At 25.7% G+C, this 144,179-nt stretch overlaps 11 protein-coding genes and 1 long non-coding RNA gene across 21 annotated transcripts in view; 7 read left to right on the top strand and 5 right to left on the bottom strand.

Moving 5' to 3' along the window:
• Positions 1–6,852, top strand: part of LOC122511277 — a 16,703-nt gene extending 9,851 nt beyond the window's left edge. For both annotated transcript variants that reach the window (XR_006302500.1, XR_006302501.1), the window contains 2 exons: positions 3,661–3,846; positions 6,632–6,852. This is a non-coding gene — a long non-coding RNA (uncharacterized LOC122511277). The remainder of the gene's footprint in view (positions 1–3,660; positions 3,847–6,631) is intronic.
• A 13,695-nt stretch (positions 6,853–20,547) lies between these two features.
• Positions 20,548–30,872, bottom strand: LOC122511310 (LIM domain kinase 1). 2 transcript variants are annotated; one of them, XM_043626466.1, is made up of 8 exons: positions 30,623–30,872; positions 29,792–29,888; positions 26,384–26,827; positions 25,953–26,045; positions 25,023–25,155; positions 24,690–24,904; positions 22,805–23,030; positions 20,548–22,708 (listed from the first exon to the last, which is right to left on the bottom strand). In XM_043626466.1, the coding sequence occupies exons 1-8, from the start codon at positions 30,642–30,644 to the stop codon at positions 20,882–20,884; spliced, it is 3,057 nt and encodes a 1,018-aa protein (XP_043482401.1). In that variant the 5' UTR covers positions 30,645–30,872; the 3' UTR covers positions 20,548–20,881. The 2 variants fall into 2 exon arrangements, with proteins under 2 accessions (XP_043482401.1, XP_043482402.1); XM_043626467.1 differs by lacking the exon at positions 25,953–26,045.
• Positions 30,873–32,972: 2,100 nt separating this feature from the next.
• On the bottom strand, positions 32,973–34,748 carry LOC122511311 (coiled-coil domain-containing protein 174). Its single transcript, XM_043626469.1, has one exon. It carries the CDS (start codon positions 34,625–34,627, stop codon positions 33,080–33,082), a length of 1,548 nt encoding a protein of 515 aa, XP_043482404.1. The 5' UTR covers positions 34,628–34,748; the 3' UTR covers positions 32,973–33,079.
• Positions 34,749–34,989: 241 nt separating this feature from the next.
• On the top strand, positions 34,990–36,509 carry LOC122511306 (eukaryotic translation initiation factor 3 subunit H). The gene is made up of 2 exons (XM_043626461.1): positions 34,990–35,391; positions 35,606–36,509. Exons 1-2 carry the CDS (start codon positions 35,129–35,131, stop codon positions 36,351–36,353), a joined length of 1,011 nt encoding a protein of 336 aa, XP_043482396.1. The 5' UTR covers positions 34,990–35,128; the 3' UTR covers positions 36,354–36,509.
• Positions 36,510–36,679: 170 nt separating this feature from the next.
• Positions 36,680–40,514, top strand: LOC122511308 (non-structural maintenance of chromosomes element 1 homolog). Its single transcript, XM_043626464.1, has 6 exons — positions 36,680–36,891; positions 37,160–37,304; positions 37,533–37,728; positions 37,903–38,016; positions 39,928–40,051; positions 40,234–40,514. The coding sequence occupies exons 1-6, from the start codon at positions 36,792–36,794 to the stop codon at positions 40,329–40,331; spliced, it is 777 nt and encodes a 258-aa protein (XP_043482399.1). The 5' UTR covers positions 36,680–36,791; the 3' UTR covers positions 40,332–40,514.
• A 295-nt stretch (positions 40,515–40,809) lies between these two features.
• LOC122511307 (inositol oxygenase) lies at positions 40,810–45,288 on the bottom strand. The gene is made up of 6 exons (XM_043626462.1): positions 45,132–45,288; positions 43,994–44,177; positions 41,670–41,878; positions 41,436–41,572; positions 41,058–41,288; positions 40,810–40,975 (listed from the first exon to the last, which is right to left on the bottom strand). Exons 1-6 carry the CDS (start codon positions 45,147–45,149, stop codon positions 40,867–40,869), a joined length of 888 nt encoding a protein of 295 aa, XP_043482397.1. The 5' UTR covers positions 45,150–45,288; the 3' UTR covers positions 40,810–40,866.
• A 1,274-nt stretch (positions 45,289–46,562) lies between these two features.
• LOC122511304 (splicing factor, suppressor of white-apricot homolog) lies at positions 46,563–58,039 on the bottom strand. Of its 5 annotated transcripts, none has more exons than XM_043626457.1 (8): positions 57,791–58,039; positions 55,292–55,461; positions 54,991–55,193; positions 54,364–54,586; positions 53,945–54,045; positions 53,696–53,863; positions 49,860–51,157; positions 46,563–47,000 (listed from the first exon to the last, which is right to left on the bottom strand). In XM_043626457.1, the coding sequence occupies exons 1-8, from the start codon at positions 57,982–57,984 to the stop codon at positions 46,841–46,843; spliced, it is 2,517 nt and encodes an 838-aa protein (XP_043482392.1). In that variant the 5' UTR covers positions 57,985–58,039; the 3' UTR covers positions 46,563–46,840. The 5 variants fall into 5 exon arrangements, with proteins under 5 accessions (XP_043482392.1, XP_043482394.1, XP_043482391.1 ...); XM_043626459.1 differs by having other exon boundaries at positions 49,860–51,139; XM_043626456.1 differs by having other exon boundaries at positions 46,564–47,000; positions 53,945–54,048; positions 57,791–58,038.
• Positions 58,040–58,178: 139 nt separating this feature from the next.
• LOC122511309 (nucleolin-like) lies at positions 58,179–63,684 on the top strand. Its single transcript, XM_043626465.1, has 4 exons — positions 58,179–58,459; positions 58,625–59,015; positions 60,238–60,351; positions 62,683–63,684. The coding sequence occupies exons 2-4, from the start codon at positions 58,628–58,630 to the stop codon at positions 62,970–62,972; spliced, it is 792 nt and encodes a 263-aa protein (XP_043482400.1). The 5' UTR covers positions 58,179–58,459; positions 58,625–58,627; the 3' UTR covers positions 62,973–63,684.
• A 3,270-nt stretch (positions 63,685–66,954) lies between these two features.
• LOC122511320 (putative mediator of RNA polymerase II transcription subunit 26) lies at positions 66,955–84,342 on the top strand. The gene is made up of 11 exons (XM_043626479.1): positions 66,955–67,580; positions 68,336–68,433; positions 69,301–69,374; positions 69,553–69,817; positions 70,004–71,608; positions 73,802–74,017; positions 74,178–74,397; positions 76,469–77,533; positions 80,511–80,693; positions 81,244–81,624; positions 83,956–84,342. The coding sequence occupies exons 1-11, from the start codon at positions 67,394–67,396 to the stop codon at positions 84,204–84,206; spliced, it is 4,545 nt and encodes a 1,514-aa protein (XP_043482414.1). The 5' UTR covers positions 66,955–67,393; the 3' UTR covers positions 84,207–84,342.
• A 3,720-nt stretch (positions 84,343–88,062) lies between these two features.
• On the top strand, positions 88,063–121,538 carry LOC122511187. Of its 4 annotated transcripts, none has more exons than XM_043626294.1 (15): positions 88,063–88,080; positions 94,977–95,653; positions 95,850–95,916; positions 95,998–96,056; positions 98,465–105,216; positions 105,492–105,631; positions 107,368–108,330; positions 108,666–108,783; positions 109,237–109,364; positions 111,144–111,287; positions 111,412–113,837; positions 115,897–116,243; positions 116,429–116,500; positions 116,891–117,843; positions 120,071–121,538. In XM_043626294.1, the coding sequence occupies exons 2-15, from the start codon at positions 95,004–95,006 to the stop codon at positions 120,641–120,643; spliced, it is 13,392 nt and encodes a 4,463-aa protein (XP_043482229.1). In that variant the 5' UTR covers positions 88,063–88,080; positions 94,977–95,003; the 3' UTR covers positions 120,644–121,538. The 4 variants fall into 4 exon arrangements, with proteins under 4 accessions (XP_043482229.1, XP_043482227.1, XP_043482230.1 ...); XM_043626292.1 differs by lacking the exon at positions 88,063–88,080 and adding an exon at positions 91,050–91,411; XM_043626293.1 differs by lacking the exon at positions 88,063–88,080 and adding an exon at positions 91,789–92,194.
• An 11,301-nt stretch (positions 121,539–132,839) lies between these two features.
• Positions 132,840–140,072, bottom strand: LOC122511185 (T-complex protein 1 subunit zeta). Its single transcript, XM_043626289.1, has 7 exons — positions 139,766–140,072; positions 136,821–137,412; positions 134,084–134,419; positions 133,838–133,903; positions 133,478–133,700; positions 133,200–133,368; positions 132,840–133,057 (listed from the first exon to the last, which is right to left on the bottom strand). Exons 1-7 carry the CDS (start codon positions 139,900–139,902, stop codon positions 132,985–132,987), a joined length of 1,596 nt encoding a protein of 531 aa, XP_043482224.1. The 5' UTR covers positions 139,903–140,072; the 3' UTR covers positions 132,840–132,984.
• Positions 140,073–140,238: 166 nt separating this feature from the next.
• LOC122511186 (adrenodoxin-like protein 1, mitochondrial) lies at positions 140,239–143,902 on the top strand. Its single transcript, XM_043626290.1, has 4 exons — positions 140,239–140,468; positions 140,618–140,669; positions 140,872–141,119; positions 143,720–143,902. The coding sequence occupies exons 1-4, from the start codon at positions 140,360–140,362 to the stop codon at positions 143,821–143,823; spliced, it is 513 nt and encodes a 170-aa protein (XP_043482225.1). The 5' UTR covers positions 140,239–140,359; the 3' UTR covers positions 143,824–143,902.
• The last annotated feature ends 277 nt before the right edge of the window (positions 143,903–144,179 follow it).

Below are 144,179 nucleotides of genomic sequence, written 5' to 3'. Positions count from 1 at the left end.
TATATTTAATTAATGAATTTCTTTAATTATTATGAGTTGTTGAATTTCAAAAAGGTTTGAATTTGAATGTTTTGAAGAATTTTAATTGCTATGGAAAAATAATAATTAAATACTTATTTAAAAATGAAGTTATTGATGTTTTTGAATAATTTTACAATTAAAGAAATTTGTAAATAAATCTAATAGAAAATTTTTTTGAGTAGGTATCTAATAATTTTTAGATTGTTTCAGAATATTCTTTAGGGTCAGGGAAAAAGTCCAAATTTTGTCTGGAAATCAGGGAGAAGTCAGGGAAAATCAAAATTAAATTTTTGTGGCAACTCTGTTTTCTTATCAAACTGGATCACTATTTTCTTCTTTCACTTCGAATAAGGAAATTAGAATAATTTTTACTACCCCACGATCGACACGAGAGAGGAAGTTTTGAGAGGAAAATTTTTTTGTTTTGTATTTCCAAATTTATAATTTAATTCTACGAAATTTAAGCAGAAAAAAAATTGAATAATCTCATTGAAATGAATCAATTTGTATCGCGGCGAAATATGCTTCTTGCACCCTGCGATAAAAATTTGTTATTTATTGTTATTATTGCGCTATTATTGCTATCATTATGTTCTTTATTGATTGCTATTTATTGTCTTCTATATTAAGAGGTATAAATTGAATTTATAGTCGCAAGTTAAGGCATAAAATTTATATGCAATGCAGACTTTTGTGGACTCTTTATGCTTTATATTGCGCGATAATATTGTAAGTTGTATAAAGTGCTAGATTGTCCTATATGTTCACCATTAGTTCAGCGAGCTATGCCTTGAGCAACATTAACAATTTCAGATACTATGTAGTGTGTCTATACTGATCGAAGCGAGATTAAATACCTGCTCTGGCAAATGTTACACGCGCTCAAATGAAAAATGACACATAATAGCCATAAACAGGGTTAACTGACTTGTGAATCTAATCCGCTTTCACTTCTTATAGGGTGGTAGCAAGAGTAGGACGTTCTCTAAGGTTTATAATTAATTGTTAGCAATTTTAATTCTTCACTCACAGCTTTTCTCGCTTCACTCTCTATAATAATTGATAATAATGCGTAAATGGAAAAATTTACGTTTCATTTGTCTTTTCGTTTCGTAAATATATATTTTAGTATTTAAATTTTTTATGTATTTTTTATTTTTGTTATTTATTTATTTTTTATTTAATTAAATACAAAGTAATTCATATAAAATTTAATATTAAATTTTAGTATTTGAATATTTAATACACCCGCAGAAAAAAGATATTTGACTCAGAGCCAACTAAATTTTTTATTTGTTTGAAAAAAGTTTCATTTGGTTCTAATAAATTTATTTAGTCAAAATAAATTTCATTCAGTTGAAATAAAATGTATTTAGCCCAAATAAATTTTATTCAGTTGAAATAAATTGCTTTTAGTCCAAATCAATTTTATTCAGTTGAAATAAAATTGTATTTAGCCGATATAAATTTTATTCAGTTGAAATAAATTTTATTTAATAGATAAAAAAATTTTATTTGTATCGAATAAAATTTGTATATAAATAATATACAAATAATGAAATTAAACATTTAATTATTGAATTTTATTGAAATTTTTAGAAAATAATTAAATTCTTCTCAGAATTTTATAACAATTTTATAAAATAATCTAATTCATTCAAGGAAATTTATTAAAATATAGAAAATAATTAAATTCTTTCAAAGAATAGATAATATTAATGGTTTTTATTAGAGTTTTTGTAAATAATTAAATTCTTTTGAAGAATTTTTTTGTGTTTTTTTTAAATAATGTAGTTTTTTGAATAATTTCATAATTGAAAATTTAGAAAATAATTGAATTAAACAACGAATTTTTTTTAACTTTTTAAAATAATTTTCAAAATAATTATTGCGATGAATTTTACTTAGAAAGGATTTCTTGACAAGAATTTATTTCAAATTTTTGAAAATAATTGAAATTCTGTAAAGAATTCAATTATTTATGAAAAAAATTGAATTCTTGACAAGAATTTATTTCAAATTTTTGAATATAACTGAAATCCTCCGAAGAATTCAATTATTTATGAAAAAAATTGAATTTGAAATTTTTAAAAATAATTGAAATCCTCCGAAAAATTTTTATTAATAATAAAAATAATTGAAATCTTCCAAAGAATTTTATTTTTTATGATGATAATTGAATTCTTGACAAGAATTTTACAATTTATAAAAATAATTGAATTTTTTTGAAGAATTTAACAAGAATTGTTAAAAATAATTTAATTTTTATTAAAAATAATTTTAAAAAATAATTGTATTCTTTCGAGAAATTTTATTTTAATTAATTTATTTATTTTTTTAAAATTGTATTGAAAATAGGTAGAATTTTATTATTTATGAAAATATTTTTATTCTTGAGAAGAATTTTCTTAGTTTTTCGAAAATAATTGAATTCTTAGGGAGAATTTTACAATTCATAAAAATAATATTGAATTGTTTCGAAGAATTTTATCGAACATTTTGAAAATATTTGAATTTTTCGAAGGAATTTTATTAAAAATTTTGAAAATAATGATTTTTTTAAAAGAATTATATCAAAATTGTTGAAAATAATTGAATTTATATTAAAATTCTTGAAAATAATCGAATATCGAATAATATTTTTAAAAATAATGGTATTCTTTCGAGAAATTTTATTATGTACTTAATGAGTGAATTCTTTAAATTTTAAATCTAATTATTCAAAAATTAATTGTTAATTTTTGAAAAGAAAACATTTTTTAATTTGCAAAATAATTAAAAATGGAATACCGCGTTCCGCGCTTATCATTTGCGCTAGTTTAGTATTAAAATAGAAAAAAAATGTTTCGCGTTTTGTCTGCGTGAATAATTAAAAGAAATATATAGAGCGAGTATTTTTTAGAACTACGTATATATAATAATGTAAAGAATTTTCTGAAATGTCATTAACTTTCTTATGTTGTAATAATGTTAGCCTTGATTTTTTGCGAGTGATTATTTTTTATTTTTGTTTTAGGCAACAAATGTAGGTATTATTTAAATTTATTATGCACCACAAAACGAGTCATTGTGATTCGCTGTAGGGAGGGTATAAAAAAACAGTAGTCGTCAAAGCTGTCGACAAACGGATACTTACACTGCATATAAAGAAGAAAATATTAAAACCAGTTTACAAGTTTTTATGCATACAAATGACTTTTAAATTTTAGTTTGTAAAATAAAAATAAGTGTCTTACCAGTAAAGAGTCTTGCAAAAGGTTTAGTTTTTGTTCTTTGTTCTAATACAAAATTTGTCCGAATTATCTGCGTATATAGTATTTTATAGTCTATTTATCCGTTTTTTCTGTTGTCAATTATTTATTAGTTATAAATTGTTATTTTCTATTGTGAATTATTTATTAACTAGGTAATAAATAATTTTATTTAATTTATTAACTAATAAATAATTTTATTTTATTTATTAACTAATAAATTAGTCACAATAAATTAGTCCTTAGTTATTAGATAATCTTTATTATCAGCTACTAGTTGCAAATAATTAGGAATTAGTTATAAAAAATTAGTTATTAGTTGTTTATTAGTTATATATTTAATAATTCTTTATATAATTCAAAATTATTATTCAGCAATTTGTTACAGATCTGGAATTGACGTGACTTTTGGAAACTTTTCGACGAAGAAATTCTAATCTGCCCGAAAAATGAAAAGCTCAATTACTTTGGATACGAAACGAGCAAAATTATATGAACTGCGATAAAAAAAAGGACTGTTATGAATTAAAATTGATGTGAGAGTAGAAAATTATCACTGTTTTGGGGCAAAAAGGTATTTAATTTTGATTTAATATTCAGTGTTGCCACAGGTCAGGGAAATCAGGGAAAAGTCAGGGATTTTTTATAATAAGTACTGGAAAAAATTGAATTTTGGAGAAGTTACAAAAAATGATTGCAGAAATTCAATTATTTTCAAAAGTAATAAAGATCTTCGCAGAAATTAAATTCTGTTCAAAAATAAAAAAAATTCTCGTCAAAATTTCAATTATCTTTAAAAATAATAAAATTCTTCTCCAAAATTAAATTATTTTCAAAAATTTCAATAAAATTCTTGGCAAAATTTCAATTATTTTCAAAAATTTTCCTCAGTTCAACGACTTTCAATATCTACTATTTTAATAACATTTTTCAAAAGAATTTAATTATTTTAAAAAAATGTTTATAAAATTCTAAGCAACCATTAAATTATTTTCAAACATAATAAAAATTTCACAGCAATTCAACTATTTACAAATTTTTTTATAAATTTTTTCGCTAAATTAAGTTTGATAAAATTTTTCTTGATAATTCTATTTTGAGAAACATTCATTTATTCAACAAATTATTTATTTGCATTTTATTTGTATTTAAATAATTGAATTCTCGTAGAATTTTCTAATAAAAATTTATTTAAAAATGAATTTCAGTTAAAATTTTAGATAATAATTGAATATTAAAAGCATTATGGCATGAATTTTTAAAAATAATTGACAATTGAATTCCTGCAACGAATTTCATTACATTAAATTCTAAATAATTGAATTCTTTTGAGAAAATTTATTAAAATAGTAGATTTTGAAAATATTTGAATTTCAACGAAGAATTTCAATATTCGTGAAATGTAATTAAGTTCTTGCAAAAAATTTTGAAGAAAATAATTCCATTTTTCGAGGAATTTATTTAAAATTGTATTAAAAATAATTGAAATCCTGTGAAGAATTTAATTATTTATGAAAATAATGGAATTCTTACAACAAGTAGATTTTGAAAATATTTCAATTTCAACAAAGAATTTTATTATTTGTGAAATGTAATTTAATTCTTGCAACGAATTTTCAATTATTTTTTAAAATATTTAAATTCAATTATTTTCAAGAGTTTTAATAAAATTTCAATTATTTTTAACAATTCTGATAAAATTCGTCGAAACAATTCTATTATTTTTATATAAATTGTAAAATTATTGTCAAGAATTCAATTATTTTTGTAAATAATAAAATTCTTCTGAGAAATTCAATTTCTTTTAATAAAATTTCTAGGAAAAAATCCAATTATATTCAAGATAATTTTAATAAAATTTCTCTAACAGGTTCAATTATTTTTAAAAATTGTAATAAAATTTTTTAAACAATTCAATTGTTCTCAAAAGTTTTTAATAAAATTCTTTTAAAAAATGTAATTATTTACAAAAAATGAAATAAAATTGTTTAAAATAATTAAATTTTCTGTGAATAATTTTAATATGATTTAATAAGAAAATTATTAATTACAATTAATCATAAACACGATTATTTTAAAACTTTAAAGAAAATCTTCATAATATTCAATATTATACTTATAATTTTCAGTAAAAATTGTTTTAAAAAAACTCCATTATTTTTATGAAAATTGAAATAAATTCTTCAAAGCAATTCAATTATTTTAAAGAATTTTAATAAAAATCTTGCCAAGAATTAAATTATTTTCTATACAATTACATCGAAAATTTCATTATTTATGAAAATAATTGAATTCTTGAATAGAATTTTATTAAAACTTTTTTAAATAATTGAATCCCTGCGCGAAAAAATTTATTATTTCTACAAATAATTGAATTTTTGCAAAATTTTAAATATGAAGTGAATTTTTGAGAAGAATTTTATTAAAATTGTATTTAAAATAATTGAATTCCAATGAAAAATTTATACTATTCATTGATATTATTGAATTCTTTCGAAGAATTTAAAAAAAATGTTTAAAAATAATTTAATTTTCCCTGGAATTCAATTAAAATTGTATTTAAATAATTGAATTCTTCATAAAATTCAATTACTTTCAAATTTTTCAGTAAAAATTATTAAAAAAAATTTCCATAATTTTCAAAAAAATTGAAATATATTTTTAAAAACAATTTGATTATTTTAAAGAATTTTAATAACAATCTTGTCAAGAATTAAATTGTTTTCAATATAGTTTTAATTGCATTTCCTCGAAAGAACTCAATTATTAAAAAAAAATTTTGATAAAATTCTTGAAATGAATTAAATTATTTTCAAATTTTTTTATAAATACCTTACAAGAATTCAATGATTTTCAGTACATTAATTTAAAAATTTTGAACAGTTAAAAAGTTAGTAAACAAAGAAGCAGACAGCAACTAATTCAAACTGCGAACAGATTATACCGGAATATAACGATTATTATTAATCTATATTAATCTGCATATTAATATAGATTTTTATAAGTTGTTGAATTTCATAAAGGTTTGAATTTGAAATTTTTGAAAATCTTAATTCCTATGGTAAATAAAAATGATTAAATATTTATTGAAAATAGAATTTATTAGTGTTTTCGAATAATTTTATAATTAAAGAAATTCGTAAGTAAATGTATAATAGAAGTTTTTTTTTGTATCTAATAATTTTTAGAGTGAATCAGAATAGGTATTTTTTAGGGTCAGGGAAAAGTCTAAATTTTGTCTGGAAATCAAGGAGAAGTCAGGGAAAAACAAAATTTAATTTTTGCGGTAACTCTGATATTTTTTAAGATTTGCTTGAGTATAGTATATTTGCTTACAAAAAATTATTTCTGTTGAATAGAATTTGGAGGAATTTTATTTGGACGAATTTCGTTTCGAGATGAATTTGGAGAAATTCTTTTGGAGCATCTTCATTTGCAGATAAATTCGAAGGAGTTTCGAATCCAACGAATAATTTCCTCAATAAGGAAATTTTGACTTCCTTCAGCGCGCAGTTTACGATAAAACAACGTGAGAAACATCAAATCGCAGCACTACTCGTGTTCACTGGACCGTTCTCGATTCCTGTCAGACAAGGCGGTGCCTTCACATAGTGTGTCCCATAAGCAAAACAGGACATTTTGAACATAGAAGCCTATACGAACGGGCGATTCAGAATTAGATGTTATCTTTGATGAGCCGTGTGCTTCGAAGTCCTCCGAGGCGCACATGGAAAGTTCTCTCTCTCTCTCTCTCTCTCTTTCTTTCTTTCTTTCTTTCTTTTTTTTCTCTTCTATTTCTTTCTCTCTTCCTGAGAGACCCGCGCCGCCAATCGCCGCGAGATACAGATCTTCTTGGCGCCATCGTCAGGCTCCATAAGGACCTCGTATGTCCTCAGTCCCCAACTAAACCGAAGATACTTTCAAACCCTTAAATGCGGTTAAAGCGTAACCGATACCCCGACGGGGGGTCCTTAATTCTTTTGCGTAGCTTCAAAAAAAAGGAAAAATTTTTTTTTTTTGGAAAATATATTCTTATCCCTTGAAAACTACCCTTCTATTCAAAAACAAAATCTTCTTTCTACTTTTTTTGAGTTTTTAAATGAGTCTTTTTAATCCTTCATGTGACATATTTTTTTCGAGTTTGGAAATAGGGGAATTCTTCTGTTATATTTCTGATTGATTTTTGCTTGATGAGAAATGATATTTACTCGTGTTTTGATATTATTAGGGTTTAATCTATATATCTAGAACATAATTAAGTTCTGTTTGTCTATTCATCCATGGCATCGTTTCTATACTGTCGTTTTGGATTCGCATTTCTTTTTTGATGATTCTCGATGGCACAAGGACTCTTATGCGGCATATAGATATTATAATTTGATAGAATTTCTTCTCTCGTTTGAAGAAATTCTTTCTGTTATATAACAATTTTTAGAAATATTAATTTACGTTCAAAAAAAATTATTTTTGTAATTAATTGTTATTTTCAATTATTTTTAATTATTTTGTATTTTCAATTATCTATCGAAATCTATTTTAATATTCTTTTTATTCCGAATGTTTGTTTGTAATTCAAAGTTATAGTTGTCTTTGATTTCTTTTTTATTTCTTGAATTTTTTTGATGATATTCTATATTTAAATGTTTTTAATTTTAAAATTAATGGAGGTATTGAAAATAATTGAATTCTTATAAAGAATTTTATGAAAGATTTTGGAAATAATTGGATTTCTGCGACAAATTTTATTACAATTCTTGAAAATAATTAAATTCCTCGGGAGAATTGTATTATTTATAAAAATAATTGAATTCTTGCGACAAATTTTATTAAAATTTTTTTAAAATAATCGAATTGTTTTAAAGAACTTCTTATAATTTCTTTGAATATAATAAATTTTTTTTACTAATTTTAATTGAAAATTTGAAGTAATTAAATTTCACGAAGAATGTCTTTCAAATTTTTTAAATAATCGTTTTTGTTAATAATTGTACTTGAGAATTTAATACTTGAATTATATTGAAATTTTATGTAAATAATTGAATTCTTCTCAAAATTTTATAAAAATTTTAATGAAATTATTAATAAAGAATTTAATTATTTTCAAGAATTTCTTTCAAGATTCTAAAATAGTCGTTTCTATTAATAATTGTAATTGAAAATTTGATAACTTAATTATATTGAAATTTTTTTTAAATAATTGAATTCTTCTCAAATTTTTATAAAAATTTTAATGAAATTATTGAGAAAAAATTTAATTATTTGTAAGAATTTCTTTCAAGATTCTAAAATAGTCGTTTTTGTTAATAATTGTAATTGAAAATTTGATAATTGAATTATATTGAAATTTTATGTAAATAATTGAATTCTTCTCAAAATTTTATAAAAATTTTAATATATTATTAATAAAGAATTTAATTATTTTGAAGAATTTCTTTCAAGATTCTAAAATAGTCGTTTCTATTAATAATTGTAATTGAAAATTTGATAACTTAATTATATTGAAATTTTTTGTAAATAGTTGAATTCTTCTCAAAATTTTATAAAAATTTTAATGAAATTATTGATAAAAAACTTAATTATTTTGAAGAATTACTTCCAAGATTCTAAAAAAAGTCGTTTTTGTTAATAATTGTAATTAAAAATTTGATATTTGAATTTTACTGAAATTTTTTGTAAATAATTGAATTCTTCTCAAAATTTTATTACAATTTTTCAAAATTATTCAATTATTTCGAGAAATTTTATAAAAGTTTTAATGAAATTATTGATAAAAAATTTAATTATTTTGAAGAATTTTTTTTATGTTTCTAAAATAGTCGTTTTTGTTATTAATTGTAATTAAAAATTCAATTCAATTCAATTCTTACAAAGAATATTATTATTTATGAAAATAATTTAAATTTTGTGAATAATCTTATCAAACTTTTTGAAAATAATTGAATTATTCCGAAGAATTTCATTAAAATTTTTGAAAATAATTAAATTTTTTCGACGAATTTTTTTTTAATATTCAAAATATTTTAATTCTTCCTTAGAATTGTATTATTTATAGAAATAATTGAATTCTTGAGAAGAAATTTATTACATGTATAAAAATAATTGAATTCTTTCGACAAATTTTATAAATATTTAAAAATGATTAAATTTCTTTCTGCATATTGTATTATTTCTTAAAATAATTGAATTGTTGCAAAGAATATTATTATTTATAAAAATAATTGAAATCTTGTGAAGAATTTTTTCAACTTTTTTTCACTTTTTGAAAATAATTTATTTGTTTCGAAGAATTTCATTAGAAATTTTGAAAATAATTGAATTCTTAGGACGAATTTTAAAAAAAAATTTAATTCTTCTGTATGATTATGTATTATTATTATAGAAATAATTAAATTATTGGAAAGAATATTATTATTTATGAAAATAATTTCTGAAAAGAGTTTTATTATTTATAACAATAATTGAATTGTTGCGAAGAATTTTTTTAAAATTAAAAAAAAAAATAATAATAGTTAATTAGTTAATGAGTCAATTTTATTAAATTTTGAATAAATTATTCAATTTTTGAAATTGATACGTTGAATTGAAATTAAATTAAATTAAAATTGATATTTGAAGTAAAAATTAGTATATATAATAGAAATAAATTTCACTAAAAGAAAGAAGTGATTTCAAGTTGAATAATATTTGTCATATTTTTTTTTAGGGACGAAGGAAATTGGAGAGAATCGTTATAATTAGATAATATTACACTAATCCTTTAAATAAACATACATAGTTGGATCATTATCGAAGCAGCATTCTATTAAAGGGAGCAGAGAGGAAAAGCGAAAACTTACTCGAGAGAGAGAGGGAGAATCCAAGGGCTCTCTTTGTATAATCTTTGTTCGGATCTGGTCGTAATTGTGGAAAAATTATAGCAATAGGCTTTACCCACAGAGATCGCCTAGAGGGATTTACTGCGGCTTCAAGTGGATTTATTACAATTAATATTTCTGAGCATTCTTCAAGTATAATCCTTGCCTTCTATAGATGTTCTGAGGTGCAATTGATACTGTGGTATTTCTTCTTTGTGTATATAGTTGGCACGTGGCCTACCAGTCTTTTGTCATTTTTACAAATCCTTTTCCGCTGCACTTCATTTTCAAGTTTTTCACTTTTCCTCTCGCCTCGACGTTTTTCTTTTTTTTCTGAAAGTGGATTTTTTCTATTTCAATAAATTCGTGTTGAATTTCGCCCTTTTCTTTCTTCTTCCCAAAGTGGATTTTTTTTTGTTTCGAAATAAATTCTTGATGAATTTCGTCCTTTTTATTCTTTTTCCCGCAAAGTGAATTTTTTCTGTCTCAAAATAAATTCGCGCGTTAATTTTCGTTCTTTTTATTCGGTTTGATTCTTTTTCCCAAAGTGAATTTTTCCTATTCGAAAATAAATTCGTCTTTCTCGTTTTATTCTTTTTTCCAAAGTGCGGATTTTTTTCTATTTCCATAACTCTCGATGTTAAATATCGTCTTAAAAATAACTAAACTTTCTTATTATTTTGATAATAAATAAAAGGTAAATTACCAAATTGTAATAGATTGTACAAAAAAAGAAATATTTTCACGGCGTTATTATTACGATATTTGTTCACATTCTGAGGATATTCTCGTATAAGATTATCTCTTGAACTAAAGTTATGTATTCGAATGGTAGAAGATTTCATTCATAGATAGAGTCAATTATTGTTTTTTACTTGTTTTTTCCAACACGTTTGGAACTAATTTAAAATTTAGAATATTCCCCTCTCGATCTTCTCATTTGATAATGAAAAATATGATTCTTAATAGGTCGATAAACGTTCAGGTCGCTGGAATGCCCCGCCCCGGTTTCCTTTATATTTTCTAATTGAATTATATTTTTAACAAAAAAAAAAAAAAATAATAAAAATAAACTCCAAAAGCTGTTTTGGGTCAATGTTTCATATAAACGTAAATTGCTTCTTTAAAAATTTTTTCTGAGAGCCACCAACATTATATTTTATTACATTAAAAAAAAAAAAAAATTCCTTGGGATTTTTGTTTTTATTGTAGATAATTATTTATTGGCAATTATCTAAAGATAGTAATTATTTTTTATGAGAGATCAATTTTTTTTGGTAGAAAAAAAGGTTTATAATTTCCGTTAAATTTTTTTTCCTGAAGAGGATTTTATATTTTATTTTGATTTATTTGTTTTTATTCATTATTGTTGAAAATCTCTAAGATGGGAGCGATTCAGTTCAGAAATAATTTATTTTATTTTTAATCTAATAAGTAGCTTTTGTTTTTTTAATACATTTTTGAGACAAAAATGAAAAATTTGTAATATTTTTGACTTCACTAACGATTTATTTCGATTTGCAGATATTGCTGGGAACTTTATTCGCCTTCAGAGGAATTAAAACAAATGGAGTATTGGAACGTTGGATCATTTTGGAAATCAGAGTTCAATTCTTATGGATACTGTTGGCATTGGAAAATTTTCTTCAACTGAAACCTTCTTGGCAACATGTTGAAGAATGAATGGCGCCAGTTTTTACGTGAGATCCGCCCATGGGTTATAAATATTTTTTTCTCTCATCGTTCGGTCTCTCAAGTTCATATATGTTCCCACCTGAAATAAAGGTGCATGGGACCATCTCGTTCAAAATGTGTCACCTGAGCCTGGTAGCAAACACTGATTTGGTGTCACGATAGCGGACACTTTGAGTTCTCAACTTTATCTCATTGCAAGATTAACAAACAAGGAAATATTCTTTCAATTTGAATATTCAATTTGAAAATTAAGTTTTTCATATTCTCGAACGTAAGTTTTAATTAGTATTCTTTGTCGTTGTAGTTATCTCTTAATTAACTCTTTTTTTGTATTTTCTATTCAATTCTATAAATTCTTTTCACAATCATTTTTATTAAAAACAGAATGTCGTTGAAAATTCAATTTTTTTTATTAAACTCCAATTCTCATTTCTGAGATTCGAAAATTTAGATATTTTGAGTTTGAAATTGAGAAAATGGTCATAAAATCATTAAATCGTTTGTTATAGGAGTTTTATGCTCGAGAAAGAATCGTTCGCCTGCTGTGAAAAGACATTAAAATAGTAGAGATTCCTAATATCAATTCGATTTTATTATCTACTTGTACCGATCATAACGATCTTGAATGTTGAAAATTCACACCTAAATTAAATTTTATATTTTAGAATTTCTCATCTATATAGAGAAACCAATAAACTGTTTTAATAAATTTCGTATCATTAACGGTATATTTCCAATTATTTTAAAAAGCCGAACGATATTTCTCGCGTTTAATTAAAAATTGCCCTGGCACTTCAAATTAAAATCGATCCATTAAATATTTCTTTCAGAAAGTTCTGAAGGTTTTTTTTTTACTTTTTTTGAAAGCGTAAATGTTCCTTTCAAAAAAAGGAAAAGGAAAGAAAAAAAAGATAATTATATAGAGAAAATATGAAATAAGTTATGATATATATTTTTCAGGAGTTTGGAATATTTTGCCTGCGCTCGCTGGAATGGGAAAAAGAAGGATATGGATGAATGTTTTTGTGGATTCAAGTGAGGTGGCTGGATGATAAGATCTCTTTTCCTTCGCTCAGCCCCAAAAATCTACTCTGACTCTGCGGTGTAACAAATTTTATTTTTTTTGGGTTGGTCATGTCACTCCTTAATTATCTCAGTAGTGCCCGCACGGGCAGTTAAGAGACAAAAGGATCAGTCGATTCACCGACGTTTTTACTTCAGCTTCACTCACAGGAAGATTAGGGGTGACATTATATGACAAGCCATTGACGACCCTGGCGAGAGAAACAGATATTTTCAATCTTGATAAGGGTTTCTCATTTCGAAAACAACACCCATCGTATGGTAAGAAATTTTTCACCTCGCAATCTTGTTTTTCATTAATCTTCTTCTTTTTCTTTTCCTTTTTCATTACTGCGTTTATACAAAAGCTATTTTTTTTTAATTCGTAATTTTCTTTTTATTTTTAATGACAAAATCTTCTTCTTTTCCTTTTTCATTATTGTTTATACAAAAGCTTTTTGTTGTAAATTCGTAATTTTCTTTTTAATGTAAATAATTATTGTAAACGAAAAACAATTGAAATAACAAGAAAAATAATTTTGATTGCTGTTAATTTTCATTTTCTTTTTATTGCAAAAGAAAAAAATTAAAGTAACAAAAAAATATTTTTAATTGCTCTTTGATTGTTAATTTGTAATTTTTATTTATTGTAAACGAGAAGAAATTGAAATGACAAAAAAAATTTTACTACTGTTTAATTGTAAATTTGTAATTTTCTTTTTAATGCAAATAATTATTTTACACGAAAAACAATTGAAATAACAAGAAAAATAATTTTTACTGCTGTTAATTTACAATTTCCTTTTTATTGTAAACGAAAAAAATTGAAATAACAACAAGAAAAATAATTTTGATTACTGTTAATTTTAATTTTTTTTTATTGTAAAAGAAAAAAATTGAAATAACAAAAAAAATAGATTTAACTGCTATTTAATTGTTAATTTGTAATTTTCTTTTTATTATAAACGAGAAAAAATTGAAATAACATGAAAAATAGTTTTGACGGCTGTTAATTATAAATACGTAATTTTTTTTTTATAAAAGAAAAACAATTTAAATAATAAAAAAAAAAATTGTTGTGTTATTAATTTTAATTTTCTATTTATTACAAACGGAAAAGATTGAAATTAACATAAAAAATAATTTGACTGATTTTAATTGTAAATTGTAATTTTTTTTATTGTAAAAGAAAAAAATTGTAATAACAACATGAAAAATAGTTTTGACGGCTGTTAATTACAAATTCATGATTTTATTTTTATTGTAAGCGAGAAAAAAATCGAAATACATTTTATTTTTGCAGTAAATATAATCGTAGAAATCGAAATATGGAAACTAATTGAGAAATAAATTGAGACTTGATTATTGTGGGAAGAGAGAAGAGTGCGGAAAACGTGGTAAATATCTTAATAATCTTTAATTTTGAAACGCTACATGGCTATGCACACGCGAATAATATATACATATATCGAAAAAAAAATCGAGGTGAACTAAGCGAGTGTAACTCATCTCCTAGGAAGCCCAGTTCTGCACTGGAGTTGTTTATGTTTTCCTGTGTAGCAGTTTCTGAAATATGCAAATCACGAATTCGCATAATAGTACTATCGCGAGCTGCTTTAGTATATAGTCACTTCGAGACTGTCTATATTTCGATTTCCATGCGGTCCTATCAGAAAAGTTCTTTTAAAATATTTTTGAATACGCATATTATGAACAAAAACGATCTTCCGTTAAAAATCATTTTTAAATAATCTTTTTATACGTAAAAATGAAAATAAATTAAAATTAAAAGTTGAACATGAAATGTAGAAAATTTTAATCAAATTTATAATCTTATTTCTTTCAGATAAATGAAATGATGGAACAAAAAAACGAAATGGAAAAAAGTCGAAAATGGAGTGGGAAATTTTCGGAGGATTAAAATTGAAGAATACAGGTGAGAATATTTTAGGAATAAATGAAAAATGAATGAATAAATAATATTACTTGACAAGAAGATTTTTTGACAGTTTAAAATTTTAAATTCACATTTTTGTTAATTTAGATTTTATACAAAATTATTTTATTTTACTTTCAGATTCCTTTTCTTGGTCCAAAAAGAGAAAATTCATCATGGCAAATCATCGAGTCTCGATCATCGGTACAGCAAATTTTCCTTTTCAAATTTTAAGGATCAGTAAAAATTCCTTTTTTTAATTTCAAAAACAATTAAATATCAGTTCGAATAGCAGATTTTGTGAAATTAAGTTTACATTTTAAATGATTATTCCATTTTACTTTCAGATTATCCTTTTATTGGTCCAAAAAGAAAAATTCTTCATCGCCAGCTTCAGCACCTTTTCAAATTTAAAGGTCTGTGATTTAATTTTCATAATATAACTATATATATTTATAGTAAAATAACTTGAATTGAAAAAAATTCGAAAATTCAAGTTCATTTAGTAAATTTTCAATGAAGAAATAAGGAAATTTTGAAAAAGGCAATAATTTAGAGAAACGGAAAAATGAAAGAAAAGGAAAAAAATATGAAATAGATAATAAATGGGATGAAAAAGAAATGATATGCAAAGCTAAGGTAGAACTTGAAATTTTTGGCGGATCGTCGAGAGATAGAGAGCGAGAGCCCGCGGAACAACGTAATTTGTCCTAAAAAATTACGATCTCAAGTGTGGAAATTTATGGTTGACCATGTCGACGGAAACCTTAAATTTAACATCCAGTGTGGTTGGCGGAATTCTACGACGACCGGGTTGAAAAAGAGGGAATGAAAGGGGGTGGCCGTGGCATAACACGACGAAGCTCATCTGAATAAAATGATAATAAACCGCGTTGTAGAGCTCCTCGTGTTCGTTGAGAGACTTCGCGTTTCGCATCCGAAACGAAATAAGCGAATAGAAGGCGCTCGCATATAGTGCTGTGTGTATATTCTGCATATTCTTTTCTACTTTTATAATAATAATATTATTATTATTATTATTATTATTCAAGTCGTTTAGCAGAAAGAAAAAAATGATGTCTTGAAATTTTTATTAATTTTTTCTCACAAATAATAATCTTTGCCTATTATTTAGTTATTTTGTTTATTTAATAATAGACAAAGACTATTTTTTGATTTTATGTGTTTAATAATAGACAAAGGCTATTTTTTGCCTATTATTTAATTATTATTTTTGAAAAAAAATAGAAAATTGAAGGCAAATATTTTTGAAATATTTTGCTGCCGCAAAAATTAATTCAATCATAATCATAATCATAAAATAGAAATCTTTATTAAAAATCGTTGAATTCCGGTCATCTGTTCGCAGTTTGAAGTTAGTTGATGTTAGCTTTTTTATTTCCAAACTTTTTTAATAACTTTTCTTTTTAAATATTTTCAATTTCAAATTTAATATACCTATTGAAAATCATTGAATTCTTATAACGAATTTTATCAAAAAATTTGAGAATAATTGAATTCCTTCAAAGAATTTTATTATTTTAAAAAATCGAAATTTTAAATTGTTTTGAAGAATTTCTTTGAATTTTTTTTTAAATAATGGAGTTTTTTTTTAATAATTTTAATTGAAAATTTTGAAATTAATTGAATTTTATGAAGAATTTCTTTCAAGTTTTTAAAATAATCGTGTTTCTTAATAATTGAAATTAAACATTTAATTATTTAATTTTATTAAAATTTTTAGAATATAATTAAATTTTTAATTATAATATAATTAATATAAAAAATATAATTATATAAAAATATAATTTGATTTTTGAAATTTATTAAAATTGTATTGAAAATAATTGAATTCCTCAGGAGAATTTTATTATTTATAAAAAATAATTTAATTTTTGACAAGAATTGACAAAGATTTGTTTCAAATTTTTGAAAATAATTGAAATTCTGTAAAGAATTCAATTATTTATGAAAATAATTGAATTCTCGACAAGAATTTATTTCAAATTTTTGAAAATATTTGAAATCCTCCGAAGAATTTTATTATTAATGAAAGTAATTGAAATCTTCCAAAGAATTTTATTCTTTATGAAGATAATTGAATTCTTGAGAAGAATTTTATTAAAATTTTTTAAAATAATTGAAATCCTTTGAAAAATGTTATTATTTATGAAAATAATATTGAATTCTTGCGATGAATTTTATTAAAATTTTTGAAAAATAATATAATTTTAATTCTTTGGAGGAATTTAATGAAGATTGTATTGAAAAATAATTGAATTTTTAGGAAGAATTTTATTAAAAATTTTAGAAAATAATTGAATTCTTTTGGAAAATTTTATAAATTAAGAAAAAAATTTTATTCTTTCGTGAAATTTTATTGATAATAATTGAATTTTTGCCAAATATATTTTACTATTTATAAAAATAATTGAATTCTTCCAAAGAATGTTATTATTTATGAAAATAATTGAATTCTTACGAAGAATTATATTAAAATTTTTGAAAATGTAAACAATATATTTATTAATTATGTACTTAATAAGTGGATTCTTTAAATTTTGATTATGAAATTATTTAAAAATTTATATTTGAAATTATTCCAATTTTCAACGAATTTTAGTTTTTCACTATTAGAGATTTTTCTATTTTGAAAACTTTCTGGGAAAAAATCCTTCTTATTTCAAAGAAAATTCGAAGCACTTTTCAGAAGGGATTCTTTTGGAATTCTTACCAGATTTCTGGAAAAGTTGAACAATTTTCCAGGAACTGAGAAATATTCTTTCAAAATAGTTTTTTTTTTGACATTTTTCTTCTTTTTGGATTATCTTTACATTTTTCAATTATTTTTTTACCTTTAATATAGATAAAAAAATAAATGAATACCTATAAAGTAAATAAATGAAAAGTAAACGAATGAAAAAAAAATATTATTGAAAACTTTTTGAATGAAAGTAAAAAATAAAAAGTAAATATTATTGAAAAATCCTCAAATAAAAAATAAAAATAGAATGTAAATAAATAAAATTAAAGATAAATGAATAAAAAATAAATAAATAGAAAATAAAATAAAAAAAAATCAACAATTTTGAAAATTGGAGCTAATTCGATTAACTTGTTAGTTTACTTAAAAAAATTGACAATTTAAGAACTTAATTCTATTATTATCAATCGTGAAAATAATTATTGTACAACATTTTTTTTTTAAGACAACTGTTTATTAATCTACTTGCGGTGGTAAACCTTATTTTGCTTGTTACATATCTCTACAAACGTACAATTACAATCTAAATTGCTAACAAAACAATTTCAGAATTTTTTTTTTCTATCACAGGCAACATTTCCTGAATGAAATCAAAATAGGGTATTAAAAATACATCTGCATTTTTTTTTCTCATATATATTATTAATTAACTATAAAAAAATATAATTCAGTGTTGGATTTAGAAAAACTTAGTGATTTCTATTTTTGAATTATTATTATATGGTACACATTTTTTTTCATTATACATGTATACGTATATAGATAAATTTTACAGTAAAATATTATCAATTTCCTCAAGTGCCACAGGGATCAAAAATAAATTAGTCGGAGTAAAGAATTTTTAAATTCTGCCTAAATTTGCAAATCATTGAATTTTTCATATTTATTAAAAAACTAAAAAAAAGAACTAAAGGAATTAAAAAAAATAAAAAATTTATAATAATAATTTTTACTTAATAGTAATATTTTCTTATAAATGAGTAAATAATTATTACATAAATAACTTAAATAAATTTTTTTAATAAATAAATATATAGTTGTCTTTTTTTTAAATAGAGAAAATGTTTTCTTGGAAAATAATTTTCTTACCTATTTGTAAAATGTTTAAACTCAATATTTTTCTGAAAACTTCAAGAAATTTGCAAATTTAGTAACAGAATTAAAAATAAAAATTATATTTAAAAAAATAAACTAAAATTAATACTTTTGTTCAGTAAACTATCTTATTCTTGGAAATTTAAAAATTTTTTCAAGAAAAGTATTTTCTTTTTTATTTTTTTTCTCTTTTTTTTGTTTCCTTTTCTTTTTTTTTTTTTTGCTTTGTTTTGGAAATTATTTAGAATTCTTTGGATAGCGTCAAATATAGCGTCTTAATTATATTTCTTAAAGCTTAAATGCTTTTTTTTTTTTTTTTTTTTTTTAAAGTGGAGATAAAATCACATATTTTTTGTCAAATTCAGTTATGATATATAAGTAAAAAAAGCTTTCTTAATTTCTAGTCTTTTGTCACTACAAAAAACATCGATTCAACTATTTTTTTTTAATCATTTTTTTCAGTATATAACTAAATTTAATACAAAAAAGAGTGAATTATTTCACTTATAAACATTTCAATGTTTCAATATTTATATATATTATTATATAGATACATATTCTTATAAAGCAAAAACGTTCATATTCAGTAAACAAATTATTTTTTTTTAAATTGACTAATTTACTCAACATTTTTTTTTTTTAGAATTTGAGTAATTAAATAAACTACTACATAGCACTTCTGTGAACAATATAAGAATGTTTTTATATTAGAAATAGCAGCCTTTAAAATCTTTTAAATTTTTTTTGAAAAAATTTGATTTTTCTTGTGAAGATATTTTCTTTTTTAATGCGAGTTTTAAAAATCGAAATACTTTCGTCGATTAATGAACGCGTGATTTTTTTTTTGTGAAAATATGGCTTTAGAATTATTTTTGCCATAAACTTATAATTTAGTAAAATCTAGTTTCTATATTAAATCGTATATACAGATTATAATTTTTTATACATAACATTATTTCAGGTCATTGTGATGAAACTCGATGTATAGAGCAAAATGAATAATTTGGTATTTTAGTGAATTAATATAATAGGCATTTTAACGTTAATTTGCACCTTTTCTTTTTGTATTGCATTTAGTGTTTCGTTTAAATAAATTTTAAACGAAAATTTGTGTTTTCGTTTGAATTTTTAAATAATTCACGAAAAAAATACCTTTGCACCTTTGAATCTAGAGTTCGACTTTTGAAATTTGACTAATTAATTGATAATTAGTTTCGAATTATTAATTAATTAGTCTATATTATGATTTCTGGTAAATAAAAGAAAAATTAATAAAGTAGAAAAGAAATGAGAAAGTAATCAAAATTTTAAGAATTGGTGATGGATTTTTCTGTTTGAAATTTTAAATAGTATTTTTTTTTGCTTTCGCTTCGAAATTGTATTTTTTTTTTGTTAAAAGATTTTTGTTTTCGTTTCTCGATTAACAAAAAACTGTTTTCGATTAACAGTTTCTTTTCTCCGTTCGCTTCGAAAATATCCTTTAGAACTCTAGACACATCTAATCATTTCTTTTTCGAATATTTACAGTAGTTTTTACATGATAATGAATCATTGAAATATTTTACAAATCTATTCTAAATTCGTTAAGGAAGCACGTAACTCCTTTATACTATGTAATAATTATTATCATCAAAACTTTTCAAGTTACACTCAGTCTCGTTGCACGTTTTTTTTTTCATTGAGAAAAAACTCGGGGTTGAGAATTTAAAAAATTTCTCAAATTTTTCTCTTTTCCATAATAGTTAACGATTACTTTTTTTGAAAAATCCAAAATCTGGATGGAATGCTTTTAGTGGAAGCGTACTATACAATTATAATAGTACCTGGAATTGTTTCTGGGAATGTAACAATTTCAGTTCAAAAAATCCCACTCAGACTTTTTCTTCAAAAATTAAGAGACATCTCATCTTAGATGTCAAAAGAAAAGTTCCTTTTTGAGATTCAAATAAATATCGATGTTTCATTAATGAATTTACAAAAATCGCATGTTTTTTTATATGCGAGATATTTTTTTTTTGCTTGTAAATATTAAATTTACAAACGAGATTCGATGTAATACTGACCATTGAAGAATTTCTGATTATGTACAAATTGTTCGATAGAAAAGGAGATTTCTATTCGATAAGAGTATAGAACCTTGAAAAGAAAAGAAATTAAATCTAAAACTAGGTACAAATATCAAAGGGCAAGTCTTCTTTTTTTTTTACAAAGCGGTGCTCTCGATTGGAGATGTACACCTACTGTGGGAATGACATAATTCTGGAATTTCACTCTCGTCTCGAAGTTTATCTAAATCGAGTTCAGAGAAGAAATCGCTTTTCATTGTACCCACCGCACTATCCAAATAGCTGTCCTTCCTTTGAACCTCATAGGAATTTGATGGATTGCGCAATTTATTATCGACAGCTTTTAATTTAGTTTCGAGAATATTTTTCAAATCATTCTCGTCCGTGGTGGATAGATTTTCGATTTTTGGTGGGAATTTTTGACGTGAGAGTGGGGATTTTGATTCTTCGGTTTTCTCACAATTGTCTATTGATTCATCTCTTGTGAAGGCATTTTTTGTTGTTTCTTTCGTTGGGGATATTTTTGTTCTCCTCAAGTAACAACCGGTTGATTTTGAATTCACTGTCTCGTCCGTGGTTGTGGTTCCTTTTCGAGAATCATTTTCTTTTGAATTTGAATTATTGCGACGACAAGATTTATTTTCCTTCTCGGAAGGTGTTATTGATTTGCTTATTTGACGCAAATAGGTACCAACGATATTTGTTGAATTTGGTGTTTTGAATTTAATTTTCTCCTGGGAATTATTAACTTTGTACTTGTTTTCATGTCCGGTTTTTGGAAAATTTGATTCTGTTCCCGGTTCAATGTACTTTGTTTCTGTCTTTTCCTCGTCTCGGCTATTTTGTAGGGTGCGTAAATTTTCTTTGGTAACTTCGGTAGAATTTTTCTCTTTTGATTTATTGTGTGTTCTTAGATATCTACCACTGAATCCACTGATATCGGGAGAGACGAGAACAGTTTCTTTCTTTTCGGAGGAGTATTTTCTGCCTCGATGTCGTCCGCTCTCTTGACTATTTTGCCTCGAGTAGCGAACAGTGTCGACTTCTTCGGATGCACCACGTTCTGGGGATATTTCCCGTTCTAGAGTGCTGTCATTGCAGCCTCCTCGTTTTCGCTCTTGATGCACTTGTCCTTCGTTGATGGGTTTCAGTTGAGGTGCTAGAGTCTCGGGTGTTGTCGATTCACTGCTACTTGGACTTGGTCCCATGTAATGACGAATATCAAATTCGAGATCAGACGGTAGACTTGCACCGACAGATAAGTGCATTGCTAGACCCTCTAGCCAAACTTCCATAATTTCGAAAGGCGGTCTCTTATCGGGATTTAAATCACAGCAGAGAAAAGCTATTGTGTAAAATGTTTCGGGACAATTGGCGCAAAATTTCTCCTTGAAAACGTGTTTATTGAGTCCGAAATCGGATGATCTTGGTAAATAATCGGGATCCGCTTGAACTCGGCCAATAATTTCGCAGACGACAATTCCAAAACTGAAAATGTCAACCTTCTCGTCGTATTTATTGCCTTTCATCATTTCCGGTGCCATCCAGTAGGGATTTCCCACAACTGTGTAACGTTTTTTGCGCTCCTTTTTCGAGCATCTCGCCTCGCCCCCATCGGAATGTCGACTGTACTTTCTTTTGTCCAAGGCACTGCCATTTTGCATTATTCTAGCGAGTCCAAAATCCGCGACGACAACTGTTTTGTCCTCGCGAACGAGACAATTGTGAGAATTTAAATCACGATGAATAATATTCATTGAATGGAGATAGGCCATGCCGGCTGCAATATCTTTTGCAAAAGAAGTCCTTTGCTCCCAGGGTAGGGGTTTGTTACTGTCGTGAAGTAATTCACGTAGAGTGCCACCTGCTATGAATTCCGTGACGAGATGAAGTTTTTTGTCCTTGTAGAGGACACCGATAAAGCGTAGAACATTATTGTGATGTAGGGACCGAAGTACTGCGACCTGGAAATTAAATTAAAATTTCAATCAAAATTCTAAAAAAAAAAAATACTATTAGATTCAAGATACTATTAGATTCTTCAAAAAATGATTTTTCACCTCTTTCAAAAAATTCTTTTGTGCTTCTTCATCAACTCTGTATAATTCTTTGAGCACCATAATTTCCTTTGTGTCTCGATGAGTGACCTTATACACTTGTCCGAAGAATCCTTTTCCCAAAAGTTCGCCCTTCACCAAATCGCTGGCTCGAAAAATCCTCTGATTCTTCGGTTCAACTCGAAATGATCTCGTTCGACTTAGATCGCAGGTCGGATTTGGCGAAGTTCTAAAATAATTATTGAATTATTAATTATTAAATTATTTATTTGAATTATTACTTCCTCATAGAGGAAGTATTGTAATACCAAAATTTTTCGAGTTTTAATTATTTAATTAACTAGCAAATAATATTCGCGTCAGCGCGCGGAACGCAGTATTTTATTTATTATTATTTTGTAAATTAAAAAAGTTTATATTTTCAAGACTAAACATCAATTTTTGAAATGATTACAGTTTTAAAATTTAAAGAATTCACTTATTAAGTACATAATATTAAATATTCTTGTTTTTTATTATTATTATTCTAAAATTTTAATACAATTTTTCGCAAGAATTTCATTGTTATTCTCATAAATAATAATATTTTTTAAAGCAATTCAATTATTTTTAAAAATATCAATTAAATTCGATTATTTTCAAGAATTTTAATATAAATTCAATTATTATCAACAATTTTGATGAAATTCTTTAAAAAAAACATTATTTTCAAAACTTTTAATAAAATTTCTTTAAGAAATTTAATTATTTTCAAAAATTTAGTTAAAATTCTTCGAAATAATTCAATTATTTTTAAGAATTGTAATATCCTCCGCAAGAATTCAAATATTTTCATAAATAAGAAAATTCTTCAAAGGAATTTAATTATTTTCATAAATAATTAAATGTTTCGGAGGAATTCAATTATTTTCAATACAATTTTAATAAAATTTCTTTAACAGGTTCAATTATTTTTAAAAATTCTTCTACATAATTTAATTGTTCTAAAAAGTTTTTAATAAAATTCTTTGTAAACTTTAAATTATTTTCAAACTTTTCAATTAAAATTATTTAAAAAAGTTTCATTAATTTTACAAAATTTAATGAAATTTTTCGAAATAATACAATTATTTTTAAAAATAATATTATTTAATTTCAATTATTTTCAAGATTTATTATAAAAATTCAATTATTTTCACCAATTCTTATAAAATTCTTCGAAACAATTCAATTATTTTTATAAATTGTAAAATTCTTGGCAAAAATTCAATTATTTTTATAAATAAAAAAATTCTTCGCAAGAATTAAAATATTTTCATAAATAAGAAAATTCTTCAAAGGAATTTAATTATTTTCATAAATAATTAAATGTTTCGGAGGAATTCAATTATTTTCAATACAATTTTAATAAAATTTCTAGAAAGAATACAATTATTTTTAAAAATATTATTTTTATTCAATTATTTTTAAGAATTTTAATAAAAATTCAATTATTTTTATAAATTGTAAAATTCTTCTCAAGAATTCAATTATTTTTGTAAATAATAAAATTTTTCTGAGAAATTCAATTATTTTCAATACAATTTTAATAATATTCTCTCGAAAGAATTCAATTATTGAAAAAAATGTTGATGAAATTCTTGAAATGAATTCAATTATTTTCAAATTTTTTGATAAATACTTTGCAAGAATTCAATTATTTTCAGTACATTAATTTTAAAATTGAAAACATTTAAAAAGGAGAATTATTTAAAAAGTTAGGAAACAAAAAAGCAAACAGTAACTAACTTGAAACTGCGAACAGATTACCGGAATACAACGATTATTAATGTAGATTATTATTTTTAAGTAATTAATTCCAAATCTGTTAAAATATTTAAAAAATTATTTTTTCAACTAAAAATCTCACCCGTCCAATAATCTTGACATCGAACTGCTTCTTTCCTTATGTGGATCCTTTGTTCTTCTTAATTGTCTGCTTCTTGTTCCGCTAATGTATCCTTCGTCTCTTCTTTTAAAAATTCGCTCTTTATTATCGGGACTTGTTTTTGACATTACTGTGGACGGAATATTTGAGAAAATAGGCCTACGTGAAACTGCATCCGGATCGTGTTCTATTGTTAACTGTAGAAAAATAATATTATTACTATATTTATTTTCCAATTTCTAATCTTATTGCTAATAAACAATTCTTTTCAATAAATATTTATATTTTTCTATGACTAGCAAAGAAAAAAAATACCTGTAAAACTGAGTCTGAATATCGAATTAGATTCTCGATACTTTCAATGGGTTGATCTTTGACAGGTGTTCCATTGACTTCTAAAATTCGATCTCCAATGTGTAAAGACATGAGATCGTTAGACATGTTAAGCCTGTAAATTAAATTCCACGAGTTAATTAAATATTCATTTAACATTCTGATAACATATACAAACATCAATTACGACATTAATTATCCACTTGTGAAAGGTCATAATAAATTAATTTTTACACCAAATGTATTCTTTTTTGAAGGAATACTTATATTTTGTCTTGATTTTTTAAATAATTCCTTTCCACTGGAAATTAATATCGCAAATTCTTCCCTAAAGGACAATAAAACAAATTCTACATGCAGTTTTTAAAGTGCAGGTGCATTTTTCAAAAAAAAAATAATCCACTGAAAATTCCTTTCTGAAAATCAATTCACTGAAAACAATAATTGTATAATTAAGTCTGTGATAAAATATTTGATGCAAAAGTACTAAAATAATGATTATTAGTATTTTTTAGCTTATTTTCATTCATCGAAATGTTTCTTTTCTAATTGGCAAAATGAAATTAATAAATTGCGATATAAACGTGCAAATTTAATTTTACCGCAAAATTTCTAATTAAATTGTTATTTTTCTTGATATTTACAAAGATTTTGAAAACAAATTATCTAAAAAATTAGAAATTACTAAATAACACAAAATAATTATTAACTATTTGATAAAACTAAAATTAGTGGGATGTAGGAAAATATTTCTAGTGTTTCAAAGTCAATTATAACAACACAACTACAATTTCATGCAGGTGATAAAAAAATATTAAAACCATCACAATCTGGAATTTATGGTATTAGTCTAAATGATTTTCTAACTAGACACAGGACTAGAGAAGCACATTATTTACTGTTATAAAGTACCTATGATTAGAGAAGTGGCAGCAAACTCTAAAGAAAACCTCCATGATAGAGGCCACCAGCTTACAGATCTTTCCACGAACATTTTTCAATAACCTGTATTTTATTGCAGATTTATTATTAAAGGCTCAGCATAATTAATAACCCACGAAATTAACTACTTAAATTAATTCAACTTTCTCAGAGAATTTCTTTTTTATTTTTAAATTTTCAAAAATTACGTTTCTAAATTTTAAATGAATCATTTATCTGTTAAAATAATTATTATTAGTCAAGCATTAATTCCTTGTTGAAATATTTCTGCAGGGCTGCAGGGCTAAATTATCAAATGAAGAACTAAAACTTATTTTACTTATTTATTAAACTAATTTTTTTTTATTAAATTTTGTATTCTTTTGGAATTGAGTGATTAAATTCTTTCGAAATTCACTTACTCGGATATGCGGAGTAAACCACCGCCACAGCTACGGGGACTTGGTGTCGTATCCAAAGTTAATCTAATACCTCTTTGTTTTTCAGAGTCACCAGTGTTTGGAGGGATTTCTACCAGTCGAATACTGTGAGGTTTCCTTGAGAAAGGCTGATTGGCAGTTCTATTCAGTGGTTGCATTTGTCGTTTGTAACAAACGCCGCAATAAAGATTTGATCTTTCAACGAGGGCATAACTCTCACCATCGCCGATGAATGCACCACATGAGGTGCAGGCAAAACATTCTGGATGAAATTTGTGATCTCCTGCCAACATGACAGGGCCTGTGATGATTTGTCCACATACTTGACATGCCTCTCCGTACGCTGCCCAGTAATCGTCTTTACAGAAAAGTAAGCCATCTTTCTCAAAGTACCACGACGATAAGCCAATATCACACGCTGAGCATCTGGTGAGTAACAATATTTATTATTAATCACATTACAATATTTATTCAAAATAATTATTTATTAAGCAAATTAAACGAATTTTTTAACTTCAAACATCAATTTTCATTTTGGAATAATTTCGGATTCAAAATTTAGAAAAATTCAATTCTTAACTAATTTACTAATTTATTATTATTATTTAATGTTTTAGAATAATTTTATAAAATTCTTAGCAGGAATTCAATTATTTTCAATACAATTTTAATAAAATTTCTCAAAAGAATTAAATTATTTTCGAAAATTTTGTTAAAATTCTTAGTAAGATTTTAATTATTTTGGAAAATTTTGAATAAATGTGGACGTCCACATGAAAAGGGCCCATTTTGGCACTATTGGAGTTATCTATATGGGCGTAATCCTGGCAAAATTTGGAGAATTTTGAGTGGTCTTAGAACTTTTTTGGTTGAAAATTCGCTGAGTTACGGAATTTCAAAGTTTAGAACGCCAAAAACCTCATTTCGAGAAAAACGGAATTAAAGATTGCGATACCAACTAATTGTTGTATCTCTGGTTCTTCTTGGAAGTTATTCAGATAAGAATTGTTTCTAGTTCAGGGCACCTTGAAGATAAAAAACCAACAGGTTTTAAATTTTTAGAACCACCCCCTCCCCTTAATTAATTAATTAATTTAAAAACCGACAATATGGGCCCTTTTCTAAAAAGGACAGTTTTTCTATTAAAAAACCATTTTTTTACAAGATAAATGATTAGGTACAATTTTATTGTGTCATTTGAAGAAAAAGAATAGATATTAAACTTATTTAAAAATTTTTGACAGTCTCTATTATGAAAAAATTGACGCAATATTAAAATTTTCATTTCGACAATTACGAAAAAAAGATTCTAACATCAATATCTCTGGTTCTTCTGGAAAGTTATTCAGATAAGAATTGTTTACAGTCCAGGGTACCTAAAAGATGAAAAACCAATAAGTTTTAAATTTTTAAAACCTTCCCCCCTCTTAATTTTGAAAAATTTCGTACTTAAGTACGAGAAACCGACAATATGGGCCCTTTTCTAAAAAGGACAGTTTTTCTATTAAAAAACCATTTTTTTACAGGATTAATGATTAGGTACAATTTTATTGTGTCATTTGAAGAAAAAGAGTAGATATTAAACTTATTTAAATTTTTTTAACAGTCTCTATTACGAAAAATTTCACGAAATATCGAATTTTTCATTTCTATGACTACAAAAACAAGGACTCTAACATCAATATCTCTGGTTCTTCTGAGAAGTTATTCAGATAAGAATTGTTTACAGTCCAGGACACCTTAGAGATGAAAAATCAAGAGGTTTTAAATTTTTCTATACCTCCATTTTTAAAATACGGATTACTTTTGCAAATGACCGACAAAATGGGCCCTTTTCATTTTTCTAAAGAACCAATGAAATCAAACAGTTAAAGTATCGATAAATTAATGAAAACCGCATGATTCGACTTGTCAAAACATGTAGATTGATAATAAAAAATAAAAAAAAAATTAAGAATTTGCTCAAAAATTACTAAATTGCGATTATCTCGAAAACTAGAACCGACAATATGGGCCCTTTTCATGTGGACGTCCACAAATTCTTTATGATAATTAAAATATTTTCAATACAATTTTAATTAAATTCCTCGAAAAAAATTCAAGTATTTTCAAAATTTTCATTAAATTCTTCACAAGAATTCAACTATTTTCCTAAATAATAATATTCTTTGCAAGAATTCAATTATTTTCCTAAATAATAATAGTCTTTGCAAAAATTCAATTATTTTAATAAATTTAAATGAATTTCTTCGAAATAATTTATTTATTTTTAAAAATGTTGATAAAATTCATTGCAAGAATTCAATTATTTTTATAAATATACTTTTCAGTTCAATTTTAACAAAAATTTCTCTAAAGAATTCAATTACATTTTTCAAAATTGTAATAAAATTTGTTGAAGAAAGTCAATTATTTTCACAAATTTAAATAAAATTCTTCGAAAAAATCAAATTATTTCCAAAAATTTTAATAAAATTCTTTGAAAGAATTAAATTATTTTCAAAAATTTAAATAAAATTCTTCGAAAGAATTAAATTATTTTCAAAAATTTTGACAAAATTCTTTATAAGAATTTAATTATATTTTCAATACAATTCTAATTGAATTTTCAAATGAATTAAATTACTTTTGCATATTTTAATAAAATTCCTTCTTTTGAAAAATATTTCTAAAATATTTCTACAAAACTTATTCTCTGAATAAGCAAATAATAAATCAGAATTTATTTAAATTTGAATGATTAATAATTTACATTTTAAAAATGTAGAAAATATTCTTGTAATTTTAAAACAATTATTCGCAAAAAATTTAATTTGAAAAATTTCAATAAAATTCTTTGCAAGATAAAAATTTAATTAAATACTTTGAAGAAATTCAATTCTTTTCCCGAATTATAAAATTCTTTGCAGAAGTTCAATTATTTAAAAAATTGTTATTAAATGCTTAATGAGTATCGAAATATTTTTAATACAATTTTATTAAATTCATGGAAAAAATTCAATTATTTTCGAAAATTGTAATAAAATTTTTTGCAAGAATTCAATTATATTTCTAAATAATAAAATTCTTCGCAGAAATTCAATTATTTTTAAAAATGTTGGTAAATTTCTTTATAAGAATTCAATTATTTCTTATTCAAAATTGTAGAAAAGAAATATTTTTAATTTAAATCAGTTTGGTTTAATTAAATTTTGTAATTTTTTAATCTTCAAAGCATTAAATTAGAATTTCATTAATTTAAAAATTTTAAACATTTAAAAGAAAAATTATTAAAAAAAATTAGGACACAAAAAGCAAACGAAAACAATTAACTTCAAACTGCGAACAGATTTCGGAAATACAATGATTATTAGTATAGATTTTTAATTATTAGGGAAATTAATATATTACCTGAAGCAATCAATATGCCATTCTTGATTAAGTGCTTGAACAAATTCATCGTCGTCAATTGCATTTAGACAACCGGCACAAGTTAGACCTCCAGGATCTAGAAAAAATAATTTACTCATTATCTTGTATTTTCCCAAGTATTAATTATTCACAAATGGAAAATTGATATTTAAAAAATTAATTATTGCAAAGAATGAAAATTAACAGATCTGAAAACAAAAATTATTTAGTGACAGTTCTATTCTAAAATTTTAGCAATTTAGTTTCTATTCTTTCAAAAATTCGTCATTTAATGTTTTTAATTACAAATTTAATTGAATTAATTAATTGAATTGAATTTAATTGAATTGGCGTTATTTAATTATTTAGAAAAGTCGTATAAATGTGACATAAAAACGGTTTAGAATCAATGAAAAGTATATAATTTATATATTACACAATGAGAGTTGCTTATTATCAATATATGTCAATAAATTACGCAGTCACAAAGAAACTTTCAAAAATAACAAAAACTCATGTGTGTGATATTTAAAAAATGCAATGTAAATTAAGAATAAAAAAAAGTAAAAGGAAACAAAACAGAATTCGATGGATAGGTAGAAACAACATCTTAGAAGGACAGGACGCCCACATGTTAAAAGCAAGTTTCTTGTATACTTTCAAGACCCCCATGACATTTTGTCTCCGAGGACAATATTATATTTTGTCTTTCTTGGAAAATTTAAAGAAGCTTATTGTATTTTTCTTTTTCAATTTTCAAAACCATAGAGACCAAATTTCCTTTTACTATTTAAAAGCATTTTTCTATAGATAAATAGTAAATTAACCTACCATTTATTGAAACTTCATCCATCACAGCATCTACGTGCAAGCAATTTTTTTCACTTTCACGACAGCTTACACAAAACAATCACTAGCGAGAAGAGAACATTTTTCTTTTGATAATCAAAGTGTCAAAATTGTTTTTTTATTATTGGAGCAATACAGCGTCCACATTTCTTGTTGTTAATTGTTATTCGTTTTTTTTATCGCTTGGAATGATGTCACCATCATCGATGTCAAATTATTTACTTGGTTGTGCTCGGAGCAGACTCGTCAGTGATACCAATCGATTTCCTCCGAGGTTTCTTAGCTGTCAGAAAATTATTTCATTTCTTAGGAAAATAATTATAACATTCGAGTTTAATATGCAAGTCGAGTTTCTTAAAAGAGTGACTAGAATCGATATTGAGGGGGATTTTATTATAATTTCTTGTCATTTTTTAAAATTTTTAAATAACGGAGCTGATGTTCAAACTTTAGAGTTGGTACTGTTGATATCCTGAAGAATCACCAGGGGCGTAACTAGGAAATATTTTCTAAGACGTAATAGGTACATATTATACAAAAATTTTGTGATTCTATTATCAATTGCAATTTTTAAATTCGTAATAATAGTTTGTAACAATATTTCACTAGTATTAATTTTATGTTAGTGAAACAATTTATTTTTTATAATCCATTTTTTTATCGATAGAAATATTGTGACAAGTTTTGTTGGTACGTTCCTGGCGAAATATGCCAAATGTCAAATTAGTTTTTGCTCGTTTGCCATTTGATTTTTAAGGTTTTAAAATAAAAACAACTAAAATTGAAATAAATTATTTTTTATTAATAACTCGTTCATTAACATGGTAATTCTTTAAAAAATCGAATATTAAAAATATATTTATAATTTTTTATATTATTGTACAGAATTTTATACAGAACAATTATTAGTTGAAACTAGCAAATGATACGCGCGCCAGCGCGCAAAACGAGGTATTCCATTTATTATTATTATTTTTTAAATTAAAAACTTTTATATTTTCAAGAATAAACATCAATTTTCTTGAAAGGAATTTAATTATTTTCAATACAATTTTTTTCAAGAATAAACATCAATTTTCTTCAAAGGAATTCAATTATTTTATTATAAATAATAAAATGTTTCCGAGGAATTCAATTATTTTCAATGCAATTTTAATAAAATTTCTCGAAATACAATTATTTTCAAAAATATTATTTAAATTCAATTTTCAAGATTTTTAATAAAAATTCAATTATTTTCAACAATTCTGATAAAAAATTCTTCCAAACAATTCAATATTATTTTTATAAATTGTGTAAAAGTAACTCATCACAGGGTTTCAATTATTTTCAATACAATTTTAATAAAATTTCTAGGAAAAAATTCCATTATATACAAGATAATTTTAATAAAATTTCTCTAACAGGTACAATTATTTTTAAAAATTGTAATAAAAAATTGCTAAACAATTCAATTGTTCTTAAAAGTTTTTAATAAAATTCTTTGTAAATTTCAAGTATTTTCAAAATTTTCAATTAAAATTATTTCAAAAAAATTCATTATTTATACGAAATTTAATGAATATTCTTTAAAAAAATGTAATTATTTCCAAAAACTCTTATAAAATTGTTTAAAAGAATTTAATTTTCTATGAGTAATTTTAATATATTTTAATATTTCAATTTTTTTTTATAAATACTTTCCAAGAATTCAATGATTTTTAGTTCATCGACAATTTAATTATTTCTGAAAAGAATTGAATTCTTGAATAGAATTTTATTAAAACTTTTTTAAATAATTGAATCCCTGCCAAAAAATTTATTATTTCTACAAATAATTGAATTTTTGGAAAATTTTAAAAAATATGTGAATTTTTGAGAAGAATTTTATTAAAATTGTATTTAAAATAATTGAATTCATGTAAAAAATTTACTATTTATTGATATTATTGAATTCTTTCGAAGAATTTAAAAATATTTAAAAATAATGTTTAAAAATAATTTAATTTTTCCTATTTATAAATTGACTTTTTGCAAAGAATTTTATTACAATTATTGACAATAATTAAATTCTTGATAAAATTCAATTACTTTCAAAATTTTCAGTTAAAATTATCAAAAACTCCATTATTTTTAAGAATATTGAAAGTAAATTCTTAAAAACAATTCAATTATTTTAAAGAATTTAAAAAAAAAGTTCTAATTACATTTTCTCGAAAGAATTCAATTATTGGAGAGATTGTCGATAAAATTCTTGAAATTAATAAATTCAATTATTTTCAAATTTTTTTTAGAAATACTTTACAAGAATTCAATGATTTTAAGTAAATTAATTAAAAAATTTTAAACATTTAAAAGAAAAATTATTTAAAAAGTTAGGAACCAAAAAAGTAAACAGCAACTAAAACTTCAAACTGCGAACAGATTATCGGAATAACAACGATTATTAATTATAAATTTTTAACTCTTCTCATTTTCTTCGAATTTTGCTCTTAAATATTTAAGACCTGCCTCAATGCTATTCGAATCGATAGGTGGAATTTTCGTTTTGGAATTAGTAAGAAAAGAATTGGAAGTCGATTCCTTGGGCGAAGGAGGTAAGGGAATTGTTGACAGGGGAGGATTTGGTGGTAATGGAATAAATGCTGGCATTGGACCAATTATTTCGGAATCATCACTGTCCTCATCTTGATGTTCACTGACTAATGGCACAGGTGGAATTTCGGTAGAATTTTGAGAACGCTGAGAATTCTGCCTATAAATGTCACTATTATTTTTCGTAACGAGAACTCCTGCTCTTTTGAAATTATCATAATTTGGTGCGAATTCATTTATTCTGTCCCTTCTTCTCTTATGAACCCATTCTTCTTGAGACATTTCCCTCCAGGGGGGACGTTTTCCTAAAAGTTCACCAAAAGCCTTCACTTTGTCCTCAATAATCGCTAAACTGTTCACTTCACTAGATTCTTTTTTATTTTCACCAATATTTTTGTCTTTACTTTCCGAAGAATTTCCTGTCTCGACAGGATTTAAATTATCAACGTCTGAATTTTTTACACTTTTATTATCCTCCTCTTCTGGTAATTCCGGTGGTAGACCTGCTCGAATTCGTTGTCGAATTCTAGCCACTTTTAGACGATTTTGTTCCATTTTTTGCCTCATCTCTTTTAAATTTTGCATTTCCTGTTGCTTCTGCTCCGTTTCCTTGCGTAATTTCTCGAGATTCTGCTGTTGCTTGGCTCTTTGCTCTTCATCGATGGAAAAATTGTAATAACCAACACCGTGAGTACGAGCTTCGTCGAATAATACATCTTGATAGTAGATATTGTCCTTATTCGTGAGTCTATTTGTCTGCTCTTCCCATTTTTTCCTCATTATTTCAATTTCCGGTTCTAGTTGCGGAGCTTCTGGTTGAATTTCAACTTCCGGTGGTGGTTTTTCCACGATAGGTTCCTTGGAAATTTGTTGTTTTAAAAGATTGTCCTTGTCCTGCATTTTTGGTAGATCTTCTCGCAAACACTTTCTTGTTCGGCCAAAACAATCTTTGTATTCAACAAAATTATCGTCTGAATCGTAATTTTGTTCTGGAAATTCGTCTTCTTTGTCCTCGTCAATTTCACTTTCTTTTTTTTCATATTTACTTCTTTTTCTAAATTCTTCTTCATCTGAATTTTCTGATTCAGTTTCTGATTTATTGCCAAAGTCAACAAGATAAAGATCGTTTTTATTTCGGGGAGAATTTTTTAATTTATCGTACAATTTTGATTTTGCCTCCAACATCAATTTTGACTTTTTGAGTAAATTAATGTCTTCTATTTCGATTATTTTAGGTGTTTTTTCCTTTTCCTTGGGAATTTTTATCTCTTTTACCTTTGGTTTATGTTTTGGAACATTTTGCGTTGGGGTTTTATTTTTTAATTCCTGTGCTTCTAGACGTTTGCGTAAAAGTTCTGCTTTTAGACCAACAATCGACGAATAGTCTGCAGTTATTTTACTCGGTCCGTTCATTATTTATTTTTCTTAATTTCCTTTAAAAGAATTTTGTTTTTGACACTTGAAAATAGACAAATTTTTGATGTTTGACGTTTTGATTTTTAGGTTATGTTCACTAGCAGACGGCCAAGTGACTAAAGCCTGATTCACAAGTTTTTTCTCCCTGTCCGAGAGAGTAATTTATTTAAAAGAAATCGATTTTTTTCTTTTGTTTAAAAAACTATTTTAGTAGATACCTTATTTTTTCCTAATTCTTCAAACTTTAAGTATTTAAATAACTTTTAACATGTTTTTTTTAAATAAAATTTTGTAGTTGTAGTTCAACGCTCTTGTCAGTAGAGGGCACGAATTTTTTTTCATCAGTTTCGCGTCTATGTTGCATTCTCATCGTCGTTCTTTGCGAAAAGGTTAGCTGTTTGCATATTGTTGAAAAACGTGGCTTTAAATAACTGTCATTAGAGTAAAATAGCAAATTTAATTTATTGTGCAAAAAAAGTTAAAATAAATTCAGCAAACATGGCAACAAGAGGCCAATCCCGGAGAATACCCGAATCGGAACCACGAATTGATTATGTACAGTGCCATGGATTAGTGATTATGAAAATGGTGAAGCATTGTCATGAAGAATCACTGAGCAACATGGATGTTTCTCAGGGTGCTCTTCTGGGTCTTGTTGTACAAAACCGACTTGAAATCACTAACTGCTTCCCTTTTCCAAAGAGCGAAGATCTCATGGATGAGGAGGAATACCAACTTAGTATGATGAGAAGACTAAGAAGGTTAATCATTATTCCCTTTAAATTGTTGATAAATTAACAAGAATTGTTCATTAATGAATTCTCATGAATTGAAATAAATATTTATTAATAAATTATCATTAATTACTATTACTTAATTGTTTATACTAAATATAAATACTAAATTGTTTCGAATAGTAACTTTAGTAAATAAATAAAAATTGAAATATTAATTAAGCAAATTATTAATTTTCAGAGTCAACGTTGATCATTTCCATGTCGGATGGTACCAAAGCGCAGATGTCGGCAATTTTCTAAACATGTCCCTGTTGGAATCACAGTATCATTATCAGACTTCAATCGAGGAATCCGTGGTTGTTATCTACGACACTGCAAAATCTGCCCGAGGTTTCTTGACTCTAAAAGCTTATCGTCTCACTCCACAAGCAATTCAAATGTACAAGGAAGGTGAATTCACACCAGAAGCTCTGCGTACATTGAAAATCGGTTACGAGTCACTCTTCGTTGAGCTTCCAATTATCGTGAAAAACAGTAATTTAACCAATGTCATGATGTCCGAAGTGGAGGAAATGATACCCGAGGAACAGGGCACGAAACATTTGGATCTTGGCACTGCAACGGTCCTTGAAAATCAATTACGTTGCCTAATGGATCGTGTTGATGAACTCAATCAGGAGGCAATTAAATTCAATAGATATCAGAGTTTGGTGATTCGTCAGCAGCAGGATAAGAATAGACTTTTATTGAAGAGAGCTCAGGAGAATGCTGCCCGTGCCGCTAAGGACGAACCACTTCTTCCTGATGACGATATTAATAAATTAATAAGACCACTACCAGTTCCGGCGCGATTAAATCCAATGATCGTTGCTGGACAAATCAATACTTACACACAACATATTTCCCAATTCTGCTCACAAAGCTTAGCTAAACTTTATATCACTCAAAGTCTCCAATCTGCCAAGGAATCAAAATCAACAAATTAAAATTGTTTCAATTTTTACTAGGACGACTTTTTTTGTATTAAAAAAAAAAATAATCTACAAACTGAAAAGCGAATTCGTTTAATTAAATAAAAAGAATTGTCTTTAAATAAATCATTTGATATAAATATGAAATAAATGTGTTTTTGATCATTTGAACCTTGTTTGAACTTTTTTCGTATTTACTAAACCAAAATTTACAGAAAATGAAAAATATTCTATTTTTACAACATTGAATTATTTTCAATTATTATAAGTAAATTTTAGTTCTCGCTATAATTTGAATTTGGCGCGGTTTGTTATTGAATTCGCTTTTCAGTTTTATAAGGTTGGTAGAATTGGTGTTATTTTGTTTTCGCGGACTTTTGTGTATTGTGCTTTTGTTATTGTTTGCTTTTAATTAAAAATCAATTGTCTTTTTGCTAGAGATTATTGAAAAAAATGGAATATTCAAAGAAACATAAAGCTTTTTTACAAGTCTTTTTACAAAATGGAATTATCTCCGCCCATGAAGCTCGTGGAATAGCAGTAAAAATATTTGGTAATCCTAACCTATAAATATAGAAAATAAAATGTTTTTTTATTTATTGATACAAAAGAAATAATTAGAAATATATTGTTATCAAATTTATAAGTATCTTGAATTATTTTGTACACTTCAATTATTTATTTATACAAAGTCTTATTTATAAACTTTATAAAATAACAATTTTTAGATATTTGTTTAGTAAAGTTTCATTTCTTAGTTCATAGTTTCTATTTCTTTTTTCCGTGTTTATATTATTTAATAGATATTTCGTAATTTTCAGATAACACTGATACCGTTGATTCTCATGCTCTTCTCATTAATATACAATTACAAATTGTAAACATGGCATTAAAATCGGTTAAATGTGAACACACCGGCGAAGAATTCTGGGTGCTTGTTAGCACTATTCTTGATGATTCGACAAAGTAATTTTGTATTTTTATTAAATTGAATCGATAAATGTAAACTTTTATATCAACTGGAATATTTAAATTTAAATTCCAATTTTAATATTTTCTGCATTAGTACCTACAGATATCTAATATTCTATATTATAGTAAATAAATATATATTTATTTATTATAATAATCTAGAATATTTGCTATAATTAAATATATTAAATAATATTTAATTGCTAAAAAAAATGTTTTCAGATTTCAACAAGAATATACTCATGCTCAATTGGAATTGTTGAGAAAAATATACGCTGAGATAATTACTTCTGCGACGAAAAGCGTTTCTGGAACCGATTGCTTAAATTTCTGCACGACCTTAGAAAACCGATTAAGTAAACATGACGGTGAAGATTTTTTGAATGAAATGATTGCCAAACAATGGCTTTATTGTTCGGTAAATTTTTAATCTTCATATAATTTTCTAAAATTATATTAAATTTAAATTATATTCAATTACATTAAAAATAATCTTTTTAAATAGTTTTTCTAATTTAATCATTTAATTTCTTAATTTTTAATTTATATATAATTTTCTAATTTACTTTATTGTAACAATTGCTAATTTCAGAACGGAATATTCTACATGGGAGCGAGGAGTATTGCTGAACAGTTGCTTTATTTTAAATCAACTTATGACGATGCTTTAGCGAACTGCGTGCTCTGCAAGCAAGTTATATTTTACGTAAGTAGAGTAAATTTCTGGTAATTTAAAAAAATGGTAATATTAAAATTATCAACTACATTAAAATTTTAATTAAAAATTCTGAAAATAATTGAATTTTATGATCAATTTCTTTCAAGTTTTTAAAATAATCGTGTTTATTATTTTTTTGAAAATAATTGAATTGTTTCGAAGGCAGAGCTCAAACTAGGTCCGTAAATCCCGTAAAAGTCCGTAACTTTGCTTGAAGTACGTAAAAGTCCGGTTTTTTGAAAAAAAATCCGTAATTTGATTAAAAAAGGATGAAAAGTTCGAAAATTGTACGATATAATTTGGATAATTTTAAAGAAATTACAAATGATTTTAGAAATCCAATTATTTTCAAAAGTAATAAAATTCTTCGCAGAAATTCAATTACTTATGTTAAAAAATTTTTAAAAATTCTCGTCAAAATTTCAATTATCAATGATTTTTAATAGGTATCTACTATTTTAATAAAATTTTCCAAAAGAATTCAATTTAAAAAAAAATTTAATAAAATTCTACACAAACTTTTAATTATTTTCAAAAAATAATAAAAATTTCACAGGAATTTCATTATTTACAAATTTTTTTTATAAATTTTTTCGCAATCATTGAATTATTTTCGTAAATAATAAAATTTTTACGGGGATTCAATTATTTTTGTAAATAATAAAATTCTTTTTAGGAATTCAATTATTTTCATAATTAATAAAACTGATTGCAGAATTTTAATTATTTTTAATACAATTTTAATCAAATTTCTTGAAAAAATTCTTAAAAATTTTATTAAAATTCATTAAAGGAATTCAATTATTTAAAAATTTATTGATACAATTCTTTATGAGAATTCAATTTTTAGAAACATGCAATTATTCAATAAATTATTTATTTGCATGTTATTTGTATTTAAATAATTGAATTCTAGTAGAATTTTCTAAAAAAAAATTGATTTAAAAATTAATTTCAGTTAAAATTTTAGATAATTGAATATTGAAAGCAATATAGCGTGAATTTTTAAAAATAATTGAATTTTGAAATTAATTTTTTTGAAAAAGTTTAATTGAATTTTTTTAATATTATGTTGAGTTTTTATTTTCTAATATTTATATAATTGAAGAATTTACGAATAATTGAAATTTTGGTAAAATTGAATTTTGTAAACAAATGGATTTGAAAATTGTCAATGAACTTTTTCGAAAATTATTAAAAATAATTGACTTTTAAGGAAGAATTTTAGTTAAAAATTCTTGTAAATAATAATTGAATTGTAAATGATTTTATCACTCGGTCATCTTTAATTATTATAAAACATGAAGATATCGATAACTTCGATTCGAAGACTCGGAGTGATCGATTTCTTCATGTTTTATAGTTATGAAAAATTTAATTTATAGTTTTAAGTAAAATGTTCTCTTAATTTTTTTCATTTTTGGTCCGTAAAGTTGCGTATTTTTAAAATACTTTCACTGCTTCGAGCTCTGCGAAGGATTTTTAAAAATTTTAGAAAATAATTGTATTATTTTGTTCGTGAAATTTTATTAAAATTTTGTTTAAAAACAATTGAATTTTTGCAAAAAAATTTACTAATTTGTAAAAATAATTGAATTCTTACGAAGACTGTTATTATTTATGAAAATAATTTAATTCTTGGGAAGAATTTTATTAAAAGTTTTGAAATTAATATCTAAACATGAATAATTAATTAGTAAATTAGTTAATAATTGAATTTTTTTAAGTTTGAATCTGTAATTATTCAAAAATTCATATTTGAAAATAAAAAATGTTGTAATTTGCATAATAATAATAATAAATTGAAATATCACGTTCCGCGCGTAACATTTGCTAGTTAATTAATAATTAATAATTCTATTAATTATGAAAATATAATAATTGGGATTATTTTAACAGGGCCATACCTGCCAGGAATGCAATCATATCATTCACAATCACTGTCTTTTCAATTACGCCCGAATACAAAAGCCATTAAAGTGTCCTCAGTGTTCTAAACCAATGCCTGATGTAGAAATCGAAGGTATGATTTATGAAATTATATTTTAAAAGTGTATAAAAATGATTTTAAAAATATGAAAATATATAAAAATGTTTTTATTAGGTACCTATTGTATTTACATTTTTTCAGCTTTTTAATTATTCTTTTTCTAAAAAGTTCCTATTCTCTAATTTTTAATTTTCTATTTTCTATTCAATTTTCAGATACACAAGATGTTACTAATGATGATAGTATGGAAGTGAGTCAGGACCAGACTCAAAACGTAAGTCAAACAAAGAAAAAACGTAGCAGACGTCACTGATATTATCAGTTTATTAAAAAAAAAAAAGTGTTTTATTTTACGAAAAAAAAAGAATGTAAATGATGAGTATATATTTTAAGTTATCAGTATTCTAAATAAGTGATGTAAATTTAAAACCATATATTTGTTATAAAAGAGAATATGTTTCATAACTTAGGTCTATATTAAAGTGAATTTTTATAATTTTGCTTAATTATTGATTGACAAGAAAAAAAAACTCGCAGAGGTAAATGTTTGATTATTTTATTTCTATTTGCTTATTTTGTCATTTTTATTTTATTTTATATTACATTCTTTTAACTATTTTGTATATTGTGCAGATTTTTTTTTTTATTTTATATTACATTCTTTTAACTGTTTTGTATATTGTGCAGATTTTTTTTTATTTTATATTACATTCTTTTAACTATTTTGTATATTGTGCAGCTTTGTTTTTTTTAAATTTTTTTTATTTAATTTGCTTCTAATCAACTATTCACTTCTTTTATTTTTAAAACGAAAATAAAAATTAGTTTTCAGTACAGTTCCAAATTTTTCACCATTCCAAGACTCCGGGCATATATTTATTAATTAGACTTTCATAATAAGGCCATAATTCCTCAATGTCAGGTACGTTCTCGTTCTTCGTGTATAAATCGAATTTGCTGCAGAAGGAAATATTTTTTTCGTAAGTGATAATTTTTTATAGCTAAAACTAAATGTACTAAAATTTTAATTGTATCTTACTTGAATTCTAAAATCCATTTCAGTTTTTCCAAGTCAGAAGATGTGCAGAAATGCATATAATCACCTCCTGCGTGCCATGGATAAAATGAATGATAGCGAATCATCGCCAAACCTTCGTCGGGAATTTTACACTTATTGTGCTTCATTACTTGATACAAATATTCGTCGTGACCCCAGGACATCAGCAGTTTGTCGAGTCCGCATTTAGGTTTGTAAATTCCATACTTTGTGCTTAAAAAAAATAATTGAATAAAAATTGCAGTAAATTCTATTTTGGACTTTAAAAAAAACAGAAATAAAAGTAAATTGCATAACTTTTGCTTTTAAAAAAACAAAAGTTCATAGGGAAGAAAATTTTTTTTGTAAATTTAAACTCACTTATAGCGACTGTCCTTTCCGTCTGGATTATCCTCGAAGCTTGTTTCTCTGTAAACAATTGAGTTACCCCAAGCACATCCAACCGGAAATGTATCGCCTACAACGGCCCATTGCGGTTCTCCGTAAAAGGCCATGACCTGGATATTTACAAAAAATAATTCTTCTTTTTTTCTATGTTTTAGATTGATTTTTCGTGGAGGAATGGTTTTATTTCAACAGTGAATTATTGTATACCTTGCCAACATCATGAATCAGTCCTGTGAGATGAAACCAATCTAAATCTGGATGTACCTCTCTTATACCTTCTGCCGTTTGAAAAGCGTGAATAATATTTGGTAAGTCAATGTCAGGATCACTTTCGTCAACCAAATCGTTTAATTTGATTAGAGCGTCTTTTATGGACATCTTGAATTTATTAAATTTTAGCCATTCGAACATTCGAGCTGCAAATGTTTTTGAATATTTTCAGCATTTTTCTTTTTAACTTTTTGAAAATAATGAAAATAAATTCATTTTTAATTAACTATTTATAATCGTATATCAATAATCACTGTACTCCTGTAATTTGTTCGCAATTTGAAGTTAGTTGATTGCATTTTTGTTTCCTAACTTTTTTAATAATGTCTCTTTTTAAATCTTGAATTTTAAAATTAATGTTTTGTCAATCATTGAATTCTTTCGAAGAACTTTATAAAAATTATTGAAGATAATTAAATTCTTTCGAGAAATTTCATTAAAATTGTATTGAAAATAAATTAATTCTTCCGAAGAATTTTATTATTTATTAAAATAATTGAATTAAATTTTATTGAAAATTTCTTTGAAATTTTTTAAATAATAGAGTTTTTTAACAATTGTAATTACAAATAATTTTATTAAAATTATTACTTCCTCATAGAGGAAGTATTTATAAAAAATTAAATACTTTTGAACTATTTTATTAGAGTGTTCGTAAATAATTAAATTCTTCTGAAGAATTTCTTTAAGTTTTTTTAAAATAATATTTTGTTTAATAATCGTGTACTTATACTAAAATTTCTATTAAAAATTTAATTATTGATTTTTGTAAAAACATTTTTTAGAAATAATTGAATTTGTCCAGAATTTTATTACAATTTTTGGAAATAATTGAATCCTTTCGAGAAATTTTATTAAAATTGTATTAAAAATAGTTGAATTCTTGAAAAGAATTTTATTATTTATGAAAATAATTGAATTTTTCTAAAGAATTTTACTATTTACAAAAATAATTTAATTCTTTCGAAACATTTTTTAACAAATTTTAAAAAATAATTGAATTTTTGAAAAGAATTTTATTATTTATAAAACTAATTCAATTGTATCGAAGAATTTTATTAAAATTTCCGAAAATAATTGAATTCTTCCGAAGAATTTTATTATTTATTAAAATAATTAAATTGTCGCCAAGAATTTTATTAAAATTGTTGAAAAAAATTTAATTGTATTTGAAGAATTTCTTTGAATTTTTTTAAAATAATGGAGTTTTTTATAATTTTAATTGAAAATTTTTTTGAAATTTTTGAAATAATAGGGTTTTTTAATAATTGTAATTAATAATTTTATTAAAATTATTGATAGAAAATTAAATATTTTTGAACTATTTTATTAGAGTGTTTGTAAGTAATTAAATTCTTTTAAAGAATTTCTTTAAGATTTTGAAAATAATATTTTGTTTAAAATAAGTTTAATTAAAAATTATCAAAATAATTAAATTTTACTAAGACTTTCTTTTAACTTTTAAAAGTAATCGTGAATAATAAAATTTCTATTAAAAATTTAATTATTAACTTTTGTGAAAACTGTTTTTAGAAATAATTGAATATTTTTCAGAATTTTATTACAATTTTTAAAAATAATTGAATCTTTTAGAGAAATTTTAATAAAATTGTTATTGAAAATAGTTAAATTTCTGAAAAGAATTTTATGTTTTATAAAAATAATTGAATTTTTCTAAAGAATTTTACTATTTACAAAAATAATTTAATTCTTTCGAAACATTTTTTAACAAAAATTAAAAAAAATAATTGAATTTTTGAAAAGAATTTTATTTTTTATAAAAATAGTTCAATTTTTGCGAAGAATGTTACTATTTATAAAAATAATTTAATTGTTTCAAAAAATTTTATTAAAATTTTCAAAAATAAATGAATTTTTTCGATGAAATTTTATTATAATTTTTTAAAGTAATTGAATTCTTCCGAATAATTTTAATGAAAGAATTAATAAAAAATAGATAAATAAAAAATTATTGATCTCAATAAGTGAATTTTTAAAATTTTGAATCTAAAATTATTAAAAATATAAAGTTGACATTTGAAAATAAAAGATTTTGTAATTATTTTAATGTTTTTGAAAATATTTATCTTGGTCTACATATATTTACTTATAAACAATGTTGTTTATTAAGGAGAATAAAGAAAAAAGAATAAAAATAAAATTAATAAAAAATGTTTATTAAGAACAAAATTAAGAAAATTATTTTCGTTATTTTCTGCTTGTAAATAGAATATTTTGTTTTTTTTCGAATAGTCACTTACAACGAACAAAATCGACAGTTTGATACGTATGCATGTGTAAATACGTTTTTCGCACACGTTCCTTAATTGGATCGTCAGCATCTTCATCGTAATTTCTGAATTCATTTTTCAATTTTCCAGCGTAAATTGGCTCTGGACGAAGTTTGTCTGAAGGATCCAGAAGCGAAGGTGCTTGAGAATGAGGCTGAGAAAAATTTATTACATTTCAATGAACTTCATAGTCTAGGAGAATAGAATTTTTTTCAAACGAGAAGCATTGGAATCTCTTAAGGTGAGAATCTCATTTTATATTTAATTTAATTAATCGACTCAACGCAGGAATTTCTAATTCAATCATTAAAAATTTCTAATCTTTCGTTTCCAAAAATATTTTTTAATATTATTATATTAAATAATAAATAAATAATAAATAATTAATAATTAATTCGATTCAGTTTCTAATACTTAACAGAGCGTTGCTCTTTTTTATTTTGCTTTTTTCAAAGACGTAGGAAAAAAATTGACAAAAGAGATTTAATAAAGATTGATTGATTCGGTGTTTGAGTTTCGATTGTTAAAAAGGCGAATGCTTTATTGTTTATTAATTTTTTTTGTTAATTTTTTTATTTGTTCTTTTTTTATTTATTAATTTTATCATTTATTCGTTTTATTATTTATCCGTTTTATTATTTATTAATTTTATTATTTATTCTTTTTATTGTTTATTCGTTTTATTATTTATTCGTTTTATTGTTTATTAATTTTATTATTTATTAATTTATTCATTTTTGTTAATTGTTAATAATATTTATTAATTTTCTTTATTAAGAAAATTAATTCTTATTTTTAAATAGAGTATTCAACGAACGTAAAATAAAAACAAACTAATTGAATAAATGAACTCTGATAAAAATAATAATTTTTACTTTTTCAATTTTCAAAATATTTCAAATATTTTATTATAAAAAAAATTCGCAAATTATTCAGAGAATTTTTTTATTATTTATTTTTATTATTATTTATTATAATAATAAAAATAAACAATAAATTCTCAGAAAATATTTTTAAATAATTTATTTAATAAATTAAATTTGATATTAAGTGTAAAAATTATTTTTGAATTGACTTTCGCTTGATTCAAAGTAGAATTGAGACTTACAATTATTTTGGCAGCCATTCTTATCAAATTGTAACGTTTTCGAAAGACTGCACAGAACTGACTGAGTAAATTGCATTATAAGTTGATCTTATAAATCTTTGATAAGTCACCTCTTGACCCTAGCTGGGACACTCTGCTCTCAGATATGTAAGATTCGTTGTCTTGTATACTATATCTTACTATACCGCAATTAATTATTTTATTACTCCATTAAACTTATTAAATCGAAGAGAGAAAAAGAAATAATCAGTCACGGTCTCCTGCAAATTATATTGCACAAGATCTCAAATTTTTTTTCTTAACATTAAGAAATTTGTATTTACTTCAAATCGATGTGGACTTTCTTGTCTCATTCTTTTGATGAGTGTAAAATTTCTAAAAATTTTAATTTTTTACTATTTGATCAAAATAGGTATTGAAAAATGAATAAAATCGGAATTTTATTAATATTTACCATGAAAATAATATTATTTATTAAAAAATTTTAATTCTTGACAAAAATTTCTCTTTCTTAAAAATTTATTTAAAAGTTGAAAGTAAATAAATTGAAAACTTTATTAATTAAAATGTTTACTAATAAGACAGTTTACATTTTATTGTTTTATCAGTGAAAATACGGATTATCTTTAAGCACGCAATAAGTGCCAAATAGAAAACTTTTCCAATTTATGATAACTAATTTTCTATTATGGAAATTTTTCTTGTTTGAAATTCTCAAAATGTTGTTGATTTCTGAATTTTCTTTCAAAATTGCTCTTTAAAAGCAGCATTAATTTTTTTTTCTAAATTAATATTAAAATACTAAAATTTCTATTTTACATTATAAATAAAATATTCTATGGAAAATAGTAAGGAATAAATTTTTAAAAATCTGGAATATTCCAATGTGATAACCTTCTGCTTTTGTTACGTAACAAAATATTTCCTAATGGTAATAATTATACAAAGACTCCATACATGTAAAATGGACAATCTACAAGAGTAGTTACTCTTTTCTCTGATAAAAAGAAATATAATAATCAAAGACGTAATTTCATATTAATTATGTTATAATAATAAAGAAGTGCTTCAATAGTATTGCGGATGAAAATGAATGAACATAAATTATAAATTAATGAATAACTTGTCAATAAAATGATATCTATTAACATTGACCGTCAAAATAAGACCTTCACTTTATGGTAATTTTAAACGTTCGCTAAATATAAACAGTTCTTTCATAAAATTATTTTTTCTCATTAAGCAGATAATTTTTATCAATAGATTAACAATGTATTCTTCAAAAGATTATCCGAATTTTATCGCAATTAGAAGATATGATAAAAATTTCGATTGAATAATTAATTTACAAATGCAAATTTCTCGGTATTGGAAAAGAGAAGAAAAATTCTAACAAAGAAATTATTTTTCAATTATTTTATTGCAAATAGTTTTATTTATAATGTACACTATTTTCAAGAATAAATAATTTCAAGAGTAGTTTCTTTTTTCTATTTTAAGAAATTAAGAACATAGCATTCTCTTCAGGTGGTTATTGTTTTTTTTTAAACAAACTAAAAGATATTGTTTTTAAAATTCGTTCCTTGAATTTGACGGAATTGTATATAAAGTTATTAATTAGTTGTTCTGTAATTTACATATATGTATAAAGTTTATGTACAATGTTGAAATTACAAAAATACTTATCTATCTTTTCAGATAAGTAACTTTTATGGTGAACTGGATAATGAATTACTTGAACTACTTCCTTTTCGTTGATTTTTTGAGCTTTGGTGATGTCTGTGGGGACTTCTCGATCGACTTCGATGCCTCGACAATTTTTTACTTTTTTTCGACTTGTGGGACCAGGATCTGCTTGGACTGTCGTAACTAAACGGAAAGAAAAGAGAAAGAAATTAGAATTTTTTCGAAAGTAATTTTTATCCAGGTAAGTAATAAGGTAATTCAAAGTAACTAAAAAGAAGGTAATTCAGAGTAACTGTAATTAATATTGACGAATATTTTCAATTATTTAGGATTCGAATTTTTACTTTCGAATTTTTTTATTTTTCTTTGAAGTAGTAACTTCAAAGAAGGTAATTCAGAGTAACTGTAATTAATATTGACGAATATTTTCAATTATTTAGGATTCGAATTTTTACATGAATATATAAAATTACTTTTTCGAGTTGCTACAAAATTTGATTTTATTTTTTCCTGACATTTTCCCGAATCTCAGAAAGAATTTCGACCTTTTCCCTGATCCTAAAGAATATTCTTGTTCATTCTAAAAATGATCAGATACACAAGAAAATGTTTGTAATATTGTGAATGTCTTTTGTAATTGTAAAATTTTTCCAAACAAATATTAATTTTAGTGAGATCTTATTAATAACAAAATAGGATCTCACTAAAATTACAAATCCAAACAAAATAACATCGTAATAAATATTAATTTTTTAAGACAAATATTTAATTATTTTTTTAATTATTTTTCCATAGAAATTGAGATTTTCAAAAATTTTCCCCAAAATTATTTTCAATTCAGTGATTTTTTTTTAGAATTTTTAACTGATATTTTTCTCTAAATCAATTAATGATTTTTTCAGAAAGTTCTTTAAGAATTCAATTATTCAAAGAAAAAGGAAAGATCAAATAAAATATTTCTGAAATTCTGTAGTTTATTTACTTTTATGAAATTTCAATTATTCAAAACTGTTTTAATTAAATATGTATTAAAAAACTCAATTAATTTCAAAAATATTTTAATAACAATTTTTCAAAAAACTTTTTTCCAAAAAATTTTTTTTTTTTGGGAACTTGTAAATAAAATTTTTTACACTCAAATTTTCTGAAATTTCAATTTGAAACCTTTTGAAATTCAATTATATATACAAAATTATAAACGCAACTGTAATAAAATTAAATTATTTTTGGAATTTTTAAATAGAATTTATTAAATATTTAAAAAAAATTATTAAATTCAAATTTTCTACAATTTCAATTTGAAACCTTTTGAAATTCAATTCTTCTGAGAAATTGTATTAAGATTATATTAAAACTAATAATTGAACTCATGCGAAGAATTTTATTATTTATGAAAATATTAAAATTCTTTTCAAGAATTTTTTTAGTTAAAAAAAATTGAATTCTTTTCAAGATTTTTAATAAAATATTTGAAAATAATTACATTTTTCGAAGAATTTACTAAAAATTGTATGTAAAATAATTGAAATCTTGTGAAGAATTTTATTATTTAGAAGAATAATTGGATTCTTGCAATGAATTTTTATTACATTTTTTTTTAAATAATTGAAATCCTGTAAAGAATTTTATCCTATTTATGAAAATAATTGAATTCTCGCAACAAATTTTATTAGAATTTTTTTTTAATAATTGCATTTCCAAGAAGAAATTTATTACTTTTAAAAATAATTAAATTCTTTTGAAGAATTTCTTTAAATTTTTTGAAAATATGTTTTTTTTATAATTTTAATTTAAAAATTCTTAATTTAATTGATTTTTACGAAGAATTTCTTTAAAGATTTTAAAATAATCATATTTGTAAATGATTGTAATTAAAAATTTGATAAAAATATTTTTGAATACAATTGAATTCTTTACAGCATTTTATTAAAAATTTTTTAAATATTTTTATTCTTTGCAGAAATTATATAAAAATTGTTTTAAAATAATTGAAATCTTGTGTAGAATTTTATTAAAATTTTTATAAATAATTGAATTCTATCAAAAATGTTATTAAAAGTTTAAAAAAATAATTGAATCTTTTCGAAAAATTGTATTAAAATATTTAAAAATAATTGAATTCCCATAAAGAATTTTATTCAATTTTGTAAAAATAATTGAATTCTTATAAAAAATTCCATCAAAACTTTTCAACTAATAATTTTATTTCTTTTGAAAAATTTTAGTATTAGAAATAATTTAATTCCTGCGATGAAGTTTACTATTTATAAAAAATAGTTGAATTCCTTTGAAGAATTTTGTTATTTATAAAAAATAATTGAATTCCTCTGAAGAATTTTATTATTTATATAAAAATAATTGAATTCTTGCGCAGAATTTTATTCAATTTTTTAAAAACAATTTAATTCTCATACAAAATTTTATCAAAACTTTTCAATTAATAATTTTATTTCTATTGAAAAATGTTAGTATTGTACCTAATTGAATTCCTGCAAAGAAGTTTATTATTTATAAAAAATAATTGAATTCCTTTGAAGAAATTTATTATTTATATAATAATAATTGAATTCCTGCTAAGAATTTTATTGAAATTTAAAAAAATAATGAATAATAATTAATTAGTTAATAAGTGAATCTTAAAATTTTGAATCTGAAATTTTTTAAAGACTTGTTTTTTGTTAGTTCTTCAAGAATTAAATTGTATAAAATAAATTCAATTTCATGTTGAGTAAAGTTTAATCATTGTCAAAAATAAAAGAAATTTAAGGTCAAAGTTCAAATTTTACATGACAAACAAAAAAAAATCCAGAAGAATTAAATTTTTTCAATTTTTTCAAAAACTACGAAACACCGAATTCCTGAATTTTCTTATGATCTGTGGCAACCCTGTTTTTATATTATCAATATTTTAATTAAAAAAATTTAGTCTATTTAAATCAATTTCTAAAGTCGTAAAATTTACTTGAAAGAAAGAATAATTTCAAAAAATAAAAAAATAAAGAGAAACAGTTTATGAAGAGAAGAAATTATTATTCTTAATACCTTTTGTGCGAGACTTTTTTCTTCTTGTGCTTCTTGTGAGATCTGTGTCTATCGCGATCGGAGTAACTTCGACTTCGACTACTACTCCGACTTCTAGAGCGATGCCTCGATCTTTTGTTATTTATTTCCGCGCCTTTTATTCTATGAATCAGTGGAGTTGTAACGGGATTTGTTTGTTCTGTTTCATCGTCACGAATTGGAGACGGAACCGCTTGAACTTCTTCTAAATCAACATCCCTCTTACTCGTAATCACATTTTTCTCCATACTTTTTACATTTATTGGCGTTTGCAATTGACTTAGAAACATAGCCGCCTTCTTTTTTCGTTCCAATTGAAGTTGTTTCTCCTTCATTGAATTTGCTGCCATTCTTTCTCGAGCGGCTGCTGCCAATTTATCCTTTAATCTCTCCTCAACCATTTTCGATCTCAAGTCCTTCTGACAATCCTCTAAAATATCGTCAGTGAGATCGACAAAGTCCTTTTCGTCGATTCGAGATTTCTTTTCGAGATTGATTGTTTCTTTTTCACTTTTTGCCGAATCGTCTCCTTGTAGAGGTGAATTTGATTTAGAATTATCGTCTTTCTTTTCATCGATATCGTCGTCATCACTTTCTTCTAGTGGGAGAGCATTGCGTTTTTCGATTACTGTCGTTTCGCCTTCTTTTGGTTTCTTTATGGAAAACGAAACTGTTGTTATATTCTTACTCGCAGAGTCTTCTTTGAAACGTGTGTCGCCCTTCTTTTTGGCTTCGATCATCTTAACGCGTTTTTGCACTTCCTCCATTCGTTGTTGCTTCTTTTGTAATTCTTCCAATTTCTTTTGTTTCTCCTCTTTTAATTCCTGTTTCTGCAGGAGTTCTTCTTCGGTTAAGACTCGAGGATTGACAGCGCCTTCGTATATGGTTAATTTATGTGCATAATAGCCGTGATATTGATGTGATAATTCTAGGAAATTGAATCTTGGATCGCCTTTATTTTTCACGATTGCTTCAAAGTCGCGACCATTTTTTGCAACGTAACTCGCCATTTTGTCGATTATTATTTGAATTTCAGCTGGTGGGACGATAAAGGATGGCCTGCTCAATGGTTTTGGAGGAGTTGGTCCATAGGGAACGAGAGACGGTGGTTCTTTGAGTGGGGTTTGCACGAGATTTGCATCGCTCGAGGATGGAATTGGTGGCGCGGAGATTTGTGATGGATTATTCGTGTGGCCATTCGCTCCGTAAATTACTGGACCATGTGAATACTGTTGTGGCGCTACCGGATACGGCGGATAACCCTGTGAAAAATAGGGATGCTGTAACATAGATTAGAAGCGAAAAGCATTAAAAAAAATCGGCAAATTTAATTTTGAATTAATGTTTGAAAATTAGAAATTTAGTTTATTAAGTTAAGATAGATTAATAATTAAGATTTTCAAAAATTTCAAATTCAAACCTTTTTGAAATTGAACAACTTATAATAATAATTGAAGATGTCTACGTGATAAAATCATTATTTTATATTTTAACAATATTGTTACTGTAACTTCTTAAAAATTACTTCAATCATTTCAATTTAATTATTATTTTCTAGAAATTTCAACTAAAATTCTTCTTTAAATCAATTATTATCTATTAATAATCGTTGTATTCCTATAATCTTTTCGCAGTTTAAAGTTAGTTGTTGTTTGATTTTTTTATTTTCTAACTTTTTTAATAACTTTTCTTTTTAAATATTTAAAATTTTAAAATTAATGTACCTATTGAAAATCATTGAATTCTTGCAAAGAATTTTATCAAAAAATTGAATTCCTTCGAAGAATTTTTTTATTTTATGAAAATAATTAAATTTTTGATAAGAATTTTACTATTTACAAAAATTATTGAAATGTTTCGAAGAATTTATTAAAATTTTGGTAAATAATTGAATTGTTTTGTAGAATTTTATAGAAAAATTTGAAAATAACTAAATTCATTCGAGAAATTCAATTGAAGTTGTTTCGTAAATAATTGAACGGTTATATCATACTTTTACGGTTTCAAATTTTTTGGGAAAAATTTATTTCAAAAATAAGTAATTAAATTATTCAAACTTTTTGGGAAAATTATCTTTGGGAAAAGTTTTTTTGGGAAAAGAAATCGTTGGGAAACTTGTTTTGGGAAAAGTGTCCTACAATCAATTGAATTTCTGTAAAGAATTTTATTGACGAATATATTTAAAAATTGCATTGAAAGAAATTTAATTTTCATATAGAATTTTTTAAAAATATTTTGAGAATAATTGAATTATTCTTAGAGAATTTCATATTCTTGTTGAAATTGAATTTTTTGGAAATTTTCGAAAATAATTGAATTCTTTCGTGTAATTTGATTTAAATTGTATTAATAATTGAAATTCTGCGATGAGTTTTATTATTTATGAAAATAATTGAATTATTGTCAAGAAATTTATAAAAAATTTGTAAATAATAGAATTCCTGTAAAATTATTTTATTATTTATGAAAATAATTAAACGTTTGCGTATAGAATTTTAATAACATTTTTTTGAAATAATTGAATTTTTTAGGAAAATTTTATTAAAATAGTAGATATTTAAAATCATTGAATTTAGGAAAATGTTTGCAAATAATTGAAATTTTGTCAAGAATTTTATTAAAATTTTTGTAAATAATTGAATTTTGAAAAAGAATTTCTTTAATTTTTTTAATATAATTGAATTTCTGCGAAGAATTTTATTATTTTTGAAACTAATTGAATTTTTGCAATCATTTAAAAATTCTCCAAAATTCAAATTTTTTTTAGTGTTTTTTACTAAAATTCTTCTATAAATTCATTATTTTTAATAATTAATTAAATATACATATTTATATTGAAAAGTTTATATAATTTCAGAATAATTTAAATTTTGAAAATTTTGAAAAACTTAAATTTTTGCAAAAATTTAAGTTCTTTACAATTTCTAATAAAATTTATTCAAAATTGAAATTTTATAGAATTTTTTGAAGTTGATCTATTTGTAAAAATAATTGTAAACGCAAAGCTTTTAAAACTCAATCAATTTTGAAATATTTATAATTCTTTAGAAAATAATTCTTTTGGAAAATTTTATTAAAATATATATAATTATTGAAAATTATTGAATTGAGGAGAATTTTTTAAAGCAATTGAAACTTTACCAAGAATTGTATGAAAAATTTTGAAAATAATTTAATTTCGGAGAAGAATTTTATTACTTATAAAAATAATTGAAATTTTGACAAGAATTAAAAAAATGTTTTGAATATTTTTTATAATAATCGAATTCTTGTGAAGAATTTGATAAAAATCTTTTTTAATAATTGATTTTTTTTTACAAAAAGTTTTATGAAAATTGTATTAAATAATTGAATTCCTGTGAAAATGGTATTATTCAGGAAAATAATTTAGTATTTGCAAAGAATTTTATAAAGATTTTATTAACTGAGTTCTTTTGTAAAATTTTTTATTAAAATACTAGATATTAAAAATAATTCATTTTTTGAAATTTTTTTGAAAATAATTGAATTGTTTGAAATTTTTTTCTAATTTTTTAAATTTTTTCTAAAAACTTTATATAAATTTTAGATATTAATTTTTTATTTCAACTATTAACGAATTTAAATTAGTACGAATTCTCAAACATAGAAAAAAGTAGTTTTTAGTGACACAAATCCAAAAAAAAAAAGTACCGAAATAGTAGCAAATCCAAAGAAAGTAGTAAATAGGAGGTTTTAGTAGATACGAAACCTATTATGAAGATTATTAAGAATTTAAGACAATTACAAAAATTATAGAAGCAAATTGATAATTTTTGTTTTGTAGTTTCTTTTATTACCTGTGGAGGCATTCCTTGATAATATCCAGAAATCGGTAGTGGTGGAGCAGGAACTTCCGGCTGTGGTGGAACTTTCGACGGCGGTGGCTTTCCGGTGATTCGATTAACCAACATTGAATAAGCACAATCCGCAGAAGGTTTGTATGCAATGCTGGGTATACTCGGAGCCTGAAAAAGGAACATTTTTTAAACACTACTTTCAATTGTTAACTTTTTTTTTTTTTTTTTTATAAACTCAAAAGAACTTACGGCTTCGACTTTAGCGAAAGAAGGTGCAAGGCTGGGATGAAGATAAGGCTCGTCGTCATCTTCGTCATCCTCATCGTCATTATCATTTTGCTGATCCGCTTCTTCTAATTGGAAAAAAGAAAAGAAAAATCCTGACAAAAACAGATTTAGGTAAGTTTAAATAATACTACATTAAAATAACGCTGAACTCTCGTTTTTTTTCGTAACGTAATGCAAATACTTACGGCAATTAAAAAATAAGTGGGATCAAAGTAGATGGTTGTTAAATCCAGCATATTATTGTCATGTCAATGAGAGGGCAACCTCGATCATACACTAAATATAATTTGGTCAAAGTTCTTCTGCCACTTAAGCGGACTTGTTGAAATCGAGAAAGTTATGGTAAAATTAACCTGATAAATTAAGAATGAAATGCGTACCCGATTCTTCTTTCTCGGACTGTTTTTCTGGATTATATTGCTCGGACTTGATAGCCTCAAGGACGAGTTTGTAATACGGATGTAATGCTCCATCCACCGATAGAAATGCGAATTGTGGATTGTTTGCCTGCTTTGCCTTTATCAAAACTTCCATTTGTCCTCCTTGACGGCTTATAAATAGTGCTGTTTTCGTTATTATCGCGTGCAATTTCTGTGTATCCGGCTGTAAAAAATAATTTGTTTTACATTTCGAAATTCAATTGAAATTTAAATTATATGCATCGCAGTACTTTTTTTTCCTCAAAAAAGGTGAAAAGGGGAATTTTTTTCCTCTAAAAATCACTCAAAATGATTAGATACTAAAAAAAAATGTTCTATTACATTTATTTACGAATTTCTTTAATTGTAAAATTATTCGAAAACAGAAATAATTTAAAAAAAAAATAGTTAGATTAGTCGCATTTTGCTAGAAAAAAATCTTGGAAAAAGTCACATTTTTTCACAGAAAAGTCGAAAAAAGTCACCTTTCCTTAGAAAAATCGAAAAAAGTCGAAAAAGTCGCACAATCCGAGCCCTAAAGGGGACCAACTGTGATGCCTGAAATTATTTTTTATAAAATATTCTTACCACAGTCATGTCAGGTGGAACATTAAGTTCCGGGGGAATGATGAAAGCTTGATCGTCTTCTTGAGAGCCTTCGGATGGTTTTGGACTTTGTGAATCGTCACAAGTTGCTTTTTGATTCTCCTCATTTTCGTTGTAGTTGTAGGCGACCTGTCCATACGAATTCTCCGAATCCAACGCCTGTTGCAGCCTTTTCATTTCCTCTTCTGTGTAAAAATCATCAAATTGGAATTAAATTTCAGTTCAAATTCAATAGAAATATTTTTTCAAAATTCAAGTCGTAAATTATTATTATTATTATTACCATGATAGAGATTTTCATCCGCATCGCTTTTGTACAAGGAACGATACCGCTCCTCATCGCAGAGCTGTTCAATTTTATATTCATCCTCGGTGAGAAAGGTTCGTTGATCAAAGCCACCGGGTGGTGGTTCATAGACCCTGAGGTCGCCCAGAGCCCCGCGTCCATCGTATCTATAGACATATAACACTTCAGTTAGAGATTGAAAATATCAAACAATTAAATAATTTTAAAGCGCACTCAGCATCTGAAAATAAAGTAGAATCAACGAGAGAATCCCATCAGGACGATTCCTGTGAAATATACGAAAAATAGATTTAGTCTACGACATAAAGATATTTGGTAAATTTATATAATTAAATAGAAAAGCCTTATAGAAAGTATGGCAACTGATGGCAACATTTTTCTTTTCTTTTGTCATTGAAAACATTTTCTTTTAAAATTATTAGCAAAAATAGTCTGAAATCTCTTTAATATTGAATAAAATTTAAAGATTCATTGAAATATTAAATACAACACTAGAAATATAAAACTAATAAATTGTGTGATGCTAAACCGCTAAAAATTCCTTTAATATTATTCAACTTTTTAAATCTGATTTATTAATATTTAAAGGAATTTTCAGAAAACGATATTTAATTGAAGCGTTATACCTCAGGAACTCAGAACTGCTGAAAATAATTAACAGTTAATTTAATAAATTATTAATTAATATTAAATAAATATGTAAAATTTAATTTATTAAACTTATTGCTAGAATATTTGAGATAAAGGGTTGAAAAATACATGTAATTTGAAAATAATTGAATTCATTTGTGAATTTTATTATTCTTAAATTCCGTTTGTCCAAGTGTTCAGATAAAATATTTGTAAATTTACTTACTGATTGTTATCAGTTGACAGATAAATTCAAGTATTTTTTTTTAGATAAAATAGAGAAAAAAGAAACTATTTTTTACATGATGTGGTAAAATAACGATTATAGTAAGTGAAAAATATTGAAGAAATTTTATTCGGCAAAGCACACACAAAATTTTAGTTTATTCTTTTTTATTATTTATTTTACTTGTGTCAATTTTAATGATTCTACAAAAGAAACCGTTGAGTAAAAATTTAAATATCTTTGAAAGTACAACATTTTAAAAACACTGGATTTTCAAACGCACATTTATTCTCTGACTTCTGAACTTCTTGACAGAAATATTTAAAATTAATTATTTATACACATTTCTTGCAAAGAAGTTAGTTGTTGATTGATTTTTTTTCCTAACTTTTTAAAATTTTAATATTTTTCTTTTTAAATATTTTTAATTTTAAAATTATTAATGTATTGAAAATCATTGAATTCTTGTAAAGAATCTTGTCAAAAAATTTCAAGAGAAAAATTGAATTCCTTTGAAGAATTTTTTTATTTATGAAAATAATTGAATTCTCCCGATGAATTTTGCTAAAATTATTAAAAATCCTAATTAAATTCTATTGAAGAATTACTTTAAATTTTTTTTAAAATAATGGAGTTTCTTTAATAATTTTAATTGAAAATTTTTAAGAAGAATTTTATTAAAATTGTACTGAAAATAATTGAATTTTTTCGTCAAATTTTATTAAAATTTTGTTAAAAAAAAGAGTTGAATTTTTGCAAAAAATTTTACTATTTATAAAAATAATTGAATTCTTCCAAAGAATGTTATTTATATAAAAAAAATAATTCAATTCTTGCGAAGAATTATATTAAAAGTTTTTTAATTAAATTATTTTAAAATTTATATTTGAAAGTAAAAAATTTTGTAATTTGCGTAACAATAATTAATTTGATGAACACGTTCCGCGCGCGTATCATTTGCTAGTTTTTTTTTTATTAAATTTCGTTATTCGATTTAATTTTTTTATGAAAGAATTTGTACTGTTATTATTTTTGAGTTTTAAAAACAGAGTTTTTGTTCTATTAAAAAAGAAAATTTATTCGAGAAGTAGAGAAATCAAAGAGAAACTCAACTAATTAGAATTGTTTAATTGAAATTGAATGAATTAAAAAGATGAAAAATATTCGATGACAACATTGAACAGCGTATTTAAGAATCCAATTTAGCGTGTACCTGTCAGGAATTCAGGATGGATTCTAGAAATACATACCGTGCTGAGCGGTCAATATTTATTATGACCGTCAGCTGCCACTTGTCTCTCTACGCTGTCTCACCTTGCTGCAAGCGCCGAGGATCATCTCCGTGGGCCAGGACACGAGAGCACCTTGTATACACTCATGCAGAGCGCAATTAGCGCTTCCACACTGAGCCTCACTGCCAAAACACCTGCGGAAACCTTAAACAGTCTCCAGATTGCTTATCCGTACGTTAAAAAAGTTTGTCACACCTGTCGAGTTTGTCTAGTTTGTCATCAGTTTATCAGAATTGTTCTCAGCACAATTTTGCGCGTACATTTTCTTTTTTTAGTCAAAAATATACGTATTCTAGGTATAATGGTTTTTAGGTTATGGGAACGGACCTGTCTATCTTCAACGTGTTATCGCCCATCCAGGGTATCAAATGCTTCCCTTGATCAATCATTTTCGCCTTCTCGTCATCACGAAATAATTTGCAGCTGTACCCGAACACCAACAGCTCCTGCGGTTCCTCCTCTGTCGTTTTTTTACGCAAGATGCCAGAATCAACCATCCAACGTTGATTCTTGGACGCCATTTTTGTGTTGTTTGCAATTCGTTTGACCTTCCAAACTACATTGACGATTTGACGGCAGGTCAGGGCATCATTTTAACCGGAAATACGCCTCTTCGCGCCGGAAGTCCTTTACACCAATCATAAAAAGCGTTACAAATTATTTTTCTGCTATTACAGCAACCTCCACTGTCATTCGTTGATGAGATAATCCATTAACGAATCATATCTCAATGTGAGCTTAACATTATCAACGGGAACCAATCACAAGAGAGCTACAACAAATTACTGTATTCTGATTGGTGGACGCGGGGAATATTCCGAAACTGTGTATACTTGTCCGCCAACTGCCGTTTGCCGGACACGGCTTCTATTCGACGTCGATAAATATTCGAGGTTCGAGCGCCAACGTGCAGTCGCGTGGGAAGATAACAAGCTCGTGATCCGGCAGCTTTGCGTAAAAAAATACCGGTTAACCGCGGCTAAAAATCTACAACAGGTAAATTCCCAATTCCAATTATATTTTCAATTAATAATCATTCTCAAAATTAATTTCCTTTTAATCCGTTTTAAATTTTCCAAAAAAAAATCCTCTCCTTTACCCGGCGAGTGTTTAACACGCCACGAACAGACACACGTTCCATTAAAACGCGGGTGCTTTCAGAAAATGCCTCCACGAAAGACCAAGTTGAAGGAGGATGTGGCCACCGATGTCGCAGCCGAAAATACCGACGCATCACCACCAAAAAGGAAGAGAGAAAAGAAAGTTCCCACAGAAAAGTTGGAGGATGTAAGGGAACCTCGTTTTCCGAGGGCGGCGAAAAATAAGAAGCCCGAAGTCACGCCAGAGGAGCCGGTAAAAACGAAAGCGTCTGCCAAGAAAAATGATGCAGCCCCAAAGAAAACGGCCGCCAAGTCCAAAAAAACCAAGGATGTCGATGATGATGAGCCGATGAATGATGAGGATGAGGATGCCGTTGCAGAACCTGAGGTTCCAAAGAAAAAAGCTCGTGGAAAGGCCGCGGCAAAAAAGGCGGACGCTGACGAACAGCCAGGTAATGCTTTCTCATTTAATCATTATTTTCCTGTTATTATCCTAAAACAAAATGTCGCTTCTGAATGATTCCCGCATTATTTTCTTATTATCGAATTTTCAAAATTTTGCTTGCATTATTTTATCATTAAAATGCATTGAAAATTGGTGAGGTGACGGTTATTCTCCTTTTGCCCCCCTCGTTATTCCCCCCCACTGACCCCCTTTTCCATCGTTTCTGTTCATACATATTTAATCATTTTTATCGTTTATGTTTTTCGTCTAATCTCCCCTCTCCCTATATTAACTTTGTTGCGCTTAAACCTGTTTGACTCCCCTCTTCCATTAAAGAACCTTCCAGTGTGTTTATTCCCCATCCCCCATCGTTGGATTGCACTCGTTTTTACACTTGTGGCCATACTTGTTTGTCTTTTAACCGGTGCATGACGTTTTACAGGGTTGCCTTTATCAAATAGGTGGACTGAATTTTTTTTTTTTTTTTTTTTTTCTGTTGAAGAATTTTTCTTTCTGTTTACCTTTTTTCTACCATCTTTTTTTTGTCCCAGAAAAAAATTTTGTTTTTCACATGAGGAATATTGATTATTTCGTAATTGAAATTTTTTGCGACATTGTTCTTATGAATTAATTTAAATTGTAAATATTTGTATAATTTAATAAGTTTTTGAAAATTATTTGTGTTTTTTTTTGGTAGAAATTTTGGGGTGTGGTCATTTTTCGGTAGTGAATTTTTGAATTTTTAATCAATAAAAATTGTTTCTCTGATGAAAGAAAAGTGAAATTGTAAAAATGTGTAATGTAAAATTTTGCTGATCGTTGCTAAGACGATGGGAGAAAACTTATATTTGTTGATTGCGCAGACGTCGTATTTAGAGCTTTATAATCTGAAAAGCTCAATTATCTCTAGTTTGTAGTTTCAATTGTAATTTGATAATGTAGAATGTAAAATTACGACTGCATGATTTATTCGTTTCCTGCTTTTTTTGTTGAATTGAATTTTTTTAATTTGATTCTATTTTTTTTTTGTTTTTTTTTCACACGAAATCATAAACACAAAAGTGTTACAAGAAAGAAAAATGATTACAATTAATTTTTTTTTTATTCATCATTTTCAAAATTAAAATTCTACTTCTTTTTTTTTAATTCTTTATCCCGTTCACAGAGTTCTGAAAAATTTTCGATTAAAATTAAATCGTCATGAACGAAAAATTTTGTCATGTTTATAGAAGCAACAACTAAAACGAGTAGTGTAAAAACGAAAAAAAAACCAACTGCCGATAAACCAAGCAAAGAGGAGGAAGTCAGTGAGTCTAAGACAAAAAAGAAAACCAAAGCTGCTGGTAATTTTCAAAATTTTTTTTTCGATGCTGAAATTTAACCCTTTATAGATTTTTGAGAAGACAGAGCCTTGTGAATTGTCCCTTTACACAACACAATTAGATTTTAGGTTCTTTTATTTAGCAATTTTAGTTCAAAATACTATTTCGAATATTATTGCATGAAATTATTTACGAAAACTTTCTCTATAATTTAATTATTTTCAGCTAGAAAAAAAAATCAGGGTTGCCACAGGTCAGGGAAATCAGGGAAAAGTCAGGGAAAGTTAAATTGGTCAGGGAAAAGTCAGGGATTTTTATTTAAGTAACTGGAAAAAATTGAATTTTAGAGAAGTTACAAATGATTGCAGAAATTCAATTATTTTCAAAAGTAATAAAATTCTTCGCAGAAATTCAATGATGTTCAAAAATTAAAAAAAAAAATTCAATTGTCTTTAAAAATAAGAAAATTCTTCTCCAAATTTCAATTATTTTCAAAAATTTTAATAAAATTCTTTGCAAAATTTCAATTATTTTCAAAAAATTTTTCTCAATTCAATGATTTTCAATATCTACAGTTTTAATAAAATTTTTCAAAAGTATTCAATTATTTTCATGAATAATAAAATTCATCATAGAATTTCATTTATTTTTAATACAATTTTAATTGAATTTCTCGAAAAAATTTTATTATTCTTGAAAATTTTATTAAAATTTCTCGAAAAAATTCAAATTTGTTTATAAAATTCTTTATGATAATTTAGTTTCGAAAAAAATTCATTTATTCAATAAATTATTTATTTTTGTATTTAAATAATTGAATTCTTGTAGAATTTTCCAATAAAAATTGATTTGAAAATGAATATTAGTTAAAATTTTAGATAATAATTGAATATTAAAAAGCATTATAGCATGAATTTTTAAAAATACATAATTGATAAAATACATAATTTAATTCTTTCGAAGAATTTTAACAAAATTTTTGAAAATAGTTACATTTTTCGAAGAATTTACTTAAAATTGTATTAAAAATAATTGAAATCCTGTGAAGAATTTTATTAATTTATAAAAGTAATTGAATTCTTGCAATGAATTTTTTCAATTTTTTTTTAAAATAATTGAAATAATGTAAAGAATCTTATTATTTATGAAAATAATTGAATTCCTGCATCGAATTTTATTACATTTTTTTAAATAATTGAATTCTTTTGAGAACTTTTATTAAAAAAGTAGATTGTGAAAATATTTGAATTTCAACGAAGAATTTCATTATATTCGTGAAATTTAATTAAATTCTTACAAAAAAAATTAAGAGAATAGTTCCATTTTTCTAGGAATTTACTTTAAATTGTATTATAAATAATTGAAATCCTCGGAAAAATTTTATAATTTATGAAAATAATGGAATTCTTACAACGAATTTTATCAATTTTTTTTAAATAATTGAATTCATGTGAAAAATTTTATTACTTGTAAAAATAATTGAATTTATGCAACGAATTTTATTACATTTTATTTAAATAATTATATTCTTTTAAAAACTTGTATTAAAAATGTAAATTTTGAAAATTTTTGAATTTCAGCGAAGAATTTCATTATTTGTGAAATGTACCTAATTTAATTCTTGCAAAAAATTTTTCAAGTTAATTTTTTTTTTGAGAAATTTATTTAAAATTGTATTAAAAATAATTGACACCATGTGAAGAATTTTATTATTTATGAAAATAATTGAATTCTTGCAACGAATTTTATTATAATTTTTGTAAATAATTTAATTTTTTTTTTGAAAAATTTTATGGAAATTAAAATTTTTATAAAACATGAAGATAGCAATTTTTCCGAGTCGATGACTCGGAGTAATTGATATCTTCATGTTTTATAATAATAATTAAATACTTATTTAAAAATTTAGTTATTGATGTTTGCGAATAATTTTACAATTTAAGAAATTCGTAAGTAAATGGAATAGAATGTTTTTTTTTGAGTATCTAATAATTTTTAGAGTGAATCAGAATATTCTTTATGGTCAGGGAAAAATTGAAAATTTTGTCTGGAAATCAGGGAAAAATAAAATTAAATATTTGTGGCAACCCTGAAAATGTAGTTTTTTATTTAATTGCATGCTAATTGAAAATTAAAATACTTAAAGCACGGTACTTTGAGGGGAAAGCAAAATAGTGCGCTTTACTTTCTCTAAAAGTCTAGTTTTAGAAACTTTCACCAAGAGAGACCAGTTTTTCAATCTCATTCTAGATTTGCATAAAATTATTATAAAGGGTTAAGGTCTTGATGTATAAAAAAAAAGAAAAGAGAATTAAATGAAACACACGTCTAAAAGTATCTTTTTTTCCAAAGCTGGTGCCAAGAAAGGAAGAGGCAAGAAAGCGGCCAAGGAACCAGAAGATGACGCAGAAGAGGAAAATGCTGAGACAAGTGAAAAGGAGGATGAGGAAGAATCTGGTGAAGTAGAGGAAAATGGAAATGCGCAAGAAGTCGTTGAAAATGGAGGTGGTAGCGAGACCAGCGATGACAAAGAAACAAAAAAGAAATCCAAGAGCAAACCTGCCGCCAAAAAGGGAAGTGAACCCGCCGCTAAGAGCAGCACTGAAACAGCGGATGATCAAGAAGGTGGTGAATCTGAATAGTAATGTTTTTATTTTTAAATTTTTAATTTTTTAAAAATTAAAAGATAAAAAACAAGTTGCGACTTTTTACGTTTCTAAAAAAAAAAATAAATAAATATTCACCATTTATAACACGCGGGACAATGGAACTTATTTAGCTATATATGAACATTTTTTTGATGAAGATTTTCTTAAAAGAATATTTAAATTATAATTGTTCCATGAAAAAAAGCCCTTGTGGATATTTACTATTTACATCTATAAGGAATGTAATGTGTATAGTTTCATTACTCTGTGTGATTTTTGAAATACAATACTTTGTGTATTATTTTATATTCCTAAAACTAAAGTAGTTATAGATGTAGACATCTTTATATCCTAAAAAAAATCCGAAACATCGGATCTATCAATAATACACGACCTTCATTTTTCACACTTTGTCGCGTGTCGATTTTCATCAAAGGACTAAATAAAAAAAACTGTATTTTTTTTGTTGTTTTTTGACGCGAGCACTTTAAAAATAATTCCAAGCTCATGTATAAGAAAAAAAAATTTTTTTTTTTTGCAAACCGAAAGTGCCGAAAACAATGTCAAATGGTACTTATCGTATTTTAATTAGTCCTTAAGATTTTACTTGAGAGAAAATGTTGATCAATAATCGATATTGTACTTTTTATTAGTTTACTTTTTCAAAAATTGATGATAAAATGCCCATTCCTAAAATATTGTTAAACTGGTTTTATTCATTTCTTATGACATTAACCCCCCAATTAATTTGTAATTTGCGAGTCACGGAAAATTTAGAAATTAAGTTTTCTTTTGTTTTTAATTTTTCGAAAGGAAACTATAAAAATTTGTCAAGTCTTTTTTTTTTAATTAGAAAAATTAGAAAAAATCGATGAGCAAAAAAAAAAAAAATGCTTTATTTTTTTTTTATTTTTATAGTGTTCGTGTAGAATTAAATTAAACTAGTTGAAAACTAGTTTTTAGGAAAGAATATTATATATTTAATAATGATTTTTGAGGTCTGATAGAACCTATTTGTGGAAGATTAAAAAATTTTTTCTCAAATTTAACACTTGTATTATTTTGTAGAAAATATAAAATTCACAATATTACAATTGTAACCATCGTTTTTAATATAGTTTTAATAAAATTATACTAACCAGAATCTAATTTTTTAAAGAATAATTTTTAATCCTCGAATACTTTAAATATTTTTGCAATAAGAAGTCTCTTTGAGAAAGCAAAAAAAAAATTTTAATTTTTCTGAAAATTCCTAATCTTTGATACTAAATTTAAAATAAATGTACAAATTAATAAATTGATATTTTAAATTAATTTGAATATTATACAAACTATTGTTCTAAACTAAGAGAATAAAAATATGTACAAAATTATTAATTCTAAAATGAACCAAATAATCTTTTTTTTTTCTTTAAATTAAATTTTTCCATACTTGACAAATGCAATAGTTTCAATTATTTGTATAAATAAAAAAAAGTAATTAGTTTCCAATTGTTCTAAATTTTGATTTTAAAGATATTTACAAACTTTTAAAATAGAATAAACCTAATAATTTTTCTTTTTCAAATTTATCCTAAATTAAATTTTTTGTTACTTAACAAATGCAATAATTTAAAATAATTGGAGTTTCCCGCGCATTTTTATACTTGAACCAAGAAATCAAAAATCAATTATTTCTTTTTTATTAAAAATAGAATTAATTTTCTCTCATGGAAAATTTTATTCTAGGTTTGGTGAAAAAAATATTTTTAATAAACAAGAGAATTAAATAAAATTTAATGTTACGATTTTTAAATATTATTTTATTTCGCGGGCATTTTGAAGTGATTTGATTGGTGGACGTTTAAATTTGCATGTTCTGGACGCTAGATAGCGCTGCGATCAAAAGCCATGGTGAAGGAAGCAAAGTGGGGATCGTCGCCATTTTCTATTTTTGCATAGCTGCGAGCTAATGTTACATGTGTACATTTTGTGTGATAAATTAAACGATTCTATTTGTAATTAACGTTTTATTGTGGAGCTCAACGGAATAATGTCATGAATTTGTGGATAACGTATCGGGCACATTCTATGATCGAGTTCACCTTGTTTGCCGTCCGCGTTGCCGCGAGTAAACTCAGTTTGACTTGCACGTAAACATTTTTCAATCAACTTTCCTCCAAAAGTGAGAGTGGAGTGGAAAATAAAAAGAGTCGAATGTTCTAACCAAACTGCGTCTAATTGATATCGAAATATCATTCCGCTCGCGATATTTTTCGGGTTTCAAGGGATATTTACGATTAGAAGAAAAACGAATCTGTGATATTAAACAGTAATAAGGTGTATAGAATTCCTAGGTGATAGCTTCGTAAAATATAAGATATACGTGTGTCGTAGTAGTATCTTTTAAAAAAAACTAGGTATAGATCTTTATAAAAAGGATCTAAAAACGAAATTCGAATAGAGATAACTTTTAAATCGTCCAAAGAACAAGCATCTTCGAGAACAAGATGTCTGTTGAATCTGTGTCAAGTGACAGGCCGGACCCAAAAGACGAAGGTATGTTGAGATTTGATATACATATACGCTTATACTATTTTTGCTCACTGCTCACTCTTCTTTTTTTTCTCTGCACTAATCATGAAATCATTTTTCACCTATTTCATTTATTTTTAATTACATATTTGTTCATTTTTTCCATTGTTTTATTGATGGGAAAAGTTTCTTTCAATATCGCTCTCGTAGGTGCATTTATCTTTAACTTTCCCTTTTTTCACTAGTTTATACCCTTACAACAAATAAGTATTTTATTTGCTTATTTATTCGTTATTAGAAATCAATTCATATATTTTAGGGACAAACACATAGAGTAATTTCTCAATATTCCAGACGTAAACATATTTAATTCCTGAACTCCAATTTCAAGAATTGTAAAACATTTCATAGTAAATAAGTATTTGAACAAATTTCTACTCATATTTTTCTTTTAAATCTTTACACTTTCTCTTTTTCTCGATTAATTACCTAATTATTAAAATTTTTATTGTTAAAATAATTTTCAAATAATTATTTCTGTTTATATCTTTCAATGAAAACATTTTCTAAAGTTTAATTCGTTTTTCAAAACTGAAGTTTTGAAATATGTTTTTATTATAAAACTTCTGCTCTTCAAGGTTTTAGAAGTAAGACAATTGGAAAAAAGTAGATTGCATTGTAAAGTAAATGTATGTTTGTATAAAATTTGCCTAACAATTTTCTTAAAACATTCGTATTATATTTAGAATTCTTTTGTCCTCATTCATATAAAAACATTTGCTGTATATTTTTATTTTTATATATCGAAAATGTAATTTAAATGAAATGTTATCTTTAAAATTACAACTTATCAATGTTTTTACAAAGTTGATTAATTCTCAAGTTCTGACTCAAATTTTTATTCTCAACATTGTTAAAGGTGAATAATAATTTAAAAGGTCAGCGAAGGTTACTAATCGTAACATAATTTACAACTAAAAATAAATGTTGACAATTTTCGTTATAATGTCACTATACAATGTAGTGGGAAAATAAATTCTTACTTACAAATCATTAATTAGAATTATGTAACAATGACAGAAATTAAAAAATGTATTTTTGATCCAGTTGAAAAATTTTACGCAAAATTACAATTTTTTTAAAGGAAAATTTTTTTGATTAAATTCTTATCAAATTAATTAGAATTTGATTTGGTTTTATAAAAATTTGTATTAAATATTCTGAAAAATATTGAAAAAATCCAAAAGTGCAATTTACAGAGATTTTGTATTTTATTTTGACTGGAATTTAGTGTCGAAAGTTCGTTTAATACATTCAAAATGTAAAATTGACGAATCATTTTCAAATGTCAACAAAACTGACCAATACGAAAATTAATTTCATATCACGTGAAAGGAGAAGTTTAATTTTCTGTGGTATAGTTTTGGGGTGTTTATCTATTCAAACTGATGAGTTGAATCAGTTTATTCCGGAGCCTTGTATAGTATAGAACGTCTTATATAAAATAAAAACAAATTTTTGTGTACAATAGGATAAAATTTGTTTTTTTTCTCATTTTTGAAAAAAAAGTGTTTCGAATTTTATCAATTTCATTTATAAAATAGTATAATTAATAAATTTATTGACTTGTGAAAATAAAATCGCTGGCCGATTTTTATGTTAAAGTATAAAATAAGAGAAGAGAAGAGGTTCCCGAAGAGAAAAAAATTATCAAGTTTATTCGAGTATTTATCGTGTTATTATCGTCCTTCAGAAAAAGAAAAAAGTATAAACACTCAAATCATATTTACGTTTTTAACGGTCTTTTGAAAAAGAATTAAAATCATTTTTTGTACTTGAAAGGAAATTCTTTCCTTTTTTTTTGTACTTTCGAGAAGAGTGCAATTTTCGGTACTTGAAAAATGACAAAATTTAATTCGTCAAATATGGCGCGAGTGGGTCCTCATCGTTATCGAAGACCTCGTCGACGTCCTCTCGTTGGCCCTACCGGCTCACCGTATCTCGATTATACTCTTCTTCTTGATACAAAAGCCGCTCCATGGTTTCGGCGAAATAAACAAACGAATGTTGTTAAAAGTACTCCATTTCGTAAGTTTAGAACAATCCTCTTTTTTCCTTTTTTTGCTTTTTCTATTTTTTTTTCATTTTCTTATTTTTGGTTCCTTTTCTATTTTTTTCTTCTTTTGTCGTTTTTCTATTTTCTTTTCGTTCTTATCCTTTTTCTGTTTTTACTCTTTTTGAATAATTTTTCAAAATAATTTTTACGAATTTGAAATTATTTACAAAAAAATTTGTTTTCTAGAGATAAAATTTGCAGAATATTTATTATTAATTTAATTACGTTTTGTTGTTATTTTACTTACTAAACTACGGAAATTAATTGAATTGAAAAAACAAATTTTATTTGCGAATTAAAAATTATTTAAATTTACAGTTACATTTGAAAGCAAATTTTGTTTATATTTCAATAATATAAATACAAGTTTTGATACCGAAAAGAAATTTTTAACTGTTATTTGTATATGTGAAAGATAAATATTATCAGAGGTTATTCTAAAGGAAAACTTTGTTTGACCTTGAAAAATTTTTCCCAATTTTTCTACTTTTATGTTTGACAAATTAAAATTTAGGAAAATAAAATCAATGCTAAAATATTTATAATTGTCTATCGTAATTTTTGGTGTTTTATTTTTGTATTTTATTTTTTGTATTTTATTTGGCAATAATTATTACAAATTTGGTAATTTTATTTATTTTCGAAAAAAAAATTACTACAAAGAATTAATTAAAAATTGTTTTTTTATGTTATTTTGTGTTTCAAAAAGAAATTTTTCTTGTTTCAGGAGATGAAGCAATTATATCAATGTCGGTCGCCGGAGAGGTGACTGATTCCTCGATTTTGGAAGTTGGTCGTTCAAGACCTCAATTCCAATATACTCGGGTTTGTTGAATTTTTTTCTGGTTAAAAAAAGCCTTTTTTAATTTTTTTTACTGTTCAATTTGACGATCCTGAAGTTTTGAACGTTCGAAACTGTGAAATTTATTTATTTTTTCTTCGAATTACAATTTTATTGCAATAATTTGGCGTCACTTTTAAAAAAATTTTAGTGAAATTTGACGATCTTAAGTTTTGAACGCTCGAAACTATGGAATTTATTTATTTCTTCTTCAAATTACATTTTTATTACAATTTTGCGTCACTTTTAAAGAATTAACTATTTTAGTAAAAATTTTAGTGAAATTTGACGAATTTAAAGTTTTGAATGCTCGAAACTATGGAATTTATTTATTTCTTCTTCAAATTATATTTTTATTGCAATTTTGCGTCACTTTCAAAAAATTAACTATTTTAGTAAAAATTTTAGTGAAATTTAAATTTAAAAATGTTTTTATTTAAATTTCCAATGTTTATTGCAATCAGTATTTTTAAAAATAATTTTTAGTGGAATTTACATTCCCAATTTTTATTGTAATCCATAATTTACGAAAATATTTTTTTTTTCTTTTATTTTTCTAATTATATCTTGTTGAATAATTAAATTTAAATAATTATAACAGTAACTAAATTTTCAATTAGTTGTTAAACACTTGTGAACATTTTTTTTCTACTTCAAAAAGAAAATTTTCAGTTTGTTTCTTATTTGACTGATTTTAATATTTGTAAACTGCTAGCAATTTCTATCTTCGTAATTGACTTTTGCCTCCCACTTTATTTCTTTGAATATTTAGTAAAATATTTCAAAGAAATAAATAAATTTTATTTAATTTCCTTATGCGTAAAATGTATCGAAAAATAATTTTTTTTCAGGAGGAACTCATGAACATAAAGGAGACAGCTTTGGCTAAACGAAAACCCGATTGTCTGGATCCGGCATACAATAAGTACGTTCAATTTGTTTTGTTTCCGAAAAAAATTGAATCGTATTTTACAAAAAAACAATTTTACAAAAAATTTTTTATAAAAAATGGAAATAATTTTCTGCATAAAAAGTTGAGATTTTCAATTTTATATTTAGCATTTCTATTTCTTATTTCTTTTTTTGCGATTTTCATTTAACAGCAAGCATGGTGTATGGGATCCTGAGCGTTGGCATTTGGATAGAAAGCGAAGTGAAACACCGCCGGATGATGAGCCGGCGAGTCGTATTGATGCTGTAGCGGAGAATCATGCCAAGCGACGCAGTGGAGATCCTCGGGAGAGAATTCGTAAAGAGCAGGACGGCATTGTTTTGAGTCCACAACGACGAAGTTTCAACTCCGGATGTTTTGTCAACGTAACGCAACCCCCACCGCGACGCCCAGAAAGCCCGATTGGCAAATCTGAGGTAGAGAAAGCATAAACGTTATTTCTTATCGTCTACAGATACGGGAGTAGATTGTATATTTATAGATTATAAAACTCGTACGATTTCAAGAGAATTTTTTTTTTTTTTTACTTTGAATATTAACAAAGTATTTTTGTTTTTTTTTGTTGTTGAGGAGAAAAAAATTAAGAATTGTTTTTGTTTCAGGTTACACATCGTGAGCCGGTTCGTCGGATCGGCAGTGGTCGCATTTTAAATCGCGACATGTGGGACTTTAGATCGGACAATGATAAACTTGATTCAGATCGTTCGGAATATAATTTCCGACCTGGTGGCGGAAATTCTCTTCGCGATCGAGACAATCGGGATTCAGGAAGGGACAGAGATATAATGCGAGATCGGGACATTATTCGTGATCGAGATGAGAGGAACGATCGTTTTGAGCGACGTTCATTTGGCAGAGATTTTGGAGATCGTGGAATGGAGAGGAATGAGCGTAATCAGCAGAATGATCGGGACAAAGACCGAGGAGGTCGCGATCGACGATACGGAAACGATCGTCGAAGGAGTTTCAACGATAGTCGCGACAATGAGGAGCCTGAATGGTTCAGTTCTGGGCCGACTTCTCAACACGACACTATTGAGTTACGTGGCTTTGAAGATATTCCCGAGGAGAAGATGAATAATAACAACACTAGCGCCAAAGGGAAGAAACAATCGCCGGCTCAGAAGAAACGTGCGAAGAAAGCCGCTGAGAAGGAAGAGAAGAAGGAGGAAAATCATTCTGCCGGTCCAAAGGGTCGTAGTACTCCGAATTTGATGGAATCGCAAACAAGTGTCATTGCCGCGCCTCATTCACCGATTCTTGAGCAAAATGAACAAGAGCCGCCCGCCTTGAAGGAGAAGCAAGACGACAGTAAATCAACGACAACTGCCACTGAATCCGAAGACACGGAGAAAGTAAACACCTCGAATCAGAATCAAAGTCAGGAAACGAAACCTCCCGATTTTAATCTTGATGAGTTTTTGAAATCGGACACGTTTCCCGGTGTGTCTGGCCTACTTACCAATGGAGTTGGCTCCAATGGTGGGACTGGTTCACGATTCAGTCAATGGTTCAAGAGGGAGAGTCCCGTTCAACAGGTGGACAGTCGCCGACAATCTATTCAAGATGAATTGCTCAACAATCTTCTAAATGACATTTCTGAACCGAAAATTAAAATTCCCGCAGTGTCCGAGTCGAATGCTTATTTTGCGCCAATTTCTCCTGCCAATACAACTAATAATGCTGCAACTGGAACGAAACTTTTGGAGATGTTACAGCGTGGTAATAAAAATCAACAGAATGGTGGTCAGGGAGACGCTGCCAATCAGGTTGTTCAAATGATGAAAAATTCGAGTATCAAAGATGTTGAACAAAGTGGCAAGGTTTTCCATAGTTTGGAGGAATTGGAAGCGAGAATGCGCGGTGGACTTCCATCTGTTGTGCCTAATGAACAACCAAGGGTCAATAAAAACGAAGAGGATCTTTCTGCTTTCAAAAAATTGCTGGCTCAAGTTACTGGCGGTCAGGCTGTTCCTGCTGCAAATGGACCGATTCCACAGAAGCAACAACAACAACAACAGCAGCAACAACAACAACAACAACCGATCACGTTGATGCAATTACTTAATACGCAATTGAAGACACAACAAAATGAACAAATTCGACCACCAACTTACAATCACGTTGGACCTCTTGGTCCAATTCAACATCCTCATCAAAGTCAATTGCAACATGAAAATCTGATGAAAGTTTTGCAAGTCCAACAGGTACGTTCTATTACTATATAATACACCTTGAAAAAACCTGGAAAAGTCAGGGAATTTTGATCGGAATCCTGGAAAATTATTGTTCTCTAAAGTTATTGTGCTTATATTTTAGAAATCTAATTTTACTTAAATATTTCAAAATTAATTGAATTTTAAAAGAGTTGCGTTTACAATTCTCATAAATTGATGAACTTTTCAAAAGGTTTTAGTTTAAAATTTTGAATTAATTAAATAATAAAAATTTCACAGGAATTCTATTATTTACAAATTTTTTATAAATTTCTTCGCTATAATTCAATTATTTTCATATTATATAATCAATTTTTTACAAAGATTCAATTATTTTCATAAATAATCAAATTTTTTTACAAAGATTCAATTATTTTCATAAATAATCCATTTTTTTTTACAAAAATTCAATTATTTTCATAAATAATAAAATTCTTTATAGGTTTTCAATTATGTTCATAAATAATAAAACTCATCGCAGAATTTCAATGGAATTTCTCGAAAAATGTAATTATTCTTAAAAATTTTTATTAAAATTCATCAAAGAAATTCAATTATTTTAAAAAGCTTTCCTATAATTCATTTATTAGAATTAAAGTATTATTGTTAATACATTTTTAATTAAATTTCTTTAAAAAATTTAATTATTTTCAAAAATTTTAATGAAATTCTTTTTAACAATTCAATTTTTTTTTCAAAATAATTTTATTAAAATTCTGCGTAGAAATTTAATTAATTTCAATAATTTATCAAAATTCAATTATTTTCAGTATCTATTTCAATAAAATTTCACAAAAGAATTCAATTATTTAAAAAGAAATATTAAAATTCGTCTCAAGAATTCAATTATTTTCAAAAGTAATAAAATTCTTCTCAGAAATTCTAAAGTTTAAAAAAAAAATTCTCGTCAAAATTCCAATTTTCTTTATAAATAATAAAATTTTTCTCTAAAAATCAATTATTTTCAAAAATTTTTTTTAAATTCTTGGCAAAATTTCAATTATTTTTAAAAACTTTTCTCAATTCAATCAAATTTTTGACAGAGATTCAATTATTTTTAATACAATTTTAATCTAATTTCTCGAAAAATGAAATTATTCTTAAAAATTTTATTAAAATTCGTCAAAAGAATTTTAATTACCTATTTAAAAATTTGATAAAATTCTTTGTGAGACTTCTATTTTAAGTAACATTCAATTCTTCAATAAATTATTTATTTTTGTATTTAAATAATTTAATTCTCGTAGAATTTTCTAATAAAAATTGATTTAAATATGAATTTCAGTTATCTTTTTAGAAAATAATTGAATAATAAACTCTAAATTTGAATTAGTAAAAATGTTTTCTAATTTCAGTTAGTGGCTGACTTTTTGCTTTTGAATTAGCAGATTTTACTAATAAATAGTCGTTTCCGCTAATTTAATAGTAAAATTTATTAATTTAAAAGCAAAATGTCATTAACTAATTCCACTCAGTAAACATTTTTACTAATTCAAATTTAGAGAGAAAGTATTATAGCGTGGATTTTTAGAAATAATTCAATTTTGAAAAGGTTTCAAATTAGAATCTTTCAAAGTTTAAATTTTTCATACTTTTAACTGAAAATTGTGTAGATTTAATTTGTTTGAAAAAATTTCAATTTTCTAATATATATTTGATTGAAGAATTTCCGAATAATCGATAAAATTTTTTAAAATTGAATTGTAAATAAAAGGATTTGAAAAAATGTTAAAGAAATTTTCATAAATTATTAAAAATAATTGATTTAAAGAAGAATTTTAGTTAAAAAATTTAGAAAATAATTGAATTGAAATAATGAAAATAATTTTTATGAAGTTACAGTTACAATATTCGCGTATAATATAAAAAAATTATTTTATCTCTCGGTTATCTTTAATTATTATAAAACATGAAGTATAAAACATGAGTCTTCGACTCGGAGTGATCGATTTCTTCATGTTTTATAACAATTTTTTTATAAGTTGTTTAATTTCAAAAAAATTGAATTTGAATAAAAAAAAAATTTATTAGAATTATTTAATTTTGTAAAATATAAAATGTAGTTTTAAGAAACTGGACAAATTCCGTTTTTTAATATGGAAAACCTTGAAAAGTCAGGAAATTTGAGCGTGGCAAACCCTGAGTTGTGTTAATTTTTCTTTTTCTTATTTTTTGTAAAACTAGCAACAAAAGCAGAGACAGGAACAGCAGCAAATGTTCTCGATGATGATGGGAAATCAGCGTATGATGGGTGTGAGTCCCATTCCACCGGATGTGCAGATGATGATCAATTGCGCGCCAACTACTCGCGAACTCCTCCAGAGACCAGAAGCTCGAGCTATCATTCATGGACTTCAACATGGCGATATTACGAAACAACACATTATCGAGCAGTTGCAGGTATTTGTGTATTAATTATAATAAACCTTTTGTTGTCAAGCGTCACATATTTGTTTTGTATAAAATTTCCTTTATTTATTTTTTAAAGATTAACTTTTAATATTTTATTTTAAAATCTAAAAGTTTGAAATATTTAACAAAATCGATTTTTTTTACACAGAATCCGGTAATGCAACACAGACATCGGGAGGTTCTTGTCAACATTCTGAAGGTCTATGGAGGAACTACTCCTCGCACAGTGAGTCCACATCCTAACGTTCCCACTCCTCAGGACCACATGCTGCAGCAAATGTTGTACCAGCAACAACAGCAGCAACAACAACAACAACAACAGCAGCAGCAACAACAGCAACAAAGAATTCCATCGCCAATGAACAATGGTAAGTTTAATTTTTTATTTTCTGTCAATTCTTTTTTTTTATTTAACAGGGTTGCCACAGGTCAGGGAAATAAAATTTTAAAAAATGTCCGGAAAAATAAAATTTGTTTGGAAAATCAGGAAATTTTATCAGAAATACTGGAAAAAGTAATAAATTTCTAGAATTGATAAAGAAAATTAAGGTCTTTGGTGTCCAGAAACTTTTGAAAATATAAACATTTAATTCTCGAATTTTTTTTTGGTTTATTTTATAAACTTTGAAATTATGAATTTTAACAAAAAAAAACCTATTTTTTCTATTTTTGACAATAATTGTAACTTAGAGAATATAAAATTGAATTTATTTCGAATAATTGAAGTGAAACGAAGATAATTACATTTCTGAAATATGATTATTTCTATAAATTCAAAAGTTTGTAAATAATTCCAAATTTGTAAAACTTTATTGAAAATAATTGATTTTTCTAAAGTGTGTTTAATTAAAATTTTTGAAAATCTACAAATGAAAATTAGCTTGAAAAAATGTATTATTTTTTTAAATTGTCTGAAAACTTTCTTAAAGAAATTTAATTATTTTCGAAAAATTACATTGTAATATTTAAAAAAAAATAATTCTAATAATTTTTTCAATTCATTTATTAAAATTCAATTATTGGAAAAAATTAATTAAAATTTTTTTAAAAATCTACTTTTTTAGACTTATTCTTAAAATTTTTGATAAATAAGGGATTTTTAGGTATATTTTTTAAATTCTTCAGAAAAATTATTATTCATCAATATTTTACAAAAATTCTTTTCAAAATTCAATTATTTAAAATTTTTTAATTTTTTATAATTGAATAATTCTTTATCTTTCAAAAAATATTTTAAATATTTTCAAAAAACACTAATGTTAATAATTTTTTTATTCTAATTCTTTAAAAATGAATTTCTTTGAAAAATTCAATTATATTCAAAAGATTTTACTAAATTTCAATTATTTAGAAATTTTCAATTAGCTATAATTGAAAAATCCTTTATCTTCTGAAAAATATTTAAATAATTTTCAAAACACTAATTTTAAGAATTTTTTTAGTATAATTTTTTAAAAATTAATTTCTTTGAATATTTTCAATTACATAGGATTCTCAATAATTAATTTTAATAACTTCAAAAAAATGATGAATAGAGTTACAGTTGAAATTATAAAAAATTGAATTTTTGTATTTAATTTCAGGAATATTATTAAAAATAATTGTTTTAGAGAAGAATTTTAGTTAAAAATTGTAGAAAATTAAAGTAATTAAATTTTGGAAGGTTTACAGTTGAAATGATAAGAAATTGAATGTTTGTGTGTAAATAATAAAATTCTCGAAGAGAATTTCCGTAATATTATTAAAAATAATTGTTTTAGAGAAGAAATTTAGTTGAAAATTGTAGAAAATTAATTTAATTAAATTTTGGAAGGTTTGCAGTTGAAATTATAAAAAATTGGATTTTTGTGTTTAAATAACAAAATTTTCGAAGAGAATTTCCGTAATATTATTAAAAATAATTATTTTAGAGAAGAAGTTTAGTTAAAAATTGTACAAAATTAAATTAATTAAATTTTGGAAGGTTTAGAGTTGTAATTTTGAAAATAATTGGATTTCAGAAGGTTTTAAAATTTTTGTGACAACATTTAATAATATAAACGACTTTTTCGCATTTTTTTCTTTGTTCCTTAATAGACTAAAGAGACTTTTTTTTGAGTCTTAAAGTCAATCCGCGTCCTGAATTAAAGATATTTACAAATAAATGTATTAGAAATATTTTTTTTGTTTATCTTATCATTTTTTGAGTGAATTAGAATATTCATGGAATATTTCATTATTTATTTATGAATATTTTAATTCATGAGCATGGAAAAAATTCAAAAGTCTGTCTGGAAATCAGGGAAAAACCAAATTAAATTTCTCTGGCAACCCCGTTCAATTTTTATTTGCATATTTCGTTATTTCTTTTTTTTTGACTCTGTTTAATGGAAATTTAACAACAATAAAAAAGAAATGTTTTTCCCACGACTTTGGATAATATTAAAATTTTTTGATCAGTGATGCAACATCGAGTTCCATCGCCTCGTGAGCTTGCAATGCACACGCAAACAATAATACAAAATGCCTTGATCAAAAAGAAGCTTGAGGAACAGCGTGAAAATTTCCGTAAACGACAGGAACAACAACAGCATCATCAACAGCAGCAGCAACATAAACATCAAACCCATCCAAATGCTCCTAGTCCAGTGAATTCGCCGGCAAAACAGACATTAAGTCCAACGCCACTTGCTTTCACGCCAACTTCGGTACTACGTAAAATGACCGCCGAAAAGGAACCCGAGGGTGCGAATCAATCATTTCAACAAGTAGAAATTATTATTGCCAGTGCTTCCGCTAATCAAGCTTTGCCTAAATTTAATTCTTCTGTAGTTATTCCACCACGCAATTACACTTCACACAAAAATCAATCACCCAAGGAGAAAAAATGGAACGGCATTGTTTCAAAGGGTCAGGGAAATAATAAGAATGGTGGTAATCATAAAAATTTTGCCCCCACTAACAATAAAATGAGTCCTAAGAAAAAAGCGCCGCGATCAAAAAATAATAATTCCCTCTCAACAGTGAATAATAACGATAATAATAACAATAATACTAGCAACATTGAAAACATGAATGAATCGCAAAAAAATTGTCCTGATGGAAAAAATTCTGAATCTTCTTCTAATACTAAAGTTTTGGATTCTGATCCAAAAGTTTCTGATATTAAAAATATTAGTTCGGATCAGATTTTAAATATCGATTCCAAAAATGATATTCCTAATAAAATAATGTTGGATTCTGATCCAAGCATTTCAACTTCAGTTTCAAAATTATCAAATTTTGATTCAAAAGTTTCTGATAATGAATCCGATAAAAAAGTTTCAGTTTCAAATGAAAAATCAATTGACATTTCAAATGCAATTGATTCTGATCTAAAACCATCAGTTTCTACAATTCCCTCAGCGATTGATGATAATTCAATGAAAACTAATATTCCAATAATAAGTGGTGAATCGAAGAATAAGATTATGATTTGTGAGGCACAAAATTCAGCAAGAAGATCTTCACTTGATTCTCTGGATTAAATTATACTTTTCATTCATAAAAGTTCCTTAAAAAAATAAATCACGTCAGACGTTTAGATTTAGTCCTTATATGCATGTCATATAGTAATCTTTGAGAAAAAAAAATGTCATACAAGGAACTCTAAGGTAACTCGAAATTAACGAGTGATTTATTAAAAATATAAATGGGTAGAAAGATTTTATTTTATTTTTGTTTTTTAAAAAAAAAATTGAAAAGTACGCGGTTTAGTTTCTTCAATTAATTTTTCTTTTTCATTGTAAGTTCCTTTGAATTGAATTTTTTTAAAATTGATTAAATCAAAGTAACTAAGGCTGAACAAAAATTAGCGGCAGGCTCGCTTTTTTCTTAAGGACTATTGGAAAATATTGTTAGTTTGGTGCTTCACACAATAATACACTTAACATAACACCAAAACAGAATCTTATGTCGAAACACTCTTTTTATATAATAAAAAAAACACTTCAGCTAGAAATTTGAACTATTTTGGCAAATTTTTTTTGTTTTTTTTAATACTGCATGCTTTTTGAGAAACTGCTTAAAATAGTCTTTAGATTTTTTGTTAGTAGTTAAAAATTTAAGAAGCATGATTATTCTTGGTGTGATTTAGTGAAAATATTTAATTAGATTTCTGAATTTTCGTTTTAAGGACCTATTTTTCCTATTTTTACTAAATTCGTTCCGTTCCTAAATTTTTCTTATTTTCATTTTTCTTATTGTCTAATTTTTAGATTACCTGATTATTTCTTGATATAATTTTAATAAGGGATTTTATTTGAATATTTGTTCAGACTTTGCCGAACGAATCAGCTAAAATTTAAAAAACTTTCTTTTATTATATCAAGAAAATAATTTAAATATTCAATAAAATTGTTTTTATAGTAATTTTTTCAGGGGAATTTAATGGTCAAAAAAATATTTTGATCCTTTTTTTTTTAAATTGGTAGATTATGAAATCCATGCGAAATTTTTGTAAAAAATATGTTTTTTTTTGCACAAAAAATTGACAAAATGAAAAAATTTATTTTTACTATTTTTGAAACATTTTTTAGAGAAAAAAATTGTCTTTTTGCTTAAAATGTTGAACAACACTATTGTTATTAGACTTTTTTTATTTAAAAAAATTAATTTCTTTATTTTTCTAACTAATTTCAGATCATAATTTTTAAACATAGAAAATGCAAAAAAGTTATGATTTTAAATTAGAAAGAAAAGAAAGAAATTTTTAAATAAAAAAATTGAATAATAACACTAGTGTTTTTTGCATTTTCAGCCTAAAAACAAAATTTTATTTAAAAAAAAAAAACTCACCAAAAATTGGTGAAAATCAATTTTTTCATTTGTCAATTTTTTCGTGGATTCAAAAACATTTTTTACAAAAATTTGTAATTTCGAAATCTACTAATTTTTAAGAAAAATAAAAGTTCAAAAAATAATTTAATGGAATATTTAAGATATTTTCTTGATATTGTTTAAAATAATTTAAATATTCCATAAAATTGTTTTTATAATCATTTTTTGAGAGGAATTCAATGGTCAGAAAAATCCTGAAAATTGGTAGATTTTGATTTTCGTGCGTAATTTTGTAGACAATATATTTATGTATACAGAAAAAAATTTAACGAATGAAAAAGTTGATGTTTACTATTTTTAAAGCATTTTTTTTAAATATTGTTTTTTAGTTAAAAAATCTAAAAAGAACACCATTTTCATTCAATTTTTTCATTTGAAAATTCACTTCTTTTTTTAACTAATTTTGAAACATAATTTTTATAAAGAAAATTTTATTTGAGAGTATTTATAAAAATATACAAATGATATTTCAAATAAAAAAATTGAATAACAATTATATTTTTAGCATTTTGAAGCAAACAGACAATTTTTTTCTCTAAAAATGTGCTTCAAAACTAGTAAAAATTAATTTTTTTTATTTCATCAATTTTTTATGAATGAAAAAACATATTTTCTACAAAAATTTCGCATGGATTTCAAAATGTACCAATTTTTTGAGAAAAATAAAAATATGAAAAGGGTTAAAATTTTTTCTGATCGATTTTATTTAAAGACAATTTTGAAAAATGGAATTAGTTCAAACGGTTATTATGGAGTAAAATAAAAATTAACTAATTGAGAAAAATGAAAAGTGACGATGAAAATTCAGAAATACAAAACTTGTAAATAAAAAAATTATTAAAATTAATAATAATGCAAGTTTGCAATTGACGTTTAAACAGTTTCGACGATATTTCTTTTCAGCTTTGCTTTGATTGCATTTTGAGTGATTTTGATGCTGAATTCATTATCCAGTGTGCATGATAGAAGTTTTCCTTTTAGAAATGTACAGAAACATTTTTTAAATGCACAGAAACATATTTTTTTTTAAATTGGTTTCAAATAACAGACAATTCAGAAAAGAAGAAAATTTACAATTTATGTAAATTTTGACTTAGTTTCAAATATTTTAGACTATTAATGTTCATAGTTGGTTTATATTTTATTTTTTCTATTTATCAGAATGTGGAAGATAGTTGAAAATTTTTTCGTGTGTTTAAATATGCTTTTTTATCGCATACCGACGAACACAAGGTAAGATTTTTTTTAATATTTTTTTTCCAATCGGTAAGTAAAAATAGAACTTTTTACACTAACAAAAATGTTTATTTTCTAAATTACTATTTTAATTAGGATTTTTAAATTCTAATTATTATTCTAAAATTAATTGAAAATTCTAATTCTAGTTAAATAATTAATGCTTCACTGTAAGAGTCGCTGTACAAATTTGAGAAAACTGCGAAACAATTTTGGTTGTTGTGTTGAGATTGCTTTTTCTTCTCAAATCGTAAGCATGTATTTTTTTCTATTTTGACTTTTACTGCTTTGCTTAGGCTACAGTAGAAATTGAAAGATTTGGAATTATTATTATTATTACTATTATTATTATTATTTTTATCGTCAAACATGAAATAAAAATGTACAGGTAACAACGATCCATCAAAAATGGTTGCTCCTAATTCAGCATTACGACGTGACGATCTTTCAGTTATTGCTGATTTCGCTCATCAAGTTGCTCTCGCTGCTGGAGAATCTCGCGTGCCACCAACTCGATCACAACAACCAATTCACCCCAATTGGCAGAATCCTGCTGTCAAACAGCATCCTGGTATGTTTCCATTAAGACAAGAATTCTTTGGAGTTAAATTTCAATTTTTAGATTTGAAAATAATTATTTCGCTGTGTTTTGTCTCATCAAAAATAAGTTTTATTTTCAATTTCTCTTGTAATTGAGAATTTTCATTTTGTTATTTATTTATTCCCTCTGAATTTTTTGATTATTTTTCACCAACACATTTAAGCAGGATTCTGTCATGTTTTTTAATTCACCACCTTTTCTTTATTATTTGGTTTCTTTTGAAATGATTCTGTCATGTTTCTTTTTCTATTTACCACCTTTGTTTTATTATTTGATTCTCTCATGTTTCTTTTTCTAATTACATGCCATTTTTGTTTTTATAATTTGCTTTATTTTTGCAATTAATTTTTTTGTTTTCAGAGGAAATTTGTTTTATTTTTGACTTTGACTATTTTATTTTTGGAAAAAAAATTAAGAAAAAGATAGATTTATCTTGTGATGAATCTTGTAATTTTTCACAATTGGAATGACGATCTTGATGAAATATTTAATTTTAATTATTATTGTTGAATTATTACAGGACGACCAATTGTTAAGGGAATAAATGAATACCCGTATAGTGCAATGTTGGAAATGCAACAACAACAGCAGCAACAAAAACAACAACAGCAGCAGCAACAACAGCAACAACAACAGAGAGCAGTTTCTGGGATGTTCGCTAATCCCCATCGTTCAAAGCACACAATGACTGCTCCAGTTTCTCATCCAAATGTTTCTCAATTTAATGTTGCGCCCAATTCCGTTATGGGACAGAGAACGAATCAAATGACTAGTCAAATGAAGCAAGTTCACCTTGCGAATTTACAGCAGCAGCAACAACAGCAACAACAACAGCAGCAACGATCTGTTAATCCGCAAATTCAACTTGCTTTGAACCAAAATTACAATTCGTCTCGTAATGGTAAGAATTTTTTTTTTTATCTAAATTCTTTAAATTTTAATTTATTAGATATTTTTTCATTTTATCTAAATTTTTGTCTGAAAATAATTTATTATTAAAGTGGAGAGTACTTGAAAGAACAGATCATTTTAAATTTTGTTTTTTGTTTTTTCTAATACTCGAAATGTTTTCGATTCGCATTAAAATGACGCCTCGGATTATTCGACTTTTTGGCTTTTTTTCACTATTTTCAGAAAACATGACTTTTTCGTTTTATTTTCAAAAAATGCGACTTTTTCTATTTTTTTTTCAATTATTGCAATAGAATACGTTCATGAATTTCACAACGTTTATAATCAACGTTTTGAGAGAAAAAATATTTTTCTATTGTAATTTTTATCGAAAAATTTTTTTCAATATTTTTTCCAGCAAAAATTCAAAAAGTTAAATATTGTTAATTAAAACTATTGTTTTTGCATCAAAAATATTTATTTTTTTCTATCTTTAGATCATAAATGTTGTTAACTTTGCCCACGTAACAAAATATCATTTTCCTTTAGTATAAAATGCAAATTAGTTCCAGTTTTATAGAAAAAATATAGATAACTAGACGAATATTTCAAAATTTATTTTCAGTTTATTGAAATAATTGAATTTTTTTACAAGAACTTGATTAAAATTTACTAAATTCCAATTGTAGAAAAACTTATTGCGAATTTTGAAAATAATTGAATTTTTAAAATTTGAATGATGAATCAAATTGAAAATTACATATTTCCAAAAATTTGAATGTCTACAAAAAAATAATTAAATTAGAATTTTCTAAATCTAATTTTTTGAAATTATTAGCTATCAAAATTTTTGGAAAAAAACAATTATTTTCAAAAATTTTGAATAAAAATTCTTCAAATATTTGAGGCCTTGGATCCAATAACTCGCCCAGAGGTGCTCACTGCTCACTGACTGGCAGTTGCGCGTTTTCTCCGAGCGTCGGGCGAGTTATTGGATCCAAGGCCTCATTTGATTATTTTTTAATATTTTCCACCAAATTGTTTTAAAAAATTCAATTATTTTACTAAATTTTACTAAAAATCAGTTATTTGGACATTTTTCAGTTATTTAGAATTTAACAATCTATTATCATTCGAATATTATTTAGAAATATTTTCAAAATACCTACTAATTTTAAGAATTATAATTTTAAAAAATTTACAAATAATTATTTTTTTGAAATTCAATTATTTTCAATATTTTTGCTTATTTATTTCCAATAATTCAACTTAATAACTTTAAAAAGAAATGAAGAGTTGCAGTTGCAGTTATTGTAAAAATTAAACTTTCGTATTAAAAATAATCTATTTAGAGCATAAATAAAATTAAAAATTCTTGAAAATAATTAATTTTTGGAAAAATTGCTGTCTTAATTTTGAGAAATAGTTAAATTTCAAAATGTTTGAAAATGACTTTTTTATGTTAAATTAAATTTTAATTATTCAATTATTTTATTTAACAAAATAAATTATTTAATTTTTCGAATAATTGAATTTAAAAATTAGTTAAAGGTCCATAAAACACAAAATTTATTTTTTGTGATAAAATACTGAATAAAATAAATTACTTTTTCGACTTTTTTTTAATCTTTAAGGAAAGATTACTTATTGCTTTTTTATTTGTTTGTGAATAACAATGTATTATACTAATTCCAGGTTATCCAACTGTTCTTAAACATTCTGTCAGTAACGGAGCATTGAAATCGGAATAACAGAACCTCTCTCCTTTCCATCGTCCAAAAACCAAAAGTCCATCTTGCGAAATTAAGTAATCCCACAGATTATTATTTTTAAATTGATCCATATTTACAAATTTTTGAAAAAGAGATATTGAATAGAATTAAGATAATGGAAAATTGTGTGAATAATTATTTAATTGCATTCAATGTTTCAAGATCGTGATCATAGGTGATGAAAATGATCATAAATATTGTTACTTTGAATGTCGTATTCGATTTCGTCTATATTTTAGAAATTTGTCACTTTTTTCGTGTCAAATTGAAATTTTTATTTTCTCTGATCTCTGATTTTCTCTGACTGATCCATTTGTCAAATTGATCTGGTTGTCAAATTGAAATTTTAATTTGTTCAAACTTATTTTTATTTTCACTGTTCAAGACTGATCCTGTTTTTTGGTGTTAAATTGAAATTCTAATCTTGCAAACTTTTAGTTTTCCTTCTTTTATCTGAAAGTGATCCTTTGATTCCTTTTTCATTTATACTTTATTATTTGATTATTCCTCTTTGAGGAATGAATTAACTTTTTGTATTTATTTTGACGATTTTCTGTTTTTTTTTGCAGACGGACGTGTAATACGACCTCAACAATTAAATATTGGCGTTGGACGACAAACGTCACCAGTTCTTGGATTCATGAGCAGCAGTGGTGGTGAACTTTCTCCAACGTCAAATCAATTGGCACGATGGTTTAGTCCTGAACTTCTTGCTCAAGCACGTGCCGGTAAATTGCCAGAGTTGGGACAAACTAATTCTATTCTATCGGTAGAAGAACTCGAAAGATTACAACATGCATCAACGACAGTTCACAACTAAATCGACGTGAGACTTTATATCTTAATCTAATATATATAAAAACAGGTATATATATATTAGGATTATTAATTACGAATGCAGAAAAAAAAACAAATCTACTTTTGGATCTCAAAGATACTTTTTTAGAAAGTATACAAGCGATTTGCTACTAATTGAAGACAGTTTTACATTTAATTCACTTAATTCATTTAATTCGTTTAAAGAATTTCATTCATTCAATTCATTTAAAGAATTTAATTCATTTAATTCGTTTAAAGAATTTAAAGAATTGTTCAAATTATTGAAATATTATAGTTAATTTCGTCAATGCGAGAAAAAATCTATGTTGCTCAATTGAAATCGAAATAGAAATTTTCTCGAGAATTGACAACAATTTTTCGTTGTAAATTTTCTTGAAGAACCATGACATTTAAGATTTTATAAATCGTTTGTAATCTTTCGTTGAATTGTCTCCAATAGATTTCATTGTGATCATTGTCATTTATCGACAAGTTATTTTAAAGACTAAATTCTCAAATTGAGACGGAAACTTTTAAGGAAGACTTAGAAAAAATGAATACGAATTATCAGTGATCGGAAAAATAAGTGTTAGGCTATTTCCAATCAAGACTGTGCAAACTTTGTTTCTGCAATCCTATTAATGAACGCGTTCTCTCAAATTCCTTTTTTTCTTTAAAAAAAAAGCAAAAAAATTTTACTGTTTATTCGTTCTACACAAACAAAAAGACAAGCATATTAAAAAAAATTCATCGCTTCACAAGGCTGCCAATTTTTTTCTTCTCTCTTTTTTTTGGCATTTGAAAGGAAATTAGAATGACGTGCGTAAAAAAAATTTTGATCTTCGAGACTGATGTATTAAGTAAGACCCGATAAAAATTTAATCACTGTCTCCCCAAAATAATTTCATTTTTTTTCCTAGTATTATACTTTAAACATTTAATTTAATTAAAAAATGAAAAATGAAGTAAAAAAAAATTAAATTGAAAAAATAAAAAAAAGTAAATGAACAATTAAAACTTTTAAAATGTAAGAAAATTAAAACATAAGTTAAAAAAAAAGTGTAATTAATGAAAATTAATTTAATAGTATTTTCAAACTATGGGAGTTTGAATAAGATTATTTAAGAGATAAACGCAGTGTTTTTTTTGGCGTTTGGTGCTTTGCTCGTCAACTCCCATAAAGACTGTTTGCGCGCTATTTTTCGGTGCGAAATTTATGATTAAGATCTCTTTTTAAAAAAACAATATTATATTGAAAAAGAAAATTGTTTTTTTTTAGAAGCAAATCCAGGCTCCTAAAAATGTATGTCTGTCATTCTCAACGTATGTTAAATTATAAATAAATAATATATACCTGATACGAGAATACAGCGCTACCATTGTCGAAGATTAATAATTAATAATTAATAATAACTAGTATTCAAAGTATCTTTGAAAAAAAAATAAGTCGGGACAAAAAAAAATCATCATGAAAAGTGAATTAACATTCCAGAAATGCATGAATAAAGCTGGTCAATTTTTTATATAGTAATAATCGCATTAGACTTTTTTTTCCTTTAAATTCATTTCTTCGAAAAATAATTCTTATTTAATGATGATTTTTAAATGATAATTTAAATGATGGAAAAAATGTTTAAATACAAAAAAAAAAATGTTTCCTTTTTTTGGAGAAACAAATTTTTTTTCAATTGAATGAAATGTGAACTTAAATTTTCTGTTTGTAGCAAACAAAATATTTTTTAGAATCTCAATTATTAATGGCTGTAATTAGATTTTTTTAAATAAAAAAAGAAGAAAAATACGTTTTTTGTAAATAACGCGATTTTAATTTTTTTAGTAAGAGAGAGAGATTGATATGACGTACAATTATTTTTCAAGCGAAGGTTTTCTTTTCTTTGGGGGGAAAATATTCGTTGTGCACGTCTATATTTTCGACAAAACTTGATTAGAATGTATATTGATAAACATAATTACTATATATTAGTAGAGGAAATAATTGTACGAAAAAAAACAGGAGAAACGAGAAAAAATGATTTTTTTGAAATCATTTTAAAGAATTTTACACTCGTTCGATATTTATAGAGAACCGAAGATAAATAATTATTTCAGAAAGAGAACTTCTTCTTGTGTCAAAAGAAATTTTCTAAAAAAAAAAATGCACCGATTTAATTTTTTTATGAATGGAAAAAGAAAAAAAAATGTGAATGTCAAAAAAAATCAATGAGGTTTCGAAAATAATTTATACTTTGATAAAGCTTATGATTTAATTACGTTTATGATTTAGGAATTTAAAATAACTTCGTGTTTACTTTATCTCTTCTTAAACTTTTCGACTAGTGCTTTTCTGTTTGGTCATCTTTTTCTCAACCTGTGAAGCGAAATTCGCAGCTAGCACTCATTAAAGGACAATTTTTGTATATTTGACGGAGCACTCGCAAAAGTTAAAAGAAAAAAAAAAATTAATATAATATTAGTGGAACGAAACTGTTAGTCTTAAAGACTTTTAGCGAAGCATCTTTTTAATGCAAAGTTGCATTTAAAAAAAAAAAATAAGTGTCAGTTTCGTATAAGACCTTAGTGATTGTAGAACGACGTTCAAAGGACAAACGGCTGTATAAAGAAAAAAAAATAAAAAAAAAACGCAAGTACCTACTCATTTTTGTCGGCTTAAGAATAATCTGGAACATTTATTTGTTCTATTTAAACTCGAGAGAATTGCTATAGTCATTAATTAGGCGACTATAGATAATTGCGCCTCTTTCGTTTTTTGCTAATCAGAGGCAATTCTTGTAATCCTACAAAAAAAAAAAAAAAACTTTTGTAAATAATTCGAAACCCTCAAAAATAAGAAAGAAACAAAAAAAATTTATTAGCTATGTAAGTACCGAAATCCAATGTTTTGTAAATAAAGTTATTAAACATGTGTCAGTGATCTTATAAATTAAGTTAAAAGTGAAAAAAGGCTGTCTATATTTATTATCTTTTTATTTTAAATCAGTTTTTAGTAATTTTTTTTTATAGATATTTAGGTGTTGTTTAAGATAAATAAAGTATGAATTATTTTGTGTGCATAAGGAATATTTAATTTTTTTCTATTCTGCCTATAATTATTTTTTGTATTTGTAACAAATTTCACATTTATTTCTATATTTTTTTATTAATATCAATTATTATTATTTTTTTTATTATTATTACTATTGTTGGTACAATTATTATTATTGTTACTATTATTATTATTATTTTTATTATTATATTATTATTACTACTAATATTACTATTACTATAATATTACTAATTAGTATTAGTATTACTACTAATATTATTATTATTATTATAACTACTAATATTACTATTACATTAGTAATTAGTATTACTATTATTATTATTATTATTAATTTAATCTTGAATAGTAAACTGATTCAATATTATATATAAAATATAAATTCAGTTGAATTAATTTAATTATTTTAATTAGAATTGTCCATCTAAATTTAAATAAATCAATAAACAGAATTTAAAACTTTTTTACAGATTTAAAAATTCGTGGGTAAAGTGTAATTGGTTGATGCCAAGCGCACTCGAAGCCAATCATATTGTTTGACGAGTGACCAATAGCAGCGCAGTGAAAAACGCGGGCAGGTTAGTGAGAAAGGTGAGAAATAATATTTTTGGAAGAATGCAGAACAGTGTTAATAGTTTAATAGAAAAAGTATCAATAATATAATTTAATTGTGATATTTATTTGTGCCATTAAATAATGTGACTTTCCTGGACTGTAGTAGTACCGGAAGAGCTATTTTGGCGGAATACTACTGGAGTAAATTGATGTTTCTTGATTCTTGAAAACGACTGTGAATTCTATTTATCTATAATAGGTAAGTTATTTTAATAATTTTAAGTATTTAAGAATTTATTTTTAGCACTCTCTTATACAAAATTATCAGAAAAATGGGAAAAATTGGAATATTATTAAACAAACATTTGGCTAGGCCTAGGCGGAAACAGTTGATGCTAACCTAACCTAACCTAACCTTCAATAAGTCTTTCGGAAGTGACGTAAAACGATGATTCCGTGTATATTATCTATACATTGTTTGATAGTGTTAGTTTAGTTGCTGCTGTTGGTCGCGTCAACAAAAAAAGGAGATAAAGAAGTGTAGCTTGTTCAATTTACTTTGCACACATAGCTACATTCAACTACAATAGCGGCGATATTATATGTATTCTTAACGATTAAAAAATTATATCCAGTCCTCTATAATCTCTAGAATAAAGACAGAAACTTTATGGTCAAAACTTTATTGAACAAAAGTTTAGCTCAATATTTTTGGTTCTTGCGGTAAAGCTGAAGTTTGGAAAAATAAGATATCGAATTACAATATATGCAAAATTTGTACGGTATTGTAATGTACAAAGCATTCGATCCGACAAATTTCTGGTTTTTTGCTGAAATGCAGTCTTGACTCAACGTGTCACTAGACACGCCATGTTGTATTAAATTCTAACGCCCTTGTATATTTCTTACATTTCCTAGCTAGCAAAAAATGATTTTTAAGAAATCTTATTGTAAAAAATAATTTTTTTTGTTGAAAATTAAAAGAAGTATTCAAAAATTGTTTCTTCGTGATGAACAAGGTTTGTGATCCACAATTGCCTTTTACATTTTTGAACTTCTTAGTTCTGCAAATTCTGTTATTTTTCCAGTTTTTAAAATAATTTTCTGCAGTATTTTCAAAAGAAAAATAATTCCACGAATTTTCTTCGATATTTCCTTTTCTTGAAAATTGGAGAAATGATTTAGAAATGTTTCTGTAAATTATTTCTTCAATAACTGTCAGAAATTATTTCACTAGGAAATAATCATTCAATGACAATGATTCTTCAATGACGTTGGGAATGTAATTTCTAATATGCAATTTCCATTGAGTAAAGTAAAATATAAAAGACTAGAAAATAAAAAACGACCTGAATAGCTCTTATGTAATAGCTGTATTTGTAGTTCAAAGTTGCCTTAGGAACAAAAAATTGAAGGTCATTGGTCGATCTGGTAAATTTATTCAAATTTCAAGAAAATATTTCAATATTATTAAAAATACTTTTGCAATTTTCTATGCGGAATTTCAAATTTTTTCAGATTATTCGTGTCAAATTCTCCTTGATTACACAGTGCGTGCGAATGCACCTGTGCAATATGGGACAATTTTATCAGACGTGACAGTGAATTAATTACTCATTTGTTATTTGGGTCATTAGGATTCCTAATGCAATGAGTAAATCTATAATACTAAATAAAATTTTTGACACGAATTAATTAATTTCTACTTTACTAAATTTTTCATTTCTAAAATATTTAATTTAATATTTACAAATTACAATAAGATCTACCAACAAAAAAAAATTTACAGGAGCGCATCAATTTTTTTTTTTTTTTGAAAAATACAATGAAGTTTACCCAAATTATTAACATATTCGAAGCATAAGCAAAATGTAGAGGTCGAAATCGATGCTATCATATTCCACATAATGTTGAAAGCGACGAGTTGAATATGTCACACATGCGGGATAAATTACATTTCTATCATAAATTTTCGTCAAATGAAAAAAAGTTTCTTTTCTCGAAAGTATTTCTTTTTGTGAATATATATAGAGAGAAGAAGTAGAGAAGTACAAAAGTTTAGATAAATACACGTTGTTCCGTATGAAAGTCTCTCACACTCCTCACACTGTAGTAAACACACGTTCCATAGTCCCTTTCAGTCTGCAATTTGCACTCCACACTGCAGTAGTCTGCCATAGTAAGAACCTGTCAATTAATATTTAACATGTGTGTCTATATGCCAGCTGAAATATATGTACAAAATCAATAAATTTTCCACTTTCCATTTCATTCTCAGAACATGAAAAAATTCTGCAAATCGTTTAATCGATTTGTCTTAAATATTGTCCAAGTTATATTGATTCTCTCGCACTGTAAATAAGATGTTGTTCTGTGTAGCCCCTTTAGAAACTGGCGTGTACGCCCCTGGGTGAATTATGCGTTTCCTCCTTGGTTTACCTCTAAAAAAAAAAAAGTGACTTTTTTAATGAGACTTTAATTAATTAAATAAATAACGAAAGATTGAATACTTTTTAAAAATAGTTCTTAATATTGGAGAAAATTCCTTTCTGTAAATACACAATAAGTAGAAAGTGAATTTTTAGAAAATTTATCAATCCACCAATCAGAATTGCTTGTCTTGTCCAATCACACACTCAACTTGTAGGATAACAGCTTTAATTATTAAAATCTCATCGCAAACGCCTATTAGAAACATTTGTTAATTTATTTATTCTTAAAATTTAATTTTTAGTTTCTAACGTTTATTTTAAAAAATTTGGTTGTGTAAATTGTTTCTAAAATATAGTATAATGATAATAAAAACTTATATTTATAAATCTTATAACTACAGTACACAATATTTCGAAAATATTTTTTACTTGATTTTTCGTTTTTGCTCAAGTAGAATTTTCATAAACGAGTAACTGACAAGAAACTAACCTTAACATAAGCCTATATTATTACTTATTTTTAATCTGTACTCTTAAAATTTCTATTAAAATTAATTATTACCTATACGCTAGGGAAAATTTTTGTTCTAAACTATAGATAGAAATTGAAAAAAGAGAATAAAAGATAAGAAATAAGAATTGTAAAAATTTGGAGACAATATAATTTTGTCCATGTCAAAAATTTTACTTGGTAGTAGTAAGGCAATATGGCGGTTGAGCAACTTCCTGCTGCGCGCTGGACGAGTCGGTTATGTTCACTTCCGGATGGAGGGTGACGACCGACTAGCGCAGTAACCACGCCGCAGTGAAATAGTACCAGTTGAAGAGCAGCATTCGTTTGTCTTCGAAATACATTAAATATCAAGACTTTTCTCATCTATTTAGAAGCCCTGTTATAGTTATTATTTTTATTTAAATACGTATTTATTGGAACACGTTTCAAATAGGGATTAGATAGTCGTTTGTAATAAATTTTCGAGTAGTGAAACAATGCGCCTTGTAGGCGTTCATTTACTCCGTTGCAGTTCGGACGCCATTGGAGTTATGAGAAAAGTTTTGCAAGTAAAATTGCACTTTTCTTTTTGAATAAATAATTTCGGGATTGTTTAAAAGTGGAGCTGTGATTAGGTTTTAAGTTATTCCTCGTACATGTTTGCGGTAGGTAAAGGTCTTCTAGTCTCTTAATGCAACTTTTGGTTTTGGGTATCCTTGCTCTTTGTTCGTGGTAATTTTTCTTTTGTTCACTTCTCTGCGTAAAGTTGAAAGATGACTATAAAAATTGTGAGCTTGTTATAAATGATAGAATATTGAATCATGTTATGTAAGAGTTAATAGACATAAAGAGACGACAAGATGGCGGGCAGTGGTCTATCGATTGAACTCCTGTTCCTATTGGCTGACATTCACTTTTCAATGCGCGCGCAGTTTCCGGTTGATGTCCGTGTTTTATTTTAGTTTTTTTCCATTTCATTGCATTTAACAAGCGGATTATTACTTTCTACCAGTGAAAAAAGTTGAAAATTATAAAATATAAAGAAATAGAGGAAAACTTACCTTGATTTAAAATTCAAAATTTTACGAGAATTATGTGAGTGACGACGGTTTGACACAATGACAAGAATGCCAAGATAACTTCTATTGAATAATTTTCGTGAATTTTTGGGCAATTTTCTTTTTTCTATTTATTCTTTTGAATAAACGTGTTGAGATGGTTTAGTACGTTTTAAAGTCAATACCAAACGAGGCATTTGTTTAATGAGTATCCTTGGTGATAATAAATGAATGTAGAAAGCGTCAGTTGAAGATCAAGGTACGGAAAATTGTTTTATCGCCATTTTGTGAACGCCAACTTATTGAGTATCATGATAAAAAAGTGCTGCTGATTATACTACTATTTTTCTTTGATCATCTACGTGTACAATTATTATTATTGTAATGCAGGTATTTTTATTTATTTTTTAAACTTTTGTTTGCATGATTTATTCAAAATTATTATATCGTAATTAGTGATTTATTCATTTTAACATAGTGAAATATGTGCAAGTGGAAAAGTTTTACGATGCTAAAATCTGTTTTATATTTACGGATATTAATCAAGATTCATCTGCGTCGTACGGAAATGTTATTTAAAATATTTTTATTTTTTTTATTTTTTAATTAAAAAACGATGTATATTGTGTTAGCTATTGCTAGTTTCTTAACCTATTATCAAATTTTGTATGTTTTTACGTTCTCTTTTTTAAAGTTTGAAATAAGTTCAGTGAATTTGGGATAAAAAATTTTACTTTCGGTTATACAACGTATGAATACAGTACTTTTATGAATAAATACATTTTTCTGAAATAAATTTTATTCTTTTTTCGTGGAATAATAATTGACGTTCGACAAATTTTTTAAAAATTGTCTCTTTTTTTGGGCATCGAGAAAATGGAAATTTCGATTCAAAAAAAGTAGGGATAGACGAATTTATATAGACGGAAAAGACATTCGATTTTGGATATAGATTAGCTAGCTTATAGACTCTTTTTTACGAAAATTAGTTACTTGTGAACCTTATAAACAAGTACATTGCACATTTATTACTATTTTTCAAAAATAATAATTATTCGCACATTTTTTTAACACTATTGCGAAATTTTTCTCCGTACTTTTTAAACTTTAAAATTATTTTTTAAATAAATAAAGTTATACCGACTAGATCTGGATTATGATGAATTCTGGAAATAGGAGAATTAAAATGACAAGTGGACAAAAAATTCTGGTTAGAAGAACTAGAATTCTGGTTTTTCCAGACTCAGAGAAAAATTTGTTTGAAATAACCAACTTTTTGGTTGAATCAACCAAATTCATTGCTATTGTTAACTAAATATTTGATTAGTTCAACTAAAAATTAGCTTCAAGTGGACAAATTTTCTCGAATGGAAAATTTATTAAACATAACCCAATGTTTGTTTAGATCAAATGAACATTTATTCAGGTTAAACAAACTTTATTTCAGTCCTTAAACTTTTTATTCAGCTTGAAAGTTTAGTCTGTACAATAAAATAGAGTTTTTGATTCAAACACATAATTTTTCACTTTAACCATAATTTTAGTCAATTTAACCAGAATTTTAGTTAATTCGACCATAATTTTAGTCAATTTAAGCAACATTCTAGTTGGCTCAACCAGAACGTAGTGTTAAACATAACCTATAACCAGAACTTTTTTCCAGTGTACTTTTGAATCTTTTGAATTATATTTTAAAGTTTCTATTAGAATATGTTACGAATAGTATAGTATAATACTAGTACTAATAGTAGTACATAAATAATAAAATTTAAGTAAAAATAATTTATTTTCCACTATATTTACGTCTCTGAAGTTAGCGTCGACGCTTAGCGTCAAAAACTATTATTTGGGGTTTTTAGCGATGAAAATATCACTAATTTAACTTCTTTCATTCAATTTGAGAATGAAAAAACTATTAGGACACTTTTTTGACTTAAAACCTTTAAAATAATTGTTTCATTCTTTTCTATTTAGTAAAAAAAAATTGTTGTCGACGTTAACTTCAGGGACCTTTATATTTCGATTTTAATAAACTACAAAAAAAATTTGACAGTTTGCAGTGAAAATAAATAAACGAGACTAGTTTTTGGGTACAAACTACTAATATTTAGTTCCTTATTAGATGCAATATATTCAGTAAAAAATGCTTTTGATGTCAAATAATCAAAAATAAAACTTTTATAAAGCGAAAACTACCGTAAACATAACCTAAAAATTTAGGAAGTTAGTTCCATGGATCGTGGAACGTCAGATTAGATGTTAAATTTTACGAAGTAAAACGGGATTTAAACTAAATTTAGATTCAAGTACTATTTAATAAATTTTGTTATGTAGATTTTTTACATATTTATAATTACAGTAATTGTTTATTGTAATTATTTACAGTAATAGTTTAAAATTATAGATTATGTAAAATATAAGATAATTGATTTTTTTTATTGAAATTCGGATATTTTTTTAAGTAAATGGTATTTTTTTGGTGGTATGAAGTAAATAGTACGCTATATGTCAGTCTGTGAGAATTAACCGCCATTTTGTGAAGCATAAACTGCCGTCGGCCATTTTGTCATGTCAAAATTATTTGACACTTTTAGCTTGTTTAATATTAAGCCTGAATTATTTATTGTAGTGTTTTAATACTAATACCTAATTTTTTTTAACATTATGATCTAATTATTTCCCGACTACATTTAAAAAAAGCAAGCTTTTAAATTTTTTTATTTAAATGAAATTGTTGTGCTTTAATTTTATTAACATTTTTCTTTTGTTGCTTTGTTTTTTTTATCATCGTCTCATTTCGATTTTTTTTTAATTGTGAAAGTGAAAAAAGTGAAGAATCGTCGTTTATTATTAACTCATCACAAAAAATTAAACCAAATCGTAAAAAATGAAGATCTACAGGTGCCTTCGTTAACTCTACTAAATTTTGTGTGAAATACGTGAAATATAAAGCATTATGTGAAATTATATTGTAAATACATTTAAAATAAAGTATCTAGTTTTCAACTTTAACGTTTTTCTCTTACGATGTATTTGAGTACATTTTAGATACATTTTTAACTACTCACTTGAATTTTGATCCAAAATCCAAAAGTTGCATTAACCTGTCAATTTTCAATCATCCTTTTTTTTTAATTTTTCAAACTTCTAAGTTTTGATATTTTTCTTTCAGAACTGCCAAATGTGAGGAAGATTCAACATGCTAAAAAGTGTCGTGTTGAGTAAATCTTCTGACAAGAAAGTCCATAAATTGAACAATGAAGAAACTCCATCAACATCATCGTCATCATCATCATCAAAAACAAAATCTAGTGATAAACATAAAAAAGTGACGAATAAAAATTCTAACAGCGATGTAGTTTCTAGATTCGATTCAATTCATTTGTCGGATATTAAATTGCCACCAGAACCGGCGCCTAACATGAAGCATCACAATAGGGAAAAGAAACACAGATATAAAAAGGAGAAACGTGATAAAAGTCGTTCTCATCATAAACACCACAGTGATAGAAAAAGTGAAAAATCGAAGCATAGTGAATCGAGGAAAAGTGTCGTGACTTCATCTGAAAATAAAGATATCAATAATGCTACTTCAGATGATTATCTGTTGACGATCGATACTGGAAAGAGTTTCATGAATGAGAATATTGATTTTTCTAAAACCAACATTAATTTTGATAAGCAACAATATTTGGATGACAATGACGAATATGACAAACGATTCTCAGATGTTAAGAGGTACATTCCATTTTTAGAGATGATGATCGACAGACATCGGCAAATGAATGATCATAAATCGTTGAAAAAAATGGAGAGTCTACATGAAGTCCTAACACAATCAAAGAAGAAGTAGGTTTCTTATTTTCCTAGTGACTAATTTTTCGAACTAATTTTAATTCTACAATTCATTCTAATATTTTATTTTCTATTATTTTTATTTATTTTCTGTTTTTTTATTTCTTTTCTATTATTTTCATTTCTTTTCTATTATTATTCTTTATTTTTATTTATTTTCTATATTTAACATACTTTATTCGTTTTACAGATTGAAAATGGAAACTTTACGAAGATGCGAGGATGTCTTGGAGAAATTGTATCATAAAGTAGGAGAGGTAAATATTTTACATTTTTATTATTTATTTGAACAATTTTTCTTCATACCAAATTTATAATGCAATTTTTCTACTTTTTAGTCTCTGAGAAAGGAAACTAGTGCCGAAGCTCTGATGGATTATAATTCCGTTTTTTCATCGTACGTATTGCATATTTGACTTTAAGTAGATTAATTATCGTCATTAATTGACTGTCTACTTTTTTATGATTCGAAAATATTTTTTAACGTGAAAAATAGAGAAAGTAAAGCGTACTTTATCTTCGGGAAGATAATAATGTTTTGAACGATGAGTGTGAGTGTCAAATTCTGAACGTTCAAATAAATGAAATGTTTTTCATTAAAGAATTGAAGAGCAAGTTTTCAAAATTTGATAAATCCATATTTTCTTATTTCTAGAAATTGAAACAAATGACTTTTCTCACATAGCCACTGCAGTTAATTTTAAAATACAAAATTTGTAATCATTTATTTCTGTAACAATGTTTTTATATTTAAGACGTTCTGCTTTTAATTAAACTTTACCATAATCAGGTGATATAAAAGTTTTGGTAATTTTTTCTGATAAAAAACAAAAATTGTCATCTTGGTTATGTAAAAATTTTTAAATTGAAAATTTGTTACATAGAAATTTTTTTTCTTAAATTTAACAGCGATAGGTCGATTTGCGAAGTCTTTAAAATATTTAATTTGTGTTTATCTCGATTTTTTTTAGAAAAATGGATTTATCAGCTTTTGAAAACTTGGCCACTTGTCAGTAAAGTCAGGAAAATGTCAGTTAACCAAAATTCTTGTCAGTAAAGTCAAGGAAATGCCAGAAAAAAAATTTTTGTCAGGGAAATTAAGAAAATTGAGACTTTCACTTTTTTTTCAAATATTGCAATAAAATAACACATTTTTTAGTATAAAATGCAACTTATTTCGATTTTTATAGTATAAAATAATTAAAATTTAGTCAAATTTAATCGAAAATAATAAATTTTTTTCAAGTATTTTGTTACAATTTTTTAAAATCAACTTTTGAAGAATTTTAATTGCAAATTTTGAAAATAATCGAATTATCAAATATTTTAATGAAAAATCTTTAAATTTAAATTTAAAAATAAAATATAATGAAAATACGTACAACAAATAATCATATTTTAGAATCTATTTTTAACAATTTGAAAAAAAAATTTTTAATTAAAATTCATCAAAAAATTAAACAGTTTTTCTTAAATTATATACAGAAATTCTTTTAAGAAATTCAATTATTTTCAACAAATTACATTAAAATATTTTTAAAAACTAATTCTTAGAATTGTTTTATAATAATTTTTTAAGATTCAATTATCTTCGAACGAAGTGAATAAAAATTTACTGTTTTAGATTTATTAAAATTTCGGAGAAATCATGATCCTATTTGTAATTAAAATTCTTCAAAAATTTGATAATTTTAAACTTAAATTTTACATTTAGAAACAATTTTTTTTTATATGTAACGTAAAATTATTACTTTTACCATAAAGTTTGCAACGTTTATGATCAACGATTTAGAAGAAAAAATAGTTTTCTAACAAACTTTATCGATATTTTCGTTTGGAAAAAATTGGAAACTAATTTTTCTTATTAAATAATATTAAAGAAAATTTTTTAATAAAATTACTTTAATTAATTACTGACAATTTTGAAAATGAAAAACAAAATGAAATATTCTGAATTTTAATTTTTTAATACATGGCGTAATATTATTGTAATAAAATTTTAATATGAAGAAGAGATGAATAAAGTCCGTTTACTTGAACGTGTTCAGAACTTTCAGGAGATGTAATAAAATTTTTATTTAAAGAAGAAGCGAATAAATTTCGTTCAACTGAACGTTCAGAATTTTAGAAACATCGCTGAGCTTAATATTTCTGTTACATGTGTCAAAATAACCATATTTTCAATTTATTATTTTTTTTGAAATACTTTTCTCGAAGATGTCTATTTTTTCTTAAATAATCAGTCTTGTAGTGCGCCTTTTCTAAAAGGCGCTACAGTTTACATCTAAACTAAAATAAATTTTTGGTTTAATTTTGTTACTTCCAATAGAATTGAATTTGTTTTTTTATTTCCATAATTATTATTAATTAATTAATTATTATTTTCATATTTTCGTATATTTTTTGAGAAACATGTATATAATCAGGGTGGCCACATGTCAGTAAAGTCAGGGAAATGTCAGGGAAAAAAATATTTTGTCAGTAAAGTCAGGGAAATGTCAGGGAAAAAAATTTTTTGTCAGTAAAGTCAGGGAAATGTCAGGAAAAAAATTTTTTGTCAGTAAAGTCAGGGAAATGTCAGGAAAAATTTTTTTGTCAGGGCAATTAAAGAAATTAAGACGGTCATGGAATACATTTTTTGCTCTAAACAAAAAAATGTTTGTCAGGGAAATTCGTTGTTATGTTAGTAAAATGTCAGGGAAATGTCAGGGAAATTGATAAAGTCAATCTTGCGGCCACCCTGAATTATAATAATTTATAATTAATTATTTTTCCATTTTTATAAAAATGAGTGATATTTTTTAGATCCCGGAAGAACAAGAGATTCCATCAAATTGGAAATTTGGACGCTTCCTACGACGATGGTGCTTTGAGTCCAATATCAAGTCCTTCAGCCAGCCCAACACCACCGTTCAGTCCCGATGACAACTGCCTGATAATCGACGATGACAATGACATCGACAATGACACGATCATCAAACGTTTAGAAAAACAAGCTCACAGTCCTGAAGAGGGAGAAATTATTGACTGTTCCGACAGTGGTGAAGATGATGTTGGCGGTTCTTCTCCAACAATTATTCATGATGATTCTTCAAAGCGAACAAGACGTGATAGTGATATGAGTCTCGACGACGACGCGGCTAAAAACGACGACGATTGGAAGGCTTTTGTCGATAAGCACTCTCGTCAAAAACCAACATCACCAAAGTGGAAACCAACACGGCAACCAATTGTCGTCACGGGCCACGATGTCAGCACAGCTGCTCAAATCGTCGGCAACAATATTTCGAAGAAAATCACCACACCTCGCGCAATTACTCCACCGCCAAAAATATTAAACGAAAGTGAATTGAATCAAGTTTTCAACGAGGAGGACAGTTTCGACAGTGATCGTATGCACATACCAGTGTCGCCTGACTCCAATTCTCGACTAGATTCACCGTTGAACGTTCCCGAGGAGGGTCTTCGATCACCCGATCCCGATTTGTTTAAGGATAAATCAAATTCACCGCCACAGATAGTTGAAGAACCTCCAGCACCCGTACCGCCACCTGAGCCGATAATAAATCCTCCGCGAGTCAATGACATACCACTTATTTCCATGGCCGATCTTGAAGACTTGATACTTAATCAAAGTAAAATTCTCAAAGACGGTTTACCCCAACAACCAGGTGACAAGGACGACAAGGAGAAGGAAGTTCCCAAAAGTCCCGAACCAGTAACACCGATTCGTCGAAAACAAACAGGAAACGTGAAAATTGCTCCAATGACACTGAAACTCGACGCCTTTATTTCCGGCGGTAAGGAACGTACACCTTCACCCGAATTGCCCATCGATCCAAGAATTCGTTCCCGCTTGCAGAAAGAGAAGAACGTCGATCCAAGGTTAGCAAAGGACAAACAACCACCAGTTCCAGCTCGAACTCCAGCACCACCGCCGGACATGTATTCTCTTCACGATTTCAACGTCAATCCAAATTCACCATCGCCACCAGTTGCTCCAATACCGGCTCCACCCGTGAGTACTTATCCATCTTCTACCAGTGCCAGTCAATGGAATTACGGCGCCAACATGAATCCCATGTCCAGCATGGCCAATCAGTACGGAATGCCTCGCGACTCAACTTCTCATAATGATTCCTGGGAGAGGAATACTCCCATGAATCCCATTATTAGTTCCACCATGAGCACCGGAATCAATCCAAACATGAATCCTGTAATGAGCCCAAATATGAATTCTGGAATGAATATTAATCCAAATATGAATCCTGGAATGAATATTAATCCAAACATGAATTCTGGAATGAATATAAATCCAAATATGAATCCTGTAATGAATTCGAATATGAATCCTGTAATGAATTCGAACTTGAATCCTGGAATGAATCCGAATATGAATCCTGGAATGAATATGAGTCCTAATATGAATCCAGCAATGAGTATGAGTCCCAATATGAATTCTGGAATGAATATGAACTCCGGAATGAATATGAATCAAAATATGGTTCATGGACCGGCTATGAATATATCGCCAAATTCCGCTTACGGCAATAATATTCGTCCTGGAAATAATTATCAAAATTACGATCCTCATTTTCAACAACCACAACAACCGCCACCACAGCAGCCGTATCCCGTTTCGGAAGGTTTCGGAAACAATACAATGCCCTATGGACATCAAAATCCACCAAATTGGAATCGACCCGATGATCCAATGATGGATCAGAGATTGCCTCCTGTACGAGATCCTCGTGATCTTCGCGATCCAAATATTCACATGGACAACAATCGTATGGACTGGAATTGGGACAGGCAGAGCGATTGGGATCGCGATCGACAGAACAATTGGGATCGTGAAAGGCAGAGTGATTGGGACAGAGGCAGAATGACCGACTGGGATCGCGACCGACAGAATAATTGGGAACGAGACCAACAGAATGATTGGTCCAGACAAAACGATTGGGACCGAGGTCGACAAAATGATTGGGACCGTCAGAACGATTGGGACAGACAAAATGATTGGGACAGAACGAACGATTGCAATCGCCAAAGTGATTGGGATCGACAGAATGATTGGGACAATCGAAATGATTTCAGAAAGAATCGAAATAAACTCAAGGAAATTATAACCAGAGATCCAAGGCTTATCGCCAAGGACAAGGCGAAGGAAGCCGAAAACGAAAAGGAGAAAGAGAAAGTAAAAGAAGATGATAAAGGAAAGGAAAAGCCAAAAGAGGAAGATAAAGAAAAGGATAAAGAGACAGACAAGTCAAAGGAGACAGAAAAGGACAAGATCGCAGAAGCGGACAAAGAGAAGGAAAAGAAGGAAGGAGAAAATTTAGACGAGGAGAAAGACGTCGAAAAGCAGAAAACACAAGAGAAGGAAAAATTAAAAGATAAGGACAAGAAGGAAAAAGAGAAAATAAGGGACAAGGTAAAAGAGCGACGATCCTCCGACAGTCGTGAATTAGTGAAAATTCCCCTTGGGAAATCGAGTTTAAAAGTTAATAAATTCGATATTTTAAAGAACAAAGAGAAAATGAAACAAACTTTACAAAAATTAGGATTAAAGAAGAAATTACCTGAAAAAGGTGGAAAAGTATCTCTGGAAAGTATGTACGGTGTCGTCGATACAAAAGCAGCTGCCGGTCAGCAAATCTTGCAAAAATTCAAAATCCCCAAACTAAAGAAACCAGATTCCACTCCCTCTGATCCAAAACAATCAAATTCTGACGATTCCAAAACTATCCCGAAGACTGACGATTTGAAGAAAAAGATCGACCTCAAATCCAAAGAGCGAGAAAAAATTCTTCAAACCAAGGATAAAATTGTTCGAAAAGAGAAAAATGAGAAGGAAAGTGACAAAGAGAAGAACAAGGAAGTCGAGAAGGAGAAAAATAAAGAAGTCGACAAGGAGAAAAAAGACGTTGAAACTGTCAAGGGAAAGAGGAAAGCGAAGAAACCAGACGAGCCTAAGACTGTCGAACCAAAACAAGATAGTGATCAAATAGCCTCTCATGAGCTGAAAAACTTCATAAACATTATTCTTAATCAAGACGGCGGGAAGGAATTTTTGAAGAAAGCAACCTTGCTAAATCAATTCAAGGAAATTTTCGACACCGACGGAGACTTGATGAAATTGAAAGAATTCATTGATAGCGAGTCGAAATCCGATAATGATGACGCCAACAACGCCACCAAGAAGAAGAGAAAATCCTTCCCAAGAAGACGTTTCATCGTCTCTGACTCCGAGGACTCTGAAGACGAAACCCTGGCTAAGAGAATCGAACAACTCGATTCGTCGAAAGAGAAAAAGAAGACCGAGACCTCCGAAAAGAAGAACACGACCCGAAAACCCAGAAAGAAGACCGTTCCCACGAAAGTTGAAAATAAAAATGAAGATAAAAATGAAGAGAATAGGGTAGACGAAGAAATACCCGGGGCAAAAGAAACCAACGAAGATACGACTGTAGAATTCACTAAGAGAGAACTTCCCAAAAGGGGAGTTAACAAAGAAACTCCCAAGAAGGCAGAGGAGTCTGATGAAGAATTGTCCAAGGAGGAAAAATCCAAAGAAGAAAATAAGGAACAGGATAAACTACCCTCTGATGTTTGTAAGGAAAACGCCAAAGATGTCAAAAACACCAAAGAGGACGAGAAAGAAGAGGACGAAAAAGAAGAGAAAGAAAAAGAAGAGAAAGAAAAAGAAAAGGAAGAAAAAGAAAAAGAGAAAGAATCCAGTGAAGATAAAGAAGAGAAGGAAGAAAAAGAGTCAAGTGATAAAGAAAAATCCACGGTTCCAAAAGTGAGAGCAAAACCGCGAAGGAAAAATTCTCTGGAAAGATTGCAGGAGGATTTGAAGGATTACATCAGCTCTGGCATCATAACCGCTGGTCAACGAACTTGTAGAATGGCTAAGGAGACAAATACAAACTCCGCTGCTATTACTACAAGTCCTTTAGCCAGTACTGCAGACAGTGCAACTTCATCCCCGGAATCGAAATTAAAACCCGGACCGAAATTTACAAAGAAATCGCCCACAAAAGAAGGATCAGCTTCAGCAGGAGATTTGTCCTCGAAGGAAGAGAACATAAAGACCACTCCCGTAAAGAAGAAGAAAAAACTATCAGGTCCCAAGTGCAAACGATCTCGTGTCGAAATGATGGAACCCACCGTTCTTCTTCGTCGAGCCGACACCTCAATGTTGGACGATCGTCACGATTCATCGTCAGACGAGAGCAATGTCGACGTCACTGAAGTTAATTCCCCTCCAGGCAGTCCGGACACTTCGAAACTTCCAAGAACGAGAGCGGCGAGAAGAAAGATTTTAAACAATAAGGAAGATGAGACACTTACCGATACGGAGAGTTTGACTTCTGATATTTCAATGTCAAGCAGCACTGCCTCGAAGAAGACGGAAGAGGCATCGAAGAGTTTCACGAAATCCGTCGATGACGATGTGGAGAATTTGGAAAATCCCCAAAATGATACCATTCCGAAAAAAGTCACCAGGAGAAAGAAGAGATCCGGCTGGCGTTTGGGAGTCGTCTCCAAAGCAAAGAGAAGAAAAGCTCGAGCTGTTAAGCTCGTTCCGACTGTCGACAATGAGGACGACTTCCGAAGACCTTCGATCGAAGTCATCACTGATCTAGAAACTAGAAAACGAATCCACGGTTCTTTTGATCCGAAAGTAAAAGCAGAACCTGAAGACAACGAGGAAGATTCGACTTCTGTGGCCGATTCCCAAGATTCGGAAATTGTAGTCAAACATGAGATAAAATCGGAGGAAATAGAAGATATCGTGAAGGAGGAGAATATGGATATCGACCTGGACGAAACGGAAATGAATACTTCCAAAGAGTCCCTTGATAATGAGCTGAAAATAAGCAACAGCAAACTCCTCGAGTATTCTTCGTACGGTCTGGATAAAATCAAGTGTCTACATTGTCGATTTTACGGCAAGAGTATTGTGCACCATTACGCGATAATGCATCCCGAGAAGGAAGTCTCGATATCAAGACTCAACCCTCAGGATGCCGAGTCTGCAATTCAGGAAGCGCGGGAAATGAACTTTGAAAATGAGGACAAACTACAAAACGATGAATTTAGTTTCATCTGCCGATTCTGTCCCTTCAAGAGCGAAGGTCGAAGAGAAGACTGCATGGAATCGAGCTATGAACACTGCACATCCCACACCGGTGAATATCGATTCAGATGTAAACTCTGCTCCTACATGTCAATCACGAGAACAACGATGAAAATTCATCACTACAAAAAATACAAACCCCAAGGTTTGTCACTCGGGGAAACAATCAACGAGCAATGGATTCCAGCCAACAATCGTGTTTACGGCTACATCTGCTCCCTGTGCAATTTTGTCCAACTCCACAAGAGCAATGTCGCGAAACACGTTCAGCAATGGCACAAAGAAACCCCAAATGTCGAGATTATCAAAATTAATATGTCTCTTGATAAATATTACAAAACTGAGAAAGTCGAAAATTCACAAAAACCTTCAGGAATTTCGAAAATTCCTGAATTTTCAAATTCGGATGTTTTGGAAATTTCAAATTCAGAAGTTTCAGAAAATAGGACTGATGAGAAAAATCGTGTGGAAAACGAGACGGAAAAAGAAGAGGCGGACAAGGAAACGAGGAAAAATAATCTGAGTGCTTTCGTCTGCCCCCCGGAACTGGAGAACAACGAGGAGATCGAACTGGAGCGAAAGAAGAAAATGCAGGAGATTGTCGAGAATATTGGCATAAAAGTCAACAACAAGGAAGTGAATAAACTCTCAATTATCGATCAACTAAAAGACAAGATGGAAACAACGAATTCACCGAATGATGAATTGAATGATCCACTCAATGAAGAAGTTCTCGAAGACGAAAGTGAATTGAGAATCGAAACATTAACCGAAGAGGAAAAACCAGTGGAGACCGCATCAGAGTCAACTGATTCAACACTTCATTGTAGTGAGGAGTTTTCCAACGCCGATATTCTGGAGGCAAAGGAAGATTGCGATACAAACGAGAACGAGGATGATAAAGTTTCGAAACCAAAGGATCCATTGGACGTGGAGAATGATACGCAAGACGAGGTGAGTGATGGTGAACAACCGTCTTTGCGATTCGACACCGAGTCGAGTTCGGATAATGAAGAGACGACAACGGCTGATGTGAACGATTTGCTCAAGGAGACCACGGATATTAAGAATCAATCTAATGATTCTATGATGACGACTATTCAGAGACTTGCGGCTCAAATTCAAGGATCCAAGTCAACGAGTCCTGAAGCCGATGGTCCGACACTTGTTGAGATTAGTTCTCCACAAAAGGAAATTCCGAGGGCGCCCAATGTCATTCCTATTGCAGCTCTCAAGAAAAAACCATCGCTGAGTTCATTTTTTGGTAATTATCAACCGAATTCCGAAGAGATTTGTTTGGATGACAAAAGTGAGGATTCTTCGTTGCCGAAATTATTCTTGAGACCCAGACGTATTAGTGGGGATATGCTCTCTGTTCCTGAGACGGAAAATGAAACTGCTCCCGTTGCCGGTAATTATTATTATCAATTAATTAATAATTATTTTGTAGATGAAAAAATCATTCTTTGCGAGTCAAGTAAAAAAATAATTGAATTCTCTTTTTTACTTGACTCGAAAAGAATGATTTTTTTTACTTATGTAATTCTCGACCGAGTAATAAATTCAATTTTATGTTAATTACTTATTTTATTTGTTTATTTTTAGATTTTCATGATCCTAATAAAAATTGTCGATAATATTCGAATTTTGTTTAAAAAATAAGAAAACAAATAATTTTTTCAACAGGTACGAGTATGCAGAATACGGAAAAGGAGACGGCTGTAAACAGTCCAGGTGTTTCGACTACAGACAGTGATTCGTTCCTGAAAATCGAGAATGTTGTCAGTTTGGCTAATCCTTCGGAAAGTGGGAGCGATAATACAGTTGTAAGTTGATCAATTTTTGGCTAATTTTAAGAATACTTTTCTAATTATCACGTAAGGTTTGCCATAAATCAGAAAAATCGGGATAAAGTTCTGGAATTTTATCAAAAGTCCTGAAAAAAGTATTAAATTTCTAAAAATCGATAAAAAGAAAATTATTTCACTAACATTTTGAATGAAATTTTTTTTCTGTTTAAATATTTTTAAAAAAAGTACTAAACTGAATTGGAAAAGAATGTAAATTCAGCATTTATTTACTTGAGAATTAATGTTTTTTATATAAAAAATAATATTTTTCAACAAAATAATTAATTTAAAGGAGCTACAAAATTAATTACGTTCACTTGAATGCAAAAACTTTTTAGAGGCATAACTTTAAAAATTACTAAATTTTTATTTCTAAATACTAATTTTCGAAAAATTTTGAAAAAATTCTTCATGAAAATTGTAAATATATTCAATACAATTCTAATTAAATTCTCCGTAAAAATTCAATTATTTTCCACAGTTGTAATAAAATTCTTAGCAAAAGTTCAATTATTTTTAAAAAAATTTATAAAATCTTTCAAAGAAACTCAATTATTATTACTTTAAAAAAATTATTTCCATATACAACAAAATTTTACTCAGGAATTCAATTATTTTTAAAAATTTAATAAAATGCTTCACAAGAATTCAATTATTTCTAAAAATTTAAATAAATTCTTCACAATAATTTAATTGTTTTAATAGATAACAAAATTTTACTCAGAAATTCAATTATTTTTAAGAAATTAGTAAAATTTTTCAAAATAAATCAATTATTTTCAAAATTATTAAAATTCTTCACAAGAATTCAATTATTTCCATAAGTAACAAAATGTTTCTCAGGAATTCAATTATTATTATAAAATTTCAATAAAATTTTTTCCAAGAATTCCATTATTTCCATAAGTAACAAAATTTTTCTCAAGAATTCAATTAGTTTTAAAAATTAGCAATAAATTTATAATTAAAAAAAATTTCTTAAATAAAAGAATTTATTATTTAGAAACATTTTAGTAAAATTCTATACCTACTAAAATTAAATTTTTGCATATTTAATATTATAAAATTTATAAGAATTATAACAAGTTGTTTTTTACCAAAAATTTTATTTTTTATAATTATAAAATATTCAATTATTAACGCAGAATTATAGAAAATAAAATAATTTCTAAATTTATCTCGAAAAAATTTTTTTTTTAATAATTTCGTTTATAATTTTGATAATTAAATTTCAGAATGTTTTAAATTTAAACTTGAAATATTTAATTCTTGAGTAAAAAAAAAATAATAATGATTAAATATTTTAAAAAAATTATTGATGTTTCGAATAATGTAATTAAATATGATTAAAAATAAAATTCTGTCTGGGAATCAGGGGAAAGTCAAGAAAAAACAAAATCAAATTTTTGTGTCAACCCTTTTATATTCTCTAGCGAATTTTTAATCTTTTTTTAAAAATAATCTTAGCGAACTCTCTCTGCATTGAGAAATTTTAGGAAAATAATAATTATTTTAATCTTTCTTAGTTCTTTTTTTTCTTAGTTTCTTAGTTCTTAGAAATACATAAATTTCTTAGAAATACATAAATTTTTGAAGAGTCGTTCATTTCTCTCATCTTTATTTTGACAATTATTATCGAATCATTGAATTCAAATTGTATCGCCAGTATTGAATGGTTTTCTATAAACATATCCTCATCCAAATTGTTTCAGGTCAGAGACATTATAAAGGCAGTAGAAAGCTCTCATATTAAAATCTCACCTCTTTCTCTCTTGAAAAAGAATGGTCCAATTATCTTGAAGCGAGTGAATAAACCTCCACCATTGACACACACATTATCAAGTCAAACGATAAAAGCCGTGAATCCAAAATCAAATGAGACAGTCAAATTAATTCCAATCAATATCACTCCAAATTCTTCAGCATCGCCTGGCAATTACTTACCCGTAATGAGTCCGGCAAATTTTAAAACCTACATGGACGGTAAAAAGGTCTCAATTTGTAATTCAAATTCCACTTCAATCCTCACAAAACCAGGGAATTTATCCACTGTTTCCATTGCCAAACCCTCGAATTTAACTCCAACTCCAAAACCAGCTGCAGTAAATCCCGTTCCAGTTGGTAATAATCCCAATCCCATTAAAGCCACAACCTATGCTCCAATTATTAATCCCAATTTTCCCATTCCAATCTGTAAAACTGGAACTTTGACTCCAATTGCACCAGTCACTAAATCGACAATTGTTACTGCCTCGACTTCTTCAACAACACAAAATCGAAAGATCGTTAAAGTTGTGAGTAATGCAACGCTCTTGAAACAAAATGAATTTGGACCTCAGGTTGCTGTTAAATTGAAAAATGCAACTGCATACAATGAAATGTTGAAGCCCGAAAAATTACGTCACATTTATAAATGTATGGGTCGAGATTGCGCCTACACCACTGATAATGCTGATTATTTTCGAAGGCACTTTGAGAGACACTCAATTACTTGCGATATTTCCAGCAATAGTTTGGTGCCCTATGATTTTAAAAAATGCGCCTACTGCTATTCGGCCCTTGGAAGCTGGTATCAAATGGAAATGCATTATGAGGAAAAACATGCATTCTGCATGTACCAATGCAGTTATTGCTTTTATAGAGCAATTTCACAATCATACGTTGAATTACATCAGGTGGGGATAAAATAAAAATTATTTTTCTGCATGGGTTATTTGCTTTAGTCTTTTTTTTTTTTAGATGGTTTTGGCTTTTATTCGCCAATCGCGATTAAAAATATTAAATTAAACTAATTAATTAATAAATTATACTATTTAATAGAAATAATAATGAATAACATAATTAATAATAATAATAATAAGTAATAATAGATAATATAGATAATAAATAATAACAGAAAATAATAAATATTAGTAAAAAGTAATAAAAAATTAAAAATAGCAGTAAAAAATAATAAATAATAATAAATAATAATAATTGTTATTAACTGTCTGAATTTGGTTCTTTATAGGCAAGTGCTCATCCAACTAAGCCAGTGGCAGTTTTGCAAGGTGCAATTAATTGTGTATTGAAACCAATGACCGATTTTAATCGAAACGAACGAGTCAAACCCTTCGTTTGTCAAAATGGTAAGTTCCATAATTCTTTAATAAATTTAAATATTAAATTTATAAATTAAATTAAAGGTTAAATTTTAACCTTCTTTTTTATTTATAAATGATCCACAAATTTTGATCGTTCAAATAAATGAAATATTTTTATTTAAATATATTTTTATAAATTATCAACTGCAATAAAAATAAGAATTTTATTTCACATATTTAGAAACTAAATAATCAATTCCTTTATAGTGACAAAAATTAAACTTAAATTTTACATATTGAGAAACTAAATAATCAAGTTTTTTTTATAGAGACGCAAAATTATTGTAATAAAAATTTAATTTGAAGAAAAAAGAAATTTTCGTTCACTTAAAAGTTCAGAACTTCTGGATTTTGTATTTTAATTTTTTTTAACTTATTATAAGAAAAATCTTTAAAGTTGAAACTTTTTCTTACTTGTTTTTTTATTTATTGTTCCAGAATGCAACAAATATTTCTATGTACCAGAAGCATTCTTTGTCCATCTGAAAATGAAGCATTCCAGTATTTCGGTATTTAAGTGCCACATGTGTAAAATTGCCAGTTACTCGCCAGAGCAACTTATTTTGGTAAGCTATTCTTTTTTACTTTATTAATTTTTTATAAAGATTTAATTTTTCTTGAAATTTTTTTTTATTTGACTATAATCTTTGAAGTCACTAATTTTAATACTATTACAAATTCTCGTTTTTTTCTATTTCTTACAAGGCTTTAATTTTAAATAATTTAATTCTTAAAAAACCACCATAAAATTATTATTTTCAAACTATTTAAAATTGTACTTATAATTCCTAAAAGTAATTGAATTTTAGAAGAGTTACGTTTACAATTTTTTTTATAAATAAATAATTGAAATTCAAAGGGTTTTAGATAAAAATTTTAGAAAATTTGAATTTAAAAAAATTTGAATTTGAAAAATCCAAAAATTTAAATTACTTATCTTTATAAATGAATAGCAAAATTCTTCGACAAAATTCAATTATTTTCAGGAATTTTGATTAAATTTATTGGAAAATATCAATTATTTAAAAAAAATTTTATTAATTCAATGATTTTTCAATATTCTACTATTTTAATAAAGTTTCCCAAAAGAATTGAATTATTAAAAATAGAATTTGCATACATTTTTAAAAAAAAAACTAATTGTTTGAAACTTTTTTTATAAATTTCTTCGCAATAATTAAATTATTTTCATAAATAATAAATCTCATTGCAGAATTTTAATTATTTTTAATAAAATTTCAATCAAATTCCTTGAAAATAGTAATTATTCTTAAAAATGTTATTGAAATTCGTCAAAAGAATTCAATTATTTAAAAATTTGTTGATAGAATTATGTATGAGAATTCAATTTTAAGAAACATTTAATTATTCACTAAATTATCTATGTTTGTTTTTAAATAATTGAATTCTCATAGAATTTTCTAATAATAATTGATTTATGAATGAATTTCAGTTAAAGTTTTAGATAATAATTGAATTTTGGAGGAGTTACTAATAATTGCAATTTTTTTTAGAAATAATTGAATTTTGTTCAAGTTTTAAATTAAAATCTTTGAAAATTAGAATTTTTCATACTTTTAATTAAAAATTCTATGGAACTAATTTTATTTTCAAAAAGCTTAATTGCAATTTTTTAAAATTATTTCATGTTTTTATTTTCTAATGTATATTTAATTGAAGAATTTCCGAATAATTAAAATTTCACGTATAATAAGAATTATAAACAAATGGATTTAAAAATTCTCAAAGAGGAAGTTGTTCAAAAATTATTAAAACTTGATTTAAAGTAGAATTTTATTTAAAATTTTTAGAAATTGAATTGAATTGAATTGAAACGATGAAAATAATTTTAAAGAAGTTACAGTAACAACATTCTTATATTATAATATAAAATAATGATTTTATTACTCGGTCATCTTTAATTACTAAAAAACAGGAAGAAATGGAATGGATCACTTCGAGTCTTCGACTCGGAGTGATCCATTTCTTTATGTTTTATAATAATATTCTTTCAAGTTATTGAATTTGAAAGTTTTGAAATATTTTTTTCTATGAAAAAATAATAATGATTAAAAAAAGAAATAAAGTTATTGATATTTTCGAATAATTTTACAATTAAAGAAATTCTTAAATAAATGTACCTAATAGAACATTTTTTTTCTTTGAGTATTTAATCATTTTTAGAGTGAATCAGAATATTCTTTAGGGTCAGGGAAAAAGACAAAATTTTGTCTGGAAATCAGGGAAAAAGAAAATTAAATTTTTGTATCAACCCTGTTTTAGTAACCTTGAAGTGGCATTTCTTGCGAAATTTTTATTAAATTCGATATTAAATTTATTTTCAGCATTACAAAACCCATGGAATCTTTAAATATCAATGTTTACACTGCACACATGGTTCGGATTCCATAAGCGATATTCACAGTCATCTTAGTGCCCGGCATTGTAATCAGAAGCCTGTTCTCATCGAAAGAACCTTACCTCCTCAGGTGTGTTTTTTAAAAAAATATTTTCAAACATTTAGATTTGAATTTATTCGTGTTTCATAATTTATTATTTAAATGTCGCTTGTTTATTTATTTTATTGACAATGTGAATTTAATAATTTTTCAGCCAACCAAATTGAAAAGTGCCATTGATCAACTTCTGTTACGAAATCCAGATGAGCATTATTCATTGTGCTCGGAATTAATTACTTTAATTAATTCACCCGACGAATCGACGGATTCTGATGCCAAGACTAAATCATCGGACCCTAAGTTGCAAACTAACACCGTTAAAGATGTGAGCAATTTTGTGATATCAGTTACTTCTCCTCGACCCAACAGTCCACCGACTATCAAAATAGTTGCCACCGAGAGTCTTCAGAAGAGTGATCAGCAATTAAAGAGTATCGACAGTAATAAGGAGCCAGAAATAAAGTTGAAGTACAAAATAGCAAATATAGATCCATCAGATGGTGATCCCTTACGAATTGTAAGTAACGAAGATGGTGATGAATTCGTGAATATGAATCTTCTCGATAATCCCGATTTCCTGAAGAATAAATCTTTCCCCCTGAAGACAAATGCAGCCAAGGATGATGAAGACAGTGATATTGAAATAATAGAAGACTGTGGAGTACCTCAAAGCAAAGAGAAGAATTCACCAGAATCGAAAACGAAAGATCTATTGCTTTTGAGTGGTGCCGATAATTCCGATTTATCGAACGATGCGGCAAGTCTAAGCTCCTTGAGTCCAAGTAAAACTGATAAATTCCTAACTCTCGATGATATTAGACACACGGGTCTTGAAGGCGAAGCACTATACAAATGCGGTGCACTCAAATGCAAATTTGCAGCTTCAAATTCAAAAATTCTAAGAAATCATCTCAAGGATTGTTGCGTGAAAAATGTCCCCTACAGTTCTAATAATGCAATAAATTTCCAGTGTATGCATTGTGATAAGACTTTTCAAAAGATTGGCTTCTTCATGGAACATTTGGATATCCATGGATTAAAGAGATTCTGTTGCAGTGTTTGTGGAGGAAAATACGCGATGCAAACTCAAGCACAAACACACATGAAAATGAAACACAAATTTAGCTCTAGACTTCTTCCGGCCGATCCAAAAAATCCAACAGCCGATGGTCTATTCTTCGTTCAACCAATTTTGAAAGCAAAGAAAAAAATACAATTATCAAAACCGGAGAATGTGAAAATTTTAGATCCCGATAAAACGTGTTTCTCACCCAATGAAATTGATCTTCTGCCACGTCAGGCAATCTATCAACGAGAAGTTCAATGTGCCGTGTGTCCATTCTCGACTAAAGTTCGCTCGAATATTTTACGCCACCTACAACTTCATGCGAAAGATGAAACTGTTCCAGAATCAGGACCCGTTAATCCCGTGCCATGTTTGGACAAGCGAGAAAAAATGTTTGATAAAATGGTCAATCTCGCGAGTAGCTCTCATCAAAATGGTCGCATGGGAGTTAAGACAGCAAAAGAAACAGTGATTCAAAGCGATGAGGAAACACTACCAAAATACGTTCCCGAAAGTAAACGATACGTTTGCGGTATTTCCGAGTGCTCATATTTAACCGTAAATGAAGATATGTTACGCTATCATCTAAAAGCCCTTCACTCGGACGAACCATTCTTCAAATGCACTCATTGCAAGGAACAAGGACAAGAGGGACAGAATATTTCCATCGAAAAAATGGGAATTCATCTAAAAATGCACGACTCGAAACTGTACAAGTGCTCCTACTGCAACTATTTTCACTATCAACGGTACGTGGTGGAACGTCATCTGGGCGATAAGCATGGAGACAAGAAACCCCTTGTGAAAGTTGTTCGTGAATTCGAATCAAACGAAAATAATCAATCCTCACCCGAGGAGATTGATGAGGACATACCAGATCCGGACGGAAATCAATGGAAATGCAACAACTGTGAATATCGCTGTGTTTATAAATCGGAAATGCAAGCGCACGCCAGCACCGAACACGATGAGAAGAGTCAATTTAGATGCAGCATTTGTCCTTATAAAACAAATGGAAAAATTCAATTGGATCAACATTTAATTTCTAAGCACGCGAATGAGCCGGAAGCTGATTTTTCTATGGTTTATCAGAAAATTAAGGGTTTGAAGAAAATTCCGGAGACTAATGATCAACAAGGCACTTCTGAGGAACCTTTTGATACGACACCACTTTGGAGAAGAGATATGCCGAGAGTTAAGCACATTCGGGGAATTTTGATTGAAGAGGATCCATCTTCTTCGATGTCTAGTCCACCGGTGACGCCGGATAAATCCGGAAAACGAAAGAATGATTCGGACAGTCCGAATAAGCCGACAAAGATAAAGTGTATCAAGCCTGTGGCAATGAGTTCATTGAACGATCCACTCGTCGAAGAAACTGGTAAATATGGGTCTTATGGAAGTCCCGAGAAGGATATGTACGTGTGCACTATCTGCACAAATGGACGTGAATTCAGGACGAGATACAAACACGATATGCGAGATCATCTTTATCGAGAACTGAGATATGTCAGGTGAGAAATCCAAATTAAAATCATTTATTTTCAATTTGCTTTTAATATGGAAATAAAATCAATCTATTTTCTATTTTCAATATTAATAATCGTTTGAATTATGATAATCTGTTCGCAGTTTGAATTTGCCTTTTGGTTTTTTGTTTCCTAACTTTTTAAATAATTTTTCTTTTTAAAATTTTTTTAAGTTTTTGTAAATATTTAACTTTTTGGAGAAATTTCTTTGAATTTTTTATTTAAATTAATGTACTGAAAATCATTGAATTCTTGCAAAGAATTTTATTATTTATAAAAATAATTGAATTCCTGAGAAAAATTTTATTATTTATGAAAATAATTGAATTTTTGTTAAGAATTTCATTATTTTTGAAGATAATTCTATTCCTGTAAAGAATTTTATTAAAATTCTTGAGAATCATAGAATTTTTGCTAAGAATTTCAATATTTTTGAAAATAATTGAATTGCTGTGAAGAAGTTTATTAGAACTTTTAGAAATAATTGAAATTTTGCGATGAGTTTTATTATTTATGAAAAATTTTGAATTTCTAAAAGCAAATGTTATTATTTATGCAAGTAATTGAATTTTTGTAAAGTTTGTGAAGATTTTCAAAAATAATTGAATTTTTGCTAAAAATTTCATTATTTTTGAAAATAATTCAATTCCTGTGAAACAAAATGTTATTATTTATGAAATTAATTGAATTTTTTCAAAGAATTTTGTAATTTGTAAAAATAATTGAATTCTTTTGAAGAATTTTATTATTTATGAATATTGTAATTCAATTCTTGAGAAGAATTTTATGAAAACTTTTAAGAATAATTTAATTCCTGAGAGAAATTTTGTTACTTATGGAAATAAATATAAAATTGAATTCTTGGTAAGAATTTTATTAAAATTTTTTAATAATAATTGAAAAAAAATAATAATAAATAATAATAATAATAATAATAATAATAATAATAATAATAATTATTATAATTATAATAATAAATAATAATTGATAATAATTGAAATTAATTGAATTTTTTCAAAGAATTTTGTAATTTGTAAAAATAATTGAATTCTTTTGAAGAATTTTATTATTATTATTTATTATTATTATTATTATTATTATTATTATAAATATAATATATAATATAAAATATAATATAATATTATTATTATTATTATTATTATAATATAATATATAATATATAATATATTATTTATTATTATTATTTTTTATTATTTTTTATTTATGAATAATTGAATTCCTGAGAAAAATGTTGTTATTTATGAAAATAATTGTATTTTCTTGTGAAGAATTGTATTATTTATGAGAATAATTTAATTCCTATGAAAATTTTTACCAAAGTTTAAAAAATAATTGAATTTCTGAGAAAAATTTTGTTACTTATGGAAATAATTGAATTCTTGGGAAGAATTTTATTGAAATTTTTAGAAATAATTGAATTCTTGTGAAGAATTTTATGATTTAAGAAAAAATAATTGAATTCTTTTTGGAGAATTTATTAAAATTTTAGAAAATAATTTAATTCTTTGGAAAGTTTTATTAAAATTTTGTTAAAATAATCGAATCCTTTTGTAAAATTTTCTTAAAATTGTATTGAAAGTAATTGAATTCCTGCAATGAATTTTACTATTTATAAGAATAATAATTGAATTTTTCTTAGGAATGTTATTATTTATGAAAATAATTGAATTTTATTATTTATAAAAATAATTGAATTCCTGCAAAGAATTTTTTTTTAATTTTTGAAAAGAATAAACAATACATAATTATGTACTTAATACCTAAGTGAAATTTAGTTTTTGAATCTGAAATTATTAAAAAATTGAAGTTTATATTTGAAGATAAATAATTTTGTAATTTGCATAATACTAAATTAAATTCCATATTTGCTAGAAAATAATAAATATTTATTAGACAGTTTTACAATTGACGTCAAAAGAAAACTATAAGAAGTTGAATATTTTCAAAAGTTTAAATTATCGTTTTTAACAAATAGAGTTTAATTTATTATTAATGAATTAATCAATTTTTATTTTCACTTTAGATGGCATTGCAAGAGTTGCGGATTCGTGTCAGTCAATAAAAACTCACTGACTAGACATTGTACCAAAAGTCATGAGGGTCAAGTTCCTAATTTCGAATCCTTGCCAGTGAATGAGGAAATCGAGGAATGGGTCAACGTTTTATTGAGGCGTCAGACGGAGAAAATTAAAAAGTACATAGACACTTTAACTGGAAATTCAAGTGAATCAGGAAAATCATCACAAAATAGCGGCAAATCACCAATCAAGGCACAAAGTTCCTCGATTCATGTCGATTCCGAGGAAGATGCCAGTGACGATGACGATAATGAAAGCGATGACGAGGGTGGTCCTCCAGTCGTCAATGATGGTAAGACTTTTGAAATTATTTTTTCAACATCTCAAATCACTCAGGATTTGAAAATAATATTTATCTAAATATCTCAAATAATATTAATTCAATAAATAAATTCTGCTTTGTATTTATTTATTTTATTCTATTTGCATTGTATTCTTTTTCTTGCAAAAAATTTAAAGAACAATTATTTAAAATAGGAACTGAAGAGAAAAATCCATTGGAAACTGATGATGAAATTTCTGAAAATTCAATTGGTTCACTCAAAGCATGTAAGAATATTCGAGATAAATTGTCAGAAATAGTTTCTATCATGCACACATATTCATTAGAATTTAGTAATTGATAATTTGTTTTGTAGAAATCACAGAAAATATTGTATTAACACTTTTTTGTTTAATAACTAAAGGTGATAATTTTTATTGTTTCTAACATTCCAAGTTTATCTTCAATAATTCATTAACATTTGAATAATTAATATTAATTACTCTTCCCCTCCTGAATTAGTAAAATTGAGTAGTAATAATATTAGTTATTAAATTAATTAATAATTAATTATAGTGTAAGACAAACTTTATTGCTATAAAAGTTTAGAATTCATTTTAGTTATAAAATATAATATAATACTTTAAGATAGTAAAAAATATATTTTTATCTTTCAGGTGAGAAAACGGAATTGATTCTGGTCTGCAAGCATTGTCAGCAAAAATTCCCAAGCAAACGTGGATTCAAAATGCATGTCACCAAGCAGCACTTGAAAAAATACAAATATTTGTGTACCTATTGCGATCGAAGTTCGAATTTAGAATCAATAATAGAGCAACACATTCGTGCGAAGCACACTGGTCGCTATGTGAAAGCTATTCCCAACATTTTTGCTCAAGAAATCGAAATAAATGACGAATTCTGGGAGAGGGAGTACGGTGTTCCGCCAGGAAAGGAACGACGCGGTCAAAAACGTAAAGCCAACTTTGACGAATCTGGAGATAAATCAAAAGAATTGTCTTCATTTGTCTGTCGTGTTTGTCAGTTTGTTGCTCTAACGCTAGCCGGTTATATTTCTCACAAGAAATCACACAAAATGATTTATAAATGCGCCTACTGCTCGTATCATGCAGTCGTTAAGAATGACGTAAGAAAACATTCGAAAACTGAGCATCCACATTTATCGGCCAACATCGAGGAAATTGCTGTGAGTAACGATAGTACGATTCCACCAAAAATTGAGGAAACAAAACCAGTTGTGGAAAATCTACCAGTTCCATCGAAACCGAACCAGAGATATGTCTATTGGTGCGAATATTGTAATGTTCGATGTAAATCGTTGTTCTCGATCAAGAAACATTGGACTCGTCTTCATAAGGATCCAAGGCCACATGAAAATAATAAATGGAAAGTTGGACCTTTCAAGTTTACGATTGAAGAAGATCAACCGGCGCAGAAGAAGGAATCTATTCCTGGACTAATGAGTACAAACACAAATGTTACATCGAACGAAACTTGGGTTTGCGGATGGTGTAATGATTACTCGAACGGAAAAGAAAATATGGATCTTCATCATCGTAATTTCCATTCTCATCTTGAGCAAAAGTGCTCCTTGGTTGAATCCCGAGAGGTTTGTAATCTTTCTATTTTTTTTAAAAACGAAAAATCGAAAAAATACGTTTTTAAAACATTTTACTCTAAAGGTCACTTTTTTCATAATAATTTGCAGGCTTTGCATTCATCTACTAAAACAGGGTTGACACAGGTCAGGGAATTCAGGGAAAAGTCAGGGAAATTAGAATTGGTCAGGGAAATCAGGGAAAAGTCAGGGATTTTTATTAAAAGTACTGGAAAAAATTAAATTTTTAGAATTTATGAAAAAATTATGAATTTTAGTGTCTTTTTTGTTTGACTCATAAACTATAAAATTGACAAGAATTCTAATACAAAACCTTCAATTTTCTCTATTTCTAACAATAATTTCTTTTTAAATAACTTAATTCTTCAAGAATTATCATAAAATTATTATTTATAAAATATTTAATGAATAATTTTACTTAAAATTTTTTTAATTAATTGCATTTCAAAAGAGTTGCGTTTACAATCTTCATAAATAGATGAACTTCAAAGGTTTCAATTTGAAATTTTAGAAAATATCAATTTTTAATGAATTTAAATAGAAATTTGAAGAACAACTGATTTCAGAAATTCAATTATTTTCAAAAGTGATAAACTTCTTCGCATCAATTCAATTATGTTCAACAATTTAAAAAAATTCTCGTCAAAATTTCAATTATCTTTATAAATAATAAAATTCTTCTCCGAAATTCAATTATTTTCAAAAAATTTAATAAAATTCTTGGAAAAATTTCAATTATTTTCAAAAATTTTCCTCATTTCAATTATTTTTAATATCTACTATTTTAATAAAATTTTCCAAAAGAATTCAATTATTTAAACAAACTTTTAATAAAAATTTAACAAGATTTCAATTACTTAGCAATTTTTTATAAATTTCTTCGCACCAATTCAATTATTTTTAATTTTTTAATGAAGTTTCTCGAAAGAATTCAACTATATTCAGAGAATTGAAAAAAATAGTTCTGAGAAATTCAATTATTTCCAAAAAATTTTTTAAAATTCTATTATTTAAAAAAATTTTGACAAAATTCTTTACAAGATTTAGTTAATAAAATTGCAATTTTAATAAAATTTTCTTATACAATTCAATTATTTTCAATACAATTCTTCGTAAGAATTCAATTATTTTCACAAATAATAAATATTTTTTATGGGAATTCAATTATTTAAAAAAATTTGAATTAAATTCTTCGCAAGAAATCAATTGTTTTCATAAATAATATTTTTCACAGGAATTTAATTATTTAAAAAAAAATTAATAAATTTCTTCCCCAGATTTCAATTATTTTCAATTTTTTAATGAAATTTCTCGATAGAATTTAATTATTTTCGAAAAGTTTTATAAAATTCTGAGAAATTCTGTTATTTAAAAAAATTTGAATAAAATTCTTCACAAGAAATTAATTATTTTCATAAATAATAATATTTTTTTTCGGAAATTCAATTATTTTTAAAAATGAAATTCTTCACAGGAATTCAATTCTTTAAAGAAAGTAAGAAATATTCAATTATTTAATAAATTGTTTATTTTTGTATTTAAATAATTGAATTCTCGAAACTTTTCTAATAAAAATTGATTAAAAAATGAATATTACTTAAAATTTTAAATTATAATTTGAATATTAAAAGCATTGTAGCGTGAATTTTGAGAAATAATTGAATTTTGAAAAGGGTTCAAATTAAAATCTTTGAAAATTTGAATTTATAGTTACAATATTCTTATGATGTAAAATAATGATTTTATCACTCTGTCATCTTAAATTTATTATAAAACATGAAGAAAAGAACTCGAAGTGATCGATTTTTTCATGTTTTATAATAATATTCTTATAAGTTGTTGAATTTCAGAAGTTTTGAATTTTAAATATTTATTAAAAAAAGAAGTTATTGATGAAATAGAATAATTTTACAATTAAAGAAATTCGTGAATAAATGTAATAGAACATTTTTTGGAGTATCTAATAATTTTTGGAGTAAATCAGAATATTCTTCAGGGTCAGGGAAAAAGTCAAAATTTTGTCTGGAAATCAGAGAAAAGTCAGGGAAAAACAAAATCAAATTTTTGTGGCTACCCTGTAAAACCTAATATTTACTATTATTTTTTTTAACAGTTTGCGCGTAAAAATTATAAAATTTCCTTTAAAGTAAAATGTTTTAATAAATTGAACTAAACTTTGAAATTACCAAAAATTTAAATTAGAATTTTATTCTTTCAGGATCCAAAGGATCTTAAATGTCCCGAATGCAGTGAATTCAAGACAAAATCACAAGACTTAATGTTAAAACACATTACTCGTCATTTCAAGAAATTCCAATGTAAATATTGCGATAAATACTTTACAGAATCGTTTCAATGTACAGCTCATTGTGTAGCGGCACATCCTGAAAATGAGCCAAAAGTTGAAACAAGAAAAAATTACGATTCTCTTCTACAAGAAATGATGAAATTGGCGCAAAGGGGAATTTCAAGAAAGAATTCCGATTATGTTGGAATTGCCAAGAAATCAACAGCAAAACCTGTCGTTCGTGTTCGTCCATTCTCAAAGAAATTTAAATCAGTCGCGAGAAAATCCACAACTCCATTGCCACGATATCCATTGGGTATTAAATATCAAATGGAAGAATTTTCAAATTATGGAATAAAAACAGATCCAATTGATTTAGCGACAGTTAATACTTATATGGTTGTTGGCGGTCATCGAATGAAGGTAAATTGTACAACACTTTCACAGTTTATGAACATAAATCCAAAATTAATACTTGTCGATATCAAAGGAAGAATGAAATAAATTTAGGTTTTGTAGACTGATTCACAATTCTTAATGAATGCAAAATTCTCACGAATGAGAAAAAAAACTATATTTTTTTAGTTGTCCATTATGTTTCGCAGGGAAATTTTTCTTTACTAAATTATGAATTTTTCAAGCATAATTTACTCTATTTTTTGTAATTCAAATTATAGCCATATATTGTAAAAAAAAATGTGATTTCGAGTTTGATAAAATCTCGTTAGTTTTAATTCGATTCTTTTGTTCCTCAATTCAAGTAATTAGCTTGCGTTTTATTGTAAATTATCAATAGTTTTTTTTATGAATCTCAATCTCTATATACGAATTTTTTTCATTGTTTACTGGAGAGTATTTGAGAAAGGGAAAAAAATGTAAATTATTTTTCTGATTTCACAAATAGTGTATAATATAGAATGCATAATTTGTTATAAATATCAATTGTTTTTAACTTTACATTGGAATTGTAATTTGCAGTTTTATAAAAACTTGAAAATCGACAGTTTAATCGAAAGTTTAAATATTAAAATGTTTAAACTATTTTTATTTAAAAAAAGAGAGTTTTGTATGTAACTAAATAAAATTTAGTTTTCTTTTTTTTTTGCTTCTTTTGATAAAATATTGAAAATTTCTTTCAATCTATTAAATTGAGTGTTTCAGGTTTTTATTGTAACTGCAAAAAAACAAATTGATGTGTAGTTCCTTGTAATTTCTGTTTCCTTTCATTTCCCGAAATTTGTATGCTTAATATTATTTACCAATTTTTAATTATTCTCAAGAATGTATTTGGCCAGAAAAGTTTTTGGTAATAATATTTATCAAGAAAAAATGTGAATTAAAACAACTGTACATATTGTATCATATATAACTTTAAATAAATATTTTTGATTTTTGTAAACTGTTGTTTTCTCAAATTAAATTACATGTATACATTTTTTGAAAATTCAATTTTTTTTAGAAATAATATTAAGTATTTTATGTAGAAAAATGAGAGAATTGGTAATTTTTCTATTCGGTAAAATTAAAAGTTTTCTTAAATTAATTTATCTTGAATTTCTTTTATTAAAAAAATAAAAGAAGAATAAAGATTGTGTTAAACAAATTTTTTCTTTTACTCAATTTCAAATCTACCCGCGCTATTTTAACCAATAAAAATATCGTATCTGCAACGCATGCGCAGTTTCGTTTTATAATTGAAGTTGGCAGCACTGATCTTCTTGCTGGTTACAATTAAGTTACTATAATGCGGAAAAAGCAAAATTTACAAATTTGTTTATACTATTATATTTAAATTAAAATGCAACAAATTTTTATACAGTATTTGTTATAATTGTATAAAATGATTATATTATTCAATTTGATAATAATTTCCAATCTGGCTGTACTCAGTACGCCATTTTGCTTTTGAGAGCGTTGGTCGCGCCAAGACTTCTTCGTTCGACGTTCGACCAACCACGTGTTTCGAAATTCAGTTTAATTTCGAATTTCAATTTTTAGTTTTATGTCAATTAAATTAATCCTTTATTTCGGGAGTGTTCGAAAAAATTAAAATCGCGATCGTGATTACAAAATGTTGCCCACCCATTTCTCCAATTTAGCACGTGGTTCGGGAGTGCTAGAAATTTTTTAAATCGCGAGTGAATGTTTTTTGTTATACTCCAAAAATGACATCGTATACCGCTGTCACTGCAGTTTACAGAAATCTAGCTGCAAACTCTAAATAGAGGCGGTCGTATGAAATCTCCCAAAAATCAAATCGATCGAATATCCATTACATCGAATTTCAAAACATCGAATGCTCAATACATCGAATTTTCAAAACATCGAATGCTCAATATATCGAATTTTCAAAACGTCGATTACTCAACACATCGAATTTTCAAAACTTCGAATGTTCATTAGATCGAATTTTTAAAACATCGAATGTTAAATTGATCGAATTTTTAAAACATCGAATGTTAAATTGATCGAATTTTCAAAACTTCGAATGCACATTACATCGAATTTTTAAAACGTCGAATGCTCATTTCATCGAATTTTCAAATCTTCGAATGTTCATTTGATCGAATTTTCAAATCTTCGAATGTTCATTTGATCGAATTTTCAAAACGTCGAATGCTCATTTCATCGAATTTTCAAAACTTCGAATGTTCATTAGATCGAATTTTTAAAACTTCGAATGTTAAATTGATCGAATTTTCAAAACTTCGAATGCTCATTTCATCGAATTTTCAAAACATCGAATGCTCATTTTATCGAATTTTCAAAACTCTGAATGCTTATTACATCGAATTTTCAAAACGTCGAATGTTAATTTTATCGAATTTTCAAAACTTAGAATGCTCATTTCATCGAATTTTCAAAACTTCGAATGCTCATTACATCGAATTTTTAAATCATCGAATGTTAATTTGATCGAATTTTCAAAACGTCGAATGCTCAGTTCATCGAATTTTTAAAACATCGAATGCTCATTTCATCGAATTTTCAAAACTTCGAATGTTGATTTGATCGAATTTTCAAAACTTCGAATGCTTATTACATCGAATTTTCAAAACTCCGAATGCTTATTACATCGAATTTTCAAAACGTCGAATGCTCATTAGATCGAATTTTCAAAACTTCGAATGCTTATTTCATCGAATTTTCAAAACGTCGAATGCTCATTTCATCGAATTTTTAAATCATCGAATGTTAATTTGATCGAATTTTTAAAACGTCGAATGTTAATTTGATCGAATTTTCAAAACGTCGAATGCTCATTTCATCGAATTTTCAAAACTTCGAATGTTGATTTGATCGAATTTTCAAAACTTCGAATGCTTATTACATCGAATTTTCAAAACATCGAATGCTCATTTCATCGAATTTTCAAAACGTCGAATGCTCATTAGATCGAATTTTCAAAACTTCGAATGCTTATTTCATCGAATTTTCAAAACGTCGAATGCTCATTTCATCGAATTTCCAGAACTTCGAATGCTCATTTCATCGAATTTCCAAAACTTCGAATGCTTATTTCATCGAATTTTTAAAACATCGAATGTTAATTAGATCGAATTTTTAAAAAGTAGAATGTTCATGTCATCGAATTTTCAAAACTTCGAATGCTCATTTCATCGAATTTCCAAAACTTCGAATGCTCATTACATCGAATTTTCAAAACTTCGAATTCTCATTAGATCGAATTTTCAAAACTTCGAATGCTTATTTTATCGATTTTTCAAAACATCGAATGCTCATTACATCGAATTTTCAAAACTTCGAATGCTCATTAGATCGAATTTTCAAAACATCGAATGCGTATTTCGTCGAATTTTCAAAACTTCGAATGCTCATTAGATCGAATTTTCAAAACTTCGAATGCTCATTTTATCGATTTTTCAAAACGTCGAAAGCTCATTTCATCGAATTTTCAAATCTTCGAATGTTCATTTGATCGAATTTTCAAATCTTCGAATGTTCATTTGATCGAATTTTCAAAACGTCGAATGCTCATTAGATCGAATTTTCAAAACTTCGAATGCTCATTTCATCGAATTTTCAAATCTTCGAATGTTCATTTGTTCGAATTTTCAAAACTTCGAATGCTCATTACATCGAATTTTCAAAACTTCGAATGTTAATTTGATAGAATTTTTAAAACTTCGAATGTTAATTTGATCGAATTTTTAAAACTTCGAATGTTCATTTTATCGAAGAGAATTTAACATCTGAGTTTACTATCTATGTAATATGTTCTTCCTAGGGAATTTTGAAAGTGCGCGAGATTTGAAATCGTTATGGTAAGTGACAATTTTTTTATTGAGTAAAATTTTTTTGTTTGTTTACTAATTACTTGTCAGTAAATGTTTATTTTTTTGTTATATAAGTATCACTATTATTATGATTATTTTAATTTATATTATAGTTTTTATTATAAGGTAATTAAATTAAATTGTGGTTATCTATTACAATCATAGATGGCTCTAGTAATATGAATATGTGTTTTACAAATTTTTATAAATATTAATTTATTTATAGTATAATTATTAATATTGTTATTCTTATTATTGTGTAATTGTGAATTTATTATGTATATTTAATGTAATATTGATTTATTTAGAAGTCAGTAAGATGATCGTTAAAAAAAAGTAGTGAATATTTCTTATTTGTCTAAATATTTCGCTTCTAAATGAAGAGTTCAAGTTTCTTTTATCTATTTATAATGAATGATTGAATGAATGAATGAATGAATGAATGAATGAATGAATGAATGAATGAATTAATGAATTAATGAATTAATTAATTAATTAATTAATTAATGTGCATAAATTAAAATTATTTTCAAATTAAATAAAATATTGTGTATTGTTATTATTTTGTTATTTCTTTATATAGTGAATATTAAATTGCATTACTCTCTACTTTAAATAAGAAATAGATTCTATATGTAAGTAATACTTAAATTTTTATTGTAAATAAATAACAAGATTCCTACAGAAATCCGAAATTAAAATTCCATACCTTTTCCATGATTTATAGGTCAAACTTTTACGACATTCCAGTGCAATTTTAAATATAATTTCATTACTTTTGGGCTCTTCGAAAATAGTTTACTTATTGAATAGCCTCGACTCTTTGATAAAAAATTTTAAATTATCTAATATTATCAAAAATTCAAATATCCGAATTGCTTAAAATTCAACATTTTTTCCTCTTTTTTATGGGATTTAGCTTCATTATTTTTGGGCTCTTCGAAAACAGTTTACTTATTAAATAGTCTTGACTTATTATTATTATTATTATTATTATTATTATTATTATTATTATTATTATTATTATTATTATTATTATTATTATTATTATTATATTAATTATTATTATTATTATTATTATTATTATTATATTATTATTATTATTATTATTATTATTATTATTATTATTATTATTATTATTATTATATTATTATTATTATTATTATTATTATTATTATTATTATTATTATTATTATTATTATTATTATATTATTATTATTATTATTATTATTATTATTATTATTATTATTATTATTATTATTATTATTATTATTATTATTATTATTATTATTATTATTATTATTATTATTATTATTATTATTATTATTATTATTATTATTATTATTATTATTATTATTATTATTATTATTATTATTATTATTATTATTATTATTATTATTATTATTGTTATTATAAATTCGAAATAAAATCACATTTTATATTAAACAAAATTATATTTTTATTTATAATTGTAGAACTACATACATTTTATTTTATAATCGTGAATAAATCTTTGAAACATTAAAAGTTGTTATACTTTTTTTATAAAATTTACATTACGATAAAAGTTTAGTGTGAGTGACTGAAGAAAACGGTGATTTTTAGGAATTTTTTTCAGGGAAATTATTGCATCTAATTTTTTATACAGTTTTGTACATGTATACATATTTCCCCAGTAGCACGTAATATTACAGCGATATTGGGAACATTGCCTTAACATTACCAATATTGCCTCAATGTTGTGGCATATTGCTGGGATGTTTCCAATATTACGTGCTACTTGGGTTGTATAAATAGTCAACATTTTGTAATTTTTTCAAAGAAAAATATTCTTTTTTAATTAAGAGTTATTCGCTATATAAAAAAAAATCCAGTTTTCCCACTGCGCTGCAGTGATTGCGGCCTTCTCAGTAACCTAAATAAAAAAAACCAAAAAGATTATTAAACTAGAAGATATTTGCCGTACAATGAGGTTTCAGTTTTTTTAATGCATGAAAAATAAAATTTTAAAATAAAAGTAAAATAAAATCCGAACCATCGGATTTTTTTTGGCGAAAATGAAAAGCTTTTTCAAAACTCCACCATTTTGTTGCAATTCAATGTTTTTTGACATCCGAGAGTCATTGTACGGCAAATATCTTCTAGTTTAATAATCTTTTTGGTTTTTTTTATTTAGGTTACTGAGAAGGCCGCAATCACTGCAGCGCAGTGGGAAAACTGGATTTTTTTTTATATAGCGAATAACTCTTAATTAAAAAAGAATATTTTTCTTTGAAAAAATTACAAAATGTTGACTATTTATACAACCCAAGTAGCACGTAATATTGGAAACATCCCAGCAATATGCCACAACATTGAGGCAATATTGGTAATGTTAAGGCAATGTTCCCAATATCGCTGTAATATTACGTGCTACTGGGGAAATATGTATACATGTACAAAACTGTATAAAAAATTAGATGCAATAATTTCCCTGAAAAATATTCCTAAAAATCACCGTTTTCTTCAGTCACTCACACTAAACTTTTATAGTAATGTAAATTTTATAAAAAAAGTATAACAACTTTTAATGCACCCAGAGAAAAAAGTTATTTATTTTAACTAAAAGTGTATATTTAAGAAAAATTTATTTGTTGCAAATAAATATTTTATTTAAAATAAATAAACTAATATTTATTTCAAATAAATGCACTAATTAATCTAAAATAAAGAAATATATTTGCAATTTATGAAATAGTATATTTGTAGCAAATAAAAAATATATTTGATTCAAATAAATGTTTGTTTGACTTATAAGTAGACGCCTGCGCATATTGCATTGCTATAGTAAAACAATAAGATGTTTTGCTTTTAACAGTTTAACGCGTACAATTATAAGAGGTTTATTCATCATGAATAGTTAACAAATTTAATTGATTTAAGTACAGAATTTTTCTTTTTAAGTGAAAATTTTAATTAGTACAAAGTAACAGATTTGTATGTGATTTCATTTACATTTTAGTGTCTTATTTGAGATTTTGTGAGAAAAATGTGACAGTGGACTTTTACATATGAAGTGAAAAAGTAAAGTAAAATGACTAACAATAAAAAAACCTGACTTTATTTAACAAATATTCTTATAAAAATAAACATTTATTTTAATGAATATTAAAAGTTCCATTAGTGATTGTGATTGTTAAATTTATTTGAAGGTTATAAGTGAATTTTAATATTTTAGAATGCTTACAGGATTTATTAAAATGAAAAGTGTTTTTTATTTGTTCTAAATATAAAATATATTTAAAGAAAATATAAAATTTTTTTCATTTAAATAAAAATGGATATTTAAACGAAATATATTAATTCAAATAAAAAATATTATTTGAGCTAAATAAAAGTTTAGTTGGTTCTGTGACAAATATCCTTTTTTATTTGTTTGAAATAAATTTTATTTAATTCAAATAAATCATTTCTCTAGGTGTGTTTCAAAGATTTATTCACGATTATAAAATAAAATGTATGTAGTTCTACAATTATAAATAAAAATATAATTTTGTTTAATATAAAATGTGATTTTATTTCGAATTTATAATAACAATAATAATAATAATAATAATAATAATAATAATAATAATAATAATAATAATAATAATAATAATAATAATAATAATAATAATAATAATAATAAATAATAATAATAATAATAATAATAATAATAATAATAATAATAATAATAATAATAATAATAATAATAATAATAATAATAATAATAATAATATAATAATAATAATAATAATAATAATAATAATAATAATAATAATAATAATAATAATAATAATAATAATAATAATAATATAATAATAATAATAATAATAATAATAATAATAATAATAATAATAATAATAATAATAATAATAATAATAATAATAATAATAATAATAATAATAATAATAATAATAATAATAATAATAATAATAATAATAATAATAATAATAATAATAATAATAAGTCAAGACTATTTAATAAGTAAACTGTTTTCGAAGAGCCCAAAAATAATGAAGCTAAATCCCATAAAAAAAGAGGAAAAAATGTTGAATTTTAAGCAATTCGGATATTTGAATTTTTGATAATATTAGATAATTTAAAATTTTTTATCAAAGAGTCGAGGCTATTCAATAAGTAAACTATTTTCGAAGAGCCCAAAAGTAATGAAATTATATTTAAAATTGCACTGGAATGTCGTAAAAGTTTGACCTATAAATCATGGAAAAGGTATGGAATTTTAATTTCGGATTTCTGTAGGAATCTTGTTATTTATTTACAATAAAAATTTAAGTATTACTTACATATAGAATCTATTTCTTATTTAAAGTAGAGAGTAATGCAATTTAATATTCACTATATAAAGAAATAACAAAATAATAACAATACACAATATTTTATTTAATTTGAAAATAATTTTAATTTATGCACATTAATTAATTAATTAATTAATTAATTCATTAATTCATTAATTCATTCATTCATTCATTCATTCATTCATTCATTCATTCATTCATTCAATCATTCATTATAAATAGATAAAAGAAACTTGAACTCTTCATTTAGAAGCGAAATATTTAGACAAATAAGAAATATTCACTACTTTTTTTTAACGATCATCTTACTGACTTCTAAATAAATCAATATTACATTAAATATACATAATAAATTCACAATTACACAATAATAAGAATAACAATATTAATAATTATACTATAAATAAATTAATATTTATAAAAATTTGTAAAACACATATTCATATTACTAGAGCCATCTATGATTGTAATAGATAACCACAATTTAATTTAATTACCTTATAATAAAAACTATAATATAAATTAAAATAATCATAATAATAGTGATACTTATATAACAAAAAAATAAACATTTACTGACAAGTAATTAGTAAACAAACAAAAAAATTTTACTCAATAAAAAAATTGTCACTTACCATAACGATTTCAAATCTCGCGCACTTTCAAAATTCCCTAGGAAGAACATATTACGTAGATAGTAAACTCAGATGTTAAATTCTCTTCGATAAAATGAACATTCGAAGTTTTAAAAATTCGATCAAATTAACATTCGAAGTTTTAAAAATTCTATCAAATTAACATTCGAAGTTTTGAAAATTCGATGTAATGAGCATTCGAAGTTTTGAAAATTCGAACAAATGAACATTCGAAGATTTGAAAATTCGATGAAATGAGCATTCGAAGTTTTGAAAATTCGATCTAATGAGCATTCGACGTTTTGAAAATTCGATCAAATGAACATTCGAAGATTTGAAAATTCGATCAAATGAACATTCGAAGATTTGAAAATTCGATGAAATGAGCTTTCGACGTTTTGAAAAATCGATAAAATGAGCATTCGAAGTTTTGAAAATTCGATCTAATGAGCATTCGAAGTTTTGAAAATTCGACGAAATACGCATTCGATGTTTTGAAAATTCGATCTAATGAGCATTCGAAGTTTTGAAAATTCGATGTAATGAGCATTCGATGTTTTGAAAAATCGATAAAATAAGCATTCGAAGTTTTGAAAATTCGATCTAATGAGAATTCGAAGTTTTGAAAATTCGATGTAATGAGCATTCGAAGTTTTGGAAATTCGATGAAATGAGCATTCGAAGTTTTGAAAATTCGATGACATGAACATTCTACTTTTTAAAAATTCGATCTAATTAACATTCGATGTTTTAAAAATTCGATGAAATAAGCATTCGAAGTTTTGGAAATTCGATGAAATGAGCATTCGAAGTTCTGGAAATTCGATGAAATGAGCATTCGACGTTTTGAAAATTCGATGAAATAAGCATTCGAAGTTTTGAAAATTCGATCTAATGAGCATTCGACGTTTTGAAAATTCGATGAAATGAGCATTCGATGTTTTGAAAATTCGATGTAATAAGCATTCGAAGTTTTGAAAATTCGATCAAATCAACATTCGAAGTTTTGAAAATTCGATGAAATGAGCATTCGACGTTTTGAAAATTCGATCAAATTAACATTCGACGTTTTAAAAATTCGATCAAATTAACATTCGATGATTTAAAAATTCGATGAAATGAGCATTCGACGTTTTGAAAATTCGATGAAATAAGCATTCGAAGTTTTGAAAATTCGATCTAATGAGCATTCGACGTTTTGAAAATTCGATGTAATAAGCATTCGGAGTTTTGAAAATTCGATGTAATAAGCATTCGAAGTTTTGAAAATTCGATCAAATCAACATTCGAAGTTTTGAAAATTCGATGAAATGAGCATTCGATGTTTTAAAAATTCGATGAACTGAGCATTCGACGTTTTGAAAATTCGATCAAATTAACATTCGATGATTTAAAAATTCGATGTAATGAGCATTCGAAGTTTTGAAAATTCGATGAAATGAGCATTCTAAGTTTTGAAAATTCGATAAAATTAACATTCGACGTTTTGAAAATTCGATGTAATAAGCATTCAGAGTTTTGAAAATTCGATAAAATGAGCATTCGATGTTTTGAAAATTCGATGAAATGAGCATTCGAAGTTTTGAAAATTCGATCAATTTAACATTCGAAGTTTTAAAAATTCGATCTAATGAACATTCGAAGTTTTGAAAATTCGATGAAATGAGCATTCGACGTTTTGAAAATTCGATCAAATGAACATTCGAAGATTTGAAAATTCGATCAAATGAACATTCGAAGATTTGAAAATTCGATGAAATGAGCATTCGACGTTTTAAAAATTCGATGTAATGTGCATTCGAAGTTTTGAAAATTCGATCAATTTAACATTCGATGTTTTAAAAATTCGATCAATTTAACATTCGATGTTTTAAAAATTCGATCTAATGAACATTCGAAGTTTTGAAAATTCGATGTGTTGAGTAATCGACGTTTTGAAAATTCGATATATTGAGCATTCGATGTTTTGAAAATTCGATGTATTGAGCATTCGATGTTTTGAAATTCGATGTAATGGATATTCGATCGATTTGATTTTTGGGAGATTTCATACGACCGAATAGAGGTATTTAATATTTTTATACTATAAATTAAATTTTTAAAATAGGTTATGTTAAATTTCTTGAAATTCGAGTGCCATGTGCAAAAACTACGGTCAATAACTGTGACGATTGAATTTAAAAAATCATTTTCTGTAATTAATTATTAAAATCTCTTCAAATTGACAAAATATAATTTCTACGATTTCTACATTTAAAATTGACTCCGGGAATCCCTGAACAAATGGTTGAGACGCAGTTGCAAGTTGCGAGTGTACAGTTGGTTACCATGATTGTTGGTAAAGTTACTAGAATAAACCGGAAGTAAATGGGGTTTGTCTAATTTTTATCCAAACTTTTTCTCAATTTTACGATCTTATTTTCTCTCAATTTTGCTGATTTTACTAATTTAAATGTCCCTAAAATTCTGAACTAAAATTATGATAATATTCTTACTACATTTACTTTGAATTTGATCGCAAACAATTATTTTTTATAATTAAAAATTTATTTTTAATTAAATAAAATATAACATAGCAATCTATATTAATAATCGTTGCAATTTGAAGTTAGTTTATTGTTGTTGGCTTATTTGTTTCTTAACTTTTTAAAGATTTTTTCTTTTTTATTTTCAATTTTTAAAAAATAATATTTTAAGAATCATTAAATTCTTGCAAAGAATTTTATCAAAAAATTTGATAATAATAGAATTCTTTCGAAGAATTTTATTATCTCGGAAATTAATTAAATTCTCACGAGAATTTTGTTAAAATCTTTGAAAATTCTAATTAAAATTTTTTTTGAAGAATTTCTTTTTTTTGAAAATAATTGAATTTTTGCAATGAATTTTACTATTTTTATTAATAAAATTGAATTGTTTCGAAGGATTTAATAAAATTTTAGAAAATAATTTAATTCTTTCGAAAAATATTATTAAAAATTGAATTTTTTCATGAAATTTTTTTGAAAATAATTGAATTTTTGCAATGATTTTATAACGAATTAAGAAAAAAATTCAATTTTATTCTTTATAAAAACAATAATTTAATTTTTACAAAGAAATTTTATTAACATTTTCAAATATAATTGAATGTCTGCGTAGAATTTTATTATTCATGAAAATAATTCAATTTTTTTAAAGAATGATTTAAAATCTTTGATATAATTAATTTTCGCGAAGAATGTTATTATTTATTAAAATATTTTAATTTTTGCAAAGAATTTAAAAAAAATTTTTGAAATTAATAAACAATTTTTTAAAAGTTTTTTATATTTAAAAAGAAAAAGTTTTGTAATTTGCATAATAATAATAAATTGAATTGAATTGTATAGGGGAATTAATATTAAAAAAATTGAAGGAAGGAATTTAATAATCACAATGAAATAGCAAATAACGTACGAAATATTTTATTTTAAGCTTGAACGATACATATTGTTCGATTATCAATTAAAATTTATTAAACGTGTAAAGCTGTAAAGAATGTGACGAAAACGTGAAATGCGTGAATTTTAATGCGTTTTAATAGAGGTCTCTCGTTAGCCCTTCAATGATGATAATCCTGCTCTCATTATTTCATCTACCAAGAGAAGATTGCTGGCAATAACGGTACTGAAAAAATTTAAATCCAAAAATATTAATATTATAATTATTATTCTCTTGCTAATTTTTAATTTATTGCTTAAAAAAAATGTTGAACTTTTAAAGTTGAATTTTAATCGAAATTTGAATGTATGAATAATTCGAATCTTACCAGGAATTGATAATTTGTTTCTTAACGATATAATTATCGTAAATTCCGGCATCTGCAGGTTTCAGGGCTTCGCCTGACGAAAGATCTAAACCGACAGCTTCACCTAAAACCTTGGACTCTTCCAAAAGTTTTACAATACTGTCTTGGGCATCAAATCCACTATTCACGGCTATAAATAGAAAAATTGTTTTTTAATATTTGAGGGAATAAATAATTTTTCAATGATAAACGAATAGGTAGGCAGCAGATTCATTTGAAAAATTGATCGTGAAACTCACCAAGTACTTTAGGAATGATGAGCAAAGCATCAGCGTAAGCTTGAACACCTAATCTCTGTTTGCCTTTGACTTCATCCTTGAATTGATGCAAAGCACGGCTTGCGGCAATTTCAAAAGCTCCCGCACCAGGTATCACTGCACGATCGTCGATTGTGTTTTTGATTGCTCTCAAACCGTCGCGAACTGCGTCTTTCAATTGAATCAATGTGTACTTATTCGGTCCCTATCGAAACACAAAAAGTTAATTCATAAATAATTTTTCAAGTTAAATCTCATCAATGTTTTTAATTTAAAATAATTCTTGGCCATTGGAATTAAATAATTTTAAATTAAAGGAAGTATTTAAAATGTCATATTTACTTTTAACAGAACAGTCACTGAAGTTGGTTTCTTGCAATCTTCAACAAACGTGTACTTCGTTTCTCCCTGAAAAATAGAAAAAATCATTCAATAGTTGAATAAATTATTTAATTTAATTATTTTTATTATCTAATATTTGATTATTACCAATTAAATAATAATTCAATAGAATTATTTTCGGACAGTTAGTTTTTTTGTGATACTAAAATAATTTCAAGTGCAATGCAAATTAAATAGAAAACGAACCAAAACATGTTCGTAGACAAGTCCAGCCCAGCCAAGATTCTCTTCCGTTAGGTCATCGACGGAATTCATGGCAATACCTCCGCAAGCGAGAGCTAAACGTTCCATATTCCTACGCTTTGCACGACGTAGTGCGACAATATTTTCTTTGGCGAACATATCCAAAGACGGTGGGTCAATACCTTTCTGATTAATAATAACGAAAGATTTATCATTTCCATTGCAAACTTTTCTCTTCAACTCAATGATTTTCTTCACTCGGTTATCAATGAATTCGCGTTCAGCCGCTACGAGCTTCTCACGTTCTGCGGACGATTTGTAGAAGAAACCACTGTTTACCTAGAAAACATAATTTTTATTATTTATTTATTATTATTTTTCTTCGCGGAAATTCAATTATATTCAATAATTAAAAAAAAATCTCGTCAAAATTTCAATTATCTTTATAAATAATAAAACTCTTCTCAGAAATTCAATTATTTAAAAAAAATTTAATAAAATTCTTGGCAACATTTTAATTATTATCAAAAATTTTCCTCAATTTAATGATTTTCAATATCTGACATTTTAATAAAATATTCCGGAAGAATTCAATTATTTAAAATAAATTTTAATAAAATTCTAAACAAACATTTAATTACATTCATAAATAATAAAAATTTAACAGAAATTCAAGTATTTTTATAAACTTTCTCGAAAGAATTTAATTTTTAACACAAAACATTTACAACATTTTAACATTTTAAACAATTTCAAGAGAATTCTTTACAACAATTCAATTATTTTCATAAATATAATACAATATTATGCAGAAATTCAACTATTATTGAAAGTTTCAATAAAATTTTTCACAGAAATTCAATTATTTTCAAGAATTTTAATAAAATTCTTCTCAAAAATACAATTATTTTCATAAATAATAACATTCTTCCCAAAAATTCAATTATTTTCATAATATAACAACATTTTTCGCAAAAATTCAATTATTTTTATAACTAATACAATTCTTCGCTAAAAATCAATTATTTTTATAAATAACAAAATTCTCCCGAAAAATTCAATTATTTTCCAGAATTTTAATAAAATTCTTCAAAAGAATTCAATTAATTTTCAAAATTATGAAATTCTTAGCAAAAATTCAATTATTTTAAAGAATTTTAACAAAATTCTTCAAAAAAATTCAATTATTTTCATAAATTATAAAATTGTTCCCAAAAATTAAATTATTTTTATAAATAATAAAATTTTGTTTAGAAATTCAGAATTTTTCATAAATAATAAAACTCATCACAGAATTTTAATTATTTTAAAAAATTTTTAATCAAATTCTTCACAGGAATTCAATTATTTTCAAGAATTTTAATAAAATACTTCGCAAAAATTCAATTATTTTTAAAAATAACACAATTCTTCGCAAAAAATCAATTATTTTTATAAATAACAATATTCTTCGCAAAAATTCAATTATTCTTATAAATAACACAATTCTTCGCAAAAAATCAATTATTTTTATAAATAACAATATTCATCGCAAAAATTCAATTATTTTTATAAATAACAAAATTCTTCCCAAAAATTCAATTATTTTTATAAATAATAAAATTTTGTTTAGAAATTCAGAATTTTTCATATAAATAATAAAACTTATCACAGAAATTCAATTATTTTTAACAATTTTAATCAAATTCTTCACAGGAATTCAATTATTTTCAAAAATAATGAAATTCTTCGCAAAAATTCAATTATTTTCAAGAATTTTAATAAAATTCTTCAAAAGAATGCTATTACTTTTAAAAATTATGAAATTCTTAGCAAAAATTCAATTATTTTCATAAATAATAAATTTCTTTGCAAAATTCAATTACATATTTTTATAAATAACAATATTCGTTACAAGAATTCAACTATTTTTAAAAATAATAAAATAATTCCAAGAAATTCATTTATTTTCAAATTTTTTTTTTAAATCCTCTTTATTAACAAAATTCTTCTTCAACATTTAAATATTTTCAGGAATTTTAATTAAATTTTTTGTAAAATTCAATTATTTTCATAAATAATAAAACTTAATACATGTTTAATCAAATTCATCAAAAAATGTAATTATTCTTAAAAATTTTATTGAAATTCGTCAAAATAATTCAATTATTTGAAAATTAAAATAAAAAAAATATAAATTTAAAAAATTGAACTAAAAATAATTAATTAAATTAAATTAAATTAAAAAAATATAAAACATGAAGAAACTGATCAGTCCGTGTCGAAGACTCGGATTTATCGATTTCTTCATGTTTTATAATAATATTCTTATGAGTTTTTAAATTTCAAAAAGGTTTGAATTTGTAATTTTTGAAGTTTTTAATGCTTATAAAAAAGTAATGTTTAAATGTATTTATTTAAAAATGAAGTTATTTATTTAAATTTTCCCAGAATTATTCATTGAATAAATTCGAAGTTATTGTTGTTTTGAATAATTTTACAAATAAAGAATTTTGTAAATAAATGTAATAGAAATAATTATATTTATAATGAATTAAATTAATAATGAATTAAATTAATAATTAATTAAAGTAATAATTAATTAAATTAATATTTTGAGTATCTAATAAATTTTAGGGTGAATCAGAATATTTTTTAGGGAAAAAGTCAAAATTTTGTCTGGAAACCAGGGTAAAGTCAGGAAAAAAAATTAAATTTTTGTGGTAACCCTAAAAAAACAAAAATTGCGAATTCTATTTACCTCGCTTTTCTCGTATTCCAAACTGACGTTGCACGTCAAGATATAAGCATTTTCGACTCTCTTTGGCATGTCCGGATGTCTCGCCCCATGATCCATAACAATTCCCTTCACGAGAGTCGTGTCAGACGCGGTTCTATGTTGCATCTCCATAATTTCGACCATGTGCAGATCAATCTGATCGTTCGATTGCTTAATGGCCAAGACGGCGTCAACGCAAATTTCCGTTAATTTGTCAGCAATAGTTGGATGAATTTTAGTTCGCAGGGAAGTTCGGGCAACGTCAATTAGAAGATCTCGTGAAGGTTCGCCGACAATTTTCAATGAATCGAGAATTTCGAGTGTCTTCACTCTCGCTAAATCGAAACCTTCGGTCAATACTCGTGGATGAAGGCCCTCGGCAATGTAAAGTTCTGCTTGCTTCAAAAGTTCGGCGATTAATAGAACTGTGCTGGTGGTACCATCGCCTGTCATATCGTCCTGAGCTGTTGATGCTCGAGCAATTAGAGAAGCAGTTGGATGCTGAATTTGCATCTCTTGCAAGAGAACATTTCCGTCCTTGGTGATTTTTATATCGCCAGCTCCCGAGACTAACCTGTTGATGAGGAATTATAATAATTATTAATAAGATTATTTTTTAATAATATCATTTTCGAATGATTACATATTCAAAATTTAAAGAATTCATTTATTAAGTATATAATATTAAATATTCTTGTTTATTATTATTCCAAAAATTTAATAACATTTTTAGCAAGTATTTCATTATTCTCATAAATTTTCGACAATTTTGCTGAAATTCTTTTAAAAAAATAATTATTTTCAGAATTTTTAATAGAATTCCTTTAAAAAATTAAATTATTTTAAAAAATTCAGATAAAATTCTTCGAAACAATTCAATTATTTTTATGAATTGTAAAATCCTCCGCAAGAATTGAATTATTTTCATAAATAAGAAAATTTTTTTTAGAAATTCTCAATATTTCATAAATAATAAAAATGATCCCAGAATTTCAATAATATTTAAAATTTTTAATAAAATTCTTCACAGGAATTCAATTATTCTCAAAAATAATGAAATTTTCTTAGCAAAAATTCAATTCTTTTCAAGAATTTTAATGAAATTCTTCACAAAAATTCAATTATTTTTATAAATAATAAATTTTTTTTAGAAATATTTCAATACAATTTTAATAAAATTTCTCTAATAGATTCAATAATTTTTAAAAATTGTGTAATAAAATTTTTCTAAACAATTCAATTGTTCTTAAAAGTTTTTAGTAAAATTCTTTGTAAATTTCAATTATTTTCAAAAATTTGCAATAAAAATTATTTTAAACAATTTTATTATTTTTATGAAATTTATAAAATTCTTAAAAAATTCAAAATTTTTAGAAAAAATACAATTACATTAGGTATAACATACAAATAAAATTTTTAATAAAATTTTTTTCAAAACATTCAATTATTTTCAAAAATTCTGATAAAATTCTTCGAAACAATTTAATTATTTTTATGAATTGTAAAATCCTCCGAAAGAATTCAATTGTTTTCATAAATAAGAAAATTTTTCAAAGGAATTTAATCATTTTTATAAATAATAACATTTTTCGGAGGAATTAAATTATTTTCAATACAATTTTAATAAAAATTTCTGCAAAGAATACAATTATTATTTTTAAAAATATTATTTACATTCAATTATTTTCAAGAGTTTTAATAAAAATTAAATTATTTTCAACAGTTCTTATAAAATTCCTCAAAACAATTCAATTATTTTTGTAAATAATAAAATTCTTCTGAGAAACTCAATTATTTTCAATAAAATTTTAATAAAAATTTCTCTTACAGATTTAATAATTAATTTTAAAACTTTTAATAATAATTTTAAATGAAATGTATTTTAAAATTTTTTATTATTTTTACGAAATTCAATGAAATTCTTAAGAAAAATGTAATTATTTACAAAGACTCTAATAAAAATGTTTAAAGAATTTAATTTTCTATGAATAATTTTAATATAATTTAATAGGAAAATTATTAATTACAATTAATAAAAAACACGATTATTTAAAAAACTTATAAAAGAAATAAATTCTTCATCAAATTCAATTACATCCAAACTTTTCAGTGAAAATTATTTTTAAAAAACTCCATTATTTTCAAGAAAATTGAAATAAGTTCTTCAAAACAATTCAATTATTTTAAAGAATTTTAATAAAAATCTTGCCAAGAATTAAATTTATTTTCAATACAATAATTTTAATTACATTTTCTTGAGAGAATTCAATTATATTGAAAAAAATGTTGTTAAAATTCTTGAAATTAATTCATTTTCGAAATTTTTTGATAAATACTTTGCAAGAATTCGATGATTTTTAGTACATTAATTTTAAAATTGATAACATTTAAAATGGAAAATTATTTAAATTTAGGAAACAAAGAAGCAAACAGCAACTAACTTCAAACTGCAAACAGATTTCCGGAATACAACGATTATCAATACATAATATATATAGATATAGATTATTAATGTTCTTCCCTTAATTAAATATAAATAAAACCATTGACTGATAGTAAAAAAATTACATATATTAATTAAAATTATCACTCGGCAAAATTTTGATAATAAAATAATAATTTTAATAACAAAAGAATTGATTATTAATTGAATTTGTAAATTGAGTTCAAAGATCTAAGAAGTTGAAAAAGTAGAAATTCGAAGGAATTTCAATTGTAAAATTATAAAAGTAGTTCAAAAGTATAGTTAAAATGTGATTGCCATAAAAGGAGATTTTCGGAGAAGAACGTTAAGTGTATGTAAGCTGGAGGTTAGAAAGAGATGACAATAGTCAGGCACATGTTATTCAATGACTCAGGGTTTAGTGTTTTTTAAGAATAATGTGAAAAGCAAATAGTCCTGGAAATCGAAATAACGAAATACTTACATTTTCATTGTTCCCTTGGGTCCTAAATTCGTTTTCATCACATCCTGAATACCTTTTCCAGCCGAAACATTAATTGCCAGAGCTTGAGCAGCTCTTGCAAATTCGGCTTTGGGATTTAATAAACTGATAGCCGACATTTTTCTTCAATGTACTTTACTAAAAATAGTGAAGCAAGTTTTCTTAAATATTTTTTTTTATTCGAAATATAGACTTTCGTTGGAAATGTACAAATTAACAAGGAAAAGAGAATAAACAATTGACGAGAGAGAAAAATCAACTCACATGGACGTCGATAGTTTAGGTCGAATTCATATGTTAGTTTCTTAAAACCTCGTTCACATGGCCTATGAGAAATTAATTTTGATTTGATGTTGTTTTTTGTCGAACGTTAACTAGCCAATAGGAAACGCCGCTTACCGTTAGAGAATTAAAGGAGGGAAGTTTTGAATCATTTCCATGATTTCCAAGAAATATTTCCAAGAGAAGAAGTTTTGACATTTTCAAGGTTGTTACGATATTTTGAGGTTAGATGTAAAATTTTTTGTTTTTCGCGACAAACGGTGATTGAAAGATATTCGGCAAAAATATTGTATAATGACACTTGCCCTAAGATCTTTCTTTTTATTAAGGAAATTAAATAGACAATTAACACCAATAATTAAGGGAGCAAATGCTACAAATTTTCATTTACACACAACTCCAAGTAAGTAGCCGCATGCATTTCTCTTTTGAAAAATGTATGGCGCGAAAAATGTAAATTGACAAATTTTCCTTAGATTTTCGTGATTATATTCTTTAAAATACGTATGATAATTATTATAATTTTCGTTTAACATTACAATTTATCTTCAGGATACTGTCATGGAGAATTTGAAATGAAGGATCCTAAATCAGAGGATGAAGTGTGGGTAAACCTGTTTCTCACTTTCCAACAAGTTTATTAATTAATTATTAAAGATTTTTTATTTGATTTGAAGATTAGAAAAATAATTCTTGTTAATTTTAATACTGGGAGTTAAATTCTCTCAATTTGACAGTATTTGGATTATTTTTAGGGTATGTATTTAATGTATACTCAATTTTGATAATGTTTCGTTTACTTTTAGGGTTAATGTAACATTTATAGATAAGACAGGCAAAAAAGTGTCGATTAGAGGAAAAATTGGTGACAACGTTTTATATCTAGCTCATAGGCATGAAATAGAAATGGAAGGAGCTTGCGAAGCTTCTCTGGCTTGTACGACATGTCACGTGTACGTCAATCATGATTATTTAGACAAACTTCCTCCGGCTCAGGAGGAGGAAGATGATTTACTCGATATAGCTCCGTTTTTAAAAGAAAATTCAAGATTAGGTAAGATTATGTTGCTAAATTTGTTTTTTAAATAATAGTTAGTTATCAAGGTTGCCACATGTCAGAGAAATCAGGGAATTCAGGGAAAGTAGAATTGGTTAGGGAAATCAGGACAAAGTCAGGGAATTTTATTAAAAGTACTGGAAAAAATTAAATAAGATCATTCTGAATTTTAGTATCTAGAAAATTTTGAAACTATTTAAAAGATTTATTCTTCTTAAATTTATTTTTGTTTGCCTTAAAAACCTTAAATTTTTTTATTTATGACAATATTTAACACTTTACAGAATATGAAATTGAATTTTTACAGAAAAAATTCAAAAAAATTAAATTTCCAAGAAGAATTTTATTATTTATAAAGACAATTGAATTCTTGTCAAGAATTCTATGAAAAATTTTTGAAAATTATTGAATTCTTGTCAACAATTTCATCAAAAAATTTGGAAAATAATTGAATTCTTGTCGATTACAATCTTTAAAAATAATTGAATCTTCTCAATAAATTTTATTAAAATTGTATTGAACATAATTGATTCCTGCGAAGGAATTTATTATATTTTTTGAAAATTGAATTTCAAAGGATTCAATTTGAAATTTTAGAAAATTTGAATTTTGTATTAATTTAATTAGAAATTTTTTTAAAATTAGTTTTTTTTTTTAAATTGTAATTCAAATTCTGTTGAAATTAGTTAAATTGTTTAATATATATTTAATTATTAAAAATAATTGATTCAGAAAAGAGTTCTCTGAATATTGTTGAAAATAATTGATTTAGAGAAGAATTTTCTAAAAATTATATTGAAAAGAATTGATCTAGAGAAGAATTTTAGTTGAAAATTCTAAAAAATAATTGAATTTCTCAGAAGAATTTTATTATTTATGAAAACAATTGATTTGTTGTCAAGAATTCTATCCAAAAATTTTAAAAATAATTGAATTCTCTTAAAGAGTTTTATTATAATCTTTAAAAATAATTGAATCTTATCATTAAATTTTATTAAAATTGTATTAAAAATAATTGAATTCCTGCGAAGATGGAAATAATTGAGTCTTTTTGAAAATTATTACTTATAAATTATTAAATGAATAATTTTACATAAATTAATTTACATAATTTCTGAAATAATTTAATGTTATAAGAATTGCACTTACAATTTGTATTGTGAATTAATGAATTTCTAAAGTTTTCAATTTGAAATTTTAGAAAATTTGAATTTTGAATGAATTTAATTAGAAATTTTAGTTGAATTTTAGTTGAAAACTCTAAAAAATAATTGAATTTCTCAGAAGAATTTGATTATTTTTTAATACAATTGAATTCTTGTCAAGAATTCTATAAAAAATTTTGGAAATAATTGAATTCTCACGAAGAATTCCATTGCAATCTTCAAGAATAATTGAATATTATCGATAAATTTTATTAAAATTGAATTGAAAATAATTGAATTCCTGCAAAGAATTTTATTATATTTTTTGAAAATAATTAAATTGTTGTAAAGAATTTTATTTGTGGAAATAATTTGAGTCTTTATGAAAATTATTACTTTTAAATTATTCAATGAATAATTTTACATAAATTTACATCATTTCTGAAATAATTGAATTTTATAAGAGTTGCAATTACAATTTTTCATAAATAATTAAATTTCAAAAGGTTTTAATTTGAAATTTAAGAAAATTTGAATTTTTAATTAATTTAATTAGAAATTTTGTTGAAATTAGTTTTTTTTGGAAAATTTTAATTCAAATTCTTTGGAATTAGTTAAATTGTTTAATATATATTTAATTATTAAAAATAATTGATTCAGAAAAGAGTTCTCTGAATATTGTTAAAAATAATTGCTTTAGAGAAGAATTTTCTGAAAATTATTGAAAAGAATTAATTTAGAGAAGAATTTTAGATAAAAACTGTGGAAAGTAATTGAATTTCGGAGAAGTTGTAAATAATAGCAATTTTTAGAAATAATTGAATTTTGAAAAGATTTCAAATTAAAATCTTTGAAAATATGTACCTATTTTTAGTACTTTTAATTAACAATTATGTACAACTAATTTTTTTTAAAAATGTTATTCTAAATTTTTTTTGAACCTATTTGATTTTTTTATTGTTTAACATAATTTAATTAAAAAAATTATTATAATTTAAATGTACAGTAAAATTGAATTTTAAACAGGCGTTTTTCAAAATTAATTTCGGTGGACCTTCTTTGTTCTTTAAATAATTGGATTCTTAAAGAACTTGTCAAAAATTATTAACAAGCTAATTGATTCAGAGAATTTTAGTTGAAAATTCCAGAAAATTATTCATTTGGAAAAATAATAATGATTGAATATTTATTTAAAAAAGAAATTATTAATGTTTTTGAATAATTTTACAATTGAAGTAATTCGCAAATAAAAGTATTAAAGCATTTTTTTGAGTATCTAATAATTTTTAGAGTAAGGGAAAAAGTCAAAACTCTGTCTGGAAATCAGGAGAAAGTCAAGGAAAAACAAAATTGAATTTAATGGCAACCCTGAGTTAATTAATTAATTAATTTCTCAAAGGAAGAAATTCGAAAAAGAATTAGGAATTAATAGAAAATAAATTCTCTGTTTAGGTTGTCAAATAATTTTAACCAAGGAATTAGATGGTATCGAATTGGAATTGCCTCAAGCGACGAGAAATTTCTATGTTGATGGTCACACACCAACTCCGCACTAAGTCAATAAATACTCAAATATTTGTACATAAGATAAGAATACAATATTACTAACAACAATATTGTATATCATTTACAATTTACAAAAAAAGGATTTTAATTAAAGAATTTAAGAATTTCAATTAAATTCTCTACTTTTATAAATTAGTTTATTAAAATAGGAAAAAGGTGAATAAAAACCTCAAGTTTAAAGGAATAGACATATTTTTATTTTTCCTCTTAAAATGATTCATCATTTTGAAATGTGTTTAAAGAAGGTATACTGTGTATACTGGAAAAAAAACAAATTTCAAGTTTTCAAGCAGAGACTCATAGTTCTTGTATACATAGCAAATTTTTCTGATTTCACATAATTTCT

This window comes from Leptopilina heterotoma, unplaced genomic scaffold (genome assembly GCF_015476425.1).
Source record: "Leptopilina heterotoma isolate Lh14 unplaced genomic scaffold, ASM1547642v1 Lhet_81, whole genome shotgun sequence".
Taxonomy (NCBI): Eukaryota; Metazoa; Arthropoda; class Insecta; order Hymenoptera; family Figitidae; genus Leptopilina; species Leptopilina heterotoma.
The sequence above is the reverse complement of the archived record's forward strand: the minus strand, read 5'-3'. Positions and strand labels throughout refer to the sequence as shown.

What these genes read in the sequence shown, in the direction of transcription:
- LOC122511310 (XM_043626466.1), bottom strand. Translation starts at nt 30,644, where the DNA reads ATGGATGAAGTTTCAATAAATG. An exon ending in ATTCAGACTCAGTTTTACAG is followed by an intron (nt 24,905 to 25,022) that starts GTATTTTTTTTC and finishes ATTTTTCTACAG; the next exon opens with TTAACAATAGAACACGATCC. An exon ending in ATGTCAAGATTATTGGACGG is followed by an intron (nt 23,031 to 24,689) that starts GTGAGATTTTTA and finishes TAATTATTTTAG; the next exon opens with AACTTCGCCAAATCCGACCT.
- LOC122511311 (XM_043626469.1), bottom strand. Translation starts at nt 34,627, where the DNA reads ATGAACGGACCGAGTAAAATAACTGCAGACTATTCGTCGATTGTTGGT.
- LOC122511306 (XM_043626461.1), top strand. Translation starts at nt 35,129, where the DNA reads ATGGCAACAAGAGGCCAATCCCGGAGAATACCCGAATCGGAACCACGA. An exon ending in ATGATGAGAAGACTAAGAAG is followed by an intron (nt 35,392 to 35,605) that starts GTTAATCATTAT and finishes ATTAATTTTCAG; the next exon opens with AGTCAACGTTGATCATTTCC.
- LOC122511308 (XM_043626464.1), top strand. Translation starts at nt 36,792, where the DNA reads ATGGAATATTCAAAGAAACATAAAGCTTTTTTACAAGTCTTTTTACAA. An exon ending in ATTCTTGATGATTCGACAAA is followed by an intron (nt 37,305 to 37,532) that starts GTAATTTTGTAT and finishes AAATGTTTTCAG; the next exon opens with ATTTCAACAAGAATATACTC. An exon ending in AACAATGGCTTTATTGTTCG is followed by an intron (nt 37,729 to 37,902) that starts GTAAATTTTTAA and finishes TGCTAATTTCAG; the next exon opens with AACGGAATATTCTACATGGG.
- LOC122511307 (XM_043626462.1), bottom strand. An exon ending in AACTGTCGATTTTGTTCGTT is followed by an intron (nt 41,879 to 43,993) that starts GTAAGTGACTAT and finishes AAACATTTGCAG; the next exon opens with CTCGAATGTTCGAATGGCTA. An exon ending in AAATGGATTTTAGAATTCAA is followed by an intron (nt 40,976 to 41,057) that starts GTAAGATACAAT and finishes TTCCTTCTGCAG; the next exon opens with CAAATTCGATTTATACACGA.
- LOC122511304 (XM_043626456.1), bottom strand. Translation starts at nt 57,984, where the DNA reads ATGGCGTCCAAGAATCAACGTTGGATGGTTGATTCTGGCATCTTGCGT. An exon ending in GGATGAAAATCTCTATCATG is followed by an intron (nt 55,194 to 55,291) that starts GTAATAATAATA and finishes ATTTTTACACAG; the next exon opens with AAGAGGAAATGAAAAGGCTG. An exon ending in ATCAAGGAATGCCTCCACAG is followed by an intron (nt 51,158 to 53,695) that starts GTAATAAAAGAA and finishes TCTATGTTACAG; the next exon opens with CATCCCTATTTTTCACAGGG.
- LOC122511309 (XM_043626465.1), top strand. Translation starts at nt 58,628, where the DNA reads ATGCCTCCACGAAAGACCAAGTTGAAGGAGGATGTGGCCACCGATGTC. An exon ending in GGACGCTGACGAACAGCCAG is followed by an intron (nt 59,016 to 60,237) that starts GTAATGCTTTCT and finishes TCATGTTTATAG; the next exon opens with AAGCAACAACTAAAACGAGT. An exon ending in AAAGAAAACCAAAGCTGCTG is followed by an intron (nt 60,352 to 62,682) that starts GTAATTTTCAAA and finishes TTTTTTCCAAAG; the next exon opens with CTGGTGCCAAGAAAGGAAGA.
- LOC122511320 (XM_043626479.1), top strand. Translation starts at nt 67,394, where the DNA reads ATGACAAAATTTAATTCGTCAAATATGGCGCGAGTGGGTCCTCATCGT. An exon ending in TGCTGTCAAACAGCATCCTG is followed by an intron (nt 80,694 to 81,243) that starts GTATGTTTCCAT and finishes GAATTATTACAG; the next exon opens with GACGACCAATTGTTAAGGGA. An exon ending in TTACAATTCGTCTCGTAATG is followed by an intron (nt 81,625 to 83,955) that starts GTAAGAATTTTT and finishes TTTTTTTTGCAG; the next exon opens with ACGGACGTGTAATACGACCT.
- LOC122511187 (XM_043626294.1), top strand. Translation starts at nt 95,004, where the DNA reads ATGCTAAAAAGTGTCGTGTTGAGTAAATCTTCTGACAAGAAAGTCCAT. An exon ending in TCCTCCAGTCGTCAATGATG is followed by an intron (nt 116,244 to 116,428) that starts GTAAGACTTTTG and finishes TATTTAAAATAG; the next exon opens with GAACTGAAGAGAAAAATCCA. An exon ending in AATTGGTTCACTCAAAGCAT is followed by an intron (nt 116,501 to 116,890) that starts GTAAGAATATTC and finishes TTTATCTTTCAG; the next exon opens with GTGAGAAAACGGAATTGATT.
- LOC122511185 (XM_043626289.1), bottom strand. Translation starts at nt 139,902, where the DNA reads ATGTCGGCTATCAGTTTATTAAATCCCAAAGCCGAATTTGCAAGAGCT. An exon ending in CCCAAGGGAACAATGAAAAT is followed by an intron (nt 137,413 to 139,765) that starts GTAAGTATTTCG and finishes CCTCATCAACAG; the next exon opens with GTTAGTCTCGGGAGCTGGCG. An exon ending in TTGTCTACGAACATGTTTTG is followed by an intron (nt 133,904 to 134,083) that starts GTTCGTTTTCTA and finishes TCTATTTTTCAG; the next exon opens with GGAGAAACGAAGTACACGTT.
- LOC122511186 (XM_043626290.1), top strand. Translation starts at nt 140,360, where the DNA reads ATGACACTTGCCCTAAGATCTTTCTTTTTATTAAGGAAATTAAATAGA. An exon ending in TCATTTACACACAACTCCAA is followed by an intron (nt 140,469 to 140,617) that starts GTAAGTAGCCGC and finishes ATTTATCTTCAG; the next exon opens with GATACTGTCATGGAGAATTT. An exon ending in AAAAGAAAATTCAAGATTAG is followed by an intron (nt 141,120 to 143,719) that starts GTAAGATTATGT and finishes TTCTCTGTTTAG; the next exon opens with GTTGTCAAATAATTTTAACC.